Genomic DNA, 144179 nt, shown 5'->3' on the forward strand with positions numbered 1-144179 from the left:
GAGGAGCAGGAATCAGACTGGTCTCCTAGAATCCCTCAGAGCAATCACCAGCAAGGCAGGAGGGCGTCGGCTGCCTTATATCCAGTCAGCAATTCCAGTCACCCAGTCATCATCATCCTGCTCAGGTGCTTGGTAATCAGCCTCACTACCTTCCTTCACCAGAAGAGGGAGTTCATCAGACCTCAATGGTGAAGGGGAAAATGAACTCACAACAGCCAGCCCTTTCTCCAGACCGGAACCCCATTGAAAACCTCTGAAATGTAATCAAAAGGATGATGGATAGTCACAAACCATCAACAAAGAAAAACTGCTTAAATGTTTGTACCAGAAGCAGTGTGAAAGACTGGAGGAAAGCATGCCAAGATGCTTGAAAGCTGTGATTAAAAATCATGGTTATTCCACAATATATTGATTTCAGAACTCTTCCTGAGTTAAAACATTAGTATTGTTGTTTCTAAATGATTATGAACTTGTTTTCTTTACATTATTTGAGGTCTGAAAGCACTGTTTTTTTATTTTGAACATTTCTTCTTTTCAGAAAAAAAAACAAAATTTATTGCTTGGAAATTCAGAGACATGTTGTCAGAAGTTTGTAGACTAAAAGAATAATTTACATTTTACTCAAAAAATATATCTATAAAGAAAAAAATCAGACAAACTGAACATTTGAAAGTGGTCTCTTAATTTTTGCCAGAGCTGTTTAACAAAATATTGAGATGAACTTTTGTTAATGACCAAATACTTATTTTCCACCATAATTTGAAAAATAATTCTTGCCAAATCAGACAAGGTGATTTTCTGGATTTGTTTTCTCATTGTGACTCTTATAGTTGTGGTCTACCTATGATGTCCATTACAGGCCTCTCTCATCTTTTTAAGTGGGAGAACTTGCACAATTGGTGGCTGACTAAATACTTTTTTCCCCACTGTATGTGTAAACTGATAAGTGGTGGTAACCAAAAGCCTGATCAATAACACAAGTCTGTTTAATAACATGTTAGGCATTTTATGCTTTCTACAAATAAAGTTAGGACAATAATTATCACTTTTAGGGATAGATGCCTTCAATGCCAACATTTATGCACATGCGTTATATAAGGAAGAAGCAATGCTTTTGAACTAGTGAGGGTCCAAAAATTATCCCTTTTTGGGGATAGCAACAGGTTAAGTGTTTCCAAACTGAAGAGGCAGTGGCATGTATTCTTTTATCTGTCAAAGTATTTGCATCCTTTTTTGTGAAGTTGCAACAGGTTTGGTGTTTTTTCATGAAGTGAATAAGCAATGGGGTAGCACCAAAGCAGACGGTATTGTGAATGACGAAGCAATGAGAAGCACCAGTCCACGGCCCAGACAGCATGTAGTTCATTTTAGTTGACCCATGGTAATTTTAAAAAAAAAAGCATCTGCATTTACTTACTATTAGCAATAAGGTTCACAAAAATCAGTGAAAGGAAACTTACATTTTGGAGCATGAAAGAAAAAGATGAAGAAGTCATGGCTTATTTCAGCCGGGACAACGAACGTGAATATTTTTTGGCAGCAATAACATTTTTGCTGTAAAAATTTTAAAATGACTTTCCCACTGCATAAAGACAGTATGACCTATGCAGGAGCAATGTCTTTCGTCAAGAGATGGGCACATTTATTCAAGTTAAATGAATTTGACAAAAATTTGACAAATTTGACAAAAATCTGCATTCTGAAGAATGCACATTTTTGTCATTCACTCCAAGTGCATTGAACGGAATGGTGGCCAGCTGCATCCGGCATCTTGCAGAATTATAAAGGGCTGACTAAAGGTTAAAAATATATATGCAGGGTGGGCCATTTATATGGATACACCTGGTTGGGCCATTTATATGGATACACCTGGGTGGACCGACTTCAAAATGGCCACCATGGTCACCACCCATCTTGAAAAGTTTTCCCCCTCCCATATACTAATGTGCCACAGACAGGAAGTTGATATCACCAACCATTCCCATTTTATTTAGGTGTATCCATATAAATGGCCCACCCAAGTCTAACCTTATAAGTGGCCCACCCTGTATATACACTCACCTCACTGCTCACCTTTCTGGCTGCCTCTGCCGCTACCTGCCCGCTGTCTGGTCCTCCGAGTTTCAGCCTTGTTGCATCTCCAGCCTCGAGTTCTTTAATATTTTACACTTATTATACTCTGAGGTCTGGGTATATCTCAGAGTATAAAAGGGGACATTAAAGTTGTGGAGAATAACTTCTCTATAAATCAAATTTCCCAGTAAAATTTGTGCGAACGTGCAAATTGAAATTTTGCTTCTTCTGCTCATCTCTACTTTTAACATATTATCCAAAAGTTTATCTTTTCTGGGATGACCAAAGCGAAAATGGCTTTTAATCAAACTGGTCAAAAATTATCCATTTTTATTTTATTAGTAACAGGTTTGCTGTTCAACTCCTATCTGACATGTGAAATAAAAGTACTTCCTACGTCAGGTCTGAGTGTACAGAGCAGGCTCAGTAGCTGAGCCCACATCATACAAGGAAGATGCCGGCTTTCTCATATAGCCGACATCTTCCTGTAACAGCAGCGGCAATCATGGGGAACTGATAGGTTATTATGACCGAAGGTCACCGTCACTGCCATTTTGGTCTTTCTGTAAAGAACACCAGGCTGATTGTCATAGGGGAGCTGCGATTTTGCAATATATTTCAATACAATGGTATTAAAGTACAAAATACAAGCGATCAAACCATCGCATCAAGTCCTCCATAGTGGACAAAAAAAAATTGAAGGAAAAAAAAAATTGTAAATGAACATATGTGGAATTGCTCCATCTGTAAAAGTCTGATCAAAGCAGAAAATTTATTAAACGTTAGTAAAGAAAAAAACATTGAAATGCCAGAATTGCAGTTTTTTATTCACCACAACTACACAAAAAATGCAATAAGGAGCTCCCATATGTCGCAACAACCCCAAAATGTTATCATTAAAAACATCTGGTCACCCTGCAAAAAGCAAGCTGTGAAGACACAGCATTGTATCTTAAGTAACCAGGAGACTATTTTTAACAAACCGAGAAGAATAGACTGTTATCTGTATGTTGATGTGTGATGGTCAAGAAAACAGACTTTTGTTTGTGCAAGCTTGTAATATTGACTTGTAAGCTGATATTTGATATAACATAGTGTGCTCGTAGTCTTGATGACTAGTGAATTTTACTGATATGCTAATTATGCATCTTATAAGCCAGATAGTTTGTTGACTTTGAAAACAGAGGTGGAAAAACTATGCAAATAGATTAAATAATCAAGTAAAGATATTTGATCTCATCTCCATTCTTACCCTTTATATAAATACTGAATGAATGACACTTGTTAAGTATAAAAATAGGTTACATGCCTCTGTAGGCAGAGACAGAAAGCAACAGCCAGAGATTCTGCCAAGACATCAAAACATCCAGGGGACCCTACAGGACTCCTATCAATACATCATGGCTCCATCACGAGGGACACAGATTTTTCATTCTACAGGAAACAGCCAAGGGGACCTTGGCCCCAGTTGGAAGAATACAAAAATGCTTCATTTACCATTGCTGAACCACGGATATGTTTGAAGAAAGCCAGGATTGGGATTTGTCTGTTGGCTGGCTCCATGGAGATGATCGGAGAAGCCAGGTTGTGACCATCCGATCAACTTTCCTTATACCTTAATGGACTGTCATCTTCCCACGCTTGTCACATGCCACAGCATGCCACAGGTGGGGTAGTTGACCCTGGGAGCTCTGAAGTGACAGCTGTTATTATCCCGGCGAGTCAGCAGAAGGGTGAGACTCTGTAATGTGCACCATCTGGGGTATTTTGCTAGGACTGTTCTATATGCTATCTGCCTGTTTTATGGTTCAATAAAGAATTGCCACACTGTTTTACCCTCACCCTGTGTTGTCTGAGTAGCGATATATTCACGTTAAACGGCATTTGGCAGGATGATCCCTGGTCCATTCGGTTCCGGCTAGCGGACCAGGGCACCTACAGACCCCCCATGTCTCTACACAAGCCCTTACAGAACTCCATCAATACAATAAATGAAAACATGGAAAATGGCAACCAAAAATGAAATCTTTATTTTTAAAGATTGCCATTTTTTTTCCCACATATAAATTAAAAAAAAAAATCTTTAAAAGTTTGGTATCATCATAACTGTTCTGACCTGAAGTATCACGTTTCCGGGTCAATTCTACAATACAATAAACTCTATAAAAAGAATACCAAAAAAAAAAAAAATGGCGAAATTGCTTTTGTTTCGCAATTTCACCACACTTTGAATCTTTTCTTTCATTTTCCAATATACCTAATGGGAAGCAGAATGTGGTGATATAAAAATACAGCTAGTCCTGGAAAACACAAGCACTCATACAACTGTGTCTAGGAAAATTTTTAAAAAAAAAGTTATGGCTCTTAGGAAAAATATTGAGGGAAAAAAAAGAAGAGCAAAAATAAAAAAAATGCCCAGTTCAACAGAGGGTAAGGAGTCCCGAAGAAATTTTTGGAGGTAGTTTCAGTTTTCTTATATTTAACTTGTGAAGGGAAGAGTTCCCAGCAGCACAATATAAATATACTGTAGGAGAGATGGATGTGTTATTTCTCTTCTGCACACTGCATAGTGTCATACGATTCTCTTAGATGAGTAGATCTAGGGAAACATAACGGCTCAGTGGTTAGTGCTACGCAGTGCTGGGGTCCTGGGCTCAAATCTCACCAAAGAAAACATCTGAAAGGAGAATGTTCTGTCTGGGTTTCCTGTGGATTCTTTGGTTTCCTCCCACAAGGCACAAACTTACTGATATAATTACTTTGCAAAAGCATTTCTTTGTGCACATTTACTGGCACATCTTCTTTAGGGTACCGTTACACTTAGTGATGCACCAACGATCCCGACAACGATATGGATCGCTGGTGCATCGCTAAGTGGTCGCTAGTGAGCTGCCACACAGGCAGATCTCACCAGCGACATAGCAGAGGTCGGGGTCGCTACTTACCTATCAGACGCGGCGATCCTGACGTCCTCCCGCCCGCGTCCATGCGTCACTCGTCGGCGCCACAGGAAGCCCAGCAGGAAGCTGACAACGAGAAACGGCCCAGGACGTTCTCGCGCGATCAGCGATGAGCAGCGGGGGAGGTAAGTATCAGACATAGCGATATCGTTAGCAATATCGCTGCTATGTCACAAAATCGTTGACTTTACAGCGATATTGCTAGCAATGTCGCTATGTGTAACGGGGGCTTTAGTTTCTAGTTTGGCAACCATTTTTAGAGCATTTTCTAATTTTCTTACATTGTTATTTCAATTCATGCCATTCATTTCTTCCAACAACATTTATAACTGCTTCTTAAGACGACTGTTCCCATCTGTCCAAGCATGGACCGCTAAATCATAAACTAGCCACAGTGCTCCTGACCTGAGCATATTTCTATGAGGCTGTCACGCTCTGGTCAGCAGTCAGTCCATGCTTTTGTAGTCCATGCTTGGACCGATTGGCATGGATGTCTGAATGAGCCTTTACCCTTTTGAATTATCTATGCTCCGTGACGTTTCCAGTTAAAGTCTGAGACAGTCTGCAAGTTCCAGCATCACTATTGCTGTGGTTATCTCCTTTCAGGAAATCTTATTCCCGAAGGTACAGATTATTATAAAAGAAAAACTCACTCATCCGCCATCGACAGATTTAGCACTGAATCGCTGCGATTCCTCCCAAAGTCCAATATTAGCTGCAGCACTGATGACAATGTGGTAGCCAATCGGTGAGCTCAGTGGTTCTGAAGGGGGATTCCGGTAAGCTCACTGATTGGCTACTCACTGTCAACTTGTCATCAGTGCACACAGCCAATATTAGTCACTGAGAGAAGCACCACAGCCAGCGCTGGACCTGGGGATGGTGAGTAATGGGTGTTTTTTATAACAAGCTACAACAGAGGGCAAAGAGTTTTTCAAAGGAGGCAATCCCATTATCCAAGGATTAGTGTAATCCTTGTGTAGCAATTCACTCAGGAATAATAGGTAAAAAAGATAAAAGACTGCAAATGACCCTTTCGGTTCCTGTACAGACTAGTGAGCCCGACCCTGCAGTCCCTAGTGGTTCCTGAGAGAGCACAGCTATCCCTAACCACAGATTAGAATATGGCAACTTGGACCTAAACTGCCTAAAAGGCCGTCAAGTTGCTTCACATTCCTCCTAAAGAACCAGAGGGCAGATCAGAGTGTGAATTACCTACAAAAGGAAATATGTGCTGTAAATAACAGATTCTAAAGTGAGTAGTAAAACCACAAAATACCAAATAAAGTATCAAATAAGTACTATAAGATAATATGCCACCTACTTCCTAGGAAACAACAGGAGATAGATGCAACGTAAGTTGCAAAAACAGCAAAGAGAAAACCTTTAGCTGTAATTTTCCTTGCTGGCTTTAACAACAGCAGAATGTCTGAACATCCATATGAAAACTAGGACCAGGGAGGGAGGTTAAAATAGAAGCACCCACAGTGTGATAGGACAGGCTGGATAGCAAATGGAAAAAACCTGCTATGTGAAAATATTGGGCCAAAGGTAATCAGCATCCAGACAAAAACAGAATCTGCTGTGACTGAGTCGACAGAGATGCTGATAGAAGTGCACGGGACTGAGGGATTGATTCCCGAGGTACGATAATTGTAATGCTGTAGTCTAACTTTACACAGCAGATCTTTGGATTAGTCCCTGGGAATAACCCCAAGCCCACCATAAAGTCAGTACATGCAATGCTGATTCCATTATAATAAGGAAAAAATTATACATTTCAATCAACTAAAGTCCAAATGAGAAAAACATCCTCAAATTCCAAATTAGAGTAAGCAAAATGAGACTCAAAAACAGAGTGCAGCCTGGAGATCTTTAATTTTTAGAAAGATCATGTTTACCAATGAGCTGATTTGGAAATAGTAATGGCCGAAATGTCCCTTCAGGCTTTTACAGGAAACGCTTTCGCAAAGATTACAAAAGTCAGTATAAAGTAGTATGGAGAAATATGAGGCTTACTGAAGGATTGTGTAAAGGGAGCAAAGATGGAGACACTGACACAGTCATGTAAAGATAATAGAGATGAGGGAATCATTTTGCAGGATCATAGTCCTGTGGTCATGTCTACATCCGTAGCTGCCATAGGAGAGCCCTACAAATCAACTCCTACTTGCTGGTTTACACAGGCATCATTTATGGTTAGCAGATCTAGTACTACATCATTACAAAATTATTACATTATGTTGGGTCTGCAAATAAGAATAAGAGCCAGGGAGTCTGACTGGTAGGACGTGGTTGCAGAGATCACATGCAGCAGCCATAAACTACTGATGTAACCACTGAACCAAAGTCTTTAAACTGATTGACTCATCTCTAAAATATATTGATGACAGATCTTCAAGCAAGGCGCATCGTAATACCCAACTACAGTAGCGTAGCTATCATGGTGGGAGCAGAGGGGGGTGGTTTTCCCTGGTTTTCCCCTGCACAACACATGGCTCCCTTTTCCTTGTAGTCAGATATATTCACGTCTCTCAGATGTGAATACATTTGAACACTTCTGCAGCACCGAGACTGGGATAGAGGACCGCTCATAATATCCATGCCCCGACATGTAGTGATGAGGTCAACACACTGCTGACCTCATCACTCTACTACTGTGATCGCTGTGTCACAGAGGCAGCAATGCCGCGTCGGGGAAGCGAGTTCACATTATCGAGCAGTGGTGAAAATTGTGAGATGGAGCAGCATTTTGTTGGGTGGACCATATGGAGAATTGGGGGACAGTATGGAGAGGAGGGAGCATGGGGACAGTATGGAGGAGATGGGTTACCATATGGAGAAGGAGACAGAACAGAAAGGTGGGAGCATGAGGAACCATGTGGAGAAGTGGGGGCACAGTATGGAGATGAGGGAGCATGGGGACAATATGGAGGAGTGGGGTTACCATATGAAGAAGTGAGGGCACAGTATGGAGAAATGGCGGACAATATGGAGAGGAGGGAGCATGGTGGACTATATGGAGAAGTGGGAAAACAGGACGGAGATTTGGTAGCATGTGGGGACCATATGGAGAAGTGGGAATGAGGGGGGATTTAATGGAGAAGTGGGGACTCTGTATGGAGAAGTGGGAGTGTGGGGGGACAATATGGAGAAGTGGGAGAACAGGATGGAGATTTGGGAATGTGGGGGGACGCTATGTAGAAATGGCAGTGTGTGGGGGACTGTATGGAGAAATGGGAGCGTGGGGGACCATATAGAGAATTTAAGTGTGTGTGGACAGTATGGAGAAATGTGAGAGTGAGAGGATCATGTGTAGAAATGGGAGCATGGGAGGACCATATGGAGAAGTGGGTGTACAATATGAAGTGGGGGGACATTATGGAGAGGTGGGAAAATAGGGGACTATATGGAAAAGTGGGAAAATAGGATGGAGAATTTTGAGTCTGTGGGGACAAAATGAAGAAGTGGGAGTGTGGGGAGATTATATGCTAAAGTGGATGATTCATGTACTGACAGTGGATATGCTAATGGACTCATGTAATGACTGTGGCTCTGATTGTGTACAAATGTAGAGGTCAATAACTAGACAGTTGTCATCACCCGGCAGAGGCAGTCACCTTTCTGCCACTGTCACCCTACTGGGGTTGTCACCCTGCTGAGGCTGTCGCCATGCTGAGTCCACCACTTGCTACCACAATGACATTGCTGCCACCTTCACCCCGTTGCTGAAGTGGGAAAGGTACACACATTATAGAGCCGAATGTTATAGAGTGCTGCATTCATGTACTGATGGTGATTCTGGTGAAGTATTGAAGCACTGATGGGTGTTCTGGCGCTCCTTTCATGCACTGATGATGGTTCTTTTGCAGTATTCATGTACTGACAAGTGGTTCTCGTGCTGCATTCATGTACTGATGGTGGCTCTCATGCTGCATTCATGTACTTGAAAGCAGGTTGTACGATGCAGTGACAGACAGAAGGGTTAATAAACAAAGTGACAGCAGTTCTTTTGCACACTTATCGTGTCAGGAGTTCCTCAAACTGCAGGTACTACTAGGGGGTTGGTATAGCCAACAATGGCTGGTGCAGTGTTTGCCAAGGAGATTCTGTCGGTAACGGCGGTTCGTCTTCTGGCGGCAGTGGTTGGTCTCTGGCACCTTCCGCTGAGCCACTAGCCATTAGCATATGCGGTCGGAGCAAACAAGGCCACAGCACTATCAGGGTCCACCATGGATGGGCAGGTATATACTGGTAAGGTGGGCCGCAAACGTCTGTCCAGTACCCGGTACTCTCTATGCGGCACATGTGCTGTACTCACAGTCATGAAGCGCACGGCACCTTGCTCTCTGCCAATTACCAGGCACACTGCACTTCTATCTCTTTAATCCCCGATGGCGACGGTGGGAGTACACGGACGCAGGTTGGCGCAGTCCTGGTGCTCAAGGGACGGAGCACTTCTCTCTCTTTGCTGCGCGCTGCCTGTTCCCGCCAAGACTGACTGCTTCCGCGCTAGCTGTGGCTGTTGCTGCTTAGCCACATCCCCTGTTTCCAAGTGCAAATGTTTGTCTGGTCTCTTACTCTTTCCCCCGGACAACAGAGGAGACAGTCCTGACAGTTCCTGACCCGGCACAGGACAGGTACCCACGGCCCGGTTCTCATCCTTACATACAGACCGTGGTTCTCTTGCTACATTCATGTACTGACAGTGGTTCGAGTGCTACATGCATGTACTGATGATGGTTCTGGTGCTGCAATAATGTGCTGACGGTGGTTTTGATCTTATACATGCAGCAATCCATAACTTGTTTCATGACTGGTAAAACTTAAAAATACTTAAAATTTTGAGATTTTTTTATATAAAGAGTTTATGCTTCAAAAACTCGTTTAGAGCTAGTTTGTGTTCACTATTTTTTTTTAGAAAAAACTCAGCTCTCCAAATCCTCAAATGTTTAACAGTTAGTTCTGGTTATGTATTAATGTACTGATGGTGGTTCTGGTGATGTATTCATGTAAGTAACCCTTTATATTTTCTTGCCTCCCTTGGGATAGATTCAGTATTGAAATATGTCCATTGAACCAAAAAATGTTAAGTACCCCTGAGTTAAGCTGTGCAGGTCTGAAGAACGTAGGTCGATTTAAGCTTGCAGTCTAGAGAACTGATGTACTGGCTGAGGCGCCGCCACACACACAGAATGCCAGAGTGCTGGTAGCTTGACGTCATTGCACCATGTCAGTTTTATGACAGTATGTTTAGTCTGTCATGTGGACTTGTCAGTATCCTGGATTAGGTGAGCATTTGTTGTTTTCATTTTAATTAAAATTTGTGGTGTGTCCGAGGGGGCATACAGTGTGAGGGTTACTATGGGGGGCCCTTAAACAGTGTGGACGGGGCCCTCACAATTTGCAGGGACTACTATAGGGACCACTATATTGCTTTGAGGCCAATACAGGGACCATTCTATAGTTTGGGCGCTGATGTGGTGGGCAATTATATCATTTGAGGGCTAATGTGGCGTTCGTTATACAATTTGGGTGCTACTGTGGGGGTTATTATACTGTTTTGGGGAGCAGTGGGGACATCACATAATGTCGAAGGTAGATGTAGGGGTACCATACTGTGTATAGAGCAAATTTGGTCTCACCATACTTTGTTTAGGGAGGTTGTGTGAGTACCATAATATGTATAGGAAAGCTGTAGGGATATTATATTGTGTAAAGGGGAGCTATGGACCATCATCTATATATATAAAAATGAATGTATGTGTGTATATGTGCGTATCGGCCACACCCACTCCACATAGCCCCACCCAATCACTAAGTATCTTTCATTTCACCAGAGCTGTTTAATAGATGAATGCTGTTTCACCAGAGCTGTTTAAAAGAAGCTGAGCTGTGATTGGTTGCTATGAGGAACAGCTTTCCTTGTAACCAATCACTAAGCATCTTTCATTTCACTAGAGCTGTTTAAAAAAAGCTGAGCTGTGATTGGTTGCTATAAGCAACAGTTTTCCCACTTCACAACACCTCAGCAGACACTGAACAGGTGGGAGAAATCTAGCATCCCAGGGAAAATAAGCTCCCAGCCATTGTCTCCCCCCCCAGAAAGGAACAGAGAGCACATGACAGAAATGAATCACCCCCTCCCGTGTCTATATACCATCACACATCCTCCATCCCATAGTCCCATAGGCACATCTTCCCTCTTAAAGGGATCGCTGGTATGGAAGTTAGGGCAAATCCCTCAGCGCTCTGATTCTGACCCCAGACTTCTATTAAAGGGATCATTGGTATGGAAGTTAGGACCATTCAACTCAGTGCTCTGGTTCTCACCCAGCTGACGGGATGATGTCTGATATTAGTGGGAGTAGTCCGGTGGCTCTGGCTGACGGGATAATGTGGAATATTAGTGGTAATAGTTCGGTAGCAATGGCTGCCGGGATGATGTGGGATATTAGGGGTAGTAGTCCGGTGACTCTGGCTGACGGGATGATGTGGGATATTAGGGGTAGTAGTCCGGTGACTCTGGCTGACGGGATGATGTGGGATATTAGGGGTAGTAGTCCGGTGACTCTGGCTGACGGGATGATGTGGGATATTAGAGGTAGTAGTCCGGTGGCTCTGGCTGACGGGATAATGTGGAATATTAGTGGTAATAGTTCGGTAGCAATGGCTGACGGGATGATGTGGGATATTAGGGGTAGTAGTCCGGTGACTCTGGCTGACGGGATGATGTGGGATATTAGGGGTAGTAGTCCGGTGACTCTGGCTGACGGGATGATGTGGGATATTAGAGGTAGTAGTCCGGTGGCTCTGGCTGACGGGATAATGTGGAATATTAGTGGTAATAGTTCGGTAGCAATGGCTGACGGGATGATGTGGGATATTAGGGGTAGTAGTCCGGTGACTCTGGCTGACGGGATGATGTGGGATATTAGGGGTAGTAGTCCGGTGACTCTGGCTGACGGGATGATGTGGGATATTAGAGGTAGTAGTCCGGTGGCTCTGGCTGACGGGATAATGTGGAATATTAGTGGTAATAGTTCGGTAGCAATGGCTGACGGGATGATGTGGGATATTAGGGGTAGTAGTCCGGTGGCTCTGGCTGACGGGATGATGTGGGATATTAGGGGTAGTAGTCCGGTGGCTCTGGCTGACGGGATGATGTGGGATATTAGGGGTGGTAGTCCGGTGACTCTGGCTGACGGGATGATGTGGGATATTAGAGGTAGTAGTCCGGTGGCTCTGGCTGATGGGATGATGTGGGATATTAGGGGTAGTAGTCCGGTGACTCTGGCTGATGGGATGATGTGGGATATTAGGGGTAGTAGTCCTGTGGCTCTGGCTGATGGGATGATGTGGGATATTAGGGGTAGTAGTCCGGTGGCTCTGGCTGATGGGATGATGTGGGATATTAGGGGTAGTAGTCCGGTGGCTCTGGCTGATGGGATGATGTGGGATATTAGGAGTAGTAGTCCGGTGGCTTTGACGGGATGATGTGGGATATTAGGGGTAGTAGTCCGGTGGCTCTGGCTGATGGGATGATGTGGGATATTAGGGGTAGTAGTCCGGTGGCTCTGGCTGACGGGATGATGTGGGATATTAGGGGTAGTAGTCCGGTGGCTTTGATGGGATGATGTGGGATATTGGGGTAGATGTCTGGTGGCTCTGGCTGACAGGATGATGTGGCATATTAGGGGTAGTAGTCCGGTGGCTCTGGCTGACGGGATGATGTGGGATATTAGGGGTAGTAGTCCGGTGGCTCTGGCTGACGGGATGATGTGGGATATTAGGGGTAGTAGTCCGGTGGCTCTGGCTGACGGGATGATGTGGGATATTAGGGGTAGTAGTCCGGTGGCTCTGGCTGACGGGATGATGTGGGATATTAGGGGTAGTAGTCCGGTGGCTCTGGCTGACGGGATGATGTGGGATATTAGGGGTAGTAGTCCGGTGGCTCTGGCTGATGGGATGATGTGGGATATTAGGGGTAGTAGTCCAGTAGCTCTGGATGACGGGATGATGTGGGATATTACGGGTAGTAGTCCGGTGGCTCTGGCTGACGGGATGATGAGGGATATTATAGTGAATGTGGCTATGTGGAGTGAACGGGGCTATACACTCAGCTTTATACTGTATAGATATATATATATATATATATATATATATATTGTATGTATATAGATATAATCATTATAATTTGTTATAACTAACCGTAGTTATTTACTATGCCTGGGCAGCGCCAGGCTCTTCAGCTAGTACTATAAATAGGGAAGCTGTGGAGACATCATACTTTGTATAATGAAGCTGTGAGCCCACTATACTGTGTATAGGGGAGCAGTATGTTAAGGGACTCGGGTGACATTATTAAATGTTAAGTGGACACTTAAGAAGCATTCTTAGGGCTCTCAAAGCAAGGGGCAATATATGGGCACTGTTTTCTAGAGCATTTGCACGGTGCATTAATATTTTCTGACAGTTTTATCATATAGAGGGCACAAAGGATGCATTGTTATTATGTCAGGGGCACAGTGGTGGGCATTATTATGTGGGCCATGAAGAGGAGCACTGTTATTGCGCCAAGCAGCAGATGCAAATAGGGACACGGCGGCAGCTGCTCAGTATTTGGGTATCAGCAGAGTGAGGAGTTCGTGCAAGTTGGGGACAGATGGGGATGGGATACAGGAAAAGTGAGAAGTAAAATGTGTCTTTGCTATAACATCTACAGACAAGTCATGTCTGTCTGGGCCAGATGGAAAAGACGAGAAAAGTGAAAACTCCATAAAGGAGTTACCAGGATAGCAGGTATGATTAATCTCTTACATCTTCAAGACTAATACTAGGAGGAAACCTACACATGGTGACCATATCACAAACTATAGCTACCATATGTGGAAACCAAAGCAAATTCCAAAGAAAGGAAAAGTGTAATAGGAAGCCATGTAGCCCTCCTTGTAAGATCATCTACCTTTTATTCCTACTGTATTTTCCTTCCATTATTTCTCTTGTGCCTAGTTATTCATTTTTCTAACGCTCCTTTTATTGGATATTTTGTTTTCTAGAACAAATATGTGAAAAACGAAATGGCCACTATTACAGCTCCCATGAAGGTTTTTACACAGCTTTTCCAAGATCTTATTTGGCATAGCTGCTGTTACATATGTGTTCCGGGCTTTGCTCCCCGTCTACAGTCCGCTGAACTGTGTTGTACTCCATGCCAGGCTTTTCAGCTAGCCCAGTGTTATTCCATCTAATAATCTACCTGGGCCTATATAAGGCCTACCAAGACACACAACTGGGCATAGACTTCTAACTGCTCCTGAGTCCTCTGTCCTTGGAGCTTTGAGGACCTCTGCTACCTGTTCTGGGTCTCCTATCCATGTGCAGTCTTCAGGACCTCTGCTACCTGTCTGAGGTATCCAGCAGCTCTGCTACCTGTTTCTTGCCTTCTGTCTGCCTGTGGTTTCTAGGACCTCTTTTACCTGTCTCTAGAATCTCTGTTACCTGTTCGCATCCTCTTGTCCGCCTACAATTTCCAGGACCTCTGATACCTTTGTGCAGTCTATAGGACCTCTGTAACCTGTTCCTGGTCACCTATGCAACTGAGGTCTCCAGGACCTCTTCCTTTTTCCTAGTCTCCTATCCACCTATGGTTTCTAGTACCTCTGCTACTTGTTTTCTGCGTGCCTCACTAGCCTTCTGTACTGACGCCTCTGGCCCGTGTCCCCACCCAGATGTTTGGCTTTGAGGATCCACCTCATCAGGAAAGCCTAACATCTGCCTAGTCACCCAGCAAAATAGAAGTGGGACCAACCAACTGCAGTTTTGAAATGACAGCCTTACTGTGTATGGTCACTCATCTTTCCCATAAATAGATAGGACTGACTTATGTATTAGTAGATGAAAAACTTGTAGGTTCTTTTAGAAACTATTGGGTCCTCTTTTCCACATAACAAACCAACCTTTGTACAAATGGATACTTGACATTTAGGACCCGCAGTACAGGTCTTCTCATAGGGCCCATCACTGTTCACTGTGAAGTTTCTCATTCTTTGTTTCGATTTCCCCAGGCTTGATGAAGTCTTGCAGATCATCCTGTGTGAAGGACACAACCTCTGTGTATTTTTCAGTATCTGCTGATTTTACTGGAAATTACAAAGTTTGCAAATCCCTCCAGCTCCTCCTTGTTACTGATTAGAGAGAGTGTTTGCTCTGTCCATACCAGAGATTATATAAAACTCCACCGGCCTGGAAAATCTGCATAGCATCCTGGATACACCATGGGGTGCAGACTTCTGTGTCTCACCCTCCTCGCCCTACTGGCCGGTTGCTTTGGACAACCGTAAGTAAGATGTATTGGCTAGCTGTTTTATGTTATACAGACTGAGGAGTCAGTAGATTGTAAGCTTTTTAGGCAAGGCCAGTGATGAACGGGCTCAATGCCAATTAACGATGGGATCTTTGCAGATTGAGGAAGCCAACAAAATCACCCAACAGTAAATAATCGTGTTCAGGGGGCATTGATTTGTAGCATTACATTGGAACTTTATGGCGATATTCTTTATGCGATTTACAACAGTATTATGGGGACATTTGATAATATTTCACTCTAATACAGTAGGGAGCCTGGACAATCAGAAAAAATAAGGCAATTTTTTTCTACTGTCGACTAAAAAAATTTGATGCCTCTGTGCTGGAGAAGCTTTCCAAAATTATTATGACTGTAATTATCATTGGATGCAGCAAATGTCTTCATATGAGACCTGAGGACTGGAGAGATAAATCACCTATAATTGTATTATTGTTTTACAATGGGTCCGGAAAAAACGTTGTCTGATTTTTTGATAAGGCATCGAGAAATAATAAAAAGTCAAGTTGGCAACCCTGATTAAGTGTCTGGTAATTAATAGTACTATGATGGTGACATGTAAGCTGAATTATTATTTCCAAATTTTTTTCAAAATTGTTATTTAAAAAAACATATGATAATTGTCATCTAAAGAAGGAAAGTATGGGAGGAGAATACTATTGGGTCTTCATGTTTAATCTGTATGTCAATATATCAAGTTTTAAATGGAGTCTCTAATCCAACACTTTTATTTCAGATTAATCCTGTAGCATTGTAAGGGATGAACCAATAATTGTCCTTTTAGTTTTCAAATCTGTTCCTCCATTGACAGCAAAAAATTATTACATTGAAATATGCAAATTAGAGTGCTCGATGCACCATAGGTGTGGCTAAACACCTGAATGCACCACACATTTTTATAGAAAGCTGCCTCCTCCTTCTATATCGATTGAAAGTGCTGGTTAGTCCAGAGCCAGCAATGTATGAAAATAAATCACTGTTTCTTTGTTGGCGAGAGCATACCCTCTCCTCTCTGCTGTCATCACTTGCCTCCTCTCTGCTGGTATTACCCATCGGAGAAGCAAGTATACACATCACTCTCTCCTCTCTGCTGATAGTAACCATCAGAGAAGCAAGTATACAAATCATTCTCTCCTCACTGCTGATATTACCCATCGGAGAATCAAGTATACACATCACTCTCTCCTCTCTGCTGATAGTAACCATCGGAGAAGCAAGTATACACATCACTCTCTCCTCACTGCTGATATTACCCATTGGAGAAGCAAGTATACACTTCACTCTCTCCTCTCTGCTGATAGTAACCATCGGAGAAGCAAGTATACACATCACTCTCTCCTCTCTGCTGATATTAACCATTGGAGAAGCAAGTATACAAATCACTCTCTCTTCTCTGCTGATATTACCCATTTGAGAAGCAAGTATACACATCACTCTCTCCTCACTGCTGAAATTACCCATCGGAGAATCAAGTATACACATCACTCTTTCCTCTTTGCTGATATTAACCATCGTAGAAGCAAGTATACACATCACTCTCTCCTCTCTGCTGATATTAATCATCGGAGAAGCAAGTATATACATCACTCTCTCCTCTTTGCTGATATTAACCATCGGAGAGCCAAGTATTCACATCACTCTCTCCTCCCTGCTGATATTAATCATCGGAGAACCAAGTATACACATCACTCTCTCTTCTCTGCTATTACCCATCGGAGAATCAAGTATACACATCACTCTCTTTTCTCTGCTGATATTACCCATCGTAGAAGCAAGTATACACATCATTCTCTCCTCTCTGCTGATATTACCCATCGGAGAAGCAAGTATACACATCGCTCTCTCCTCTCTGCTGATATTAACCATCGGAGAAGCAAGTATACACATTGCTCTCTCCTCTCTGCTGATATTAACGATCGGAGAAGCAAGTATATACGTCACTCTCTCCTCTTTGCTGATATTAACCATCAGAGAACCAAGTATACACATCACTCTCTCCTCTCTGCTGATATTAACCATCTGAGAATCAAGTATACACATCATTCTCTCTTCTCTGCTGATAATAACCATCGGAGAATCAAGTATACACATCACTCTCTCCTCTCTGCTGATATTACCCATCGGAGAAGCAAGTATACACATCACTCTCTCCTCTCTGCTGATATTAACCATTGGAGAAGCAAGTATACACATCACTCTCTTCTCTCTGCTGATATTACCCATCGGAGAATCAAGTATACACATCACTCTCTCCTCTCTGCTGATATTAACCATCGGAGAATCAAGTATACACATCATTCTCTCTTCTCTGATGATAATAACCATAGGAGAAGCAAGTATACACATCACTCTCTCCTCTCTGCTGATATTACCCATCGGAGAAGCAAGTATACACATCACTCTCTCCTCTCTGCTGATATTAACCATTGGAGAAGCAAGTATACACATCACTCTTTTCTCTCTGCTGATATTACCCATCGGAGAATCAAGTATACACATCACTCTCTTCTCTCTGCTGATATTACCCATCGGAGAATCAAGTATACACATCACTCTCTCCTCTCTGCTGATATTAACCATCGGAGAAGCAAGTATACACATCACTCGCTCCTCTCTGCTGACAATGCTGGCTACAGAGCTATATCTGAGGGATGTCAGCAGCGTGAGAAGTGCTTGCTCACTTCTATACTCTATGTCTATATAGTAAGTGATGTGAGCAGAAAGGATATAGCGACATTCAGTCCTGCAAAAGGTCAATGTACTCATGCAACAGGTTATCTTCAATCAACAAAACAGGAGGTGTCAGCATGCTAAATAAGCACAAAGGCTTTTAGCCATGTCAGAAGTGCACACAGCACTCTTGATCAAATATTGCAATACAGTTTTTTCAAGGGGGCAAGTAATGATTTTTATTGTTGCTCCATTCTTTACAAATAATTATGGGCTGCGTGGCTTTGAGATGGGAGCTCAAGTAGGATTCCACTCCACAGATATAATGAACAAAGAACTTGACGCTCCAATGTTGACGCAAGTGTTTTTGAAACGGTTTTTTCAGGGTGGCAATCAGTTGCATACACAAAATATGATGTTTCATCCATTTTCATCTTCATCGGAACAGATTGAAAGTGAGATAAAAGAATTAATTAGAAACTGTCACCAGTTCAATGATTGTTTTTGCTCTTGTTTTATTGTTGCTACTCCCCTGATTATTCTGTTTTCGCTTTTTTATTTAGTGCTCATTCTTATGGTATTTTAAAATGGGACATGGCTCACAAGTTTCTCAGGGGGGCATGTCTTCAGGGCATTCTATATTATTGTCCTTTGCAGCCTCTTGGTATACACCATAAAATTAGCAGTAAGTGAAAAGGCGTGTATGTCTGAAAGCATAAGGCAATTTTTTTAAAAAAATCAAAGACCGCAATAGCCAGGGGAGCAAGAAGAATAAAATAAGATCAAAAACTGATTATTTTTTACCTGGTCTTTTTTAAAGTCAATACAGCCTGTATCTGATTTATTGTACGGGTTGCTGGGGTCATTTTAATACTACACAACATTGCTGAATTGTATAGTGCGTTCTAGGCATACTTACTGTTCAGAATTTCAAGAGCAAAAAGATTTAGGAAAATGGTATATATAGTGAAGAGTCAAGAATCACTTTAAAAAAAAAATCAGCCATACAATATACAGGGACAATATACAATATACATGGACATGCAAAAGTTTGGGCACCCCTGGTCAAAATTACTGTTATTTTGAACAGTTAACCCACTCATGACCTTGGGATTTTCCATTATTGCTTTTCCATTTTTGCTCCCCTTCTTCCCAGAGCCATATCTTTTTTATTTTTCATTCAATATGGCAATGTGAAGGCTTGTTTTTTTTTTTTCTTGTGGGACGAGTTGTACTTTTGAAAAACACTACGGGTTTTACCATGTCGTGTACTGGGAAATGGGGGAAAAAAATCAAAGTGCGGTGAAATTGCAAAAAAAAGTGCAATTCCACAATAGTCTTTTGATTTTTTTTTTTTTGCTAAAACTGACCTGAAATTATGATTCTCCAGGCAATTATGGGTTTGCAGATACCAAACATGTACAAATTATTTTTTATTTAAAAGGTGTAAAAAAATTTCAAACTGTGTAAAAAGAAAAAGAAAAGAAAAATGGCGCCATTTTCAGTGACCCATAGCATCTCCATTTTTTAGAATATGGGGCTGGGTGAGGCTTCTTTCTTGTGTGCCAAGCAGACATTTTTATTGATTCCATTTTGGGGCAGATACGATGTTTTGATCTCCTGTTATCGCATTGTAATGTTATGTTGCCATGACCCAAAAAAACTAATTCTACGTTTGATTTTTTTCTTGTTACACCCTTTACCAATCGGATGAATTATAATTTTTTTCATAGATCGGGCGATTCTGAACACAGCAATAGAACATATGTGTTTTTTTGTAATTATTTTTGTTTTATTTTGATTGGGCCAAAAGGCGGGTGGTTTGAACTTTTATATTTTGATAATATTTTTCAAAACCTTTTGTCTTTACCTTTTACTGGCTTCAATAGTCTTCTTAGGAGACCTGAAGCTGCGATTAGGCAATCGTTTGTGGTATACATAGCAGTGTTTCAGCACAAATACTCATCTGCTATGAACTGTAAAAGGCCTAAAGTTAAAGACTCACTTCCTTTGTATTTTAGGTAAAATGTATATATTTTCATGGTTTACATTTTAAAAATTACAAAAAGGAAAATTGGCCACTGCAAAAGTTTGTGCACCCTGCATAGTTATCACTTAGTAGCACCCCCTTTTGAAAATATCACAGCTTGTAAACACTTTTTGTAGCCAGACAAGTCTTTCAATTCTTGTTTGAAGGATTTTCATCCATTCTTCCTTGGAAAACTTCCAGTTCTGTGAGATTCCTGGGTCGTCTTCCATCCTCTGCTATTTTGTGGTCTAGTCACAGATTTGCAATGATGTTCAGATCAGGGGACTGTGAGGGCCATTGTAAAACCTTCAGCTTGCGCCTTTTGAGGTCATCTACAGGTGGTGTTATGTTTGCATCAAGAATTTGTTGAAATTTCTTTGAATCCATTCTTCCCTCCACCCATGAAATGTTCCCTGGGCCATTGGCTGCAACACAATCCGAAAGTGTTATTGATCCACCCCCCATGCTGAATGGTTGGCGAGATGTTCTTTTCCTGAATTTCTATTCCCTCTTTTTTCCACACATATCTTTGATCATTGTGGTCAAAATGCATCAGGCTTGTTTAGATGTTCTTTTGCATACTTCTGATGCTGAATTTTATGGTGAGGATGCAGGAGAGGTTTTCATCTGTTGACTCTTCCATGAAGGTCATATTTATAAAGGTGTCTCTGAACAGTAGAACAATGTACCGCAACTCCATAATCTGTTAAATCTTTCTGAAGGTCTTCTGCAGTCTAGTGGGGGTTCTGATTTGCCTCTCTAGCAATACTACGAGCAGTTCTCACTGAAATTTTCCTTGGTCTTGCACAGCTCGTCTTCACTTCCTGTTAAGTGCCATTTTTTAATTACATATCGAACTGAGGAAAGGACAACTTGAAATCACTTTGCTATCTTCTTATAACCTTCTCCTGCTCTGTGAGCCTTCACCATTTTCATTTCCAGAGTGTTGGGCAGCAGCTTAGAAGATCCCATGGCTGCTGTTTCTTGGCACAAGGTTAAAGGAGGCTGGGTTTTTATAAAGCTAGGGAATTTGCATCACCTGGTCTTTCCTAACTATGATAGTGAAGAAGCCATAACCCTAACAGGCTAATTAAAGTCTGAAACTTTGATCAAAGCAACCTGAGCACACAAATCCCCAAGGATGCCCAAAGTTTTTCACTGTCCCATTTTCTTTTTTGAAATTTTTAATGTGAAAAAAAAACTATGTTTTTGACTAAAATACAAAGGAAATGTGTCATCTTTAACTTTAATCTTTTTAGAGATCATTTCATCTTCAACTTGCTTAACTGTTCACAGTAACATAAATATTAACTAGGGGTGCACAAACTTTTACATACCACTGTAGATCCGAGCTAGACCTACGATTGTTTCAACATGTCATTAAGTATTCGTGCCAATTTGATATAGAATAAGTTAAGGGGCACATGCTCTTTGCGTCTCCACCCCAATGGTGGAGACTGAGGTCATGGTGTCCATGGCGGTATTTATTAAGGCTATATCATATGTAATATATAGTTTGATTGAGTAGGAATTAAATGGCATTTTGATGTAGGAAATCTGTGGCAGCATTATGGCGGCACAGCATGGCACTACTATATGTTTTATCTATAGAGTGTTATTTCGGTTCTGTTCCTGCATGGTTATGCAATTCAGCATTGAATGCTTCAGTTTTTAGGCACTGTGTAGAATAGCAAATATGGACGTATTATGGCAGTGTCAGCCTCTATTTCCCTTCTTCCAAAGTAGGAAACAATAAAAAAATTAGCTCCCAAAAGTTCTATCTACTGTTTAATGTCTGTTCTGAACATTTTGACTGGTGATGTCTTTATTTTTGTACCTACGACAGATGCACTCTCATTACACCTAACGTGCTACGACTGGAAAGTGAAGAAATCATCGTCGTAGATGGACACAACAAAGCTTTCGAGGCTGAAGTTGAGATTCAAGATTTTCCTAAGAGAGTTTCAAGTTTAGCAAAGCAGAAAGTGTCTCTGAATAATGGCAACAAATTCCTGGGCACAGCTACAGTCAAGGTAAAATTATGGCATGAGACATCCGGTACTAATACAGTACTCGTATACATTTCATATTGATCCTTCATCAGGTTCTTTATAGAACTTTTGTTATTTTCTTCTTTCGTTTCTTGACAGATTCCATCTAAAGATGTAGCTAAAGACCCAAAAATTAAACAATATGTCTATGTGACTGTGAAGTCTCCGGTGTGCAATATGGAAAAAGTTGTTCTGCTCGGCTATCAGAGCGGATATATCGTCCTCCAAACTGATAAAACAATCTACACGCCCTCGTCTACAGGTAAAAACACTGGATTTTTTTAGATCATGGTAGTGCAGATACCATTCAGTTCTCGATACTGCTCACTGTAGATGAGGCAGTGTGTGTGATCGACGGGCTATTTGGCATATTTGGCAATGAAAAATTATTTTTTAAGTCTTGCAGGAAAGGGACATGGCTTATCTAAAAGGGGCTAAGCATTAATATGCAATAACATGTTCCAAGAAAATGTCAAAATTCTGGAGCATGACTAAATCTGGAAGAAGGAAATAGAGCGCACAATAGAGTGTTACTCTATGAAGGGAGATTAGGCGAGTGCTGGTTACACTCATCTGGTGGAGTTGTGACAGGCAAAACTACTAGGTAGGCATGAAGAAAAACAGCTTCTGCTGCTCCATGCAGGTGGATAAATCCTCCCGGAGATATTGGATCCATTTAGATGAACACGTAGGTAGTTTGTGCGTCTGGAGTAAATCAATTCTTCAGAAATGATGAGAATAAGATTCTTTTAATTCAAAATGCATTTCCTTGCTTTTTTTCACTCACTTGATAAAGACTATGTCTATGCCGAACAAACACCTCAAGAACACCATTCTCACTGTGAAACATGGTGGTGGCAGCATCATGCTGAGGCAATGTTTTTCGGCAGCAGGGACAGGGAAAATGGTATGAGTTGAGGGGAAGATAAATGGTGTGAAATACAGGGATATTCTTTAGCAAAACCTGTTTCAGTCTGTCAGTCATTTGAGACACCTTCCAACAAAACAATGACCCAAAGCATATATTGCTAAAGCAACACTTGAGTGGTTTAAGGGGAAACGATTAAATGTTTTGGGGTGACCTAGCCACAGGCCAGGCCTTAATCCAAGACTCTCACCTTAATCAAAGAAAATGAGAATCTTCAAGAATCTGTGATCAGACTTGAAGATTGCTGTTCACTAGAGGAAACCATCTAGCTTGAAGGAGCTGGAGCAGTTTTCGCTTGAGGAATAGACAAAAATCCCATTGGCAAAATGTGGAGAGTTCATAGCCTTATCCAAAGTGACTTGCAGTTGTTTAGGCCACAAAATGAGGCTCTACAAAGTACTGACTTTAGGGGGGTGAATAGTTATGCCACAACAGTTTTCAGTTATTTTGTTCTATTTGTTGTTTGCTTCACAATAAAAAGAAAATCAAATGTTCACAGTTGTAGCTATACTCTTTACATGAACTGATGCAAACCCACAAATAAAAAACAGTGACATTCCAGGTTGTGAGGTGCCAAGGGGGAATGAATACTTTCACAAGTCGCAGTAGGTGTTTTGCTAAAGGGATCTTACTCAGTTTGGTTGTCTAATGAGGTTGACACAGACAGTTAAGTTAAAAAAAACATTAAATAAATAAAAAAGTGACTCACATAACCATCCTTGATGCACCTTCATATCGCCTCCCTTGTTCCCTGCCGGTCTCTCCACTTTCTGACTATCCACAGCGGTGATGCATTGTGTACATTCACCGTCACTGCTAGAAAAAAACTCAATGCAGCCTCCTTTGCTCCATTTATCTTATTTTTTCTGTATTTATTCCACAGTTCTCTACCGCATATTCTCTATGAACTACAAGATGTCTCCTGTCAACAAGGCTGTGATCATTGAGTTTCTGGTAAGATCACTGTATCCTTTTCATATTTATGATCAAAAATAAATTCAAGAAACTAAAGTTCCCAAGCAGAAGCTAAATAACAATAATGTCACAAGACACTACTGTGCCACCAAAGCCGGAATTGGACAAAAAACATATTTTATGGAAATTAAATCCAACGGTAGAAGAACATCGCCTCGTGGTATTGTGATCTTGATTTGGGTAAAGCCACAAAAATAATGTGAGGACCTTGAATATATTTAAATAGAAAAATTAAAATACCATGCCATGACTACTCAAATAAAATAACCCTTTTGTGTGAGCTGAAAACCTACAATCGGAAGGAGACCAAAGCGCCATGCTGTATTATACTTACAAACTTACCGTAAATTAAGGACAAGTCAAGCATGGTGGAGGAAGGTGATCACGAGATACCCTTCAACATTGGAATGTACCCAGATCACTTCTGGTTCCACATTCTTAAAACATATCCACAAAACCCTTTGCGTATACCAAGTTACTTAGTCTGATCCCATAATGACAATACGATCATTTCTATTATTACGTAATTATAATCGTTTTCTATATGAGGCAAATTGTCCCAAATTATATTACTTTTACATCCATTACATTAACTGCTTCAATTTCTTGTTTTCTATATAGACGCCTGAAAATATAATTGTTAAGAGAGATACAGTCAAAACTGAAGGAGAATCTGGTATCATTTCCTTATCCCACAAACTACCAGAACTAGTGAGGTAAATATCACATTTCTTTCTCAGACTTGTAATTTTGAGATATTAGGGTTTGATATAGGAAAAGATTTTCACAACCTCATTTACTGTAGAAAAGAGAGGCCATGAACAAACGTGGTGGAACATTTGGAATCATATCCTGGCCAAGTCGAATACATACATGGAAATGTTAAATCCTTGTCTAATCTGTTAACTACACTATTTCTAATCAGTAGATATAAGCAGACCAATTTAATGTGAATTCAATTTGTGTTGAAGTGTTAAGAATTTGTTAAACCCAGTGAAGTCAAACAATTTGTGGTTTGTTTATAATAAATCATCCAAAAGGCCCATCGTCATTTTGCACATTGCAGAAGATTACATCACTTCACCTCGGGCTGACTTACAGATATTATGTAAATGTATAGTACAGCCAATTGATAGGACTAATATAGCCTGTATAAAAGCAGAATCAGGGAACGCAGCTGCCATTTTGGGGAGAATCTGGATAGTCATAGGACGTCACACTCAGCCATAGCCATAAAATACTGATCAAACTGTACAATTAGTGTGTGAGAGCACAGCAGTGGAGAAGTTTTGTGTGTAGTGTAAAGAAGCTGTAACGTGTCTCCACTATCTGTGGACGGGGAGTACTCACTTGGCTGGTCGTTGAGGAATACGCTGGAACACTCAGGGATAAAAAGTCCGTTCCCTTTATAAAGGCACAACATAAACCGAAGCTCAGGTACTTGGTGATATACAGCACCCCGTGCACCGTCCGGCAAACATTCGGCTCTACAGTACCCACGGTCCTCACTGAGCCCTGGAGTGCCTAATACAGATTAATGTCCATTAATTGTCCGTGATGACTGCACCAGTTCCCGAATACCTCTTAACCTCAGAGACATCCACTCCAGAGGAAGTTCACAGGCCTCCTCATCCTGGCTCACTCTAGCCAGCACTGCCACGCCTGCTCAAACACACAGGCTCCATCTTGTATGTGCAGACACATACCCTGGGGTGGGGTATGTAGGTGACTGGACCCACCTAGCTCTCCAAGTCAACTGGAAGCCTTCCCAATGTATAGTAAACCCCAGTAGTAGATCTGATGAGCCAAAACAAGCCCAGGCTTCCATCACAGAGCCACCCACCTCTGTGATACATACATCCCATTAATCACATGGCCAGTCGCCATACCACAAAAGGAAAAGAGAAACGGCAATTGGAGGCTTTAGAGTAGATTTCTATTGACAGTGAATCAAATTTCCTGGCAAAAATAATTACAGTTGGGGAATAATATTCGCTTATCTCTACTAATCAGATAGAACATTTCCCAGGAGCCATATGACACCACCCATTAGTGATTGACTGCCCCACATTTTTTCATGATATTTTATTGTTATTCTTCTTCTTGGGGTCATTTCCGTCTTTTTCTTGTTTGTACTTGCTCAGACACGCACAAACAGGTGTTTCAATTTTGTATCTTTTATCATTACGAATATAATAGTGTATTAATGGCACCAGGTAGTGTCCATAAAGATAGGTAATGTGGTATATCGGCTCACTCAGCTGCACTCGGAGGTAGACACGGGAACACTGCGGCTTGAAAGATGCACTTAGTTTATTTAGTACGGCATAAACCAAGGTTTAGCACAAAATAAACACGGCCCTCTGGGCAAAAACAGCAAAGTAAAACAAAAACAGTAGATCAAGGTACAGTCTTTCCTCCTCAGGATACAAACCACTGGAGAATCCTCTCTCCAGACACACAACACCCTCGCTTCCCTTGAAAGTCAGCTACTTAAACCCTAGACCATGTGACTCTTCCATCATGTGACTGATCATATGACATCACACAGGTCCTGTCAGGCTTTGTAGGTGGAGATAAGGTGGACAATCTCCCACCTGCTCTATGAATGTCCACATAAAACCAGCCCATTTATGCAACTTTTAATTTAAGCCTCACAACACTTTAGTGTGCTTGAGGAAAGTACTCTGGCTTTATATCACTGATGCCATTAGCCTTAGTGACACACATCTTCCCTCCAGTACTTTATTAGTGACTTTGTCACAGAACCTACAGTGTTTATAAAGAATGGCATACAATGTAATACATATAATGCTAATATAAAACAAAATTATAAATGAAAGTGCCAGGCAGTACTCGAATAATAATATAATGCCATATTGATCTACTCCTCCAGTGTGGGTGTATGGACCATATCAGCAAAATTTGAAGATTCTCCACTGCAAAATTATACCACAAACTTTGAGGTGAAAGAATATGGTAAGAGAATATTGTTTAAAGACATAAGTGTAATAGCAGTTTATAGTGCATCCATCAGGTATTACCATCAATGTCTAATTTTCTTCCTTATAGTCCTACCAACATTTGAGATTTTGCTGATTCCGGAGCAGAAATACTTTTATGTCGATGATCCTGAATTCATAGTGGACATTACAGCAAAGTAAGTTCAATACGGATGAAACATGTGAGTGTTTGAAAAATGACACACAGATCTAAAAAGACAACATGCAACTTCTTGTTGGAAAAAGGAAATATATAAATAATTCTAATTTAAAACAATAAAACAATTCCTAAAAAAAAAAAAATATCTAAGAGAAAAAGTTGGCCAAATCAGGAATCGTGAAATGTCTATCTGGCATTTGTTTGGCAAAAAAAAAGAAAAAAATTGGATGTTTGGTTCTGGACAGAGATAAGCAGCTGCTAGAGTCTGGCAGAGTTTTACTACCCGCTCCTCATGTCTGTTGAGTGATGAGGAGGAGTTCAGCCATAAACCTTTGTAGGTGCAGTAGATGAATCCACTCTGTAATCCATGCACCCTTGGTGCAACCCTCTGTAAGATTGTGACAGTACAGAATAATTTAGGAACCAAGCCAACAGACGTCCACCTTTAGGTTACTTTATTGATACGCAAAGAATTTACATGCAACGTTTCGGCTATGCAGGGACTTTATCAAGCCATAAAACTCATACTTCTTATGGCTTGATAAGGCCCTGCATGGCCAAACCGTCGCATATGAATTCTTTATGTACCTATCAAGTAACCTAAAGGAGGACATTTGGTGCCTTGATTCCTTGATTTTTCTATAACCATTATATGAGTGTTCAGCCTTATCCCATGCTCAATCTTTCGCAGCGCACTCCACTGTTTCTTGGCTTCCTGTTGCCATGGGACGGCTTGTTCCTGTTGACTTACAGTTCATGCTAGCAGCACGGTTGCACCGCTGACCCAAGCTATGTGCTGCAAGCAGAGGCAGCTTTGCTTCTCTAGCATCAGAGGAGTGTAGGGGCACTGAAGCTGCCCAGAACCATCTTCATTGGTGGTGGCTAGAGATGAACATATCGATTCACGAAGGATTGACCGTGAGCAGAATTTCCTGAAAGTCATGGTTCCATGAGAATTTGAACACTTTGAGATTCAAGTAATGAGGATCACAAAAAAAAAACATGCCCAGCACCATTTCCCACACTGCTAAACAGGACTAATGACATTTTCTGTTGCCACATGGTCCTTTTCATAATGCCCTGAAGCTATGGCATCACATGGTCAACCCCAGTTTATCGAGCAGATTATCATATCTTGTACAGTGGTGGCCAGTGCCTGGGTTATCTGAGTGCAACAGTTTCTGGTGGATTACATTGCTCTCTCTCTGTGTGATTGGCTGCAGTGGTCAGATGACTAGAACAGCTCGTCATCAGTCACTCCCATGGAGCCAGTGCTGGATCCAGGAGGGTTATAGGTGATGAGAATTCCTCTGCTTCTTATCCTCAATATACCTATACCTGATAGCAGAACATTTTTCAACACTGGACAATTATTTTAAGTGTCACCTATCTCTAGATTATTAAAGTTTGTATCTCAGTAAGAAAACAGTGACTTTATGACACTTTTAAGCTGTTAAAATGTAGTTGGGGTATACAATTCAAGGTTCTTGAAAGCCAACATTCTAGATAGTCCAATCTAAAGAATCTTCTTTCAGCCTATCCATTGATATATTAGTGATGAAGCAAGGCAAAGGGTCCTTCAATGATTTTAATTTGGGAAATCCCAAAAATTGGACTTTTATACATCAGATCCTTCATTAACACCAAGCATGAGCTGGAGAGGTGCCTGATGCCTGTTCATTTCCATAATATAGTGAGAATCTTCATCTTAGCCAAATATGACCGTAAATGGTGGAGTTGTAGCTGCAAAGTCATCTTATGTCTGTGGCCGGCCTAATTACGGTGTTTATGAGTACAAGTGCTTCTGATATCTGCATATCTTCACCATCTCACAACTCCATGGGTTATGATATCGGTCATCTTTGTTTTGCTCTTTAACACCAGGTTCCTCTATGGGAAGTCTGTAGAAGGTACCGCTTTTGTAATATTTGGGGTCAAGAAAGAAGATGTAAGGACCAGTCTACCCAATACTCTGAGACGGATTCACGTAAGGAAAAATATTTCTAAATCTAAACAAGATCGTATTTCCTTCTTTTTTTATATTAGAAGGAATTTGGGAAGTTTTTGCTTCGAAAATATTTTAAGATTCTTGCAGGAAATTTCTTGATCTTTTTAAAACCATTTGTTATTAATCTTCATTTTCGATGACCTTTATTGATCCGTTAGATTGAAGATGGTGCAGGGACTGCTACCCTGAAAAGAGAAGATCTTGTGAAGAGCTTTGTCAACGCTGATGATATGTTGCAATATACCTTATACATGTCGGTTACTCTTATCACTGATTCTGGTGAGTGTGTGGAGGGGGAACATTAAAATACCAAAGTTCTGAACTTAGATATCAGAGTTACTTATGTACATATTTGTACAGACATATCTTTTTGTCTGTTTTTAGGCCACTTGTATCTAAAACTCTATCAGACTAAGCATTTTGGTCATTTACCAGCGTTGCTTCGGCAGAGCATTTTCTGATCGAAAAGAAAAACATTTTTTTTCATACCTGAGTTTAAAAAAAAAATCTTATTTATTTAACATTCTTTAAAAAGTTATTTTGTTGCAGACAATGAAAATTTAGAAAAAATTGAAAAAAGGACAATTCTGCTCATCACTTATGTGTTAGGCTAGTTTTACACTAGTGTTTATTCCACGCAGCGCACGGTGCTGCTAAGCCCCGCCCCCTGCCAGCTCCCTGCCGATCTTTAGCATAGGGTGCGCAGATCGTGCGCTGGCCGTGCGCTAGTAGGATTTTGGCATGCGCTGCGCATTTTTGAAGGTGCGCCGAAATGCAACATGCTGCGTTCAGCGCACACGGGTGCACCTTCAAAAGTGCGCAGCGCACGCCAAATTCCTACTAGTGCACGGCCAGCGCACGATCTGCGCACCCTATGCTAAAGATAGGGTGCGCAGATCGCAAGCGTCCATGTGCGATAGTAGGCTACGATGACTGGATGGGGCGGGCAGGGAGCCGACAGGGGGCGGGGCTTAGCAGCGCCGTGCGCTGCATGGAATAAATGCTAGTGTGAAACTAGCCTTAGCGATAAGTATCCCAGGAGACTTCAAGGGTAGACAATCTGTGGTCTGTTTGTGGTACACGGAGAATGACCTGCCCTTTAGGTCAAATGGATCTCAATGGTCCAAAAAGGGATGTTCTCCAGCCCCAAAGGAAAGCCTTTAAAGGTAATCTGTCAGCAGGTTTTTGCTAAATCATCTGAGAACAGCCTCATGCAAGCAAAGAGAAGCTGAATCCGACAATGTATCCCTTAGTTTACTGAGTATAGTGGTTCTGACACAATCGGAGTTTTTACATTTAGCAATGCAGCAGAGCTGAGGAAGCAAACTCCACCCAGTCTAGGCTCTGTATAGACAGTGTCCATAGACAGTGAGGATTCTATCACAGGAGGGGCATGTCAGACTAGCTTGCTGTGTCACAGCAATAATAAGCTCCTGGTGCTATAAAAATCACTGTAAGCAAACCAAACCTCGGAGCTTGATAAGAGAGGCATTGCTAAAATCTGTGTTTTAACCCCTACAAAATGCTGTCTTCACATTACATAGCATAAGCCTACCGACAGATTGCCATTAATCATATAGAATAAAAGAATAGGAAGAATGTGCACACATAAAAAAACAATGGTTTTGCGCTTCCGGTTAGAGCTATGATTAAGGGTTTTTCTGTCCAAAACTCGGAAGCATTATGGATTTGTTTAATAGGGGCACAGTTTGCCAATTTTTTTTATCTTATGCGAGTAAAGGCTAAGTTTTAACTATTTTTTGTTGGTGCTGGAGAACATCCCGATTTGGCCCATTGATAATTTCAGCCTATAAAGTGTAGTCGCAATAATTTATGTATTTAATGAGTAATTAGAGTCTTGTCCACTACTTTAAAATGCTTTATGAATAGACCCCGGGTGGGAAAAGAAATAAAAAAGAAAAAACACTTTCTCATCTACTTGTCATGTGCCACTTCTCTGTGCGGCGGCTAGCAACTCCCTTCAGGATTTTGGATTCCTCTTCTGGCAGGAATAGTCACATGATTGCTGTAGCCAACCAGAGACCACTGATTGATTCCATCCTTAACATTCTGTCTGAGCAGAAAAAAAAATGATTCCTCCTGCCCAAAAGAAGGATGTCTGTAGCAGGGCAATGAAGTGGCATCTGTCAGGGAACTGAGTATAGTTTATTTTTTTATTTTTGCACCACCCTGGGTGTATTAATAAAGTGCTTAAAAGTAGTGGAAAACCCCTTTAACCAAATTCAAGAAAAGTTAGTGATGGAGATGTTTTCTAATAGGTCAATTGGTTTCCTATAAAAGTGACCCAGAATGAGGTTATTATAAATAGTGACTGATTCGATATTTTATGCAGATAATTGACAGGTTAGACTTTTTAGGACATTACAAATTACATCTAATAGTCATTTAAAAAGTAACCATTGTTTTAATTTTTATTTTGTAAATCAATATTATACATGAAAATAAGCAACTTTCTAATTTATCTTATTAGAGAAATCCTCCTGGACCAATCATTCATTCTCAAAATTCTCAAATCACCGGTGAAATCTGTATTCAGTGAAGACAGATTGTTACATTACTGGGATAGAAGACGGTTACGACTGATGAGATTCTATGAAGACGAAGAAAGGTGGAGGAGGAAGACAGAGCTCATTCCTCCTCCCCCGCTCTCCATAGAATCTCATCAGTATCCACTGTCATCTTCTATCTTTTTACTGCTGTGAGGTAGCGCTGTCATTCAAGTAGGGGATACTCGCTCAGCAGCCACAAAATCAGATCTGGCACAGGTTTTCCATAAACTCATAACAGTCCATGCGGTTTATTCAGCAGCATAAACCCTTAGAAGCAACATAAAGTTCATATAACAGCATAGCGTCCATGACAGAGTTCAGCTCTGTAATCCCTGTGGTCACACAGGTTAAGCATACACAGGCTTTCTAGCCTCAGTTATCTCACCCACGTCAGGGTCACTCATGATTCCTTTAGCATACTGCAGACATCCATTCCCTCCAGGGAACTATCAGGCACATGCAGCCATTCAGCACAGCGTTCACTTCACATGCTGTTAGCCAGGAAGCCCCATCTCAGCGGGACCTTCCACACTGGACCAACCAGGTCCCTGCATTCACCACCTGTGACCTACCCCGGCCATCATATATGGTCCGGAGCCACGCCCACCGGGTCACATGACTATGTCCTCATCACAGGTCCTTGACCCACTCACAGTCTTTTACTATAGTGTACTAAACACACCCCCTGGGTGGGTTTGTAGGTAACTAGGACCACCCGTCTCCCTAGTTACCTGGAGACTTCTCCCTAACACATTGAAACAAAACCTCAGCAATATCACTGCTGATCATTACACACATCAGTCTCCATCTCAAGGCCACCCACCTTGAGATACATAATGGTCATTCATGACTCTGCCATTCATTCTCTCTCCTCGGACATCCACACAGCGCCCCCTAGCAGACACAGTGGTCACTACACCACACTGCGAATATCAATAGTCGCAGATTTTACCTGTAAATTGAGAATGAATGACCAGTCATGCCTGAGAAAGAAGCCATTTTCTCAGATAAGATATATTACCACATTTCTTATCATCACTGTGCTATTGATTTATGAAATAAAAATTAAAACGATGGTTACTCGTTAACAGAGTTGAGCGAATATGTTCGGATTTAGTCGCCGAATCTGAATTTGTGCCATATCGGTACCCTATTCATGCCGAATTTATGTTTGACAATCGAATCTGAACATATTCGGTTATTTTCACTTCCATTGACTCCAACGACATTCGGCTTTGTTCAGTGAATTATTCGCTCCCGATCATAACCGGAACCGAATTTTGAAAAATTCGCTCAACTCTACTCTTTAAGTGTTTGATTTTCATCCCTAATCGTAGCCCTGCATTCACCTTCTGAACGCCAATCTTTCTTTTAGGCAGTGAAATTGTGGAGAGTGAACTGGAAGACATTCATATTGTGAAATCACCATTTAAAATACTATTTACCAAAACCGCCAAATATTTCAAGCCTGGAATGCCCTTCGACTTTATGGTATGTAACCCTTGTTGATCTACATTTACGTAAGTAAGTCCATAATTCAGACGTGTGTGTGATGATACCATAATACATTTCTCATTACCATCTTGGACATTAATGGCACAAACTCAAGGATATGGAAGAGATGTGAGTCCCTACTCTAGAATCGGCAGCTCAAGAACAAAGCCTCGTAAAATTTCTAAGAAGAAGAGGACTTTAATCTACAGGTCTCTGGAATTCACAGGCTGTTGGACCAATGCTATAAATCATATTTATAAATGAGTTGCACAGTTTTGAGACCGTATATACGCATTATTAAAGAATGTATACAGATGAAATCAGACTTTTGTATAGAATAGATATTTTTAACCAGGTAATAAAGCTGGATCACAAGTACATTTCTATTCCGTGAATTATTTCAGAGTGGTTGTTACTTCTCCTCGAGAAGACTATGGTTCCTCAGGTGGTTCTAAGCAGGTCACTTTGAAGGTCTATTTTTTTTTTTACATTCTCATGTGCCCTCAATTTTAATAAGGACCTAAGGAGCAAATTCCATGGCTTTTACTCTATAAATATTTCTCATACATATCTTTTTTTTCCCCCAAGGTGTTTGTGACAAACCCTGATGGTTCTCCAGCAATTCGCGTCCCAGTCGTGACTGAACCAACAAAAGTGGAGGGAATTACAGGACCGGAAGGAACGGCCAAGCTGACATTGAACACGGCCTCAAGTATAAGTTCACTTAAAATTACTGTGAGTATCAGCAAATTATTGTGTTAAGTGATAAAAAGAGAGAAATGAGCTGAAGATGACTCAACACTGATGCAGTTGATTGACAGGTCTATCTCCATACACTTAGATGACAGAGATACCTGTCTATCTCTTGCAGTGACACTGGGAGAAGCCGCCAGAGATGGAGCATTAAAGTTTATTTTCTCTGAAACGCCTAATTGTTTCTGAGAAAAATATGACTGGCTGCGATTGTGCGGCCAGACTCGGAGTTCTGGTGCTGTTGGTTGGGGCAGCATGAATCCATGACAGGTTCCCTATATACAAGCATGAAAAAAGAGACAACTTTCCTATCTATTTTTTTTATGTTGCTCATAGAGACAGGGAATGATCAATGGTTGAGACTAATATAGAAAAAATAATGACGATTGAATATTGTAAACTGATTCTCTGAAAGAATAATATACAATAAAAAAATTAAGTCTAAAATGTCCTTGTCTCTGAATTTTGCTAACCTGGCTTTAAGGATAATTTCCACCTTGTATGTTATTAGATGACATTTTACAAAATTATTCTTAGTTTCTGCGACCCAACTGTTTAGTGCCTTAGGGTGCTTTCTCACTGTGCTCAGCCACGCATTCCTTGGCCCAAATCGGGGTTTGCGTCTGCACCCCCCTCAAAACGGGATTTGGGCAAATGGGACAACGGGGCCATAGGCTTGGGTGGTGCCAGCAGAGCAAACATGCGCCCTGTCGTGCATCATTTTTGGGAGTGTATGCCTACTGGAGGCGGACACGTAGACTTAGACTGCATCTGGGTGTCCACCCCCAGTAGGCATACATGCCCGATAATGATGTAAAGCAGAGCGCACATTCACATTATAGTCTATGGCTTCGGGGGCGTATGCATTCGAATCCTATTTTTCGTTTCGTTCAGACACAAGCCCTGACGGGGCCACTGAGTGGGTGCCTGAACGCAATGTGAAAACAACCTTTGTCCTAGGTCTATAGTCGTGATGGTGCAAAATATGGCATCCGGTGATCAGTGGAAATAGGCAGTAATAAAAGTATCTTTAGATTTTGACCAGAAGGAATATTAGTTTTTTTTCCCTGTATTCTTTCAATCTTTACTGATTACAGGTGAAAACAGCAAGTCCTCAGCTCCCTGCGGCCCGGCAAGCCACAGAATCAATGACAGCCACTGCTTATCAGTCCAGTGGAAATTACTTGCACATTGGTATCACCTCGGCAGAAGTCAAGCCTGGAGATAATCTTGCTGTAAACTTCAATATTCGCAATAACAATGCAGCCTTACAGAACCAGATCCAGCACTTCACCTACCTGGTAAACAGCTTCCATATAATCCACAACTCAATATTGTCACTTACAGGGTGAACTTCACGGATTATCTAGGGGCTACCATCTTTAAGGCTTCAGTCACACGTCTGTTTTCCACAGACATGTCCTACATATGGTAATCACGGATACAGCTTGTGCCCATTAAAATCTGTGTCCATTTTCAATCATGGCTCCAAATTGCCCAAACAAGTCTATGAGTCCGTGAAGATCATGTCTGCTGTCCATATAATTTACAATACAATGGGTAGAAGAAGATTTTCAATATTTTCCTTCTATGTGAAAATCACTGAAGAAACAACCGTTAAAAACGGATGAAAAACACTGATGACACTCGGAGTAATTTTTTGCAAAAGTGAAAAGTCACTGACGTCTGTATAAGGCTTTACAGAGGTTAAAAAATGTTTTATTTATGTAAAAATTTAGGGATGTTCCCATCTCCAAGATTTTATCCCAATAGGTAGTATGTATAATAATAATATTAGCAAATATCTCCAATTAGAAATGGAGGATAGTTCTTTTGATTAGCTATGTCGCTTACCTCATGTGCAGGGCATTGCAGTAGCTTAGGTATCCATGGTTACGAGCACTAACAGCTAACTAACTGTCACTATGTGAGCGTTCATAACCACAGATTCTTAAGGGTAAGTGACATAACGAATCAGAAGAACTATACTACATTTCTAACTAGAGGTATTTCCTTATATTATTGTTAGACCTCCTACATATAGGGATAGAAGTTGGTGATGGGAATACTCCTTTAAGGTTATTGTACCTTAAAGTAATTAAATAAAGCATTAAAAGTACAAAACAAGTGCAAAAAAATGTGGCTAAATTAGTAGACAGGTAGAATGTGAGAAAGAACCCTGCCTTGAGGGTTTACAACCTCCAGGGAAGGGGAAGAGTAAGGTTACAAGCTGCTGATATATCAATGTAGAGGCAGCAGGGTTTTTTAATGTTGAAGACTTTCCCGAGATTGTTTTTTACTTTGAATAATGGTAAAAGATTTTAAAGGTGGGAGAGAGTCTCACTAACTGAGGTAGCAAGTTCCGGAGCACGGGGAAAGCACGGGAGAAATCAAGATGATAGTTGTGTGGGGAGCGGAAAAGAGAAGAGCAAACAAGGAGGTTTTGTTAGAACTGGAGTTGATATGTGAGGAGCTGGCTGGCAGAAGATTAGGTCTCAGATCTACAGAGGAGACAAGTTATGGACGACATGATTAGTATTTTGAGCAGAATTCTACGTACACTCGGAAGCCATTGAAGGGATTACAAAAGAAGAGAGGCATAAAAATAAAGAGCAGAAAGTGTATAAATCGGGCAGCAGAACCCTTTCGTAGGAGCGCAAGGGTTTTGGCCGAGAGCTCATATAGAAGGACGTTATAGTAGTCTAGATGTAAGTTGATGAAGGCATACGTATTTTGAAGGACAAAGTGAAATCAAAGGTTGCACCAATATATAAGGCTTGAGAGACTACGAAAAGTGTGGCGCCATTACTAGAAGTAGGCGGATATGATTGAGCGGAATTAAATTTTACTTCACTATCACAAAACTAGAGTTGCCACCTCTTTGCTGAGCCATTAGCACCATCAAAGGGTTTAAAAATAAAATAATACTTATATTCACCTAACCACTAATTGATCCAGCCCACATGTTCCTCACCGTCACCCACCTGACTTCATTATATCTTTTTATCGTTGCTGCTCACGCTGGATCACCAGGCCTCTTCACAATAGGCTAGGACTTGTGGCTCTGAAGAGACCAGGGATGATTCTGTGCAATAGTGTGTAAGGTTTTGGTTCACATCATGACATCATAACCTTATATGCACCTGAGCAGAACTCAAGGATTCGGCGTCGATAAGAAATCAAGACAAAAATCGGATGGTGACTGTGACTTTATTATGTTATGTTTAGTATGCTCTGGGATCTAGAGAGAATAACTTCTCTGCAAATTCAAATTCCATAGAAAATTAAAGCAAACATGAAAATTAGAATTTTGCCAGATCCGATCATTTTATGAGGCATAAATGGAAAAGAGTATTGGTCTCAGGAAAGAGCCTTGAGGGACACCAAAAGAACGGGACATATTAGAAGTGAGGTAGGTGAGGTGTGAGAAAATCAAAAGAGGGTTAAGTTTATCATCGAAAGGTATAAAGTAGTTTATATGAGGATGGAGTGGTCAACTTTTCAGAAAGCAGAGGACAGTTCTACTATGGCTACATGGCTACCAGCACTAAAGTGTAAGATGTTTTGTGTAATCAGATGGATCCAAGTTTTGGTTATATCTTTTGTTTTTGTGCTTTTTAGGTCATGAACAAGGGCAGGATACTTAAAGTGGACAAGCAACCTCGGTTGCAGGGTCAGACCTTGGTTACCATGTCTCTCCCCATCACAGAAGAATTTATTCCATCCTTCCGCCTAGTTGCATATTACATTGTTGGAACAGAGATTGTCTCAGATTCCATCTGGGTGGACGTAACAGACTCATGCATGGGAACGGTGAGCATCATACCTAAAATATAAAGGTTGTTGACTTTCTGCGTGATTTTATAAGCTTCAGCTATTAAGAAGTAAAGAGAGACAAGAGGTATGAGATAGTTGAAGAGGCTTGTTGATTTTCAAACTGGTCACAGAATTTTGCTATAGAGAAAATGTTTACTGATATACCCATGTTATACTGTGAAACAGCTGTTGGTGACCGGCAATGCGGAACGAGACAACAAAGTGCAAAACCCTGGTTCTTCTATGAAATTGAAACTGCAAGCAGATCACAAGGCCTATGTGGGACTGGTGGCCGTAGACAAAGGTGTCTTTGTGCTGAATAAAAAATATAAGAACTCCCAAAAAAAGGTGAGGTGCCTAGGTAAATTGCAAATTATAGTTATAGAAAATTGAGCAAGTGATGCGTTATTAAGGTTAAACATTATCCATGTCCGCCTTATCTGTCTAGGTGTGGGACTCAGTGGAGAAATCAGACATTGGCTGCACACCTGGGAGTGGTGCCAATAGTATGGGGGTGTTTTATGATTCTGGATTGGCCCTGCAATCAAGTTTCCAGAAAACAACCCAACAGAGATCAGGTATAAAAAGAAATGTTTTATAAGAGGAGTCCTCAAGGAGTTAGTATGAAATCAAAATGAGAGTAGAGTACAGGCGTGAGATTGAAAATATCCAGAAGATGAGAGTATGAAGCGGAAATTAGTAGGGTACGGCGTAGGTCGTGATGATAAAGGGTAAAAATTTCATTAGAAAAGGCAAGGTGGGAGATGCTTTGAATATGATGTTAGGGATATGGAAAGGTAAAAGGCAATGGGGATATCTTGGAGGAAAAAATATTAAGATGAAATTTTAGGAGAGGCATATGGGGAACTTCCAATGAAAAATGGTTAATCCTTAGTGGTAGTCTTTCACTTCCAAAGATCAAATTGAACTATTTAGATCTTCATATAAAGGACTCTGCCCCTATAAAAGTCATAATGGTACTGTAGAACTTACTAATTTAGTTTTCTATAAATACAGTTTTCTTACACCACTTGCACCAGTGACCCATTTACGTCACATCTGCTCCAGTCCCTTTCCCCTGCTGTCACCACTCACCTAACTAAAATATTTAACCTCTCTCTCTCTTCTGGTATCTTTCCCTCCTCATTTAAGCATGCCATCACACATCCACTACATAAAAAACCATCCCTCGACCAAAACTGTGCCGTTAACTATAGACCTGTCTCTAATCTTCCCTTCATCTCTAAACTCCCGGAACGCCTGGTCCACTCCCGTCTGATCCGCTATCTCTCTGATAACTCTCTTCTCGACCCTCTCCAATCCGGTTTCTGCTCTCTACGCTCTACTGAAACTGCCCTCACTAAAGTTTCTAATGATCTACTAACAGTTAAATCTAACGGTCACTACTCCATGCTAATTCTCTTGGATCTCTCTGCAGCATTCGACACAGTGGATCATCAGCTCCTCCTCACTATGCTCCGCTCCATCGGCATCAAGGACACTATTCTCTCCTGGTTTTCCTCCTATCTCTCTGACCGCTCCTTTACTGTATCTTTTGCCGGTTCCTCCTCCTCTCACCTTCTCCTTACTGTTGGGGTTTCTCAAGGATCGGTTCTAGGCTCCCTCCTCTTCTCCTTGTACACTGCCCCTATTGGTAAAACAATCAGTATATTTGGTTTCCAGTACCATCTCTATGCTGATGACACCCAATTATACGCTTCTTCTCCTGACATCATGCCAGCCTTTCTAGAAAACACCGGCGATTGTCTAAACACTGTGTCCAACATCATGTCCTCGCTATATCTGAAACTGAACCTGTCAAAGACTGAACTCCTTGTGTTTCCTCCCTCTACTGATGTACCTATACCCGACACTGCCATTTCCGTGTGTGGTTCCACTATTACTCCCCAGCAACATGCCCGCTGTCTTGGGGTCATACTTGACTCCGAGCTTTCATTCACCCCCCACATCCAATCACTGGCTCGCTCTTGTTTTCTGCATCTCAAAAACATTTCTAGAATTCGACCTTTTCTTACCTTAGACTCTGCAAAAACTCTTACTGTTTCTCTTATTCATTCTCGTCTGAACTATTGTAACTCTCTTTCCCCCTCCAATCTGTCTTGAATGCTGCAGCCAGGATCATATTTCTCGCCAATCATTACACCGATGCTTCTACCTTGTGCCAGTCCTTACACTGGCTACCCATCCACTCCAGAATCCAGTACAAACTTATTGCCCTCACCCACAAAGCTCTCCATTGCTCAGCACCACCCTACATCTCCTCCCTTGTTTCAGTATACCACCCTGCCCATGCCCTCCATTCTGCTGATGACCTGAGGTTAGCATCCTCGATAATCAGAACCTCCCACTCCCGTCTCCAAGACTATACACGTGCTGCACCAATTCTTTGGAATGCACTTCCCAGGTCAATACAAGTAGTCCCCAATCCCTACAATTTTAAGCGTGCCCTGAAAACGCATTTATTCAGACTGGCCTATCGCCTCAACACATTAACCTAACTATCCCTGTGTGGCACAGTCAAAAGTTTTACCATAACCAGGTTCCCCGTATCATGTTCCCACATGCTTTATGCATCTATTAGCCCTTTGTGTCCGTACTGTTACACACTTAACATTATGGCTGGTCCATACAATCAGGGCAACTGTTACCACCCACCTTTCGTGTCTCCCTTTTTCCCTCATAGACTGTAAGCTTGCGAGCAGGGCCCTCATTCCTCTTGGTATTTGTTATGATCTATGTGATTATTGTTATGCTGTAATGTCTATTGTCTGTACAAGTGCCCTCTGAAATGTAAAGTGCTGCGGAATATGTCGGCGCTATAGAAATAAAATTTATTATTATTTTTATTATTATTACATATGTAAATGAGGGGCCTTCAGTGAACAGTTGGTGTGGACAAAGGCTCTGTGGACTGTTACACCCCTTCAATCCATGGACACACTGTGTGTCAGTGTACGCAGGAGCATTATCATCCCTCTCCTGTGTGTTCCGGCCGCTCACTGGAGATAAGATCGCGAATCAGTAGGTGACTAATGCTGACAGAAAGGGAGATGAGAACGTGAACATATTGATATTGTGTGAGTTCTCATCTCCTGTCAGCACCGGTTGCCTACTGCGTTGTTATCTTGTCTACAGCGAGCAACTGACACATACAGGAGAGGGATGATAAGGCTCCTGCACACACTGACAATGTATAAGCACTGCCCCAGAAGTGACAATGTGTGCAAGTCTGGAGATATAAAATGGGCAGCACCCCAAAGTAAACACTTTGAATTGTCATAAATAGTGATGGGCCAACCCCTGGAAGTTCGGGTCTGGCGGGTTCGGCCGAACAGTTAAAAAAAGGTTCAGTTCAGGTGCCAGAACAGTAACCGAATCTGAACCCTGACTCTATTTAGATGAAAGGGGGGCCTGAACGTCCGTTGTTTGCCATGCTGTTATCTGCATGACAACGCAGCAAACACTGCCTCTGATCGGCGGTAAGATTATTACAGATGACAGCATGAACCAGCACCTGTGACCGGAGGTAAAATGTTCACCTCCGGTCACAGAGGCGTCGGCTGATGAGAGAGTGCTACTCCCATCAGCATATGCCTGCTACAGATAATAACAGCAAGAGCAGGAGGCAACTGATGGGAGTATTCCTCAGTCAAAGTCTGCGCTGAAATAAATAAATTGAAAAAAAAATGACATAGGGTCTTACTATCTTTGATAGCCAGCATGGCAAAACTGAATCCTGTGGGCTACAACCCACAGCTGTCAGCATTATCATGTCTCGTTATCAAGAAGAGAGGGTCCCCACACCTTTTGTTAAATTATTTAAATAAATAATTTTAAAAAATGACATGGGGTACCCCCTCTTTTTGACAACCAGCCAAGCTAAAGCAGACAGCTGGGGGCTGGTATTCTCAGACTGGCACGGGGCCATGGATATTGCCCCCCATCCTAAAAATAGCAGCCCGCAGCTGCCTTAGAAAAGACACATCTGTTAGATGCCTCTCCATTACTAACTTCATAGTCATGCTGTCATTAAAAACACCCAGAATAAAGTCCTTTATTTGAAGTAAAAACACCATTTTACAAATTTAAAAATAACAAATACAGTTATACTCACCTTGCACCCATTCTGTTAAAGCCCTGGTCTCCTGCAAAAAAACAGAAAATTATAAACAAAAAAAATACTCACCTTATGCCCATTCCATCGAAGCTCTAGTCTCCTGTAAAACAAAACAAAACAAAAATAAAAAAAACTATATCCATCACCTGTCCTACATACTGTCCAACACCGTAATCAATGTCTACAATAATTGGTTTTCAACCTGGACGGTGCCAAGGTGCGAACGTGCAGGCTAAAAACCATGAGAGAATGAGCTGCTGCAAGCTCAGCATCAGTAACTAGTGGTGAAGTCACTGAGTTACTGCCGGTCACTGAGACTACATTTCCAGCTCACTTTAGTGTGAGCTAGACCGATGAACTGTGGTGACCTCAGTGAGATGACTGCTAGCACCATGGGCACCATGGAAAAAAGTCTCATGGCGCAGTGCTGAGCTCAGTGAGTTCATTGCAGTTCACCATGAAAAATTTCAGTTCACTGTGAGTAGTATTCACATGAACCAATGCCTCTTTGACCAAAAGTAAACTTTTTACCACCGGTCACAGTTGCTGGCGCTCTGACTGACGGTGAATATCTTATCGCCGATCAGAGCCGCTGGTGTTTCTCTGCATGACAGTGTGGGAAACACCGAATGTTCGAGGTCCTGAACTCAAACAGCAACACTGACTTACTAAAGAAGCCTGTGTTCAGGAACAGTTGGTCAGACCCTGAACTTTACTGTTCAGATTCACCCATCACATAAAGGAAGGGAGAAGAATGGTAGCTGAGGGGAGCAGAATGGTGCACTGAGCCTTTATTCACACCAAGAACTGAAGCTTAGTCATTAAAAAAAATCAGTAAAAACTACAATACCAATATAATCTTTACAGGGGCTACGTCTCCTATATGAATGTCTACATATATCCATTTGACTTTTCGTTGTGACAGACTCCTTTTAAAATGTCAGTACAAAGAGGTTGAGGGCATTTGAGAAGTTATTATGGTGTGAAATGATCATAAGAATATGAAGATGAGGGGTCTAGAGATGCAGAGGTCTGACAGGTGAGAATTTGATTTGGCTAAAAAAGAATATGGAAGAATCATTGATATATGAAGAGATAATGAGTAAAGGATGAAAAAGCATTTAAAGAGAGGTAATAAGTGATGGATGAAGAAGGAGCCCTGCTAATAAATCTTTCTAGATGCATTAGAAATCGTAATTTTCAGGTATTTTAGAATTTTATATCAAAGCTGATTACTAATTTCTGCATTAAAAATGCATTTGTTGTCCATAATACATAATCATTTTTTTAACTTTTACAGAACTACAATGTGAAGTTCATGCGGCTCGAAGACGCCGTTCCACGGCACAACTGGTTGAACTAAAGACTACATACTGTAAGATGACGGTTATCGGGCAATGATTATGTGATGTGGTTAGAAAATTGTTTTTCTTCCTGTAAAATTTCAGACTTTGCTTGAGCAAATTCTCTGATTTACTTAAATAAAGTTGCTTAGGCCAAGACATGTACCAAGGTGTCTCTTCTGGGTACAGCGTACCACAGATGAGGAAAAATGGCCTAAAACTCATACTTCATGTTTGTCGTAGATGAACTATTTCTGCTTTATTTTCTTTTTCAGTTTTTTTTTTACTTATTATAGGTAGTGTTGAGCATTCCGATACTGCAAATATCGGGTATCGGCCGATATTCGCGGTATCGGAATTCCGATACTGAGTTCCGATACTTTTTGCATATCGAATACCGGAATCGGAAGTTCCCATAATGTTATGAGCCAGTTTGATTTGATTCAGCCAATGAGGAATCCTAAGAAGTGTGGGCACATCCTGTTAGGCATGTAGGCATGTTAACTAATGGCATGGCTGTGATTGGCTGCGAGCCGACCACCCAGCTGCTCCTCCCCCAGACACACGCTGAACAGTGATCTATGGAAAGTGAAACTAGTGAGGGAGGAGGAAACGACCAGTTCTCATTTCAATGCCAGAACACACTCCCCTGGACATTTATCTTAGAAGCAAGAGATGATATCTTGGAAACCGTGCAGACTAGCCACAGAAGGTAAATTACTTATTGTCAGCATTCTGCAGCCTAGATATGCACTGAGATTATGTGAAAAGCCCGAACAACCTGTTCTGTTATGTATTTCTGCCAAGTTGGATCGCCCGCCAGGGCTGGTGGGGTTCTCGGTACCGGGCCCGTTGGTTTCAATGGGAGATGTCACGGTAGCTGTGACCCGGTCCATGGCCCTGGGCGTCCATTGTAAAAGGGAAATGTTGAACGTGTGGATGATGATTAAAGTTTGAGTGAATGATTCGTGACGCCACCTGTGGTGTTCAGCAATGAAGATGTTAAGCCGACGCTGCAGACAGATCCTCTGGGACAGATGGTGTGGTGCAGCTTTGATGTTGTGGCCCTCCACAGGTAGGGCTGTAGTCCCAGGGCAGTGAGACGGAGAGGTAGTGAAGAGATGTAGATGGTGCAGTGCCAGGCACAGAGATGTAGCAATGCTGAGTGTGTTGGCGCAGGAATAACTGGAGGACACCAGGGCATGTAGTTCCAAAGCTTTAGTCACAGTCTGTTGTGCATACAGGTGCCCGCATCCGTGCCGTGTCCTCCGGGTCAGGGGCTCAGTCAACCTCCAAGCTAGATGAAGCACTCCGTTCCAACACTCCGCCAACATGTGCCTTTTCTGAACATCTCCCTCTATTGCTACACAACCCCTTTAACATAGTCAATATCTTTGTAACTCCGAACGTCTTAAAAAAAAATAATTCCTGCTATTCCATTCGATTGGGCTAAACCTCTATGCCTTTAATGTCTCCTCCACCTCCCCCAATACATTCTACATTATTCTTAGTTGTTTTCCTTCATGTAGAATTAACCTACAAGGAAAGAAAGGGATTATTTTAATTCCGATATTTCTGTCCCATTGACTTGCATTGGTTTCCGGTATCGGAATCGGCGATATCCGATATTTTTTGGGTATCGGTCCGATCCGATATTTCCGAATATCGGAAGGTATCGCTCAACACTAATTATAGGTATTCATTAATTTTTTCAAGTAAAATGTAGTTAAAAAAGACAAGTAGTTCAAGGCATAAACTTATGTGAGTTCACACTACCATTAACAATAGTAGTAAAAAGCTAAAATTTAAAAAATGTGCCTTAAATAGACCTTAGTTGGCAGGTTGCTCCATCTCTGTCATTATAAAATGAATCATCTACTCAAATTTGTGAATGTGGCTTTAATTTTTGGTGTGGATATCAATATAAATATATTTTTCAGCCTCCAAGTACAAGGAATCAGCAAGGAAGTGCTGCACTGATGGCATGCAGGAAAGTCCAATGGGTCACAACTGCGAAAGACGAGCATCAAACATCTTGGAAGGCAAAGAATGTGTGGATGCTTTCATTGACTGCTGCACATACATCGAAAAGAAGAGAGAGGAGGAGAGGGCTGCAAAAGATGGGGATAATATGGGCAGAAGTAAGTGATATATGAAAAATTCACAGTACACAGTAGAATGTAGTCTTTTAATAAAGCTATATGCTCTATAAGGGTATGTTCACAAGTAGCAGAAATTTCTGCAGCTGTCCCATTGTTCTGATTAACTGATTATGACAAAATGGTCCTCTAAGTGAGTCTATTAAAATGGCCCTCAAAGCTATAACAATGAGTTATTAGTGATGATTGAATGTAAATTCTGTCCGAAGTCTTCAAAAAGTTGTTTTCTCCAGAACACAGATTTTTTTTGTAATTTGCTCCCTGTAAGGTCAGCACAACGGTGGCCAGCTGCAGCTGCCATTTTGCTGAATGGTAGAGCACCGCCAAAATGTAAAAAAAATAATAAATCTCACCTCACCGGTTACCTGTCTTACCTCCACCGCAGCCTACAGTGTGGTTCTCCATGCTTCTTCTTTTCGCCTGTTCTTTGATTTGCTTCACTCTATGCTGGAACGTTCGACCCCCAACGCAGCCTTTGACATCACTCTTTGGCTTGTCATCCATCGAGGTGTTGACTAGGCTTCGGCAACTCATATCACAGTGACTTCACGGCATAGGTTGCGATGGCACATTCTTTAAAGGGGTTGTCCTGCGTCACTCATTTCCGTATGGGAAGGTGAGCATCACCCATAACACTGAATCAGCAGATACCTGCCAAGATTTGTCCCCTATTTGCAGGTGTCTTGAACATGTTCTATCCTAATGAATAGGACAGGTGCATCATACCTGCCAATCATGGACTCACTCTGGCAGGTATCTGCCAACGCGGCATCACAGGCGCTCCTCGCCATCAAACATGGAAGTAAGTGAGAGAAATCTTTCAATTAAAATATGGAACTAATGTTAACTGGGGATAACTCCTTCAAAATGTAGTTATTAATGTTTAAATCCGATTGGCCACTTTTTCTTACTTTTAACAAATGTGTTGGGGAATGTATTTTTTTGGCACTTGGTGAAATTTTAGCATTACAGGTTCAGCGCTGCCTGCTTGTTAATGCAATCTTACTCATAGACTCAGATCATAGTTCCCCTGTTTTCAAAATGGCAGCTGATGGAGGATCATATGACCAGACCTGTCGATCAGCTTCTTCCAATTGAACAAGACTTCACATGGGCCACTTTTCATACATTCATAGAATCATAGAATGTTAGAGTTGGAAGGGACCTTCAGGGTCATGACGTCCAAAACGCCGCTCAATAGATGACTCACTAAGCAATATCAGACATTTGTCTGTTCAGCCTCGATTTGAAGACTTCCATTGAAGGAGACCTAACCACCTCTTGTGGCAGCCTGATCCACTCATTGATCACCATCACTGTCAAAAAGTTTTTCTAATATCTAATTTGTATCTTCTCCCTTTTAGTTTCATTCCATGTGCAAATGAGAATAAGGATGATCCCTCTACACTGTGACAGCCCTTCAGATATTTTAGACAGCTATTAAGTCTCCTCTTAGCCTTACTCTTTGCAAACAAACATTCTCAGATCTTTCAACCGTTCCTCGTAGGACATACTTTGCAGTCCGCGCACCATCCTGGTAGCGCTTCTCTGAACTTGCTCCTGTTTTTCGATGTCTTTTTTAAAATGTGGTGAGCAGAACTGGAAACAGTATTCCAGATGTGGGCTAACCAAGGAAGCGTAGAGGAGGAAAATTACTTCACGTGATGTAGACTCTATACTTCTCTTACAATATCCCAGAACTATTTGGCTTTTTTGCTGCTGCATCACACTGTTGACTTGTGTAAAGTCTGATCTATTACTATGCCAAAGTCTACTTCACACGTGCTGTTGCTTAGTTCTATTCATCATGTTCTGTAGATGTAAGTTCAATTTTTCTTTACCAATTGTAGAATCTTGCATTTCACCCTGTTAACTACCATTATATTAGTTGCTGCCCATTGTTCAGGCTTATATAGATGCTTCTGAATCTGTTCTGTCTTCCCTAGTGTTAGATATTCTTCCTAGCTTTGCATCGTGCGCAAATTTGATTAGTTTACCTTCAGTTCCCTTATCTAAATCATTTATAAAAAAGTTGAACAACACTGGAGCCAGGGCAGAGCATTGTGGTACCCCGACTTGAAACACTCTTCCAGTTGTATGTGCAACCACTCTTTGAGTACGATCACTGAACCAGTTATGAACCTAACCATAGCCTTGTCAATCCCATTCTTGGTAATTTTTCAATAAGGAGAGTATTAGATATTTTATCAAATGCTTTGCTGAAGTTGAGATTTACTATATCTACAGCATTTCCCTTTTCCACCCAGTCAGTGATTCCATCATAGAAGGAAATTAGATTAGTCTGGCATAACTTGTTTGCTACAAACCCATGCTGGCTCTGGTTCATTACTGTATTCTAAGCCAAGTACTTGCATACATGCTGTTTAATAATTTGTTCAAAGATCTTTCCTGGCATAGAAGTAAGGCTCACTGGCTTGTAATTTCCTGGCTACATGGTCTTTCCTTTTTTGAAGATAGGGACAACATTTGTCCTTCTCCAATATTTTGGAACTTCTATTCTTCAAGATTTTGCAAAGAATCTGGCTAGTGGATCAGCAATTTCCCCTGCTAACTCTTTGACTTTTCTCTTGCTTTTGATATACGCCCAAAATCCCTGTTATTGCTTTTTTAATTGGAGGAGGTTGATGGACAGGTCTGAACTTTGATATCTACATGAAATAGTACTTAAAATGTCATATAAGCGTGATGTGTTTTATTTTCCAGGTGATGAAAATGATGAATATCTCCCAGATGCCGATATTGTTTCCAGAACCGAGTTTCCAGAGACATGGTTCTGGAAGATAGAGCTGATGACAGAAAGACCTGATAATAATGGGTAATTCTTCTGTAAATTCCTGTATAGGTTGGTGTTGTGAACTCATTTTCTGGTTTACCTCTGGCTTCTGGTGAGGGTGGTGGAGCTGGCTGTGTTGACAGAGAAGTCGTGAGTTCTCCATCCGGGCTCCCTCTAGTGGTGACAGTAGGTAATGAAGCTGATCTAAATGGCAGAGACCTGCCACCTGAGGAGGAGGACTGTGAGTGGACATCAGGAGTCTCTGACTGGATTTAAGACAGCCGACTCCCTAATTTTGTGCTGGTGATTTTTTCCTGCCCTGAGGTCCTGGTTTCCAGTTCTGTTCCTGCCTTCTCAAGCTAAGTGTGCTCTGCTATTTTTTCACATGAGATTTGGTCTGGTTTACTCAGTTTTTGTGGTCAGCCAGCCCCTACTGGGGCTGTGCTGAGTTTCCATTCTTATGTCTCTGTTTATGCCAGTTTGCTTTTTGTCTCTGATCAGATTGGTCTCTTTTTGCTCTGTCTTCAGAATATACCAGAGTGCTGATATAGGGAATTGAAGTCTAGCGACTTCAGGGTTTTTGTTATCAGAAAGTGCTGGGACATTTTTGGCAGGGTTTTGTGTGTGATTGCAGTCAGCATCTTTCCTTTCCTGTCCTTTCTAGTTAGTGTGGGCCCCATCATTTGCTCAGCCTATTTTTCTATCTGTTTGTGTTTTCATCTTGTCTCACCGACAATACATGTTTGGGGGCTGTCTATTGCTTTGGGGTCTGCTCTGGGGCAGTTTAGATTTCCCCTTTTCTTGCTTTAGGCTTATATAGTTCTCCGGCTGTGACGAGGCATCTAGGATCATCGTAGGTACGCTCCATGGCTACAGCTAGTTGTGTGGATAGGATCAGGGGTCTGCAATCCGTTTAGTTACCAACCTCTCTGGTTTTCTGTGGCTTAGCTTGTTCTTGTTTTTCCTCCTCGGTGACTCATTCATAACAGGTTGGTGTCACTTACAGGCATAGATGATGAGAATAATTGGAACTGTGTTCCTCTCTCGATGGGCTATGTAGCCCGCTAAATGGGCTCTCTCTATGGTACATAGGCCCTTAGAAGAAGACATTTTCTTCTATAGCTAGATACAGAGACCATCACTTCTTTGCTCCCTACAACCATTCTGCTATACTCTTGATGAGTTTTTTGATGCATCCAATAATCCTCCTTGATTTCTGTTTTCGGGGATTCATTTTTACAAACGGGTATACATGAGAACCACCAACTGGCCCTTATCTTGCTAGTAGATGTTATAAATAAAGGTAAAGGTAGAATTCAAAGAGAATTTGTCAGCAGGATTTTACACCCCAAACTATTTATAAGCACATGTAGCTCTTTCATAGACATGTCCTATAATACTTTCACAAGGTCAGGCCGTTCCTCCGTTACTGAGAAATCAGTGTTTGAATGTTTATGCAAATTAGGCTGAAAGACTATTTGTAGATTTAAAGCCTTTGCCACTCTAGCTCTATGCCCCGCCTAGCTCTGCCTCCTCCTGCTTCACTGACAGCTCCATTGTTAGAAGTCACACAGCATAGAGATTGTCAATCAAGCTCTATTCCTCGGTGCTGGGCAGGAATAGAGCTGGAGTGACAAAGGCTTCAGATCACAAATGAGGAAAGGTTGCAGGATTTGGGATTGTTTAGTTTGCAAAAGAGAAGACTGAGAGGAGACTTAATAGCTGTCTACAAATATCTCAAGGGCTGTCACATTGTAGAAGGATCATCTTTATTCTCATTTGCACAAGGAAAGACTAGAAGCAATGGGATGAAACTGAATGGGAGGAGACACAGATTAGATATTAGAAAAAACTTTTTGACAGTTAGAGTGATCAATGAGTGGAACAAGCTGCCACGAGAAGTGGTGAGTTCTCCTTCAATGGAAGTCTTCAAACAGAGGCTGGACAGACATCTGACTGGAATGATTTAGCGAATCCTGCTTTGAGCAGGGGGTTGGACCAGATGGCCCAGGAGGTCCCTTCCAACTCTACGATTCTATGATTCTATGATTCTATGATTCAAATAGATCTACAGCCTTATTTCCATATCAATTCAAACTCTGAGTTCTCAACAATGGAGGAGCAGACTGACATTGTAAAGACGTTGTTGGACTTGGCTTTGAAAGAGCTACATGCACATATAAATAGTTTTGGGGGATGGCGGGTCAAATCCTGTTGACAGATTCCTTTTAACTTTTAAGAACATTAGGACAAAAACTGGTCATTTGATATTTCTTTACCACTGATTTTTTTTTTTCATTTCTGTAGAATTTCGACCAAGGTGCTTAACATTTTTTTGAAAGATTCGATCACTACTTGGGAGGTCCTGGCTGTGAGTCTCTCTCAAAATAAAGGTGCGAACCATAATAACCATTCTGTATCTTCTGGGAAGATAGTCAGGACTTTGTTGTATATGTTATGGTGTGTCAGTGTGTCATGGCCATGTGATAGCACAAAATGACAGTATACCGTATGACAGTATTTATATAACTGAATGATTGAGTGATATTTTGAGATGGTAAAGCTAAATATATATTTATGCAAATTATTATATCAGGCAGTGATCACAAAGATATATTTAGCTGGGAAAAATTACTCCCAATTCTACCCGATTTAAAATGTCTCATGCTCATAATATTGGATAATCAAATACATGAGAAAGTGATGGCCTATAGTGATCATCACATATTGTGTCAAGAAATGGATAACCCTAAATTTAATCAATTTAATCTTAAGGTCACAAAATATCTAACAAACACAAAAGGATATCGTACATTTTGGGCTGTAAAATAACTCATGTAATATTCCACATATACACTTACTAATCTGGCAAAGATGGAAGCTAAATCGTTATAAATACAGTAACAAAATAATATCACCGCAATCTTACTGAAAATACCACCATCCTAGAGCTAGGACATCACTATGTGAGTCCTGGACATCCCGTTTATTGCTGATGATCAACGCAAAGAATAAAGAGTACCTAAGATTAATATTAAGTTTAGACTACAGTATATGTTCAGGTATCACCATGTTTTCTGCCTTTCAGGTATCTGTATAGCCAAGCCTTATGAAATCCAGGTAATAAAGGACTTCTTTATTGACCTGAAGCTCCCATACTCGGTGGTGAGAAATGAGCAGGTGGAAATTCGAGCCATACTCTACAACTATGGCCAGGAAAAGATCAAGGTAAGAAATGACTTCTCCGGGTCCCATGTCTAGACCCGCAACTCCTAACTTTTACTAGCCAGTATTACTTATCACATTAAAATCAAGAAAATTCCACTTCCTTTTAACTTGTGATAATAGTGATTTCCGAAATTTGAATTTGATCTTTCATTCAAATTTGGCCGGGAAATTCTATTCACATTACATTTATGATATGCAAATCCAAAGTGCTATATTATGTTTTGGGGTCTTTCCAAATCCTAGAACATAATGAACATAGGGTAAAATAAAAAAAAACCTCACTTCTTTACTCACCTGTCATTCCGGGTCAGCTCTTTTCTCCGGCCTCTTCTTTCTTTCTCATAAAACCTGACACCCACTTCCTTCATCTTAACCTTGGGGCTTCAGGAACGTAGTAGGCCTTTAAAGTCATGATGAGGCAATTTCAAAACATTTGTCACACAAGGCACTAACTAGGCCTTGGACAATGCACATCATGACATCATATTTTTTTTTCTACACTTTGCCAGCCCCTTACAATTTAGCAGCCATTTTGCTGGATTCAGACAAAACAAATCACAAAAAAACTGATTCAGTAGAATCTAAATTGTTTGTAATATTTGAGGCAAATTTAAAAATTCAAGGCAAATTAAATTTGCCTCAAATTGATTCCCTCATGTCTACTTCTAATATGTAATACCTTTTCTCTAGATTAAGTATAGTATGGTAACACTGATGACTTGATGCAGATCCATTGTTCTGTATGTTCCTAGTATTCCGCACACAGTTTATGCTATTACAAAACTTCCATAGACACAATTTTTGCATTCCCGTATTCTTTTTCAGATTGTCTTAACTTTTCACGTCTTCATCTTAGGTGCGAGTGGATCTAACCCACAATCCAGAGTTTTGCAGTCTTTCTACGGCCAAAGCAAAATTCCGTCAGACTGTAGAAATTAGATCACAGTCTTCTGTAGCCGTTTCTTTCATTATTGTCCCCTTAAGCTTGGGTTCTCACGACGTAGAGGTGAAGGCTGCAGTGTTTGGGCAGTTTGTCTCAGATGGTATCAAAAAGAAGCTGAAAGTTGTGGTAAGTTAGCATGAAGATGGTGAATGCACACTACATAAAACATGAGATACATGTATTGTTAAATTTATCCACTAATTATAATCCAAGCAAAATTAATCTATTTTGAGGGGTGGGTGGTTATGCATCACAATGAAATCTATCCTAAAAACATATAAAGGTTTTGCTAAAAAAAAATCGTTATCATCACCTCCATTCCAAATTATGTTAAATCAAAGTGATTTTAGATTCGTAACTAGAATGATGCAGAAAAGAGCGGGAATGTAGCCCAATGTACCACCAAAAAGGAAATAGGCTTAAAAACTAGCTGTCATTATAGTAAAATTTTTATATATGCTGCTCATCGTGGGGGTCTGGAGCCTAAGACCCTCACCAGAGCTGTCTGCGGGTTCAATAGTAAGGACATGGGTCATATACAACCCTGTAAGATTGAATTTAGGGATCTGTAGACTTACTATTGAGTCTGCGTACAGTTAATGCAGGAGATGTAGGCTTCAGATCGGTGGGGGTCTCAGAACCAAGACCCCCACTGATCAGCAACACTTTGTATAATATAATAGTTACACCATGTATAGTTTAGTTCAAGAGGTAAGTACAAAAAATGTTAGATTCTCAATAAGCTTGGCTTCAGATAGAACAAAATATGATGTTAGACAGAGTTGACGGACAATCACCATTCTACTGTAGTTGTGTGAAATAGATGTCACAAGAAATAAAATATTATTGGGTGTCAACTCCAAAGAGATGGTGCTGAAAGCCAAATCAGTGGATAGTTTGTCCAAACTCTATAAAAAGAAAAGTGGAAAACACCAAGGACTAAACTCTGAGGAGCCAAGTGGTCAGAGACATATAAAGAAGCCAAGAAGCAGTATTGTCCTTGTGGACAATCGAGTGGATGAATCCTACTAGTAGATCAGTGTAGTTAGTCATTTAAGATATTTTTATATCTCATTATATTACTCATCCATTAGGGAACAATTTATATATAAATGTATACTGTCTTTCAGCCAGAAGGTGTTCGTTTGACAAAGAATATAAAACAAGTGACGCTGGAACCGCAAACGAAAGGAATAGGTAAATCCAATGTTCCCAGTTAGATATGATCGAGGAGGCAAAGGGAGTAGAATATTACATGACTGATTAGACTCAGATTACACATTAGGTTTATTTCGTGTCTCTTACCATGAAGAATCAAAGGTCACCACCAGAGCTATGATCATAATACGGTAGAATATTACTGATAAAAACCATTTGCGAAGTCGCTTCATTTTCATATTGTAGATCTATCTGAAGAATGTCAATTGGCTGCTAGAAGGTGCATCTAATTTAGCTTTAGGAGAGGTAAAAATCTTAAGAGAAGGAGTATATTGTTCTTAGTATTTAGTTGTCTGATGATGGACTTTTCAAGCTGGTGTTGAGTAAGACCCAAGTCATAGAATCCTAGAATGTTAGAGTTGGAAGGAACCTCCAGGGTCATCGTGTCTAACCCCCTGCTCAATGTAGGAGTCACTAAATCATCTCAGACAGATGTCTGTAAAGTCAACTTTTATTCTTTTATATCTTAAAAGCTACCAATAATAGGAACATTCCTTAAGTCATTAAATTACCCCAGCAATGTTTTTAGAACATGAAATATATGATTTTTTTTACTAACCATGTACACACTACTAGTCTTAGTCTGATCTGTGTTCCTTTAATAGATGGTGTTCAGGAAGAACTTGTGTCTGCATTAGACGATGTTAACATTGTACCAAGGACAGATGTTGACACAATTGTGATCATACAAGGTGAGAACATTTGCATTTGATTTACCTTTATGTCTTCTCCCTCCTTGATCATGCTATTCCTCCCATGTGCCCTGCTATAATATATGTAAGCCACAATGGTCTGTGGAACCCTATCAGATAATAGCATTGGATGGGACTCACTTGTCTCCTACAATGCCCCCACAACAGAGAAGGTTTGGTCAAGCACACACTAAAACATGCACTTATCCGATGGCCACTTATCCACTTCTTTGTTGAAGACCATGAGAAAACAGCCTAGTGGCCAAACATCAAGAATGACCAGCTTCTAACCAACACAAACCATTATTTTAAAATTCCATCAACCTCTACTCTGAAGTTTTCTATTACTTTGTGATCTATCTTTTGTCTATAGCCAAGTCTAGTAAAATATCTTCTAGCCTCCACTTTAAACCTGTTCATTAAACTGAAAACTAGACGACCTTGGAGTTGACTTTCTAGCCTTTTATATTCTCATAGTTACATTGGTGGAAAAAAAGACAGGTCCATGAAGTTCAACCTTTTTCAATTTTAGAAAATAGCTTGCTAAACCTGCACCAGTAAAAGCCAAAAATGGAGATAAAGATACAATAATCTTTACATCAGTGAATGCAGTTGAGCAGTGAAAAGAAGACAAGTCCCATGATACACTGTCTTCAAATATGTGGTGGTTAATTCTATATATTTTTTCTTTTTCCAGAAGAACATTACGCCTTACCTTTAACAAGAGTGAGAATTTTTAGGCTAGAATTTTCTTACTATGTCATGTCTAATTTTTCTTTTTCTCACATTAATTCAGGAAACTCAATCGCTCAAATAGTGGAGGATGCCATTGATGGCTCTAATCTCAACTCTTTGATTGTTGTTCCACGTGGTTGTGGAGAACAAAACATGATCTCTATGACTCCCAGTGTCATCGCAACCATTTACCTTGATGCCACCAACCAATGGGAGAGAATTGGTGTGAACCGTAGAAATGAAGCCATCAAGAACATCAGGCAGGGTAAGTAATGGAAAAAGTTAAGAAAAAAAATAAGGAAGAACTAGTTTAATAAATATTAAATATTGACCATGTTTTATTCTAATTTTTTTGTACTAAAATTCTTCTTCATGATGCCATATTAAAAGTCTTACACGCAAGAGTGGAAATCCAAATTGTAAATGTTTTTGTCTAGTTATTACCGAATTCAAAAATGAATATTCCATGTTTCTCTTGAAAATAAAATGAACAATGTAAAAAAATATATATATATTTCACTAAATTCCGAAGTTAGTGAGATGCAAGAAAATTTATCCACATACTAAACAATTCAATCTTCGCTTTTGTGTTTTGCCTAGAATTTTTTTTTTACTTTTGGTATTTTGAACTTAGATTTGTTATTCAAGGTTTGATACAGGAAAGATGTATATCTTTGTACCGTGTTAGCCAGTGGATAGAAAAATATTCAGGATTGAGAGTCCTCAGTAGTTGATACCTTTTAATGGCTAACTGAAAAGATGGTAACACATTGCAAGCTTTCGAGACTCAAGAGATGAGCCTGCATTATTCCCAGCAGATGATGACCACAATATTTAGCTATTATTTACCTCTCACAGCAGTGAGTGGAGCCAGGCTATTGACCTGTTAAATGCCATTGTCAATCTCTGGCAGTTGCATTTAAACCACAAGACCTATGGCTCCCCCCTAACCCTCATGACACAAATATAAGGTGCCATTGATTCCTATGGGAGCTGAACACCACCATGCCTGTGACCTGTGGCTAGGTCTTGATATGAGATAGTGATTTTTATAAATGGTCAAACGATCACATTTGCATCCGTAAAAGTGTGATCTATCAAAATCTAAAGTTACTTAAACTGATTGGAAAAATAAAGTAAAAGTAAAAAAAAAAATTCAGAAGACAAAATGATGTTTTTTGGTCATTGCATCTCTACAAAAGTAATGCACAACAAAATGATCAAAAAGTTGTATATATGTCAAAGTAGTCAATTAAAAATATTGTCAATCTCACTGGAACAGTCCCGACACCGGAGGCGAGTATAAGTGTTATTATTTTACAAGTTGGAAAACATAGTGGTTGAGAAGAAGTTGTCCGAGTAGTGGACAAACCGTTTAATAGATTTGTGGCCTATGGTAATATATTGGTATTTAAAAGCTGAAATATCTACTATTTATGCTTCAGGATATTTTTGATTCTTATCTTATCTTTCTTTTTAGGTTATGTACAGCAACTTGTCTACCGTAAAGCAGACGGTTCCTATGCAGCTTTCGTAAATAGGCCAGCCAGCACATGGTGAGGACCATCTGTACTGATGTGGGATATTTACAGATCTTCAGAACCATAGACCAGAAAATATTATTTTATTTAGCCATTTTAATTTCCAAAAGCTAATACTACATGAAGACATCTCAGTTCATAACCGGACAAAAAAAAAACGTCAACTCATTATACTATATAATACTATGCAAAAGTTTTAGGCAAGTGTGAAAAATGCTGCAAGTAATAAGGCGTTAAAAATTAAAAGTGTTAATAGTTTATTTTTGATCAATTAATAAAATGCAAAGTGAATGAACAAAAGAGAAGTCTTAATCAATATTTGGTGACGGAAGTTTTCCTACAAATTAGCATCAATTCTTCTAGGTAGGTAAGAGTCAGACAGCCATATAACTCGGACGAGGATCGCATCACAATGCTCGGACTGGCCATCAGCTTTCCCTAACTGAGCGTGACAGCATGTATTTCTACGCAACCTTCAAGCTCTGGTCAAGAGAGCCGACTGCCAGTCCGAAAGTTGTGATGCAATCCTCATATAAGTTATACGGCCGTCTGACTGATCCCAGACACTTAAACACAGTTTAGGAAGAAAGTTCCAAACATCTTGAAGAACTAACCACAGATCTTCTGTGGATGTCGGCTTGCACAAACCATTCTGCTACTTCATATAATCCCATGACATGATGATGTTGAAACCAGGGCTCTATAGAGGCCATACCACCACTTGCCTTGCGATATGCCTTCCAGAATAACTTCAAGAGAACACAACACTTAAAAGCTGAGCTTTATTCCTAAGCATAAAAAATCATGATGAAGACTCGAAATGAGAAAATTGATTTGATGCAAATGGAACAAGTGTCACATTTTTATTAATTGAAAATAATTTAAAAAAATGCCATTCACTTTGGGTGAATGGCTTACAATAACCACTGCCATTTTAAACATTCAGCCACAGTAGGATCACATGACCATAAGTAGGTTCACCCATAATGCCTTGCAGTTAACATGTCACATGATATAGCACAGCCAAACAGGAGATATTGTTAAAGCCTGTATAAAAGCAGAAGCAGGAAATGCAGCAGCAACTTTCTGGTGAACCTGGATAATGAGAAGACGTCACTGTTCAATTAGGCTTAGGATGATATATTTTGCACTGTAAATATTTCCCTATTCGGATAATATCTTTTCTTTACGACCAGGCTAACTGCTTACGTAGTCAAAGTTTTTGCAATGGCTCAACCACTGGTGGATATTGAAAGTAACGTTTTGTGTGGAGCAGTCAAATGGTTGGTACTTGATAAACAGAAACCCGATGGAATGTTCAAAGAAGATGCCCCAGTTATTCATCAGGAGATGGTGGTAAGTATCGGCAGAGGACTTCCTTCACATTAGCTTGGTAGGTTTTAGTGATCTTTAAAGTGTGGCGTTACACTTACAATTTTTTTAATTATTTTTTTCCAGGGAGATATCAAAGGGACATCAGAAGATGTTTCTCTTACTGCCTTTGTCCTTATTGCTTTGTTGGAAAGTGAGAAGACTTGTACTCCACATGTCAACGTGAGTTTCCAATGTGCATCAACCTTTAATGGAACCACAAATGGCCACAGTCACGGAAAATTTGTCTTCAATTATTTATTATAGAGCCTGAAGAGCAGTATTGAAAAAGCCACCAGCTTCCTGCTGGGTCAGTTACCAGGTCTGAAAAAACCATACACCGTCGCCATTACTTCATATGCTCTTGCTATGGCCAAGGCAATAGACCAACCAGAGAAGCTGCTTTCTGCATCCACAGGTACTGAAACTCACCAAAAATGTTCTGTAGACAATACACAACCCTACTTTATTAATACAGTAAATCGATGTATAAAATGTGATTTTTTTTTAGGGATTTAAGATTAAATCAAAAACATTTTCAGCTAAAACTTATGGCACACGCCTTCACGGACAGTAATGAGGCTCCCTGTGTGTAAGGATACCCTAAAACGGGTCTGTAACTCAGCCGGATAAATGGGCTGCACATAAGAAAAATGTAAACCTGACGGGCCACATTCTTTGCAGGACAAGAGGACGTTTTCAGTTATACCATTCTTTTTCAATATAACTTTTTGATTAGTTTTTTGAATATTTTTTTAATGGCATTCATCATATGGGTTATGGTACAATTCTATAACTTGGGTCGATATTGATGCGGCAATAACAAACATACGGTACTTTTTTTTGTTTACTGTAGTTTGCACATAAAACAGCATTTTTAGTGGCAAAATATTTTTTATTATTTATTCATACTTTTTTTTATATATTTTTAGAATGGTACTTTTTTCCCTTTTTTTGTCCTTCAATTGACCTTGTACAGTAATATTGTCGTACAATGAGCCCAATCTTGTAATAAAGACCCTTTTATGGGCCTCATCTTGTGGCAGTGTCCCCCAATCTAGTCCCTATCTTGTAGCAATGTCCCCATCCTGGTACTCATATTGTAGTATTTTCGCCCCGTCCTGGTCTACATTTAGTAGCAATGTTCCCCATCCTAGTCCCCATCTTGTAATAATGTCTCCTATGCTGGTCCCTAATGTGCTGTTCCTGAACCTCATCTTGTAGCAATCTCCCAATTCCTGGTATCCATCTTGTAATAATATCCTTCATCCTTGTACTCATCTTGTAGTAATGTCCTCCATCCTGACCCCATCATGTAGTAATGTCCCCCATATTAGTCCCCATCTTTTAGTGATGTCCCCCATCCTGGTATCCATCTTGTACTAATATCCCTCATACTGGTCCTCATCTTGTAGTAATGTCTGCCATCCTGACCTCATCATGTGGTAATGTCCCTCATACTGGTTCCCATCTTTTAGTGTTGTCCCTCGTCCTGGTGACCATCTTGTAGTAATGTGCTTCATCCTTGTCCCCACCTTGTAGTACTGTCTCCCATCATGGTCCCCATCTTGTAATAATGTTTCTCGTCCTTGTCCACATCTTGTAGTAATGTTCCCATCCTTGTCCCAATCTTCTAGAAATGTCCACTATCCTGGTCCTCATCTTGTAGCAATGTCCCTCACCCTGGGTACCATCATGTAGTAATTTTCTTCAACCTGTTCCTCATCTTATACAGTTAGGTCCATATATATTTGGACAGAGACAACATTTTTCTAATTTTGGTTCTAGACATTACCACAATGAATTTTAAACAAAACAATTCAGATGCAGTTGAAGTTCAGACTTTCAGCTTTCAATTGAGGGTATCCACATTAACACTGGATGAAGGGTTTAGGAGTTTCAGCTCTTTAACATGTGCCACCCTGTTTTTAAAGGGACCAAAAGTAATTGGACAATTGACTCCAAGGCTATTTCATGGACAGGTGTGGGCAATCCCTTCGTTATGTCATTCTCAATTAAGCAGATAAAAGGCCTGGAGTTGATTTGAGGTGTGGTGCTTGCATTTGGAAGGTTTTGCTATGAAGGAAACATGCGGTCAAAGGAGCTCTCCATGCAGGTGAAACAAGCCATCCTTAAGCTGCAAAAACAGAAAAAAAACCATCCGAGAAATTGCTACAACATTAGGAGTGGCAAAATCTACAGTCTGGTACATCCTGAGAAAGAAAGAAAGCACTGGTGAACTCATCAATGCAAAAAGACCTGGGCGCCCACAGAAGACAACAGTGGTGGATGATCGCAGAATAATCTCAATAGTGAAGAGAAACCCCTTCACAACAGCCAACCAAGTGAAGAACACTCTCCAGGAGGTAGGCGTATCAATATCCAAATCTACCATAAAGAGAAGACTGCATGAAAGTAAATACAGAGGGTTCACTGCACGGTGCAAGCCACTCATAAGCATCAAGAATCAAAAGGCTAGACTGGACTTTGCTAAAAAACATCTAAAAAAGCCAGCACAGTTCTGGAAGAACATTCTTTGGACAGATGAAACCAAGATCAACCTCTACCAGAATGATGGAAAGAGAAAAGTATGGCAAAGGCGTGGTACAGCTAATGATCCAAAGCATACCACATCATCTGTAAAACATGGCGGAGGCAGTGAGATGGCTTGGGCATGCATGGCTGCCAGTGGCACTGGGTCACGAGTGTTTATTGATGATGTGACACAGGACAGAAGCAGCCGAATTAATTCTGAGGTATTCAGAGCCATACTGTGAGCTCAGACCCAGCCAAATGCAGCCAAACTGATTGGTCGTCGTTTCATACTACAGATGGACAATGACTCAAAGCATAAAGCCAAAGCAACCCAGGAGTTGATTAAAGCAAAGAAGTGGAATATTCTTGAATGGCCAAGATGGACGTTTTCAGTTATACCATTCTTTTTCAATATAACTTTTTGATTAGTTTTTTGAATATTTTTTTAATGGCATTCATCATATGGGTTATGGTACAATTCTATAACTTGGGTCGATATTGATGCGGCAATAACAAACATACGGTACTTTTTTTTGTTTACTGTAGTTTGCACATAAAACAGCATTTTTAGTGGCAAAATATTTTTTATTATTTATTCATACTTTTTTTTATATATTTTTAGAATGGTACTTTTTTCCCTTTTTTTGTCCTTCAATTGACCTTGTACAGTAATATTGTCGTACAATGAGCCCAATCTTGTAATAAAGACCCTTTTATGGGCCTCATCTTGTGGCAGTGTCCCCCAATCTAGTCCCTATCTTGTAGCAATGTCCCCATCCTGGTACTCATATTGTAGTATTTTCGCCCCGTCCTGGTCTACATTTAGTAGCAATGTTCCCCATCCTAGTCCCCATCTTGTAATAATGTCTCCTATGCTGGTCCCTAATGTGCTGTTCCTGAACCTCATCTTGTAGCAATCTCCCAATTCCTGGTATCCATCTTGTAATAATATCCTTCATCCTTGTACTCATCTTGTAGTAATGTCCTCCATCCTGACCCCATCATGTAGTAATGTCCCCCATATTAGTCCCCATCTTTTAGTGATGTCCCCCATCCTGGTATCCATCTTGTACTAATATCCCTCATACTGGTCCTCATCTTGTAGTAATGTCTGCCATCCTGACCTCATCATGTGGTAATGTCCCTCATACTGGTTCCCATCTTTTAGTGTTGTCCCTCGTCCTGGTGACCATCTTGTAGTAATGTGCTTCATCCTTGTCCCCACCTTGTAGTACTGTCTCCCATCATGGTCCCCATCTTGTAATAATGTTTCTCGTCCTTGTCCACATCTTGTAGTAATGTTCCCATCCTTGTCCCAATCTTCTAGAAATGTCCACTATCCTGGTCCTCATCTTGTAGCAATGTCCCTCACCCTGGGTACCATCATGTAGTAATTTTCTTCAACCTGTTCCTCATCTTATACAGTTAGGTCCATATATATTTGGACAGAGACAACATTTTTCTAATTTTGGTTCTAGACATTACCACAATGAATTTTAAACAAAACAATTCAGATGCAGTTGAAGTTCAGACTTTCAGCTTTCAATTGAGGGTATCCACATTAACACTGGATGAAGGGTTTAGGAGTTTCAGCTCTTTAACATGTGCCACCCTGTTTTTAAAGGGACCAAAAGTAATTGGACAATTGACTCCAAGGCTATTTCATGGACAGGTGTGGGCAATCCCTTCGTTATGTCATTCTCAATTAAGCAGATAAAAGGCCTGGAGTTGATTTGAGGTGTGGTGCTTGCATTTGGAAGGTTTTGCTATGAAGGAAACATGCGGTCAAAGGAGCTCTCCATGCAGGTGAAACAAGCCATCCTTAAGCTGCAAAAACAGAAAAAAACCCATCCGAGAAATTGCTACAACATTAGGAGTGGCAAAATCTACAGTCTGGTACATCCTGAGAAAGAAAGAAAGCACTGGTGAACTCATCAATGCAAAAAGACCTGGGCGCCCACAGAAGACAACAGTGGTGGATGATCGCAGAATAATCTCAATAGTGAAGAGAAACCCCTTCACAACAGCCAACCAAGTGAAGAACACTCTCCAGGAGGTAGGCGTATCAATATCCAAATCTACCATAAAGAGAAGACTGCATGAAAGTAAATACAGAGGGTTCACTGCACGGTGCGAGCCACTCATAAGCATCAAGAATCAAAAGGCTAGACTGGACTTTGCTAAAAAACATCTAAAAAAGCCAGCACAGTTCTGGAAGAACATTCTTTGGACAGATGAAACCAAGATCAACCTCTACCAGAATGATGGAAAGAGAAAAGTATGGCAAAGGCGTGGTACAGCTAATGATCCAAAGCATACCACATCATCTGTAAAACACGGCGGAGGCAGTGTGATGGCTTGGGCATGCATGGCTGCCAGTGGCACTGGGTCACGAGTGTTTATTGATGATGTGACACAGGACAGAAGCAGCCGAATTAATTCTGAGGTATTCAGAGCCATACTGTGAGCTCAGACCCAGCCAAATGCAGCCAAACTGATTGGTCGTCGTTTCATACTACAGATGGACAATGACTCAAAGCATAAAGCGAAAGCAACCCAGGAGTTGATTAAAGCAAAGAAGTGGAATATTCTTGAATGGCCAAGTCAGTCACCTGATCTCAACCCAATTGAGCATGCATTTCACTTGTTAAAGACTAAACTTCAGACAGAAAGGCCCACAAACAAACAGCAACTGAAAACCACCGCAGTGAAGGCCTGGCAGAGCATCAAAAAGGAGGAAACACAGCGTCTGATGATGTCCATGAGTTCAAGACTTCAGGCAGTCATTGCCAACAAAGGGTTTTCAACCAAGTACTAGAAATGAACATTTTATTTACAATTATTTAATCTGTCCAATTACTTTTGGTCCCTTTAAAAACAGGGTGGTACATGTTAAGGAGTTGAAACTCCTAAACCCTTCATCCAATGTTAATGTGGATACCCTCAAATGAAAGCTGAAGGTCTGAACTTCAACTGCATCTGAATTGTTTTGTTTAAAATTCATTGTGGTAATGTCCAGAACCAAAATTAGAAAAATGTTTTCTCTGTCCAAATATATATGGATCTAACTGTATTAATGTCCCCCATACTCCTTCCCATTTTGTCCCAGATGCTTGTATCCATCTTGTAATAATGTCCCAGATGCTGTTATCCATCTTGCTGCAATGTCCACCATCCTGGCTCCCATCCTATAATAATGTCTCCCATGATAAGCACACCGATGTCAGCTGCTGGCCTCTGTTTGGCTAGTGGCTAGTGTGGGTATTGCGGTGCAGAAAGCTGGTCTCTGTGACAAGATACCTTTTAATTGAATATGCTTTTGAGGACACACATTCAGTTGAAAACAAGCGCTGGCACTGGGGGCCCCCGTTTGTTGTAGGATGCTCCTCAAAGACCACTTCTTTGAGACTCTTTTGCTAAAGGATATGAACACCCTCAAAATTTTGCATCATTTTCCTTTGTGCTGCACTGTGTCTTGCTGGCTGCAGAATGAGGTATTTGAGGGCCTATCAGTGAGCTTGTTTTGATGAAGAGTTTGTAATGCTTCTATTAAGCCGGACAATCCGGACTGTTTATTGACAGAAGATGAGCTGCATGCAAGATAAAAGGAGGTAATTTACTGTCCTGTTTTTACACTACAGTAAACATTCTAATGAAGCAGAACAGTCGTTAATATGATCGTTCTGTGCGTTACGACGTTATGTTTTCAGCAGTACGTCTCTGGCTTACAAAGAGACAATGTCCAGTTGATAATGATGATTTTTAAGCTGTGTTAAAAATCATTGCTTCCAGCAAGCTGACATTTTATTTAAGCCCTTTCAGCCCATTTAGATGGACTGATAATAGGGAATAGTTCTTCCTATGAATATTCTTTATTAGCTTTAGTAAGTTATCGGGGAGAGAACAATCATTTTGCCTTTTTCTGAGCTCCTTTTAGTTGATTTTTGATGACATTAAAGAAAAGCTGAACACTGTAATCATAAATCGGTTGACAGGAACTCAGGAAAAGATTATTAAATTTTTAAGTTTTTCAAAGTGAATTTTTTGTGTTTTTGCAAGACAACATTCACTGGGAGGCAGGATCCCGTTTTATCACTATCGAGGCCACATCTTACGCTCTTCTGACTCTCTTGCGGTTGAAGGAATATGATCTAACTGGACGAATTGTGCGCTGGATAACCGAGCAAAGATATTACGGAGCAGTTTATGGATCTACTCAAGTAAGTCGTGTCAATAATTCAGGAAAAGGGTATTGTCCATTCTTTACTATTCAACCCACTCCCTTTCAATAATGGATTAATTTGGCCATGGCAGCCACTTTAATAAATGACATCAAACACACTTTAAAATACATAGACCTCGTAACCTCAAGGTGCCTCCCAAACTACCACATTGAACTGGACAATGGTTAACGGCGGTGATCTTCGAAGTCTACAAGTTTATATAGGTCCAGCAACTTTTTTTGCTACCTTCAGCTGATTAACTCCATCTCGAAGGCACCTGTTAGTGTGCATGTGTGTTCTTGCTTCACCAACTTCTGGCCAGCGAGACGCCAAGATCATGCTGTCCAGAACCTTTTTTTGTTCCCACAAACTTCCAATATCAATATATCTAAACTAACTCTGAGGACTCCTTTTTTTCCAAAAGCTGATATGAAACATGAAAATAAACCATCTGCTCCTATACTTCTCTGTTATGAATGAGTCACCGTAGGAGGCAAAAACAGAAATACTAGCTAAGTCCAGAAAACCAGAGAAGTTGGCAGCTATCGGATTACAGACCCCTGAACCTATCAGCAACAACTAGCAGTAGCCGTGGGGGGTTCCTACGATGCCCTAGACCCCTCGATCACAGCCGGAGAACTACATAGGCCTAAAGACAGAAAGGGAAATCTAAACTGCCCCAGAGCAGACCCCAAAGCAATAGGTAGCCCCCAACATATAATGACAGTGAAGCAAGATAAAAAAACACTCACACAGATAGAAAGATAGGCTGAGCAAAAGATGGGGCCCAAGCTAACTACATAGGACAGGATAGAAAAGCTGCTGTCTGTAATCCGCCAAAACCCTATCAAAACAAGAGCCAACAGCTGATAGGGAAAAAAGCCCTGAAGACGCTAGGCTTCAAAAAGACTATATCAGCACTCAGGTATCTTCTGAAGACAGAGCAAAAAGGAATTCAGCACACCCCAGCAGGGAATGGCAGAAATCCAGAAAAACAAGGAAAAACAAAACCAAAACACAAATGCAAAAGGCAGAGCAGAAAACTTAGCTTTTGAGGAGCAGGAATCAGACTGGTCTCCTAGAATCCCTCAGAGAGATCAACAGCAAGGCAGAAGGGCATCGACTGCCTTATATCCAGTCAGCCATTCCCGTCACCCAGTCATCATCATCCTGCCCAGATGCTTGGTAATCAGCCTCACTACCTTCCTTCACCAGAAGAGGGAGTTCATCAGACCTCAATGGTGAAGGGGAAAATGAACTCACAACACTTCTCCATTCTGATATGTCACAAACCACTAAACTGCCCCTCAGCCTTGTCAAGCCCCACCTTAATATCTGCTGTCACTTCCAAATGTGCTCTGATCCACCAAGCTTGAGCCCATCCAATTTTTCCCCTCCAAACCCAGTCATGTAGGCTTTGCCTTTAGTCCGTCCTCTTTTTTCTTCATGTTCTTTGCTCATCATTCATGATATTTATTGTTTCCTGTTGCTTTTGTGTTCTGTAGGCCACCATCGTGATGTTCCAAGCTTTGGCGCAATATCAGATAGACATCCCAGCTCTAAGCGAGTTAGACCTTGATGTATCCATCAATCTCCCAGGACGTTCTACTCCATTGAATTATCGCATCAACATGGACAATGCTATGCTTTCACGTTCTTCTGAGGTGAGCCCTGTGGTGTTCACGATGTTCAGGATACTCCACCTGTATGAATGGAAAGAAAGCTGTCGGCTGACTTTGAAAATACAATGGTGAGGTAAAATAAAAGTGAAAGAGTTGTTGTGGATAAAGATGGTTTCTATATCAAAATGTTCTGAAAGGGAATACATAGACTTTGGTGTTCAGTGTTACTCTGTTGACCTGAGGTCATAATATTATCTTGATCCCTCTAGATCCAATGCCCTTTCATTTTAAGAACATGGCTTCCTGTCGTGACTTAAGGTGTCCATCTGTGGACAGGGGGTTTAGCCAAATTTATCCCAATATTGCCTAAATTAGGAAATGTACATTTTTTTCTATCTAGTTGCTCTAGTTGGCTTGGTGTACTCTGAAAGACTGAGAACTGTGTGTCAGGGACATTGAGGCTGATTCATCAAGACTGGCATAGTGGACAACAGTCTTGATGGAGTAGAAGAGGCACGTAATTAATTAAGAGGCAGAAATTCTACTCCAGTCAGTGATTGTAGTAGCATTTCTGGCATAAAAAAAGTGTAACTTCTCATGAATAAGATGTGTGGGTGCCTCATCCCACCCTGGCTCCTGCCTCATTTTGACCATTTCGGCAGAGCTGATCAAAGTGGCGAGAAAACGCCAAAAGTCACAGATTAATTTTGCAACTCGGCAACATGTAAAAGCTTTGATGAATCAGCTCCTATGTGTCTTGGAGATCTAGTGTAGTTGACTTTTCCCCACCAGATCCCTTTGAAATGTCACTTCTTCTAACAGCCATCTGAAGATGGGCAGGATAGTGACCTGTCTTGGATTGGTCAATCGAGACACACAGGCCCTCAATTCATCAATGCTATTTCTCCAATTTTCAGAAGTAATTTTCTCCTCTTTAGTGTCCTTAGTATCTTCGCCTTATTATCAATATGTTTGTACTTTTTAAGTCGTCCCTTTTTTAAGTATATTTTTTAATTTTCTTCAGTGACTTTCCTTATCCTGATGTTTTACACAGATTCATGAAATATGACCTTTCAGCAAAAGTGGCAATTTTTTTTGGCACATCTCATTCCAGTGCCTGCCTGGAGTAAGATTTCTAGAGGAGTTTTCAATTTGGCGACTTTTATTAAAGGATAGAGAAGTTTTGTTGCTAAAAGGCCATACAAAAAACTGGTTAAATACGAAAAGAGTGCATTTTTAATTTTGCCCAAAATTCATAAACCCTGTGCGCCAATTGGAAGAATATGGTGCAAAAAATATCAACGAATATCTCAAAATATGTCAAATAAAAGGGATTAATTGCAAATTATAAACTTCAAGAAATTACTACTAAGAATATTTTTTTTCTGTGCAGAATAAAATAAATGTAATTATGAAACTCCATTTTTACAGACCAAACTGAATAAAGATTTTGTTGTGAAGGCCAAGGGCAAAGGACAAGGTACACTGACGGTAAGTCCATATGTGCAGCCAGCGAACATAATTACAAACCCTAAGGGGTCTGTTTACATAGACGTACCGGTGGCACAATACATCCGCCGAACAGTAAACGTATACCAAGTGGCGATCGTTTGAAATGAAACAATTCGCTATGGGCGACTTATAGCAGATTACTCAATGTGCGTTGACTGCCTTGGTACGGAGTGGACTTTTAATGAGAGATAAATGCCAAAGTCTCTCGTTTTCGTAATTGTTCCCATATAAAAAGGTGTGTCAGTCCCTGTAGACACTCTCCTCAACCTTCTGAATTGCTTTTGGTCTTATCCATAGAACAAAGAGGAGGCTTGATCCTCGACTTCTCCGTGGTCGTCAGCTGTCGTCTTCGCTTCTGTACATGCACAGTGCGCCTCTGAAGCTGGGAAGCATACACCTGGCTTCAGAAGGGAAATGACAGCTAGGAAAGGAAGTTTCGCGCTTGAGTAAGATCTGTGCAGGGGTGGCGATGACCTGGGCTCCTGCAAATCATGTCGTTAGACCCACAGGGGCGTGAGAACTTGCCGAGTGGGAAGAATAGAGGAAACAAATGCCCACGACTAGTCAAAAGGTTGATTTGCATATTAAAAATGGACTATAAAAAGACCTATTTTATATACCTGCTTATGTGTCATTCAAGATAAGCAGCTTGTTAGACAGGGTATTTATAAAGGAAAATGTAAATATTGGAGGGTTGGATGACATGGGAACCTGTCAGATTCCCTTTAACCCAGCAGAGGTGTCAAAAAGCCTCCTCTGAGGCAAGTGTGGGACTTTAAAGGGAACTTGTCATGTTAAAAGACACTATTAACCTGCAGATTTGGGGTTAATCTGCAGGTTAATAGCGTTCTAAAGTCGTGCGGCAGACGGTTTTTTTGGCCATAAAAAACGTGTGGGATAAAATGTGGCAAAAACAAAAGGCTATAAATAATCCCTTAAAGAGAACCTGTCAGCAGCATTCTACTAAGTAAAGTACAAGTAGGTCCATATTGTCGCTTTCATACTGATTAAAATGATACTTCAGGTGAAGGAATCCATTTTGTAGATTTTCTTTAATCTTTGCATGAAGTTTTCTTGTGGTCATATCTTCCTGCTTCGAGGCAGACCTGTGGGTGGACCTGTGGGCGGATTATGGGTGAACCTGTGGTTGGGCCTGTGGACTGGCCTGTATGGTAGGGTCATCAGCTTTGTTCTGTCCCTCCATTGTATCTGGATTCATTTTCTTGTAATTTATTTAAAATGTTGCGTTGGTGCACTCTGAGCAGCAGGCGGCGCTTGGCGGAATTGAGTTCTATAAAGTCTTCAGAAAAATGCTGGCTGCGCATGTGTGGATTGCTCAGTGCCACTGACACCATTTTTCTGAAGGCCACCATTAGATCATTCTGCGCAAGCGCTGCCCACTGCTGAGACTAGTGGTGGGCTTCAGTAAATTGAAGGTACTGAGAAATCTACACATGCACAGCCACCGGTGCCATTTTCCAGCCAAGAGCTCAATCTGCACGAGCACCTCCTGTGACTAGGACTAATGGTAGGTTTCTGTAAAAAAGGCACCCATGGCATTCAGCAAGCTACACATGTTCAGCCACCAAAACCATTCTCCTGAAGACTTCAAAGGGCTCAATCTGGTCAAGTGTGCAAAATGTAAAATAAATTAGAAGAAAATACACCCACACACTGTTGAGGGGACGGAACAAAGCTGAAAACTCCACCCATCATCCTGCCCACACGCTCGCCCCGATGCACGAAGATATGAACACAAGCAACTTCAAACAATGATTAAAGAAAATGTACAAAGCGGATTCCTTCACCTGAGGCATCATTTTAATCAGTATGACAGTGCCAATATGGACCTGCCTGTACTTTACTTAGCAAAATGCTGCTGACAAGTTCTCTTTAAGGTGTCAGAGTCATTGCAGTGCACAGTCAGATGGTAACTGGGCTACAAAGAAGAGGTCTGGTGGAAATGGTTGTGTCAAATTAAATTATGGCCTTTCGCAATATTTAAAAAATATCCCCAATATCTGAGAAGAAACTGAGTGAATGTAGATGACTCCATACCACAATTCAAAATATATAATTTGGAGACCTAAGTTACACACCGAGAAGCAAATCAATTAAGTACATAAAGAACGTGCATGATACAAAAAACTGGTCTCAACACTTGGTTAGGTGGCTCAGATCTAAGCTCCCTTACTCCCCATACCCAATGGCTGTGGCGTGGTTAATTTGATTTGTTGACTTTCTAGGTGATGTCGGTTTACCACGCTCTCGTGACAGAGAAAGAAAAGGAGTGCAAAAACTTTGACCTTACTGTTACAGTAAAGGAAATACCGAATGGTAAGTAATTCAAACATACAATAAGTGCTTCCTGCACCTAAACTGCGAGCCTAAGTCTTGACCTTAGAGGATGAGCATTGGGTTTGTTTTTATTTTATTTTTTTCTTGTTAGAGTCTGAATTTGCCTGAATATGTTGAGCCCTTGGCCTCTGTCGGATTAGGACAGCAGTGCTATGAAGGATATGTGTTGGGGGTAGGATGGGTTGTAATATAGGGAACAGTGTTGAATATGAATAATGCATTATTTTTACATTTTTATTTAGACAATAGGGACGAAGAAAATTCTTTGACAAAAGTATCCATCGAGATGTGTGCAAGGTAAGCAAATATTTCCTGCAATAAAATTTAATTCTCACAAGTCATAATCTGAATCGCAGAAACTTCTAAGCTGGAGTGAGGGTCACGCTTACACTCCTTATAGAAGTTGTGCGGTGAGAAAAAAAGAGTGCTCAGACTCCCCATTCCAGTGATTGTAGGCCCCTAGAGGTCAAAAATGTATTACCTCAGATTTGTATATGTTATAAATGTCCATTGGAGGAAGAAAATTTTAAAGAATATTCCCAGGCTACCTCTTATTAAACCTCATTTGCATCAGTTGCATCAGCAAAAAAAATCCATTGTAGACCGAAACCTTTTCGTTAGGAATTCATAATACCTATTGTCTATAATCACATGCGTCGGTTCGATTATAAACCCCGCTCTAAAGTCACATGAGATATCTACAAGTCATCTAGATGTCGCAGTCACCTGATACCAATCTGATGTTGTAATTTTTCTTTTAGACATCTTAAAGACAATGATGCTACCATGTCTATCTTGGATGTTTCCATGATGACTGGATTCGCTCCTGATGTTGAAAGTCTTAATAAAGTGAGATTATTTTAGATGAAATATTTCTAAATATCTATAAAGTGCCTTTATGAATTAAATTCATTATTATTATTTTTATGCACAGTTGGTGAAGGGAGTGGACAAATATATCTCCAAGTTTGAAATTAACAAGGAATCAACTGATAAAGGAACACTCATCATCTACCTGGACAAGGTATGAAGGGTTGAAGTCCTACCACTACTCTCAGGTTTAAGGTTACCTTATACATAAGTATGTGAAGTTTCATTTAGATGGGCATATTTCTGCCGATATCTAAGGCGGCCAGGGTGGTAGTGGTGGCAACGGGCTGTAGTGTTCCCACACCCTGGGGCCTTACATATGAAACATAATGTCCCTTCTGTTGTATATGTAATGTGCGCAGCAGAACACTCACATAAATCACCATAGTCCCCTCTGCTTCGGTCATTCCAGCTTCAGCTACATGTGTCTCACAAACAACTCCAGAGACAGCGTCCATTCCCAAAAGGTTAACTTTACATATCAGCAGGGTTTTCAATACAGAGGTGGCATAGTGCATATAGAATGACATTTCTTGGGCTTTCCTTTCTTCCTCGCAATCCCTGCTCTTCCTGGACAATACCTATCCCTTTACAGCAATCACTGCTCTTCCTTAACAATCCCTCTCCCATCGTAGCAATCACTGCTTGCCATGGACAATCCCTGTCCTGTCCATGCCTTTAAGTCCACCAGCTTCCTACCATTACCTTGTCTGGCTTCAAAATGAAAAGGTGCCAGGTTCGCCATCTCGGCTTCACCTGCCCCGGTTATAGACCCCAGATCCACTTCAGGTTGGTTACTATTCAAGCTGGTGACCTCCTGCAAGCCACTCAGCCTGGGGCCCCTTCTTGCCGAAGCAACCTTATCCCCACGTCTGTCAGACTGTCCCTGTTCACTGCTGCAGCTCAACTAACTTTAACCAGGAACTCCCAGCCCTAAACCCTATTGCTCTGCACTACACTACTCTGTAAACTCCTCCCAACTGGAAAACCCCTATGCTAACTAAACCTAGGCTAATACTTTTATTACCTATCTCTAGTTTTCCCTCTCTATTCTAATCCCACTATTGTCCTATACTACCTTCTATTCTGTCCCTAATTCTGTAAATACAGTAACACATACAGTACATTCACATTGCAGTACATAAACACATTAATACTTATAAACGCTCTGGGACCGCATACATAAAATGTAAACAATGTCCAAAGAAAGGGAAGCATATGAAGGCCTCTGTCACATCCTTACACGTAAACATGCACTGATTAACTAGATTGGCGCTCATGTAGAGGAATGTTCACACAAGCCAATGCAAGCTGTATAAGGCCAAGACTGTCATTCTGTGCCCATACAGCATGCATGCAGTCAATGGTCATTTTCATGTGGGCGTAAATAGTCCAATAAGCCAATGGTCAAGAGATTTTCTTGTTCAGCAGCTGATCAATGACTTGTTTCTACAACCCGATAATCGGGAATCCAAATTCTTATCTGACCACTTAAAGAGATCTTGGAAATAGACATCAGATATTTTTACACAGTCTTCAAAATATAGATGAAATTCTCAATACTTGAGTAGAAGTTTAGTGATGGGACCATGTATTGGGGATGATTACTTCACCATGAGATGTTATTAGGTGGATGATCTTCACAATTGAGAAAATTCACCTACCATTGCAAAATCACAAATGTAAAACACTTGAAAACACTCAAAGGTTCAGGTGCTTGTACAATACAAAAGAATATTGACATTCGGGGTCAGACTAGTTCGCCAAAGGACTAACAACTATCATGAATGAGAAGCATTAAACAATAATGGCCCCAAAGGTAGAGCAGAAGACAATCTGAAGCCGCATTTAGTGCCAGTCACCTGGAGCTAGGGTTCTATTCCTTATGGGTCTTCAAATTTTGAAAGTGGGCCAGTATTTCAACACACCTTCCATTATTATTGTACATGGTCAGAATTGTCTGTGGACAGTTTTACGTTTCATGCAGAATATACTTTCTAGATCTTCTGGAGACAATGAGATATTAAAACTACTTGTTCAAGTCAGTGATGATCCTATAAAATATTTTGCATGTCGTATTCATCAGGAAAAAGAACTCGATGTCAGTTGATTTTCAATCGTTGCTCAATGATCTACTGACTTTTCGTCTCTCATTTTGGACAGATTTCACATAAACGAGAAGAATGCATCAAGTTCACTGCCAAACAGATCTTTAAAGTTGGCCTCATTCAACCGGCATCTGTCACTGTCTATGACTATTACACCCCTGGTAGGTGACGAAGAAGACTTTGATCTAATAAAAACAATATCCCTATTTACGTAGTTACAATCCATAGGACACATTACAGAGAAAATAATATTCAACAATTTATACGAGGATCGAGAGTCCCGCTCGTAAGAGCTTACGATCTGTGACAAAATGGGAATTACAAAAAAGACATAAAAAGTGGCCTATACAGTGTCCAAGTCTGTACAGACCCCAGAGCATAATACACAGGGTGCTAAACAAGAAAATTACTGCTCACATTTGGGCTTACCTGTCTGGCTACTTTTGGAGCCCCTTTTCTGGCCCTTGGCTATGTTCAGCCTCTTTGCTTCAGCACAACATTCTCTTTGGGTATTTTCACGCTTTGCCAAGGATTCTGGTGCTGAGCGGGTCTCCGACATCATAGCTCACATTGTCAGAAGCTTACTCGGCCACAAAAACCCCAGAGCAGAGTGAAGATGCCCAAAGAGGACAGAAAAGAGACCGGATAGAACTGGACAGGCAGGAAAATGGCTAATTGAGTATAATTATTTCACCCCCTTGCCTGGTCCTCAGGAAAATGGCTGCCAACGTCGAAATGACTTGCTACTCTAATATGAGGTGTTACGAGGTGCATGGAGTGTGTGTGGGAAGCTGTTGAAAGAAGAGACCTGGTTTTAAAGAGAAACTGACAGCCGGTTTTTGATAAGTAATATGATAGCACTATGATGAAAGGAAAGACAGCCTGATTCCAGGGATGTGTCACTTACTAGGCAATGTTTTGAGGCTTCGTTATAATCAGCGTTTTATTAGCAGGAGATTATCATGAGAGGACTAGGTGTCTCATGCTTCCTAGACCAACCAGTCCTCCAGCACTGATTAGCATTAGCTTTCTATAAATATACAATAAGTGGTGTGGGTGGGGTTATACACAGCTCAGCATTCTGAGCTCTGCTAGACTTGCAGCAGGTCACAATTCAATGCGCACGTGCACAATATGTACGCAATCTGCGATCTTCACAGCAAAGAATGTGTACAGCAAGTCGAGGAAGGGTGGAGTGACGGAACAGAGGCAATGCCCATCGGACCAGACCAAACAGATTAACATACAACACGGGACAAATAAAAAAAGGTTTTTATGGGTGATACATGGGGAGTCAGGGGATATCAGAAGTAGTTGTGGAATGCATAGCTGACACTCAATTAAATTATATTTTTATCTAGTAGGGCAAAAATATGGTGACAGGTTCCGTTTAACAGTAAGGATCTCCTCGCAGAGAGGTAACAGCCAAAAAGGAAATGCAACAATTATACGTTATAACTAGTGGTTAAGTAGAAAGTCTCTTGTTAACAGTTTCACTTATTGTGGCTTCACAGCTCGTCACTTGTTGGAGGTCCCGAGGGTAGAGAAACGCCGGTGGCGGTCAACGTGGCATCTTCTGGCATTCCCGCCCTATACATGATCCTATTTCCAGTTTTGCCCGCTAAGCCCCTAGTCCATATAACTGCAGGGCAAAAGGATAAAGCTCTCCGCAAAGTTCAATTGGGCACGTGTCAAATACAATGGGCAATACAAATACTGTTTTTGGCCGGTCGTGTTCTGCCATTGGCACCTGGCAGTACCCACTAGCCAGATCCAGGGTGGAAAAATACTTTGCCCGTCCCAGGGCAGAGAGGGATTTCTCAATTCGGGACAACGGATAAGAGTCTCGCACTGTGCAAGCGTTCAGCTGTCTATAATCGACACAGAACCGCAGAGTCCCATCCTTTTTCCAAACCAGCACAATGGGGGCCGTCCACGGACTCTGACTCTCCCGTATCAATCCACTTTGCAGCATGTGAGCCAGCATTTTCTTCACCTCTTTGTACATCTGGGGAGCTATTTGACGGTCTCTCTCTGGGACTGGTGCGGCATTCCCAGTAGGAATTTCATGAGTGGTGGTCTGAGTGCAACAAAGTCATCTTCAAGGCGGGTAGAGACCTCCTGATAGCGCTCCAGTAGCTCCTCTAATTGCTGGACTTGTTGAGGTGATAGTCCCTTCAGTTCTGCCCACATCCACTCTAAAATTCTACGACCCTCTCTTTTTCTACCAGACGAAGACTCCGGTGTGGCTGTAAATGCTAGAGTCCAGGGATCCCCTTGCACAACATACATAGTAACATAGTAACATAGTAATTAAGGTTGAAGGGAGACTTTAAGTCCATCTAGTTCAACCCATATCCTATCCTAACTTGCCCTAACATGTTGATCCAGAGGAAGGCAAAAAAACCCCATGTGGCAACAGTAAGCTTCACATTGGGGAAAAAAATTCCTTCCCGACTCCACATACGGCAATCAGACTAGCTCCCTGGATCAACGCAATATTAAGGAGACTAGTGTATATACCCTGTAATATTATACTTTTCAAGAAAGGCATCCAGTCCCTTCTTAAATTTTAGTAGTGAATCACTCATTACAACATCACATGGCAGAGAGTTCCATAGACTCACTGATCTTACAGTAAAGAATCCGCGTCTGTGAGTATGCTTAAACCTTCTTTCCTCCAGACGTAGAGGATGCCCCCTTGTCCCCGTCACAGGTCTAAGAGTAAAAAGATCATTAGAAAGGTCTTTGTATTGTCCCCACATATATTTATACATTGTAATAAGATCACCCCTAAGCCTTCGATTCTCCAAACTAAATAACCCCAAGTGTAATAACCTGTCTTGGTATTGCAGACTCCCTAGTTCCCTAATAACCTTGGTCGCTCTTCTCTGCACCCGCTCCAGTTCAGCTATGTCTTTCTTATACACCGGAGACCAGAACTGTACACAGTATTCTAAGTGTGGTCGCACTAGTGACTTATATAGAGGTAAAATTATGTTCTCCTCATGAGCATCTATGCCTCTTTTAATGCATCCCATTATTTTATTTGCCTTTGCAGCAGCTGCTTGACTCTGGCCACTAAATGTGAGTGTGTCGTCCACCCATACACCCAGGTCTTTTTCAGTGACTGTTTTGCCCAGTGTTTTACAATTAAGCACATAATTATACAACTTGTTCGTTCTACCCAAGTGTATGACCTTACATTTATCCCCATTAAAGCTCATTTGCCATTTATCAGCCCAAGCTTCTAGTTTACATAAATCCTCCTGTAATATAAAATTGTCCTCCTCTGTATTAATTACCCTGCAGAGTTTAGTGTCATCTGCAAATATTGAAATTCTACTCTCTATGCCCCCTACAAGGTCATTAATAAATATGTTAAAAAGAAGCGGGCCCAAAACTGACCCCTTTGGTACCCCACTGCTAACCGTGACCCAGTCCGAGTGTGCTCCATTAATAACCACCCTTTGTTTCCTATCCCTGAGCCAGCTCTTAACCCACCTACACATATTTTCCCCTATCCCCATTGTTCTCATTTTATGTATCAACCTTTTGTGTGGCACCGTATCAAAAGCTTTTGAAAAGTCCATGTACACCACGTCCACTGCATTCCCTTGGTCCAGTCCGGAACTTACCTCTTCATAAAAGCTTATCAGATTAGTCTGACAGGAACGGTCTCTTGTAAACCCATGTTGATATTGGGTCATAAGGTTATTCTTCTCCAGATACTCCAGTATAGTATCTCTTAGAAAACCCTCCAGGATTTTACCCACAGTTGAGGTTAAACTTACAGGCCTATAATTTCCAAGTTCAGTTTTTGTCCCCTTTTTGAATATTGGCACCACATTTGCTATACGCCAGTCCTGTGGCACAGACCCTGTTATTATGGAATCTTTAAAGATTAAAAATAGTGGTCTATCAATGACTGTGCTTAATTCCTGCAGTACTCGGGGGTGTATCCCATCCGGGCCCGGGGATTTGTCAATTTTAGTGATTTGTAGACGCCGCCGTACTTCCTGCTGGGTTAAGCAGGTGACATTTAATGGAGAATTTTATCCCTGATCATGTTATCCATCATGGGATTTTCTTGTGTAAATACTGTTGAAAAAAAGTCATTTAGCATATTGGCTTTTTCCTCATCCTCATCCACCATTTCACCCAGACTATTTTTAAGGGGACCAACACTATCATTTTTTAGCTTCTTACTATTTATGTAGTTAAAGAATATTTTGGGATTATTTTTACTTTCTCTGGCAATGAGTCTCTCTGTCTCAATCTTTGCTGTCTTGATTTGCTTTTTACAGAATTTATTTAATCTTCTGTATTTATTTAATGCCTCATCACTACCTACTTGCTATAATTCTCTAAATGCTTTATTTTTATCTCTTATTGCGCCCCTTACAGCTGTATTTAGCCATAGTGGTTTCCTCCTATTTCTCGCATGTTTATTCCCATACGGTATATATTGTGCACAGATCCTATTCAGGACGCTAATAAACATCTCCCATTTTCTTTGTGTATTTTTATGTCTCAGGATATCGTCCCAGTTAATTGCACCAAGATCATCTCTCATCCGTTGGAAATTTGCTTTCCTGAAGTTTAGTGTCCTTGTAACCCCTCTACTACACATCTTATTAAAGGATACATGAAAACTTATTAATTTGTGATCACTATTACCCAAGTGACCCCCAACCCTTACATTTGATATGCGGTCTGGCCTGTTGGATAATATTAGGTCTAGCAGTGCCCCCCCTCTTGTTGGGTCCTGAACCAGTTGTGAAAGGTAATTGTCTCTCATAGTAGTCAAAAACCTATTACCTTTGCTGGAACTGCAGGTTTCGGTTCCCCAATGTATTTCAGGGTAGTTGAAGTCCCCCATAATAATGACTTCTCCTTGAGTCGCTGCTTCATCTATTTGCTTTATGAGGATATTCTCTGTAGCTTCCATTATTTTTGGAGATTTATAACAAACCCCTATCAGTAATTTATTATTTTTCCCCCCTCCCCTTATCTCTACCCACAGGGACTCTACATTTTCATTAGATTCATATATATTATCACGAAGGATGGGTTTTAAGGATGATTTTACATATAAACATACGCCTCCCCCTCGCTTATTTGTACGGTCATTTCTGAACAGACTATAGCCCTGTAAATTATCCCCCGGTCATGGCTCTCATCCAGCCATGTCTCAGATATCCCCACCATGTCATAATTATGTTCCAACAACATTAACTCCAATTCCTCCATTTTGTTGGCGAGACTTCTGGCATTAGTATACATGCACTTTATGTATCTCTCTGTACCTCTATTCTTTCTTAAATTATTAACTGTTCTAACCCCACCCCCCATGCCACCCCCACCCCCAATGTCATTATTTGTGCCCAGGTCTCTATCTGCACTGTCTTCCCCTCCTATAAAAGGAATACCCTCCCCCCCGTCCCTAGTTTAAACACTCCTCCAACCTTCTAGCCATTTTCTCCCCCAGCACAGCTGCACCCTCCCCATTGAGGTGCAGCCCGTCCCTAGCGTAGAACCTGTAGCCAACTGAGAAGTCGGCCCAGTTCTGCAGGAACCCAAATCCCTCCTTCCTACACCAATTCCTGAGCCACTTATTAACCTCCCTAATCTCCCGTTGCCTCTCTGGCGTGGCACGTGGTACAGGAAGTATTTCCGAAAATACCACCTTGGAGGTCCTTGCTTTAAGCTTACAGCCTAATTCCCTGAAATCATCTTTAAGGACCTTCCACCTACCTCTAACTTTGTCATTTGTGCCAATGTGCACCATGACCGCTGGATCCTCACCAGCCCCTCCCAGTAATCTGTCAACCCGATCAGCGATGTGTCGGACTCGAGCGCCAGGTAGGCAGCACACCGTTCGACGATCCCTGTCTTTGTGACAGATTGCCCTATCTGTTCCCCTAATAATTGAGTCTCCCACTACCAGAACCTGTCTGGCCTGCCCTGCTCTCCTATTTCCCCCTTACTGGAGCAGACACTCCTCCGGCTTTCAGAGGACATGCCTTGCTGCAGTAGTGCTACTCCTGCACTAACACTCCCCTCATCTGCCAACTTTGCAAACTTATTGGGGTGTGCCAGATCAGGACTAGCCTCCCTGGTGCTCTTCCCTCTACCCCGCCTTCTAACTGTCACCCAGCTAGCTGCTTCACTGTCCTGCAGCTCCAACCTAGCATCCCCCCCTCATCTATCCCATTGAGCGTCTGCTCAGTGAGCAGAAGACTCCTTTCCATATTGTCTATGGATCTCAGTGTTGCCAGCTGCACATTTAGATCCAGTATCTGGGCTTCCAAATGCACAACGTGCTCACATCTCGCACAGCAGTATGCACCCTCGACCGGCTGGTCAAGGACTGCATACATGCGGCAAGACGTGCACTGGATTGCATTGGCAATAGTGGAGCACATCCTAATGGGGATTGCACCAGACAATAAGATAAGCAAAAATAAATAAAAAAAAAAAAAGTATTACTATAACAGCAATTCAGTAAGACCTCCCTTGGAAACTCTCTGAATCTAAAGTCACTGAATTTCAAGGTTCGCACTTACACTCAGGTCACACTCAGCTCGTTCACACTCGCTCAGGAAGAAGATTTAAAAGAGTTTTTTTTTTTGTTTTTTTTTTCCCCTTTTACCAGTACACCACCTTGCTGCTCAATGCACTTCCAACGGCCAGTTGAACTACTTCGGGTGGCATTAACTTCTCCGGCATGCCCAGGATTTAGGCCACTTCGCTCTTAGGTAGAAGGGTGAGACTTTCGGTCCCCAAATTGACACACTGCACTGCAACATTGCCGTCTCGAACTGTGGCTAGGGTCTGAGCGATGAGCAATACAAGGGGTATTTGATCCACTGCCGTTGGCTCGATTTGCACTTCCGCCCCTTCCAGAGGAGTACATGCTCACATTGGCAATGTGAACACTGTCTGGCTAGGCGGTAAGGTAATTTTTGCAGCCGCCAGTACCATCACTTTCCCAAAGACTTTTCCTTCTCCTGACGTTTCCTGGGCTTGAGCTGCTTGAATTAGCTTCTGGAACATCTTCCGTTGAGGGGCTTGTATTCTCCATTGGTTTAAGAAAGGTTCCTGAGGCTCACTAATTAAAATTTGTCCCATTTGCTTCAGCATATTCATTCCCAGAGTCATTACGGGTCCACGACCGGCATCTCCTATCACCAACACGACCCCCTTACGGCCTTCATCCTTCCCACATACTTTAATCTCCATCCAGACCGCTCCTGCAACTGGAATGGACAACTGGTTGGTCGCTGTTAATCTTATTACGGGTCCCCACTCTGGCCATAAGACCTCTGGAAAGTGTCGACTGAAGTAGACTTCCGGCAGAGTAGCCACTTGTGACCCGGTGTTGATCAGACAGTGAACAGCCCACCCATTCACCTCTGCCCAGACTGTAGGGCTCACAGAAGCTATATTTTCAGGACTTCCTTCCTCCTTCTTCTGCCTCTCCAGCTCCAGGCTGCATCCCCTAGTCCACTAGTTTAACGGCTGCCTTGGTGGGAGCCGTCTCTGACTCACACAGCCTCAAACATAATGTCCTGTCTTCCCACAATTGAAACATATCAGTCCTTCTTCGGCATTAAGGGTTCTCACTCCCTGATGGGGCCCAGTAGTAAGCCGAGATCCAGTATCACTTCCGTCTTTGATTGAGGGGACTTCTCTCTGTGGCTCTTAAGTCAGAACAGGGTCTCTCCTGAGACTGGACCATTCTTTCCGCATCTCTTGTATCTCTTTCTGGATCTCTTGAGCCCACTCCGGCTCCGCTGCAGGCAGGGTAGGTACTCCATTGCTACGGACCATCCCTACTAGGGCCACCAACCCCTGCTCCTGCTCTCTTACGCAAGCTTCCGTTCCACCTCTAAGAAGGTCATACGTGGGCTATCACGCAAGTGTTCTCGCAATGCCTGTTTCAGCGGAGCATCCCTAAGACCCAACATAAACTGATCCCTCAAAATTCTGTCAGGAGGCCCCACTCCCATAGTTTCCACATGTTCCCTTTTGGTAATGTGCACATGCACCTCTTGCAACGCATTGATATATTGCATAACTGTCTCTTCCTCTCACTGAATGCGACCAAATAAATGCATTCGCAACTCTCCAACTCTCTCCCGGTGCATCTCCTCCAAAACCTGCATTACCTTGTCCAACGTATCCCGCTCGTGTGGAGTGCGGAACATCAAGCCTCACAGTCCAGTGCCATTAACACTATCTCCGCCTGTAACGCAGGAGTCATGGAGTGCATTTGCAGCATGCTCTTAACCCGTTCAGTCCAATCCCACAGCATCATGTTATCTCCCGTGAACTTCGGGAGGTTACTTAGCATTGCCCCTAACGGTAAACTGGACCTGGGGGTACCCATAGCGGACTGGTCTGCAGCATCTGTGTCCGCAGACTGCATCCTGCCAACTACACCAAATGTAATAACCAGGTACTTACTGGGATGCAGTAACACAAATGCTGCAGAACAGAGTTTAACTCTATTAAATCTCCTAACAGTAAGGATCTCCTCGCAGGGATATAACAAGAAAAAAGGAAATGCAGCAGTTAAACGTTATAACGAGTGGTTAAGTAGACAGTCTTTTAACAGTTTCACTTATCATGGCTTCACAACTCGTCACTTGCTGGAGGTCCAGAGGGTAATGGAACACTGGTGACGGTCGACGTGGTGTCTTCAGGCGTTCCCGCCCTATACACGATCCTACTTCTGGCAGCAGCGGGAGGTCTCTGGTTTTGCCCACTGAGCCCCTAGTGCATATAACTGTGGAGCAAAAGGATAAAGCTCTCCACAAAGTTCAACTCGGCACGCGTCTCTCTGAGCAGCCGCCGTCACCTAAATAGCTGCTCTGCATGGCTCCGCTCAGCGTGCGCTCCTCTGTGTGTCAGCCGACACCCGGACGTCTGCGCTGCACTGCTCTATGTGGCGCTCGTTACCTTGCATGCCTGCCGATATCAGTAAGTCCCTCACGCAGCCGCTCCGTCTCTGCACGCTGTATAAGGCTGGTTTCACACTTGCGTTTTTTTGCGCTTTTTTTTGCGCAAAAAAAGCATGTGTTTTTTTTTCCTATTCTTTACATGGCTGCGCATTACATGTATTTGTACGCGTTTGTATGCGCATGCGTTTTTTTGTAGTGTGCGCTCGGGCGCACAAAATGCATCCTGTTGTATTTTTTGTGCGTCCGACTTATCCCAAAAAAGTGCATGCGCGCGCAATGTGTTTTTTTTTCACCTAACCACCCATTATAGTCTATGGGTGCGCTGACGTGCGCATGGTAATGTGACGGTGACGTGCGCATGGTGACGTGCGCAAAAAAAGCATGCGTTTTTTTTTAAAAACGCGCGCAAAGACGCAAAAAACGCACAAAAGCGCATGATGCGTTTTTATGTGCGTTTGCACTGCGCACGGTGTGCAGCGCAAAAAAACGCAAGTGTGAAAGTAGCCTTAGCCTGTATAAGCTTCAGCCATGCATGTTTGAATCTACAATGTTTCGGTGAAAATCATGGTTTAAAATGACCAAGCCACATTGAAGACAAGTCTAAAAGACGAATCCGTAGCAGCTTCTCTCCGCGAGCTCCCTTGAGTGACTAATCACTCTCTATGTACATTCATAAAGAGAGTCAGTCATCATCAGCAGATGGTGAGAAGCCACAGGGGACCGGCCTTTTCGACTAGTATTCACCAGCTGGTTTTTAAAGTATGTTTTCCTATCAAATATATAGATGACTGAAAACATACAGCCGGTGTATGATACAGGTTGCCTGTGGTTAAAGCAGCATGTGTCCATTGTCAGGTTCCCTTTAAAACTTTAGACATTGTTAATTAACCTAAGTGTTTTGGGTAGTGCATACCGGAAAGCTGGTGCAGCACAAGAAAAGTCTTGTAGATTGAAATAGAAGATTTAGGACTATGAAGAATGTTGGATTTAGATCTTTAGCAGAATAAAGAGCACAGTTAAGAAGGTAGACAGAGATAACGGTGGAGACGTAAGGTGGGGCAGAACTGCTTAGAGCTTTGTTGTTGAGAGTGATATGTCTCAAGTGTATTCTGTAGCGGATGGGCAGCTATGTTAGAAAAAGCACAAGAGGAGGCATCAGTGTAGCGTCTTAACAGAGATCTGACTCAGATTGGAGAGGAGAGAGTATACAAAGGGGAAGACTGATTAGACGTACCTTACAACAATCAGGATGAGAATGAATCCGATCAATGAGTTTTTGTTGTTATGGTAAGAGAAGGGCAGTTTCTTGTATTGTTTTTAAGGTGCAATGGACAAGAGCATGCGAGAGATTGGGTATATGGAGAGAAGGAAAGATTGCAATCAAGTACTGTACAAGAACAAAACAGACGGAGGGCTGCTCTGGAGTTAATGCAGTGCCACAAACTGAGAAATATTAGGAAGTTCAGGTCACTTACTGTATAAAAAGAGACATAAGAAGCTCAATTTCAGAAAAGAAAATTTCACTGCCAGCTAAAGAAAGAACATGAGGTTGAAGAAGGCAAACAGACAATTGCTGATATGTGAGTGTTATATATGTATATTAATTCATATTTTACTTTTCTCACCTTTGTAGAAAATCGCTGCACTAAATTTTACCATGTGGATAAGAACAGCAAGTTATTGGGCAAGATCTGTCAAAATGATGTGTGTCGGTGTGCGGAGGGTAAGTTCCCAAACAGCTAATGTACAAAATAAGCTACAACAGAAGCAAAGGTTTAAGAAACTAAAATTCTACTTACCATAAGTGAGGTATATTCACATCATCACATTGGATGGACATTGCCTGTGAATTTTCGCAGGGCAAATGGGAAGAACCGGACAAAGAGCCAGAATTGGCACATCTAATAGATGCGCCCTTTCTAGGTCGGCTGTGGACTGTTAGTTTTAGGCTGGGGGGGGGGCTATATCCATGGCCCCTTACCAGCCTGAGAATACCAGCCCCCAGCTGTCTGTTTTAGCTTGGCTGGTTGTCAAAAATTGGGGAACCCCACATTTTTTTATTTATTTAAATAATTATAATAAACACATGGGGACTCCTCTATTCTTGATAACGAGCCATGCTAAAGCTGACAGCTGAGAGTTGCAGCCCGCAGCTGTGAATTTTTCAAGGCTGGTTATCAAAAATACAGGGGAACTCACGAGGGTTTTTAAATTTGTTTATTTATAGCTTAGGCATCAGCTGATGAATACTCCCATCAGCTGCCATCTGCTCTTGCTGTTGTCAGCGTCAGCAGGCATAGGCTGGTGGGAGTAGTACTCCTATCAGATGACGCTTCTGTGACTGGAGGTAAACTTTTTAAACTTGTCATTTAACAGTGTGAGAGCCACAGCGCTTTGACCGGTGGTAATAATCTTACCACCGATCAGACCAAAAGATGTTTCTCGCGCTATCATGCAGATGACAGTGCAAGAAACACCCGGTGTTCAGGGTGGCGATCCTGAACAGTAACACGGACTTCCTGCAGAAATACGTGTTTGGGGTCCGTGCTCGAATAGTAGGTGTTCGGTATGGACACCAAACTTTACTGTTTGGATTCACCCATCTCTAGTGTTAACTTCAAGCAATGACGACCTAATCACTAGGCTCACCATTGATCCAAAGAATAGCCATCATTCAGGAAAGGGGCAATATTTGTAGTCACTCTCTGTGGTCAATACTTAATCCCCTTGATAAACAAATTAAAGGAATTCTCCACAAAAACTTAGAACAACACAAAGTACTGAGATTATAGCAAAAATACTTGCACTGATTGATGAAAGGGATTCCGGAGCACAGGATGGGTGGGCTTTGAGGTAGACAAAAATCTAATTTTTGTTGTTTGACTTTGAAACATCATGAAATTATTATTTTTTTTATTGTATTTTGTCTTTTAGAGAATTGTTTCTTGAAGCAACAGCTGGAAGGGCAAATAGATGCTCAAGGACGATATGAGAGAGCATGTGCATCGGGAGTGGACTATGGTGAGGAGCACACACTTCTGAGTACACACATCAATGCAGTTCACCTTGGTTTCTCTGTTGGCCGTCACCCGTTGGCTACTTGTTGGAATAAATGCCAGACGCTCACTAATCCATCCATTATACCTTTTTTATGTTATTTCCTGCTATAGTTTACAAGACGCGCCTGGACGAAATACAAGAGAATGATAACTATGATAATTACGTGATGACGATAATCAGCGTCATTAAGGAAGGTAAATATTAAGCATTATTATTGTTCTTTTATTTCTTTACCTTTATTCTTTGGGTTAGACCGATTATGGCAACAATTCTACTTTTTTATATGAAAAATACTTTTTAACAAATATCTTTTTTTTTACTTTTTAATCTGACAAATAGAAATTTGTATTTTTCTGTTACTAGAGCTTCCAATTTTTTAGATGGAAAGAGTTGACACTTTACCATTTTCGAACATGACATTTTGGACACTTTTTCTGTGTTTTTTGGGAGGTGGAATGAATAAGATGCAGAAATTCTAGCACTGTTGTCTATTTTCTAACTCATTTTATAGTGATTTTTTTTTTTTGTGGGGAAAAAAACCCTGATAATTGTATTACCCAGTTCATTGTGTAGTACATGGGCCAACTGGGGGGGGGGGTGGTCCCTTTCGGCTGCGAGACAGACTGGAGACAGACACAGGAATCTGTTCAATAAGGTGCCAACTTTATTGGGTGTTCTCCTGACCTCCACGACATGCACGACAGCTTCTGCCCCTAGGCCCGTGTAGCCGTCACTTCCTGCTGTTACTATTGGCAAAGCTTCTCCGGGTTCCTTCACTGTGGCTGTCGTAAGGCCCATGGCCACAGCGCTTCCCTCTGGCTAAGTCTGTCTGCTGTACACTTACTCACTCTTTGGCTTAAAGCCGTCCGGTACCCAAACCTTCCGTTAGTCACTGCCGTCCTCTCCTGCGGCAGTCCTCTCAGGGCCACCCCCCTCTCCAAGTAACTGTCTCTGTTTCTCCTCTGTCCCTCCTGAGTTTCTCCTTTGTCCATCCTCTCCTGAGGTCTTCTCACGTCTCTCTTCCTCCTGGGTGTCTTCCCTACCCCTTGAACTCTCCTTCCTTATATCTCCTCCTTCTGGATATCCCCTTCCCAGTCCTGTAACTCCACCCACCATGACTATACAGTTTCTATAGCCTAAAGCCTGCTGTTGAGTCCTTTTCTCACTGCTCCCTGTCTCCATCTTGTGGTCAAAACCCGGTACTATGTCATCCTGTACTAATTTCCAGCTGTTAACCATACACATATAGTTATTAAGGTTGAAGGAAGACTTTAAGTCCATCTAGTTCAACCCATATCCTATCCTAACCTGCCCTAACATGTTGATCCAGAGGAAGGCAAAAAAAACCCATGTGGCAAACAGTAAGCTTCACATTGGGGAAAAAAATTCCTTCCTGACTCCACATACGGCAATCAGACTAGCTCCCTGGATCAAGGCAATATTAAGGAAACTAGTGTATATACCCTGTTACATTATACTTTTCAAGAAAGGCATCCAGTCCCTTCTTAAATTTTAGTAGGGAATCACTCATTACAACATCATATGGCAGAGTTCCATAGTCTCACTGCTCTTACAGTAAAGAATCTGTGAGTATGCTTAAACCTTCTTTCCTCCAGATGTAGAGGGTGCCCCCTTGTCCCCGTCACAGGTCTAAGAGTAAAAAGATCATTAGAAAGGTCTTTGTACTGTCCCCGCATATATTTATACATTGTAATAAGATCACCCCTAAGCCTTCGATTCTCCAAACTAAATAACCCCAAGTGTAATAACCTGTCTTGGTATTGCAGACACCCCAGTTCCCTAATAACCTTGGTCGCTCTTCTCTGCACCCGCTCCAGTTCAGCTATGTCTTTCTTATACACCGGAGACCAGAACTGTACACAGTATTCTAAGTGTGGTCGCACTAGTGACTTATATAGAGGTAAAATTATGTTCTCCTCATGAGCATCTATGCCTCTATTAATGCATCCCATTATTTTATTTGCCTTTGCAGCAGCTGCCTGACACTGGCCACTAAATGTGAGTTTGTCGTCCACCCATACACCCAGGTCTTTTTCAGTGACAGTTTTGCCCAGTGTTTTAAAATTAAGCACATAATTATACATCTTGTTCGTTCTACCCAAGTGCATGACCTTACATTTATCCCCATTAAAGCTCATTTGCCATTTATCAGCCCAAGCTTCTAGTTTAGATAAATCCTCCTGCAATACAAAATTGTCCTCTTCTGTATTGATTACCCTGCAGAGTTTAGTGTCATCTGCAAATATTGAAATTATACTCTCTATGCCCCCTGCAAGATCATTAATAAATGTTACAAAGAAGCGGGCCCAATACTGACCCCGGTGGTACCCCACTGCTAACCGTGACCTAGTCCCAGTGTGCTCCATTAGTAACCACCCTTTGTTTCCTATCCCTGAGCCAGCTCTTAACCCACTTACACATATTTTCCCCTATCCCCATTGTTCTCATTTTATGTATCAACATTTTGTGTGGCACCGTATCAAAAGCTTTTGAAAAATCCATGTACACCACGTCCACTGCATTCCCTTGGTCCAGTCCGGAACTTACCTCTTCATAAAAGTTTATCAGATTAGTCTGACAGGAACGGTCTCTTGTAAACCCATGTTGATATTGGGTCATGAGGTTATTCTTCTTCAGATACTCCAGTATAGTATCTCTTAGAAAACCCTCCAGGATTTTACATACAGTTGAGGTTAAACTTACTGGCCTATAATTTCCAAGTTCAGTTTTTGTCCCCTTTTTGAATATTGGCACCACATTTGCCATACGCCAGTCCTGTGGCACAAACCCTGTTATTATGGAATCTTTAAAGATTAAAAATAATAGTCTATCTATGACTGTGCTTAATTCCTGCAGTACTCGGGGGTGTATCTCATCCGGGCCCGGAGATTTGTCAATTTTAGTGATTTTTAGACGCCGCCGTACTTCCTGCTGGGTTAAGCAGGTGACATTTAATGGAGACTTTTTATCCCTGATCATGTTATCCATCATGGGATTTTCCTGTGTAAATACTGTTGAAAAAAAGTCATTTAACATTTTGGCTTTTTCCTCATCTCCATCCACCATTTCACCTAGTCTATTTTTAAGGGGACCAACACTATCATGTTTTAGCTTCTTAGTATTTATGTAGTTAAGGCATATTTTGGGTTTATTTTTACTTTCTCTGGCAATGAGTCTCTCTGTCTCAGTCTTTGCTGTCTTGATTTGCTTTTTACAGATTTTATTTAAATTTTCTGTATTTATTTAATGCCTCATCACTACCTACTTGCTTTAATTCTCTAAATGCTTTATTTTTATCTCTTATTGCACCCCTTACAGCTCTATTTAGCCATAGTGGTTTCCTCCTATTTCTAGCATGTTTATTCCCATACGGTATATATTGTGCACAGGTCCTATTCAGGATGGTAAAAAAGTCTCCCATTTTCTTTGTGTATTTTTATGTCTCAGGATATCGTCCCAGTTAATTGCACCAAGATCATCTCTCATCCGTTGGAAATTTGCCTTCCTGAAGTTTAGTGTCCTTGTAACCCCTCTACTACACATCTTATTAAAGGACACCTGATAACTTATTAATTTGTGATCCCTATTACCCAAGTGACCCTCAACCCTTACATTTGATATGCGGTCTGGCCTGTTGGTTAATATTAGGTCTAGCAGTGCCCCCCCTCTTGTTGGGTCCTGAACCAATTGTGAAAGGTAATTGTCTCTCATAGTTGTCAGAAACCCATTGCCTTTGCTGGAACTGCAGGTTTCGGTTCCCCAATGTATTTCAGGGTAGTTGAAGTCCCCCATAATAATGACTTCTCCTTGAGTCGCAGCTTCATCTATTTGCTTTATGAGGATATTCTCTGTTGCTTCCATTATTTTTGGAGACTTATAACAAACCCCTATTAGTGATTTATTATTTTTTCCCCCTCCCCTTATCTCCACCCACAGGGACTCTACATTTTCATTAGATTCATGATTTTACATATAAACACATGCCTCCCCCTCGCTTATTTGTACGGTCATTTCTGATCAGACTATAGCCCTGTAAATTAACCGCCCAGTCGTGGCTCTCGTCCAGCCATGTCTCAGATATCCCCACCATGTCATAATTATGTTCCAACAACATTAACTGCAATTCCTCCATTTTGTTGGCGAGGCTTCTGGCATTAGTATATGTGGCGCCCCTGAGGGTTCAGTCGCCACAGAGGTACTGCACCTCCTCCTGAGGTGTGGTATCCCACTATCCAGGTAAGGTGGAGTCACCTGACCACACTCCAGCACCTGCACCCCACACCACAAAGTAGTGTAGCAAAGCACCTTCATAGGCTCCCTGCTTGGAGTATAGCAAAGCACCCCTTGGTGGTTCCCTGCTTGGAACACGAAACGTGCTGGGAGGTGGGTGGAGTTTAGTTTACATAAAAGAGCGGGAAGAGTTGAGTGAGTCGTTCAGTCATTCATTCAGTCAGTGAGTGAGGATGTAGAAGGACAGAGTGTGAGACAGAGAAGATCCCCGGGAGAAGGATGGAAGAAGGAAGTGCTGCAGCAGGCCACAGTGATCTGGGTCTGCTGGCACAGGAAAGAGACAGAGAAAGGAAGCTTGATTCTCCATTGGGAAGAAGGATTAGCACGGAACGTAAGGAGAATAGAGGAACTAAGGAACAGGGTTGGAAGAGAGAACCCTTCCCAAGTTCACAGCGCAAGGCCGGGGTCCGGTCCCCAAGGTTATACGGATACTAATGGTCCTGCAGCAGACACCGGAGGAATAGAAGTAGTGACCACTTTATTCCCACCTAAGACTTGGGGGCACAACAGCAACATAATAGTGAGCCGGGACTTAGTAGCAAGGAGTCCCTGAAGCAGGCTACAGCTGTCTGCCTTACAAGTAGAGTTCATAGGAACATCTGACAGTAGGAACTCCAGTATAACTCAGTACTAGGAGTACTTCATTCAAAGGCGCAATAAGAAGGAGACGTTCAGAAAAGGCACATATGTTGGCGGAGTGTTGGAAAGGAGTACTTCATCTTGCCTGGAAGTTGGCTGAGCTCCTGACCCAGAGGACACGGCACTGATGCGGGCACCTGTACCTGCAACAGACTGTGAGTAAAGCTTTGGAACTACATGCCCTGGTGTCCTCCACTTATTCCTGCGCCAACCTGCCCAGCACTGCTACATCCCTTGCGCCTGACACTACACCATCTACCTGTCACTTCACCTACTCTGCTCTGGGAATACAGCCCTGCCTGTAGAGGGCTATATCATCATTGCTGCGCCACACCATCTGTCCCAGAGGATCTGTCTGCAGCGTCGGCTTACATCTCCATTGCCGAACACCACAGGTGGCGTCACGAATCACTTATAAACTTTCATCACCATACGCACACTGCAACAACTCCTTTTACAATGGGCACCCAGGGCCACAGGCCGGGTCCCAGCTGCCGTGACATCTCCCATTGAAGCTCATCGGGCCCGGTACTGAGTACCCCACAGCCCTGGGAGGGCGACCCATATGCATGTACTTTATGTATCTCTCTGTACCTCTATTCTTTCTTAAATTATTAACTGTTCTAACCCCACCCCCCATGCAACCCCCACCCCCAATTTCATTATTTGTGCCCAGGTCTCTATCTGCACTGTCTTCCCCTCTTATAAAAGGAACACCCTTCCCCCCAGTCCCTAGTTTAAACACTCCTACCGTCTAGCCATTTTCTCCCCCAGCACAGCTGCACCCTCCCCATTGAGGTGCAGCCCATCCCTAGCGTAGAACCTGTAGCCAACTGAGAAGTCGGCCCAGTTCTCCAGGAACCCAAACCCCTCCTTCCTACACCAATTCTTGAGCCACTTATTAATCTCCCTAATCTCCCATTGCCTCTCTGGCATGGCACGTGGTACAGGAAGTTTTTCCGAAAATACCACCTTGGAGGTCCTTGCTTTAAGCTTGCAGCCTAATTCCCTGAAATCATCTTTAAGGACCTTCCACCTACCTCTAACTTTGTGATTTGTGCCAATGTGCACCATGACCGCTGGATCCTCACCAGCCCCTCACAGTAATCTGTCAACCCGATCATCGATGTGTAGGACTCGAGCGCCAGGTAGGCAGCACACCATTCGACGATCCCTGTCTTTGTGACAGATTGCCCTATCTGTTCCCCTAATAATTGAGTCCCCCACTACCAGCACCTGTCTGGCCTGCCCTGCTCTCCTATTTCCCCCCTTAATGGAGCAGACACTCCTCCGGCTTTCAGAGGACATGCCTTGCTGCAGCAGTGCTACTCCTGCACTGACACTCCCCTCATCTGCCAACTTAGCAAACTTATTGGCGTGTGCCAGATCAGGACTAGCCTTCCTAATGCTCTTCCCTCTACCCCGCCTTCTAACTGTCACCCAGCTAGCTGCTTCACTGTCCTGCAGCTCCAACCTAGCATCCCCCCTCATCTATCCCATTGAGCGTCTGCTCAGTGAGCAGAAGACTCCTTTCCATATTGTCTATGGATCTCAGTTTTGCCAGCTGCACATTTAGATCCAGTATCTGGACTTCCAAATGCACAACGTGCTCATATCTCGCACAGCAGTATGCACCCTCGACCGGCTGGTCAAGGACTGCATACATGTGGCAAGACGTGCACTGGATGGCATTAACAATGGTGGAGCACATTCCTAATGGGGATTGCACAAAACAGAAAAGATAAGTAAAAATTAATAAAAAGTATTAATAAAATATAACAGCAATTCAGTAATACCTCCCTTGGAAACTCCCTGAATCCAAAGTCACTGAATCACAAGTCACACACTTACCACAGTTCGCATTTACACTCAGGTCACACTCGCTCAGGCAGGAGATTTAAAAGAGATTTTTTTTTCCCTTTACCAACAAACCACCCTGCTGCTCAGTGCACTTCCAAAAGGTTGCGTAGGCATTTTTCATTAGAAAAGTGTTTTCTTTCTTTCGTTTAACACCTTCACTCCTCAGAGATTTTCACTTTTTTTCCTTTCATTTTTTCATTTCCTGTTTTCAAGAGTCATAACATTTTTATCTTTCTGTCCTCATAGCCATATGAGGGTTTGTTTGTTGCAGGACAAGTTGTACTCTTGAATGACATCATTTGTAATGCACTGAAAAGCAAGAAAAAAAATCAAGTGTGTTCTAAATGTAAAAAAGTGCAATTAATTTATCATGTTCACTAAACAGTAAAACTGACCTGCCATTAAGATTCTCCAGGTCATTGCATTTATATAGATACCAAACATGTATAGCTTTTTTTTTTTATTAAAGTGGTGGAAAAAAAATTGGAAATTCATAAAAAAAATTTGCTTATGTCGCCATTTTCCAAGACTCGTAACGTTTTCAATTTTCAGGATCTGGGGCAATATAAAAGTTTATTTTTTGTGTATTGGATTAAATTATTTTATATTGTGATAGATCGGTCTATTACAAATGCAGCAATAACAATTATGTGAAGTTTTAATGTTTTTTTTAATTGTTTTGTTTTCAATGGGGCAAAAAGGGGATGATTTGAAGTTTTGCACAACATAAAGAAGGATTTTTCCAGCGTCTCCAGGAGATAAAATAATAATTGCTTTATTGAGAATATAAAATCTTCTTACCATCAGGTAAAAACGACATAAAGAGGCGTATGAAGGGGAGCAATCTCCTACGCGTTTCACCCTAAGAGGGCTTAATCATGGCCCTCTTAGGGTGAAACGCCTCTTTATGTCGTTTTTCACTTTTTACTGTATTTAATAGTCCCCTTAGGGGACTTGAAGCTGTAATTGTCTGATTGTTTGTACTATACATAGCAGTGCTACATAAGGAATAGATAGCAGACAGATTCTCTCCTTACTCTGCCATACACAGAATTGTTTGTTCTTGTTGGTTAATAAAGAGCCACTGACAGGTTTTTCTGTCGGCAGCTTATCTTAGCGAGAACATAAAAGGGTCGTCAGACTGAAATTGGACATGCTATATCCCTATCTGTCCTGATATCAATTCTTGAGGGATTATCGGGAAGCCCCCGTACACTTTAGACTATCAGCCAAGCCCACTGACGGCAGGTTCGGATGTCGTTGAGCTACTATATATGGGGGGGCTTTAGATGCCCCAATTATGAGTGTGTGATCAGCAGTTACCCAAATCTTTGGACCCCAACTAATTAGCAGAGCAAAGCGTCTATAGAAGTTGGGGGCCTTGCAGGGAATTTTGCTTTAGGGCCCACGGGCTCATCTCACCCATAAGGTAAATCTATGGCATTCGTCGTACATACACTTGCCTCCAATGTGTCAATGTTTTATTTTCCATGTTTCATCTCGTTAATAGGAACAGACGTAAATGTTCTGAACAAACAGAAGAATTTTGTTAGCCACGTAAAGTGCCGCAAGGCGTTAGATCTGAAAAAAGGGCGCGACTACCTGATATGGGGAGTGAGGACTGATCTTTGGGACCAACCTTCTGGGTGAGTGATATGAGCAATATATTCCCAATATGGTAGAATCACGGTTATTGGGGCTCATAAACATATGAGATAAGGGCAAGATATTCCCATTATTGTACATTGTACCATAGACAATAGACACAGAGACAATCTGCATTATACAGAACTCCTGATTCTATAGCCATTATACAGATGATAAAGCTTCACTGGACACCATATACTGTCTACGATCACCCCCAGGAGCTGACTGCAATACACCACACGCTGCTGTTCACTGTCCGCAAGGGAAAAGGGTTTTAGGTAGCGCTACTGCCTGAGTGGGCGACATACATACAGAGGGGTATTCAGTTACTTTACTGTTAAAATTTTAAATAAAATAAACAATAGCAAAAAAAAAACTACGTATATACATAATTTTTTTTTAATTTTTTTTTTTTTTAATTTTAAATAAGGTACCAACAAACTTATAGAAATATAAACAAGACTAAACTAACCACTACCCCACGCTCAAGCCCACCATTCCCAACCCCCACACTGACCTGAGAGCTGGTCCTGCGTCTCATGCCTCAGTCCATGTCCAATGTCCATAGGCAGAATCAGGCAGTGCCAGTGTTTTCCCAAACACCCCAGTGTCCCACAAGATAAACCCACCTCCCCCCTTTTCCCACCACCCGACCTAACATCTACACCCAAATCTATATCCCTATATACAATATATACAGAAACAAGCAATACCCACAAATCACAAAGCCCAAGTTCGGCGCCTGCAGCCCTACATCACTGTATACCGATCACAAAACAAAAATCTACAGTGTCAGCAGCAGCCCACCACCAGCAAAGGAGATAACCAGACTAGGGCACACTAAAAGAAAAGCCCATCCAGAGGAGAGCGGCCCTACGTGTGCCCAGTCTCTCATACTCCAGAGAGCGCACCTTCACCAGGTCACCGAGTATGATCCTAAACACATCGTCCACTGGGAGGATTTTCCGTTGAGTCGATACTAAGCACCATGCATTCCACATGTGATACCTAACCACTGCACTAACTAGAAATAAGGTGCAGTGGTCCCAGCCACCAAAGTCTCCGAATGCTCAATAGGCCCATTCCGCATAGGAGAGACCGGCCAGCCGAGACCAGATGGAGGCGTCCACCCTGTTGTACACCTCTGTGTTGAAGGAACAATGAAGCAGGAAATGGTCTATGCGTTCCAGCACGGTACCAAAATGCTCCCGAGGACAGACAGTTCCTGTCCGCAGAGCTCCTACACTTCAGATTGTCTCTCACACACAGTTTCCCATGGATGAAAAATCTCGCCACCCTTTTCTTGAACATCTCCCTCTACTCTGACATACTTCTACAAAGATCCAGTAAGGGTACCTGGCTCTGAAGAAAATCCTCAAAGGACTGTCTTATGTCTGCTTCTTCCAAGAGAGATGAATTGAACCTCCAAAAGCCTCTTCCCATCCGGAGGGTTACTGTAACATTCAGAGAAAACAAAATTAAACAGTTGTCAGAGAACTCCACCTCAACAACAGACACTGCTGAAGAGACAGCTTCCTCCTTTAAATAAAACCTATCTATTCTGGACCTACAGTTACCTCTATGATAGGTGAAGCCCTCGTGGTCTGGGGTGTGCCGAATGTGGACATTCACCAGGCGAGCCTCACTAGCTATACAATTAAGGGCGACGCTATCATAAGTCAGCTTGTCTCTGGAACCTCCACTATCTCGGGGTTTCTTGACAGTATTGAAGTCCCCTCCAAAGACAACCTGCCGACTTGTAAAAAGGTAGGGCTTGATCCTCTTAAAGAGACACTTCCGGTCCCATTTAGATTGGGGACCATAGATGTTAATAAGCCGGAGCTCTTGTCCCTTCATGACGACATCTAAGATCAGGCACCTCCCCATTTCTATCTCAATAACCCATCGGCATTCCACCGGTGCGGTAAAAAGGACCGCCACTCCACTATACGGCTCGGCTGCAAGAGACCAATAGGAGGGCCCGAGTCTCCACTAACTCTTGGCTTTAAACACGTCTGCCATATTTCGCAGTCTGGTCTCTTGCAAAAAGAAAATGTCAGCTTCAACATGACTGAGAAAATCAAAGGCCACAAATCTGGCTGTATTTGAATTTATGCTGGCGACATTAATGAAAGCCAGCATCAACGGACTGGGTACCACCATCATTGGTGATTGAGTTAGATGGCTTTTTTCTTCCCACTCCCCTTATCCTCCGCCTCAGAGGAGGAATCCTTCTCCCTCTTTAACGACACAGAGGTGTCCATTCCCACGTGTTTTTCTTTTTGTCGTCCTCGTCTCCGGACTCTGGGCCTGTCCCTCCCTCCAAGGACCTTACATTCCCAGAAGAAGGAGACTCGGCACCCCCTGTAAGCTCCGCCGAAGCCGGAACCTCACCCTTAGCTTGCTCCTCAGAGGAAGAGATGTTCTCAAGGGCTTGGAACTGGTAAGAAAGACAGAGGGGAGTCAGTTTTTCCTTCCTTAGGTACCTTGGTCAAAGCATGAGAAGATGTTTTATCTAACTTCTTTCTCTTCTTTTTGGTGCCGAGCTTACGCTTGTCCTCTAGCCACTGCCTATTATCCTCATCCATGCGTTCATAATGGGAGGATCCGGAGGCAGTGGCAGTTTCCTCCCTGTTGTCACAACCCATGTTTGGATCTGTGGCAGATCTGGGCTCACATATAACCTTTTTTTTCCTTCAAGCCTCTGGCTTAATGTTAGTTTTTGCCCCCGGTGGCCGCCGGTATTATTACAACCTTAGTGGCTGCTAATGGGTTTTGCCCCCGGTGGCCACTGGGGTTATTACAACCTTGGTTGCTGCTAATGGGTTGCCCCCGGTGGCCGCTGGGGTTACTACATGTGTAAATTAGCCAGCAGGTGTTAACCCTCCCCTCCTTCCTATAAAAGGGTGTCAGGTGTTCTGGATCACTGTTGGTGATACTGGTCATTTCCTAACCAACCTTGGAGGAGAGAGGAGCTATTGGAAGCAGTGCTTTGCAGCTCATCTAGAGCTTGGTGATTCAGCTGTGCAGTTGGAAGCTGTATCCTGGTGCCGTACATTGTTGCCTCAGGAGCATTGGCAACAGAGAAAGCTAATTTGTTTGTTTTCCCTGTCTGTTATTTTCCCTAATGTTATATTAGTACAGCGGTGGGACGGGTGTACGCACTAGCCAGTTCCCTAGCAATGGATAGGTGCAGGGCTAGTGAGGGACTAAGTATCCTGGTTGGCGACAGGTTGAAAGAACTTGTATAGGGAACGTGAGGAGTGTTCAGGGACACAGCCTCAGGGGAGTGCAGGAGGTGTCCACGTCCCCATTCCCTATTGTAGGGCCCACCGTTGTAACTGTGTCCCTGGTGTTCCCTTGTTTGTCTTGTCGTTTTAGTTACCGACCTGCTAGTCGCATCACACAGGGCAAGGCATTATGTGACACCTGTGGATCCTCCTGACCTCCTCATCCAACTCATCATCCCTCGGGGCATCAGCAGCAAGACTGGCATCCAGGACAGGGGTCACCTCAGTAGCCAGGGGCTCGCCCAGCTCCATCTCCTGTCTGCGCTTGTCTAGACGCCTCAGCTGGGCAGGCATCTTCTTATTGCTTTTCCTCCTTGGCCCCTGAGCTCCCTCACCCCTGCTAGTCCCTTCCCCAGCAGAATCAGCCTCACAGCTTTTTCCATTGGGGTCACGACTGCATTTGCGAAGGAGCGAGGACAACGGCTGAATGGGTGACCTAAGTCACCACACTGGTGGCTCTTAATCTACACACAAGATGCAGCAAGATGGCCGATATCCCCACACAATGCACATTTCTGCACAGTGCAGTTTGCACTGAAGTGTGTGGGGTCACCGCACTTGTGACAGAGCTTCGGTTGCCCCTGGTAGAAGACCTGGATACGATCCCTACCAAGGAAGGCAGATGATGGAATGTGGGCAACCGTACCACCTGAACGCTTAAGTTTTACCATAAACATCCAGGCGCCTGACCAGATACCATACTCATCATGGTTTTTCTTTGGCATCTCCACCACTTCTACATATCGGCCAAGCCACGTCATGATGTCATAACAAGAAAGCAACTCGTTACAAGTCATCACAGTCACGTTCTTGACTTGATTTTGGTGAGACACCGCCTGGATGGCGAAGTCTCACCAGCCGGGCTCATTTTTTGCCAACTCATAATTCGACCAGAAGAGATCAAGCCCCTCTGGCCGAACAAAGCTGACATCAAACTCAGGTGTGGAATAGGGAGGAGCGCCACAACCTTAGAGGACATGCATCACTGCCCCTCCACCGAAGACGGACTACATTCCTACGCACCCTACCTTGCCCGGCTGAAGGGAGGGACCACACTGTATTTCCTCCATTTTGCTCTCGGAAGGCCCCGTGGCCATGCCTCTCTATCCAGAAGGATAGATCAACCTGTCGACCCTCTACCATTAGTGATCTCTCCCCCTTCTTTAGAGCCTCCAGGAGACGCCGCTGCAACATGCCGTCCCCAGAGCCCGGAGACGAGGAGGATGCCCTATTTCCCCCGGAGGTGACAGTAGCATAACTCCTGATGGGTTCTGCCACCACCAGGGGGGCAACCGGACCAGTGACCACATCAACACCACTATTACCCACCTTCATAACCCCCTTTCCCTCCACCAAACCAGCAACCACACCACTAGACAAAGAAATTTCCTCATCCACACCTCCCACCACATTCACTCCTGTGGGACCAGTGACAACAGGGGGTGGCATTTTGACCTCCGCCTCATCAGGCACAAGGGGCTCAGTCTCGTCCACAGAACTGGAGGCGACCTCACCCCTGGACTTACGTGTGCCCACCACATCATCAGTTGCTAATTGTTGTTGCTTCACTGTTGATATCAGGTGCCACTGATCTTTTGCCGCTGTAAGGCACCGCTGATCCTTTATATCAGTATCTTGCTGACCAGCGGCACCAACACAGAATAGGACTTTGGGAGGACCGTAACTACCGGTAACCCCCTCATACTGCTGCCGCTTCTCAACTAAGTGATCAGTAGCAACAGTATTCAGGGGTGCCGAGGCTACAGGAGCTGCCCCAACACTGGACGGCTCCCACCTCCCACTGAAGAGCATACCACAGTATCGTGGCCTGACCATTCGCCCGCCGCCAATTCGCTCTCACTGTCCAGCCTCTCGACTGATGCACCTCCTGCTACATCCCTGCTACTACAAGCAGACACGGAGCTCTGTGCCTCACTACCATGCTCTGTACGCTCCCGGTGCCTTTGCACCGGATCCACAGCAGAACCCAGGCTGGGCTGGGCAATGGGGCTTATACAGCCAGCTGACCCTGCAACTCACTCAGGGGGTACCGGGAGGGGGGCATATACATAGCTTACAGCTTCGTGCAGCTTTGGCTTGGTCTTCTTTGCCTTTTTCTTCTGGCCCCCAGATGCCTCCTCTGGTAAATTGTAACCAAGATGGAAATTCTGAAGGCACACTGAGGACTCCGGGAGCTTGCTCTCCGCCATTAGTGCCTCTTCTTGGCTGCTGTTACCATGTCTTCCCCAGAGCCAGCAGAACTGCGCCCAGATGTTAATGTCGCCTGTCGTGCAGGAAACTCGTTGCACGTGGCCTGCGGGTGACTTTTCAGGCTGCCAGGTGGGGCTTTCTGCTGGTCTTCATCATCATCATCATCATCATCCACCTTGCTCTCAGACTGCAGCCCCATCTACCTTAGCTTTTTGTTGTCATCCATTTCTCTAACTCTGTCCTCAATCATTAGTTTTTCCTTGAATGGTCCACTTTTCTCTCTTAGAAAGGATTTTCTGACTTCCAGCTCTTAAGCTCATGTTTGAGCCTCCTTACCTCCGCCTGGAGTTGCGTCTTCCTCGGTTTGGAGGCACCTGCAGCTTTGGTACTTGTGTGGCGCAGCTCATCCTGGAACTTCCTGATGGTCTTACTCGCTTCTTCATACTCATGGAGGTGGCTCATGACCCGGGAGCCATAGGTGGACACAGACTCCTGGGGTCTCTGCAGCCCCCAACCTTCCTCAGTGAGGTCGGCCTCACCAACGTGAGCACTCAGCTTTCCTCCGGAAGGACCGCCATCTTGCACGCTACTAGCAGGCTTCTCCTCCATGTTAGAAGCCTTGCGGCTTCTCTGGGTCTCTGCAGACTTGGGGGAAGTAGGAGCCACATTGTTGCGACTCGTGGTGGAGCATTTCACCCCCGAGTCCTCTGATGTGCAGGCCGGTTGCTGATTTCTTCTGCCCAGCACCGGCCTGGTCCGGGAAACAGAAGCCTGGGGCTTGGCTCCTTCACTCATCCCAGGAAGCCCACTCCCTCCCTGGGCAAGAGAGAGAGCAGGTCCCTAGGTGGAGAGGTGATGGTTCTCAGGAGCTCAGGAGCACACAGCACGATCAGCAGCGAACACACCCTCAATTAGCACAGCGAGCAACAGCAGAACAGAGCTGCACTCAGTATTCTGCTGGTGTAGTCATTGTGTACATACATTACATTACTGATTCTGTATTGATCCTGAGTTACCTCCTGCATTATACTTCAGAGATGACCTCACTATTCTGCTGGTGGAGTCACTGTGTACATACATTACATTACTGATCCTGAGTTACATCGTGTATTACACTCCAGAGCTGTACTCACTGTTCTGCTGGTGCAGTCACTATGTTCTTCCTTCATGTGTTATGGCCTCCTATAATGGAGCAATAGTTATTTTTCCAGTCTCACATTAGTGTAATGTCTGATATAAAGGAATCATTTACCTCTATAAAAAAAATCACCTGCTCTGTACAGGATGTATATCTTTGTACCGTGTTAGCCAGTAGATAGAAAAATATTCAGAATTGAGAGTCCTCAGTGGTTGATACCTTTTAATGGCTAACTGAAAAGATGGTAACACATTGCAAGCTTTCGAGACTACTCGGGTCTCTTCATCAGGCATAGACTAATACAAAATCTGAAGAGTCACATATTTATGCACAATACAGCACAGAAAAAATGCAATAGATGAGACAAGTGACGTGAAGCAGAATCATGATTATGGGAGAGGGAGAAACATAAATATTGGACCAGTTCATAGATAAGGAGTCTGGATGTTTTATTGTCCTCTGATTGGGGTCTCCTAATGTGTTGTGATGCCCCCACAAGGTCTTAGGAGCAAATTCTTTAATTGATGTAAAAAGACATAAATCCATGCGGCACATTCATTTCAGCATTGAGAGTGTCAAAGGTCATCATAAATTTATACTCACAGACTCTTCTCTCTCTCTGAGATGTGAAGTTACCTTTCAATACCAGTAATTTCATATCCCTGGTGTTGTGGTCCAGCATACAAAAATGTTTTGCCACAGGTAGATCCATTCTTTTTTCTCTTATTGTGTGACGATGAGCATTCATCCTTGTTCTAAGCTTTTGCCCAGTCTCCCCCATATACAGACCCCCAGTTGGACATTTAGTACAAATAATTAAGTACACCACATTAGATGTAATGCAGCTGAAAGTACCTGGGATCTTGTAGTCCTGATGTGAGTTGGGGATCTTTATCTTGTCCATGGTCATTATAGATGGACATGTTTTACATTTTTTCTGGTTGCAAGGAAAGGTTCCTGCAGCTGTTGGAGAGGACAGGGAGCTTCTGACAATGATGCTTCTTAGATTTGGGGGCTGCCTAAAGCACAGTAGTGGGGGGTCTGGAAAAATGGATTTTAATCGGGCATCTTTTTGTAGTAAAGATTGTAGTTTCCACGCAGCTCCCCTTAGCACTTCCAGATTTGGGTTGTAGGTGACTACTAGAGGCACCCGGTTATTTTCTTCTTTAGCTTTGTAATGTAGCAGGTGATTCCAGTAGGTGAGTCTGTGAGTATAAATTTATGATGACCTTTGACACTCTCAATGCTGAAATGAATGTGTCACATGGATTTATGTCTTTTTACATCAATTAAGGAATTTGCTCCTAAGACCTTGTGGGGGCATCACAACACATTAGGAGACCCCAATCAGAGGACAATGAAACATCCGGACACCTTATCTATGAACTGGTCCAATATTTATGTTTCTCCCTCTCCCATAATCATGATTCTGCTTCACGTCACTTGTCTCATCTATTGCATTTTTTCTGTGCTGTATTGTGCATAAATATGTGACTCTTCAGATTTTGTATTAGTCTATGCCTGATGAAGAGACCTGAGTAGTCTCGAAAGCTTGCAATGTGTTACCATCTTTTCAGTTAGCTATTAAAAGGTATCAACTACTGAGGACTCTCAATTCTGAATATTTTTCTGCTCTGTACAAACACTCAACAAGCAGGAGATGTTGTGAGATTTCAGCTTTGATGTCTGCAGAATTATGAATGTAACTATAGACAAAATACAGGCCAGACGTCCTGTCAATAACACTTTGTGGTAGGAATGTAATATTCTTCCTTTCATGTGATATAGAAGGGTTAATGGTTTGCCTTTAATTGCATTTATTTGCCTTTTGCCTCTCATTGCTAGACTAGACGCAGCAGTCTGTCAGTCTCCTCTTCAAGGAGACTATACTTCTTATCATATATGTTCTCAGTAGTTAGCCACAACATGTTCTGGGTACATGGTAAATAAAGTATGACCCTGGGTAATGGTGCGGGCTACATGAGCTACATACACTTACATTTTGTTGTAAATGGTATAAAATATTGCCTTGTGTTTGAGTATACAGTGGGGCAAAAAAGTATTTAGTCAGTCAGCAATAGTGCAAGTTCCACCACTTAAAAAGATGAGAGGCATCTGTAATTTACATCATAGGTAGACCTCAACTATGGGAGACAAACTGAGAAAAAAAAATCCAGAAAATCACATTGTCTGTTTTTTTTTCATTTTATTTGCATATTATGGTGGAAAATAAGTATTTGGTCAGAAACAAAATTTCATCTCAATACTTTGTGATATATCCTTTGTTGGCAATGACAGAGGTCAAACATTTTCTGTAAGTCTTCACAAGGTTGCCACACACTGTTGTTGGTATGTTGGCCCATTCCTCCATGCAGATCTCCTCTAGAGCAGTGATGTTTTTGGCTTTTCACTTGGCAACACGGACTTTCAACTCCCTCCAAAGGTTTTCTATAGGGTTGAGATCTGGAGACTGGCTAGGCCACACCAGGACCTTGAAATGCTTCTTGCGAAGCCACTCCTTCATTGCCCTGGCGGTGTGCTTTGGATCATTGTCATGTTGAAAGACCCAGCCATGTTTCATCATCAATGCCCTTGCTGATGGAAGGAGGTTTGCACTCAAAATCTCACGATACATGGCCCCATTCATTCTTTAATGTACCCGGATCAGTCGTCCTGGCCCCTTTGCAGAGAAACAGCCCCAAAGCATGATGTTTCCACCACCATGCTTTACAGTAGGTATGGTGTTTGATGGATGCAACTCAGTATTCTTTTTCCTCCAAACACGACAAGTTGTGTTTCTACCAAACAGTTCCAGTTTGGTTTCATCAGACCATAGGACATTCTCCCAAAACTCCTCTGGATCATCCAAATGCTCTCTAGCAAACTTCAGACGGGCCCGGACATGTACAGGCTTAAGCAGTGGGACACGTCTGGCACTGCAGGATCTGAGTCCATGGTGGCGTAGTATGTTACTTATGGTAGGCCTTGTTACATTGGTCCCAGCTCTCTGCAGTTCATTCACTAGGTCCCACCGCGTGGTTCTGGGATTTTTGCTCACCGTTGTTGTGATCATTCTGACCCCACGGGGTGGGATTTTGCGTGGAGCACCAGATCGAGGGAGATTATCAGTGGTCTTGTATGTCTTCCATTTTCTAATTATTGCTCCCACAGTTGATTTCTTCACTCCAAGCTGGTTGGCTATTGCAGATTCAGTCTTCCCAGCCTGGTGCAGGGCTACAATTTTGTTTCTGGTGTCCTTTGACAGCTCTTTGGTCTTCACCATAGTGGAGTTTGGAGTCAGACTGTTTGAGGGTGTGCACAGGTGTCTTTTTATACTGATAACAAGTTTAAACAGGTGCCATTACTACAGGTAATGAGTGGAGGAAAGAGGAGACTCTTAAAGAAGAAGTTACAGGTCTGTGAGAGCCAGAAATCTTGATTGCTTGTTTCTGACCAAATACTTATTTTCCACCATAATATGCAAATAAAATGAAAAAAAAACAGACAATGTGATTTTCTGGATTTTTTTTTCTCAGTTTGTCTCCCATAGTTGAGGTCTACCTATGATGTAAATTACAGACGCCTCTCATCTTTTTAAGTGGTGGAACTTGCACTATTGCTGACTGACTAAATACTTTTTTGCCCCACTGTATCAGATAAAGTGATTTGCCCACGACCTGTGTGCAGTCTCCTTTGTCTCCAATCGCGCTTGTAAATTAAGGGTGTAAACTCCTAATTTAGCCTCACTGGTGATCTGGCATGCCTGACTTTGGGTCAGAACGCAAACAGCTACAACACATGTAATGTGCAGTTAATACTGTGCTATAGATATTCAGTGCATTTTGCATATTTTATATTTCCTCTTTTTAGTTTTTCCTACATTATTGGAAGAGACACATGGATCGAGTGGTGGCCCAATAACAGAGAGTGCCAAAATGCAGAAAACCGACAGGAGTGTGACGATTTCGAAGAACTTTCTGAAGCTCTGGAGCTTAATGGCTGTGCAACATAGGAACATCACAGCTCCTCACACTTGTGTCTCTTTTGCTCTAGTTCTCTTTTGATATTTTATCTGACAATAAAGCTTTTATTTGCTAATCATTAGATTAATTTTATTGAATAATATTAAGCATTTTCTACTTTCAGTTTTTACTCACGTTTGAAAATCACAGAACGAGACTAAATTCTATGTGACCCCACAAAAAATCAGCCCAGTAATGTCCCGAAAATGTAGATGATAGTTAAGCACTAAAATGCTCAGGTGCTCATTGCTCGCGTCAGTGAAATTGGAATACTAGGGTACTCAGACAGAACAACGAGCCCAATGTAAGTCTATGGGAGACCAGAGCATTTTTGCCGCGATCCCCCCGGGGGTCCTTTAAAGGTCTAAAACCGTCTGAAACACTGCTCAAATGACATGAGGACATAATGGGGATTGCCCCTGGAAGCATTCCTGACTACTAGTTCACAACTTAAAACAATGTTGTCAGAGTTTCATGCCATTTTTACCGGTGCACCAAAAAAACACACCATAACGAAACCAAAACGGATTTTGTTGGGAAATATGTAATGGTACATCCTTTCCAGGTTAATGACTTAAAGGGAATCTGTCACGCTTTTTTTGCCCTATTGGCTGCCAGCATAGACATTCTGTAATGCTGTAGATAAGCCTCCGATGTAACCTGAAAGAGAAGATAAACACGTTATATTATACTCACGGAGGTGGGCGGTCCGGTCCGATGGGTGTCGCCATCCCGTCTGGCGCCTCCCTTCTTCATGTGATGTCGTCCTCTTCTTCCGTCCTGTAATGGCTCCGGAGCACGCGCACTGCTCTGCCCTGTTGAGGGCAGAGCAGAATTCTGCAGTGTGCAGGCGCCAGACCTCTCCCGACACCTGCGCACTGCAGGACTCTGCTCTGCCCTCAATAGGGCAGAGCAGTGCGCTTGCGCTGGAGTCATTACAGGACAGGAGAAGAGGACGTCATCGCATGAAGAACGGAGACGCCGGACGGGACGGCGACACCCATCGGACCGGACCGCCCACCTCCATGAGTATAATATAACGTGTTTTTCTTCTCTTTCAGGTTACATCGGAGGCTTATCTACAGCATTACAGAATGCTGTAGATAAGCCCCCGATGTCTATGCTGGCAGCCAATAGGGCAAAAAAAGCATGACAGATTCCCTTTAAGGCAAAATAATTAACCCCAGACCAGAATGTTCCTCCCCCACTTGGGCCATGTTTAGACGCAGCATTTTTTAAGCGTTTTTCAACTTTAACATTGCTTTCAACCAATACAAATGCATTCACTGGGAAATGTAATTGTAACATTTAACAACCCTAGCTGGGCATGTGGTGTATGACACATAAGCAGACACATCTTGTTTCATTTATGAAGAAGGGACTCCTAAAGTCACAGAGCCTATTTTTACCGGGGCATCAGGTGGCATTAATCTTCTTAAAGGGCCATTATTAAACAGTGGGTCTCCTAAACTGTTATTGCCTATACAGTGAGAGGATGGGCTGCCAAGAATTACAACGCCCCACAATACCCCTTTCACGAGAGGTACATGAGGGCTTCCTGAAAAAATGTTGTATTGAATGCAAGGCCTGGCCTGCCTAAAAGTTACATGCACCCCAATAAGCTTTTTCAAGCCACGTACTGGATGACCACCGGAAAATCCACTTCACCTTATTCATTTTGTACTCCCATTCTGTTTTCTTATGCATTGACAGCAAGGCCTGCCCTGTTACCAAGTCATATGCACCCCAATAACACCAATCCCCCCTTGGAAGAAACATGTAAGAGGGCCTCGTAACAAAAAATGTTCCATTCAAAAGGAGCGGGTCTCCTAGACTTGTAATGGCCATACACTAAGTGTATGGGCTGTCAAACATTTTCCCCTGTGGAGTACATCTCAACCTTTTTGATAACAAGTATTTAACACCCAGCAAAAACCCCCACCGTTGTTAGGATTTCAACACTTGCTGTAGCAGCACGAAACATGCTAATGCTGGTGATCTAGTGGTGGCGGATGATGAGAAGTGGAGGAAAGCCTGATTAAAAACTGACCAATTTAAAGGGGCAGGTCTCCTAGACTTGGAATGCCCATACACAGTGGCGGATTATAATGAGGTCAATTTGGGCAGTTGCCCCGGGCCCAGTGGGGTTAAGGGGCCCACAGCCCAGGCCAGTAAATTGCCCCATTATAATCCGCCACCGCGCAGGGCGGGATTATAGGCAGGGCAGGCGGGGCTACAGCCCCGGGGCCCCCACAAGAGCTTCTAAGGGGGCCCCCACCACATTCCTGCTGGCTGCTGCAATGGCACTCCATCTTCTCCCCACCTAAAAGTGAGTGACCGTGGGGGCGGCATTATGTGCTCTGCTACCAGCAACATCTACAAGTAGCGTGAACGCTGATGCTGCTGGTAGCGTGCAAAGGCTTGTGATGAGATCACAGGAGGTAAGGTGTCAGGGCCCCGGTCATGTGACCCCTGTCTCCTCCCCTCCTGTGACCTCATCACAGGTCCTGTGCGCACAGCACAGACCACTGAGAGCAGCCATGTATGTGGAGTGTGGCTCTGCGGGTGGAGGTCGGTGCTGGAGGCTCCATTATTCTCTATGTGGAGTGTGGCTCTGCGGGTGGAGGTCGGTGCTGGAGACTCCATTATTCTCTAAGTGGAGTGCGGCTCTGCAGGTGGAGGTCGGTGCTGGAGGCCCCATTATTCTCTATGTGGAGTGCAGCTCTGCGGGTGGAGGTCGGTGCTGGAGGCTCCATTATTCTCTATGTGGAGTGCGGCTCTGCGGGTGGAGGTAGGTGCTGGAGGCTCCATTATTCTCTATGTGGAGTGCGGGTGGAGGTCGGTGCTGGAGGCTCCATTATTCTCTATGTGGAGTGCGGCTCTGCGGGTGGAGGTCGGTGCTGGAGGCTCCATTATTCTCTATGTGGAGTGTGGCTCTGCGGGTGGAGGTCGGTGCTGGAGGCTCCATTATTCTCTATGTGGAGTGCGGCTCTGCGGGTGGAGGTAGGTGCTGGAGGCTCCATTATTCTCTATGTGGAGTGCGGGTGGAGGTCGGTGCTGGAGGCCCCATTATTCTCTATGTGGAGTGTGGCTCTGCGGGTGGAGGTCGGTGCTGGAGGCTCCATTATTCTCTATGTGGAGTGCGGCTCTGCGGGTGGAGGTAGGTGCTGGAGGCTCCATTATTCTCTATGTGGAGTGCGGGTGGAGGTCGGTGCTGGAGGCCCCATTATTCTCTATGTAGAGTGTGGCTCTGCGGGTGGAGGTCGGTGCTGGAGGCCCCATTATTCTCTATGTAGAGTGTGGCTCTGCGGGTGGAGGTCGGTGCTGGAGGCCCCATTATTCTCTATGTAGAGTGTGGCTCTACGATTCGTGACCCCCGTCACGTGACGAGGGGGGCCCACAGAGTCTGAACTGCCCCGGGCCCTGGCTACCCTTAATCCACCCCTGCCCATACTCTTAGTGTATGAGCTGTCAAGCATTTTCCCCTGTGGGGTACACCTCAACCGTTTTCAGAGCAAGTATTTTATGCACAGCATATCCACCCTTGTTAATAATTCGACACTGGCTGTAGCTGCACGGAACACATAAACCCTTTTGATCTAGTGGCGGTGGATGATGAGACTTGGAGGAGGCACTGATTAAAAAATAGGCCTAATTTTTAGGAGCGGGTCTCATAGACTTGTAATGCCCATACACTAAGTGTGTTGGCTTTCAAACATTTGCCCCTGGGGGAAGACATCAACATAGCGTGGCCTTTTTTTTGGGGGGGCATCATAAACACCTTGCAAAACTGTTATGTGTTTTCATACACAGTTGCTGCTGGGAAGGTGCAGGTTTTTAGTAAAAATATGGCAGACGAATTGTTGGATGAATTGATCTGGAAAAGGGGCATGGTAATGACAAGAATGGGAAAGTACATGATTAATAACAGCAGTGGCTATGGGAGGTATAAGATCCAGGATACAGCCAACAATGATTGGTCGTTTAGCCACCATCAATTACCATCATCGGTTTCATGCCCGTCAGAAGATTGGTGTAACAGATACACGTGTGAGATTCACCCTATAGGCCTATATACCCCTATATACAGTATCAGCCATCACATAGCCCTCTATATACAGTATGAGCCCCCACATAGCCCCCTATATACAGTATGAGCACGCACATAGCCTCCTATATACAGTATGATCCTACATAGCCCCCTATATACAGTATGCGCCATCACATAGCCTCCTTTATACAGTATGAGCACGCACATAGCCTCCTATATACACTATGAGCAATCACATAGCCTCCTATATACAGTATGAGCACGCACATAGCCTCCTATATACAGTATGAGCACGCACATAGCCTCCTATATACAGTATGAGCAAGCACATAGCCTCCTATATACAGTATGAGCAAGCACATAGCCTCCTATATACAGTATGAGCACACACATAGCCTCCTATATACAGTATGAGCATGCACAGAGCCTCCAATATACAGTATGAGCATGCACGTAGCCTCCTATATACAGTATGAGCACGCACATAGCCTCCTATATACAGTATGAGCACGCACATAGCCTCCTATATACAGTATGAGCATGCACAGAGCCTCCAATATACAGTATGAGCACGCACATAGCCTCCTATATACAGTGAGCACGCACATAGCCTCCTATATACAGTATGAGCACGCACATAGCCTCCTATATACAGTGAGCACGCACATAGCCTCCTATATACAGTATGAGCACGCACATAGCCTCCTATGTACAGTATGAGCACGCACATAGCCTCCTATATACAGTATGAGCAAGCACATAGCCTCCTATATACAGTATGAGCAAGCACATAGCCTCCTATATACAGTATGAGCACACACATAGCCTCCTATATACAGTATGAGCATGCACAGAGCCTCCAATATACAGTATGAGCATGCACGTAGCCTCCTATATACAGTATGAGCACGCACATAGCCTCCTATATACAGTATGAGCATGCACATAGCCTCCTATATACAGTATGAGCATGCACAGAGCCTCCAATATACAGTATGAGCACGCACATAGCCTCCTATATACAGTGAGCACGCACATAGCCTCCTATATACAGTGTGAGCACGCACATAGCCTCCTATATACAGTGAGCACGCACATAGCCTCCTATATACAGTATGAGCATGCACATAGCCTCCTATATACAGTATGAGCATGCACATAGCCTCCTATATACAGTATGAGCACGCACATAGCTCCCTATATACAGTATGAGCACGCACATAGCCTCCTATATAGAGTATTAGCATGCACATAGCCTCCTATATACAGTATTAGCACGCACATAGCCTCCTATATACAGTATGAGCCATCACGTAGCCTCCTATATACAGTATGAGCCATCACATAGCCTCCTATATACAGTATGAGCACGCACATAGCCTCCTATATACAGTATGAGCACGCACATAGCCTCCTATATACAGTATGAGCCTCCACATAGCCTCCTATATACAGCATGAGCACGCACATAGCCTCCTATATACAGTATGAGCATGCACATAGCCTCCTATATACAGTATGAGCACGCACATAGCCTCCTATATACAGTATGAGCATGCATATAGCCTCCTATATACAGTATGAGCCCGCACATAGCCTCCTATATACAGTATGAGCATGCATATAGCCTCCTATATACAGTATGAACACGCACATAGCTCCTATATACAGTATGAGCATGCATATAGCCTCCTATATACAGTATGAGCACGCACATAGCCCCCTATATACAGTATGAGCATGCACATAGCCTCCTATATACAGTATAAGCAATCACACAGCCTCCTATATACAGTATGAGCACGCACATAGCCTCCTATATACAGTATGAGCACGCACATAGCCTCCTATATACAGTATGAGCACGCACATAGCCTCCTATATACAGTATGAGCCTCCACATATCCTCCTATATACAGTATGAGCACACACATAGCTCCCTATATACAGTATGAGCATGCACATAGCCTCCTATATACAGTATAAACACGCACATAGCCTCCTATATACAGTATGAGCCTCCACATATCCTCCTATATACAGTATGAGCACGCACATAGCTCCCTATATACAGTATGAGCATGCACATAGCCTCCTATATACAGTATGAGCATGCACATAGCCTCCTATATACAGTGTGAGCACGCACATAGCCTCCTATATACAGTGAGCACGCACATAGCCTCCTATATACAGTATGAGCACGCACATAGCCTCCTATATACAGTATGAGCATGCACATAGCCTCCTATATACAGTATGAGCATGCACATAGCCTCCTATATACAGTATGAGCACGCACATAGCCTCCTATATACAGTATGAGCCATCACGTAGCCACTTATATACAGTATGAGCACGCACATAGCCTCCTATATACAGTATGAGCACGCACATAGCCTCCTATATACAGTATGAGCCATCACATAGCCTCCTATATACAGTATGAGCACGCACATAGCCTCCTATATACAGTATGAGCCTCCACATAGCCTCCTATATACAGCATGAGCACGCACATAGCCTCCTATATACAGTATGAGCATGCACATAGCCTCCTATATACAGTATGAGCATGCACATAGCCTCCTATATACAGTATGAGCATGCATATAGCCTCCTATATACAGTATGAGCCTCCACATAGCCTCCTATATACAGCATGAGCACGCACATAGCCTCCTATATACAGTATGAGCATGCACATAGCCTCCTATATACAGTATGAGCATGCACATAGCCTCCTATATACAGTATGAGCATGCATATAGCCTCCTATATACAGTATGAGCACGCACATAGCCTCCTATATACAGTATGAGCATCACGTAGCCTCCTATATACAGTATGAGCATGCATATAGCCTCCTATATACAGTATGAGCACGCACATAGCTCCTATATACAGTATGAGCACGCACATAGCCCCCTATATACAGTATGAGCACGCACATAGCCTCCTATATACAGTATGAGCAATCACATAGCCTCCTATATACAGTATGAGCCATCACATAGCCTCCTATATACAGTGTGAGCACGCACATAGCCTCCTATATACAGTATGAGCATGCACATAGCCTCCTATATACAGTGTGAGCACGCACATAGCCTCCTATATACAGTGAGCACGCACATAGCCTCCTATATACAGTATGAGCACGCACATAGCCTCCTATATACAGTATGAGCATGCACATAGCCTCCTATATACAGTATGAGCACGCACATAGCTCCCTATATACATTATGAGCATGCACATAGCCTCCTATATACAGTGAGAGCACGCACATAGCCTCCTATATACAGTGAGCACGCACATAGCCTCCTATATACAGTATGAGCACGCACATAGCCTCCTATATACAGTATGAGCATGCACATAGCCTCCTATATACAGTATGAGCACGCACATAGCTCCCTATATACATTATGAGCATGCACATAGCCTCCTATATACAGTATGAGCACGCACATAGCCTCCTATATACAGTATGAGCCATCACGTAGCCACTTATATACAGTATGAGCACGCACATAGCCTCCTATATACAGTATGAGCACGCACATAGCCTCCTATATACAGTATGAGCCATCACGTAGCCTCCTATATACAGTATGAGCCATCACATAGCCTCCTATATACAGTATGAGAACGCACATAGCCTCCTATATACAGTATGAGCACGCACATAGCCTCCTATATACAGTATGAGCCTCCACATAGCCTCCTATATACAGCATGAGCACGCACATAGCCTCCTATATACAGTATGAGCATGCACATAGCCTCCTATATACAGTATGAGCATGCACATAGCCTCCTATATACAGTATGAGCATGCATATAGCCTCCTATATACAGTATGAGCCCACACATAGCCTCCTATATACAGTATGAGCATGCATATAGCCTCCTATATACAGTATGAGCACGCACATAGCTCCTATATACAGTATGAGCACGCACATAGCCCCCTATATACAGTATGAGCACGCACATAGCCTACTATATACAGTATGAGCAATCACATAGCCTCCTATATACAGTATGAGCCATCACATAGCCTCCTATATACAGTATGAGCATGCACATAGCCTCCTATATACAGTATGAGCACGCACATAGCCTCCTATATACAGTATGAGCCTCCACATATCCTCCTATATACAGTATGAGCACGCACATAGGCTCCTATATACAGTATGAGCACGCACATAGCCTCCTATATACAGTATGAGCCTCCACATATCCTCCTATATACAGTATGAGCCTCCACATAGCCTCCTATATACAGTATGAGCACGCACTTAGCTCCCTATATACAGTATGAGCATGCACATAGCCTTCTATATACAGTATAAACACGCACATAGCCTCCTATATACAGTATGAGCACGCACATAGCTCCCTATATACAGTATGAGCATGCACATAGCCTCCTATATACAGTATGAGCATGCACATAGCCTCCTATATACAGTATGAGCACGCACATAGCTCCTTATATACAGTATGAGCATGCATATAGCCTCCTATACAGTATGAGCACGCACATAGCCTCCTATATACAGTATGAGCATGCACATAGCCTCCTATATACAGTATGAGCACGCACATAGCCTCCTATATACAGTATGAGCGATCACATAGCCTCCTATATACAGTATGAGCACGCACATAGCCTCCTATATACAGTATGAGCATGCACATAGCCTCCTATATACAGTGTGAGCACGCACATAGCCTCCTATATACAGTATGAGCACGTACATAGCCTCCTATATACAGTATGAGCATGCATATAGCCTCCTATACAGTATGAGCACGCACATAGCCTCCTATATACAGTATGAGCATGCACATAGCCTCCTATATACAGTATGAGCACGCACATAGCCTCCTATATACAGTATGAGCATGCATATAGCCTCCTATACAGTATGAGCACGCACATAGCCTCCTATATACAGTATGAGCATGCACATAGCCTCCCATATACAGTATGAGCACGCACATAGCCTCCTATATACAGTATGAGCGATCACATAGCCTCCTATATACAGTATGAGCACGCACATAGCCTCCTATATACAGTATGAGCATGCACATAGCCTCCTATATACAGTGTGAGCACGCACATAGCCTCCTATATGCAGTATGAGCCTCCACATAGCCTCCTATATACAGTATGAGCATGCACATAGCCTCCTATATGCAGTATGAGCACGCACTTAGCTCCCTATATACAGTATGAGCATGCATATAGCATTCTATATACAGTATAAACACGCACATAGCTCCCTATATACAGTATGAGCATGCACATAGCCTCCTATATACAGTATGAGCATGCACATAGCCTCCTATATACAGTATGAGCACGCACATAGCTCCTTATATACAGTATGAGCATGCATATAGCCTCCTATACAGTATGAGCACGCACATAGCCTCCTATATACAGTATGAGCATGCACATAGCCTCCTATATACAGTATGAGCACGCACATAGCCTCCTATATACAGTATGAGCGATCACATAGCCTCCTATATACAGTATGAGCACGCACATAGCCTCCTATATACAGTATGAGCATGCACATAGCCTCCTATATACAGTGTGAGCACGCACATAGCCTCCTATATACAGTATGAGCACGTACATAGCCTTCTATATACAGTATGAGCATGCATATAGCCTCCTATACAGTATGAGCACGCACATAGCCTCCTATATACAGTATGAGCATGCACATAGCCTCCTATATACAGTATGAGCACGCACATAGCCTCCTATATACAGTATGAGCATGCATATAGCCTCCTATACAGTATGAGCACGCACATAGCCTCCTATATACAGTATGAGCATGCACATAGCCTCCCATATACAGTATGAGCACGCACATAGCCTCCTATATACAGTATGAGCGATCACATAGCCTCCTATATACAGTATGAGCATGCACATAGCCTCCTATATACAGTGTGAGCACGCACATAGCCTCCTATATGCAGTATGAGCCTCCACATAGCCTCCTATATACAGTATGAGCATGCACATAGCCTCCTATATGCAGTATGAGCCTCCACATAGCCTCCTATATACAGTATGAGCACGCACATAGCCTCCTATATACAGTATGAGCATGCACATAGCCTCCTATATACAGTGTGAGCACGCACATAGCCTCCTATATACAGTGTGAGCATGCACATAGCCTCCTATATACAGTATGAGCACGTACATAGCCTCCTATATACAGTATGAGCGATCACATAGCCTCCTATATACAGTATGAGCACGCACATAGCCTCCTATATACAGTATGAGCATGCACATAGCATCCTATATACAGTATGAGCATCACGTAGCCTCCAATATACAGTATGAGCATGCACATAGCCTCCTATATACAGTATGAGCACGCACATAGCATCCTATATACAGTATGAGCCCGCACATAGCCTCCTATATACAGTATGAGCATGCACATAGGCTCCTATATACACTATATACAGTGTGAGCACGCACATAGCCTCCTATATACAGTATGACCACACACATAGCCTCCTATATACAGTATGAGCATGCACATAGGCTCCTATATACAGTATGAGCACTCACATAGCATCCTATATACAGTATGAGCATCACGTAGCCTCCTATATACAGTATGAGCATGCACATAGCCTCCTATATACAGTATGAGCACGCACATAGCATCCTATATACAGTATGAGCCCGCACATAGCCTCCTATATACACTATATACAGTGTGAGCACGCACATAGCCTCCTATATACAGTATGACCACACACATAGCCTCCTATATGCAGTATGAGCACGCACATAGCCTCCTATATACAGTATGAGCAATCACATAGCCTCCTATATACAGTGTGAGCACACACATAGCCTCCTATATACAGTATGACCACACACATAGCCTTATATATACAGTATGAGCACGCACATAGGCTCCTATATACAGTATGAGCACGCACATAGCCTCCTATATACAGTTTGATCCCACATAGCCTCCTATATACAGTATGAGCGATCACATAGCCTCCTATGTACACAATGAGCACGCAAATAGCCTCCTATATACAGTATGAGCACGCACATAGCCTCCTATATACAGTATGAGCATGCACATAGCCTCCTATATACAGTATGAGCATGCACATAGCCTCCTATATACAGTATGAGCGATCACATAGCCTCCTATATACAGTATGAGCACGCACATAGCTCCTATATACAGTATGAGCCCCCACATAGCCTCCTATATACAGTATGAGCACGCACATAGCCTCCTATATACAGTATGAGTGATCACATAGCCTCCTATATACAGTATGAGCAAGAACATAGCCTCCTATATACAGTATGAGCACGCACATAGCCTCCTATATACAGTATGAGTGATCACATAGCCTCCTATATACAGTATGAGCACGCACATAGCCTCCTATATACAGTATGAGCATGCACATAGCCTCCTATATACAGTATGAGCAATCACATAGCCTCCTATATACAGTATGAGCCCGCACATAGCTCCTATATACAGTATGAGCCCCCACATAGCCTCCTATATACAGTATGAGCACGCACATAGCCTCCTATATACAGTATGAGTGATCATATAGCCTCCTATATACAGTATGAGCACGCACATAGCCTCCTATATACAGTATGAGCATGCACATAGCCTCCTATATACAGTATGAGCACGCACATAGCCTCCTATATACAGTATGAGCATGCACATAGCCTCCTATATACAGTATGAGCCATCACATAGCCTCCTATATACAGTGTGAGCATGCATATAGCCCCCTATACAGTGTGAGCACGCATATAGCCTCCTATATACAGTATGATCCCACATAGCCCCCTATATACAGTATGAGCCATCACATAGCCTCCTATATACAGTATGAGCCATCACATAGCCCCCTATATACAGTATGAGCCTCCACATAGCCTCCTATATACAGTATGAGCCTGCACATTGCTTCCTATATACAGTATGAGCACGCACATAGCCTCCTATATACAGTATGAGCCATCACACAGCCTCCTATATACAGTATGAGCACGCACATAAGGCTCCTATATACAGTATGAGCCATCACACAGCCTCCTATATACAGTATGAGCACGCACATAGCCTCCTATATACAGTATGAGCCATCACACAGCCTCCTATATACAGTATGAGCACGCACATAGCCTCCTATATACAGTATGAGCAATCACATAGCCTCCTATATACAGTATGAGCATGCACATAGCCTCCTATATACAGTATGAGCACGCACATAGCCTCCTATATACAGTATGAGCATGCACATAGCCTCCTATATACAGTATGAGCACGCACATAGCATCCTATATACAGTATGAGCAATCACATAGCCTCCTATATACAGTATGAGCATGCACATAGCCTCCTATATACAGTATGAGCACGCACATAGCCTCCTATATACAGTATGAGCGATCACATAGCCTCCTATATACAGTATGAGCGATCACATAGCCTCCTATATACAGTGTGAGCACGCACATAGCCTCCTATATACAGTGAGCACGCACATAGCCTCCTATATACAGTATGAGCACGCACATAGCCTCCTATATACAGTATGAGCATGCACATAGCCTCCTATATACAGTATGAGCACGCACATAGCCTCCTATATACAGTATGAGCGATCACATAGCCTCCTATATACAGTATGAGCACGCACATAGCCTCCTATATACAGTATGAGCATGCACATAGCCTCCTATATACAGTGTGAGCACGCACATAGCCTCCTATATACAGTGTGAGCATGCACATAGTCTCCTATATACAGTATGAGCACACACATAGCCTCCTATATACAGTATGAGCACGCACATAGCCTCCTATATACAGTATGAGCACGCACATAGCCTCCTATATACAGTATGAGCATCACGTAGCCTCCAATATACAGTATGAGCATGCACATAGCCTCCTATATACAGTATGAGCACGCACATAGCCTCCTATATACAGTATGAGCATGCACATAGCATCCTATATACAGTATGAGCATCACGTAGCCTCCTATATACAGTATGAGCACGCACATAGCCTCCTATATACAGTATGACCACACACATAGCCTCCTATATACAGTATGAGCACGCACATAAGGCTCCTATATACAGTATGACCACACACATAGCCTCCTATATACAGTATGAGCATGCACATAGCATCCTATATACAGTGTGAGCACGCACATAGCCTCCTATATACAGTATGAGCACGCACATAGGCTCCTATATACAGTATGAGCACGCACATAGCCTCCTATATACAGTATGAGCATGCACATAGCCTCCTATATACAGTATGAGCATGAACATAGCCTCCTATATACAGTATGAGCATGCACATAGCATCCTATATAAAGTATGAGCATCACGTAGCCTCCTATATACAGTATGAGCACGCACATAGCATCCTATATAAAGTATGAGCATCACGTAGCCTCCTATATACAGTATGAGCACGCACATAGCATCCTATATAAAGTATGAGCATCACGTAGCCTCCTATATACAGTATGAGCATGCACATAGCATCCTATATAAAGTATGAGCATCACGTAGCCTCCTATATACAGTATGAGCCCGCACATAGCCTCCTATATACACTATATACAGTGTGAGCACGCACATAGCCTCCTATAGACAGTATGAGCACGCACATAGCCTCCTTTAGACAGTATGAGCAATCACATAGCCTCCTATATACAGTGTGAGCACACACATAGCCTCCTATATACAGTATGACCACACACATAGCCTTATATATACAGTATGAGCACGCACATAGGCTCCTATATACAGTATGAGCCATCACGTAGCCTCCTATATACAGTATGAGCACGCACATAGCCTCCTATGTACACTATGAGCACGCACATAGCCTCCTATATTCAGTATGAGCACGCACATAGCCTCCTATATTCAGTATGAGCACGCACAAAGCCTCCTATATACAGTATGAGCACGCACATAGCCTCCTATGTACACTATGAGCACGCACATAGCCTCCTATATTCAGTATGAGCACGCACATAGCCTCCTATATTCAGTATGAGCACGCACATAGCCTCCTATATACAGTATGAGCATACACATAGTCTCCTATATACAGTATGAGCATGCACATAGCCTCCTATATACAGTATGAGCGATCACATAGCCTCCTATATACAGTATGAGCACGCACATAGCTCCTATATACAGTATGAGCCCCCACATAGCCTCCTATATACAGTATGAGCACGCACATAGCCTCCTATATACAGTATGAGTGATCACATAGCCTCCTATATACAGTATGAGTGATCACATAGCCTCCTATATACAGTATGAGCACGCACATAGCCTCCTATATACAGTATGAGCATGCACATAGCCTCCTATATACAGTATGAGCATGCACATAGCCTCCTATATACAGTATGAGCACGCACATAGCCTCCTATATACAGTATGAGCCCCCACATAGCCTCCTATATACAGTATGAGCACGCACATAGCCTCCTATATACAGTATGAGCATGCACATAGCCTCCTATATACAGTGTGAGCACGCACATAGCCTCCTATATACAGTGTGAGCACGCACATAGCCTCCTATATACAGTATAAACACGCACATAGCCTCCTATATACAGTATGAGCACACACACAGCCTCCTATATACAGTATGAGCACGCACATAGCCTCCTATATACAGTATGAGCATGCACATAGCATCCTATATACAGTATGAGCATGCACATAGCATCCTATATACAGTATGAGCATGCACATAGCATCCTATATACAGTATGAGCATCACGTAGCCTCCTATATACAGTGTGAGCACGCACATAGCCTCCTATATACAGTATAAACACGCACATAGCCTCCTATATACAGTATGAGCACGCACATAGCCTCCTATATACAGTATGAGCATGCACATAGCCTCCTATATACAGTATGAGCATGCACATAGCATCCTATATACAGTATGAGCATGCACATAGCATCCTATATACAGTATGAGCATGCACATAGCATCCTATATACAGTATGAGCATCACGTAGCCTCCTATATACAGTATGAGCACGCACATAGCCTCCTATATACAGTATGAGCACGCACATAGCCTCCTATATACAGTATGAGCATGCACATAGCATCCTATATACAGTATGAGCATCACGTAGCCTCCTATATACAGTATGAGCACGCACATAGCATCCTATATACAGTATGAGCCCGCACATAGCCTCCTATATACAGTATGACCACACACATAGCCTCCTATATACAGTATGAGCACGCACATAAGGCTCCTATATACAGTATGACCACACACATAGCCTCCTATATACAGTATGAGCATGCACATAGCATCCTATATACAGTGTGAGCATGCACATAGCCTCCTATATACAGTATGACCACACACATAGGCTCCTATATACAGTATGAGCACGCACATAGCCTCCTATATACAGTATGAGCATGCACATAGCCTCCTATATACAGTATGAGCATGCACATAGCCTCCTATATACAGTATGAGCATGCACATAGCATCCTATATACAGTATGAGCATCACGTAGCCTCCTATATACAGTATGAGCACGCACATAGCCTCCTATATACAGTATGAGCCTCCACATAGCCTCCTATATACAGCATGAGCACGCACATAGCCTCCTATATACAGTATGAGCATGCACATAGCCTCCTATATACAGTATGAGCATGCACATAGCCTCCTATATACAGTATGAGCATGCATATAGCCTCCTATATACAGTATGAGCCCACACATAGCCTCCTATATACAGTATGAGCATGCATATAGCCTCCTATATACAGTATGAACACACACATAGCTCCTATATACAGTATGAGCACGCACATAGCCCCCTATATACAGTATGAGCACGCACATAGCCTCCTATATACAGTATGAGCAATCACATAGCCTCCTATATACAGTATGAGCCATCACATAGCCTCCTATATACAGTATGAGCATGCACATAGCCTCCTATATACAGTATGAGCATGCACATAGCCTCCTATATACAGTATGAGCATGCACATAGCCTCCTATATACAGTATGAGCCCACACATAGCCTCCTATATACAGTATGAGCCTCCACATATCCTCCTATATACAGTATGAGCACACACATAGCTCCTATATACAGTATGAGCACGCACATAGCCTCCTATATACAGTGAGCACGCATATAGCCTCCTATATACAGTATGAACACACACATAGCTCCTATATACAGTATGAGCACGCACATAGCCCCCTATATACAGTATGAGCACGCACATAGCCTCCTATATACAGTATGAGCAATCACATAGCCTCCTATATACAGTATGAGCCTCCACATATCCTCCTATATACAGTATGAGCACACACATAGCTCCCTATATACAGTATGAGCACGCACTTAGCTCCCTATATACAGTATGAGCATGCACATAGCCTCCTATATACAGTATGAGCATGCACATAGCCTCCTATATACAGTATGAGCACGCACATAGCTCCTTATATACAGTATGAGCATGCATATAGCCTCCTATACAGTATGAGCACGCACATAGCCTCCTATATACAGTATGAGCATGCACATAGCCTCCTATATACAGTATGAGCACGCACATAGCCTCCTATATACAGTATGAGCGATCACATAGCCTCCTATATACAGTATGAGCATGCACACAGCCTCCTATATACAGTATGAGCATGCACATAGCCTCCTATATGCAGTATGAGCCTCCACATAGCCTCCTATATACAGTATGAGCATGCACATAGCCTCCTATATGCAGTATGAGCCTCCACATAGCCTCCTATATACAGTATGAGCACGCACATAGCCTCCTATATACAGTATGAGCATGCACATAGCCTCCTATATACAGTGTGAGCACGCACATAGCCTCCTATATACAGTGTGAGCATGCACATAGCCTCCTATATACAGTATGAGCACGCACATAGCCTCCTATATACAGTATGAGCGATCACATAGCCTCCTATATACAGTATGAGCACGCACATAGCCTCCTATATACAGTATGAGCATGCACATAGCATCCTATATACAGTATGAGCATCACGTAGCCTCCAATATACAGTATGAGCATGCACATAGCCTCCTATATACAGTATGAGCACGCACATAGCCTCCTATATACAGTATGAGCGATCACATAGCATCCTATATACAGTATGAGCATGCACATAGCCTCCTATATACAGTATGAGCACGCACATAGCATCCTATATACAGTATGAGCCAGCACATAGCCTCCTATATACACTATATACAGTGTGAGCACGCACATAGCCTCCTATATACAGTATGACCACACACATAGCCTCCTATATACAGTATGAGCACGCACATAGGCTCCTATATACAGTATGAGCACTCACATAGCCTCCTATATACAGTATGAGCATGCACATAGCATCCTATATACAGTATGAGCATCACGTAGCCTCCTATATACAGTATGAGCACGCACATAACCTCCTATACAGTATGAGCACGCACATAGCCTCCTATATACAGTATGAGCATGCACATAGCCTCCTATATACAGTATGAGCACGCACATAGCCTCCTATATACAGTATGAGCGATCACATAGCCTCCTATATACAGTATGAGCATGCACATAGCCTCCTATATACAGTATGAGCATGCACATAGCCTCCTATATGCAGTATGAGCCTCCACATAGCCTCCTATATACAGTATGAGCATGCACATAGCCTCCTATATGCAGTATGAGCCTCCACATAGCCTCCTATATACAGTATGAGCACGCACATAGCCTCCTATATACAGTATGAGCATGCACATAGCCTCCTATATACAGTGTGAGCACGCACATAGCCTCCTATATACAGTGTGAGCATGCACATAGCCTCCTATATACAGTATGAGCACGCACATAGCCTCCTATATACAGTATGAGCGATCACATAGCCTCCTATATACAGTATGAGCACGCACATAGCCTCCTATATACAGTATGAGCATGCACATAGCATCCTATATACAGTATGAGCATCACGTAGCCTCCAATATACAGTATGAGCATGCACATAGCCTCCTATATACAGTATGAGCACGCACATAGCATCCTATATACAGTATGAGCCCGCACATAGCCTCCTATATACACTATATACAGTGTGAGCACGCACATAGCCTCCTATATACAGTATGACCACACACATAGGCTCCTATATACAGTATGAGCACGCACATAGCCTCCTATATACAGTATGAGCAATCACATAGCCTCCTATATACAGTATGAGCCATCACATAGCCTCCTATATACAGTATGAGCATGCACATAGCCTCCTATATACAGTATGAGCATGCACATAGCCTCCTATATACAGTATGAGCATGCACATAGCCTCCTATATACAGTATGAGCCCACACATAGCCTCCTATATACAGTATGAGCCTCCACATATCCTCCTATATACAGTATGAGCACACACATAGCTCCTATATACAGTATGAGCACGCACATAGCCTCCTATATACAGTGAGCACGCATATAGCCTCCTATATACAGTATGAACACACACATAGCTCCTATATACAGTATGAGCACGCACATAGCCCCCTATATACAGTATGAGCACGCACATAGCCTCCTATATACAGTATGAGCAATCACATAGCCTCCTATATACAGTATGAGCCTCCACATATCCTCCTATATACAGTATGAGCACACACATAGCTCCCTATATACAGTATGAGCACGCACTTAGCTCCCTATATACAGTATGAGCATGCACATAGCCTCCTATATACAGTATGAGCATGCACATAGCCTCCTATATACAGTATGAGCACGCACATAGCTCCTTATATACAGTATGAGCATGCATATAGCCTCCTATACAGTATGAGCACGCACATAGCCTCCTATATACAGTATGAGCATGCACATAGCCTCCTATATACAGTATGAGCACGTACATAGCCTCCTATATACAGTATGAGCGATCACATAGCCTCCTATATACAGTATGAGCATGCACACAGCCTCCTATATACAGTATGAGCATGCACATAGCCTCCTATATGCAGTATGAGCCTCCACATAGCCTCCTATATACAGTATGAGCATGCACATAGCCTCCTATATACAGTGTGAGCACGCACATAGCCTCCTATATACAGTGTGAGCATGCACATAGCCTCCTATATACAGTATGAGCACGCACATAGCCTCCTATATACAGTATGAGCGATCACATAGCCTCCTATATACAGTATGAGCACGCACATAGCCTCCTATATACAGTATGAGCATGCACATAGCATCCTATATACAGTATGAGCATCACGTAGCCTCCAATATACAGTATGAGCATGCACATAGCCTCCTATATACAGTATGAGCACGCACATAGCATCCTATATACAGTATGAGCCAGCACATAGCCTCCTATATACACTATATACAGTGTGAGCACGCACATAGCCTCCTATATACAGTATGACCACACACATAGCCTCCTATATACAGTATGAGCACGCACATAGGCTCCTATATACAGTATGAGCACTCACATAGCCTCCTATATACAGTATGAGCATGCACATAGCATCCTATATACAGTATGAGCATCACGTAGCCTCCTATATACAGTATGAGCACGCACATAACCTCCTATACAGTATGAGCACGCACATAGCCTCCTATATACAGTATGAGCATGCACATAGCCTCCTATATACAGTATGAGCACGCACATAGCCTCCTATATACAGTATGAGCGATCACATAGCCTCCTATATACAGTATGAGCATGCACATAGCCTCCTATATACAGTATGAGCATGCACATAGCCTCCTATATGCAGTATGAGCCTCCACATAGCCTCCTATATACAGTATGAGCATGCACATAGCCTCCTATATGCAGTATGAGCCTCCACATAGCCTCCTATATACAGTATGAGCACGCACATAGCCTCCTATATACAGTATGAGCATGCACATAGCCTCCTATATACAGTGTGAGCACGCACATAGCCTCCTATATACAGTGTGAGCATGCACATAGCCTCCTATATACAGTATGAGCACGCACATAGCCTCCTATATACAGTATGAGCGATCACATAGCCTCCTATATACAGTATGAGCACGCACATAGCCTCCTATATACAGTATGAGCATGCACATAGCATCCTATATACAGTATGAGCATCACGTAGCCTCCAATATACAGTATGAGCATGCACATAGCCTCCTATATACAGTATGAGCACGCACATAGCATCCTATATACAGTATGAGCCCGCACATAGCCTCCTATATACACTATATACAGTGTGAGCACGCACATAGCCTCCTATATACAGTATGACCACACACATAGGCTCCTATATACAGTATGAGCACTCTCATAGCCTCCTATATACAGTATGAGCATGCACATAGCATCCTATATACAGTATGAGCATCACGTAGCCTCCTATATACAGTATGAGCACGCACATAGCATCCTATATACAGTATGAGCCCGCACATAGCCTCCTATATACACTATATACAGTGTGAGCACGCACATAGCCTCCTATATACAGTATGACCACACACATAGCCTCCTATATACAGTATGAGCACGCACATAGCCTCCTATATACAGTATGAGCACGCACATAGCCTCCTATATACAGTATGAGCAATCACATAGCCTCCTATATACAGTGTGAGCACACACATAGCCTCCTATATACAGTATGACCACACACATAGCCTCCTATATACAGTATGAGCGATCACATAGCCTCCTATATACAGTATGAGCACGCACATAGCTCCTATATACAGTATGAGCCCCCACATAGCCTCCTATATACAGTATGAGCACGCACATAGCCTCCTATATACAGTATGAGTGATCACATATCCTCCTATATACAGTATGAGCAAGCACATAGCCTCCTATATACAGTATGAGCACGCACATAGCCTCCTATATACAGTATGAGTGATCACATAGCCTCCTATATACAGTATGAGCACGCACATAGCCTCCTATATACAGTATGAGCATGCACATAGCCTCCTATATACAGTATGAGCAATCACATAGCCTCCTATATACAGTATGAGCACGCACATAGCTCCTATATACAGTATGAGCCCCCACATAGCCTCCTATATACAGTATGAGCACGCACATAGCCTCCTATATACAGTATGAGTGATCACATAGCCTCCTATATACATTATGAGCACGCACATAGCCTCCTATATACAGTATGAGCATGCACATAGCCTCCTATATACAGTATGAGCATGCACATAGCCTCCTATATACAGTATGAGCATGCACATAGCCTCCTATATACAGTATGAGCCATCACATAGCCTCCTGTATACAGTGTGAGCATGCATATAGCCCCCTATACAGTGTGAGCACGCACATAGCCTCCTATATACAGTATGATCCCACATAGCCCCCTATATACAATATGAGCCATCACATAGCCTCCTATATACAGTATGAGCCATCACATAGCCCCCTATATACAGTATGAGCCTCCACATAGCCTCCTATATACAGTATGAGCCTGCACATTGCTTCCTATATACAGTATGAGCACGCACATAGCATCCTATATACAGTATGAGCACGCACATAGCCTCCTATATACAGTATGAGCAATCACATAGCCTCCTATATACAGTGTGAGCACACACATAGCCTCCTATATACAGTATGACCACACACATAGCCTTATATATACAGTATGAGCACGCACATAGGCTCCTATATACAGTATGAGCACGCACATAGCCTCCTATATACAGTTTGATCCCACATAGCCTCCTATATACAGTATGAGCATGCACATAGCCTCCTATGTACACTATGAGCACGCACATAGCCTCCTATATTCAGTATGAGCACGCACATAGCCTCCTATATTCAGTATGAGCACGCACATAGCCTCCTATATACAGTATGAGCATACACATAGTCTCCTATATACAGTATGAGCATGCACATAGCCTCCTATATACAGTATGAGCGATCACATAGCCTCCTATATACAGTATGAGCACGCACATAGCTCCTATATACAGTATGAGCCCCCACATAGCCTCCTATATACAGTATGAGCACGCACATAGCCTCCTATATACAGTATGAGTGATCACATAGCCTCCTATATACAGTATGAGCACGCACATAGCCTCCTATATTAGTAGTATGCTCATGACAAATGTCATCCTAATGAAGGATTACATCAATTTCCAAAGATAATATAATATAAAGGGACATTCATGGACAAAATTAGACCTATCGCACTGATATGTAACACAGACCATGAGCAAAAAGCTCCAAAAAAACGCGATAAATAGGTCAACACATAATACGGTAGAAAAATATAAATTTATTAACAAAAGTATATTAAAACATCGAATACAGATCAATATAGGGGGATGTTAGGAAAATTAGTGTCAAATCCAAAAAGAATGGGTTAGACAGCAAAGGGAGACAGAACTGGACAGCAAACTGGTTTAACAAGGTTGATGTAAGAGGAGAGGAAAGGTAATGTAATTGATGGAATGGTAAACTCAAAATCATCATTATATCGAGTGTCCATATTTCCTCACATAGCATCAAGGCATCATATGTCCACAATGGGCGCAATATAAAAGTGTAAAGATCGTAAGAGGACACTCACCAGCGGCTACCAGTCTGTCCACCCACCCCGACGCGCGTTTCGGAGGGTCAGTCCTTCATCAGGGGGCATGACACATGAGTGAGACAAGGCCAAATAAATATCGGCGAAAACCGGAAGTGGCAGCGTCAGCTGACCGGAAGTGACGCATGCACAGTCTCAGCAGCCGCGGTCACGAGCGGCGTAGGCGTCATGCCACGAGGGCGCACCATGGCAACCACAGGGGCTGGAGACGCCGAGAGCCGCGCGGGAGCGGGGGAGCCAGACGCGCATGCGTCATGTCAGCGACGCAGTCACACGGGAATTAAATAACTGGTGATGAGCATACAACAGGGAATAAGCTCAGTAAATCAATGTAAATGGCGACAAAAAATACATGTATATGTATAGGGCAAGAGGGAAAGAACGGGAGGAAAGGAGAAAAGAAACCAGGAAGCAAGTGAAATACCGGTAGTATTGAGTCATTAGCTATACACCATCACATATGAAAATGCAAAATACAGGTTTAACAGGGGATACAGACAATCATATAGTACACAAATAATAAACATAGGATAATGTATCCCTGACAATACTTCATGTTGATATACAATAATCATATGCAAATATAATAGATGATACAAATAATAGGCTAGGATAATATATCCCTATAATACTTTATGTTGGTGTACAGTAATTATATGCACAAATGATGAATAAAACACAAATAGTAGACATAGGGTAATATATCCATGACAATACTTAGTGTTGGTATATAGTAAGCGTATACAAATATAATAGATGATACACAGGTGAAAAGCATAAAATAGTGTATCCCTAACAATACTTCATAATGGTATACAATAATCATATGCAAATGAAAAAAGGGGAGAAGGAAAGAAAGGGGAAATTGGGGTGGGAAGGAAAAAGGAGGAAGGGGAAGAAAAATTGAAGTTGTATGGTCAGCATCTTGTTAGACTCCACCAAGCCACTTGACATATATATTTGGCATCATCAGAAAAACGAAAACTAGAATAGAATAAAAATAAATCAGTTAAAAAGATAAAAAAACCACACCACTCGTCATGGAAGATGACACAGATGTGCAACAGAAGCGGTCACAGAAAGGGAGCAAAACTAAGGTTCTCATTAAGACCATTAGGGTGGACGGTATTGAGCCTCCAAATCCAATGTGCCTCCTTTTGGGCTAGGCGCCGAGAAATTCCACCTCCCCGAATACCTACCTCCAATACATCAATACCCCTGACCTTCAAGCCACTAGCATTACAATGATGATGTAATTTGAAGTGACGGGGTAAAGTTTTTAGAGTAGAGACATCTTCATGTTCCATAGCGGCTTGTATCCCCAGAACATGTTCCCTCACCCGGATTTTTAATTGTCTAGTGGTCAACCCTATATATATTAGAGAACACGGGCAGGTAGCAAAATAGTTCACATTCTTGGTGGTACATGTTATATATTTGCGTATTTTGTATTCACGTGATCCCGTGGAATCCCAAAAAACAGAACCACGTTCAATATTCACGCATGCCACACAATGGCCACAAGGGACACAACCACATCTGGTTTTAAGATGGCTAAAAAAGTTGGAAGGAGGGGTAGGAGCATAATGACTATGCACTAGTTGGTCACGGAGATTCCTGGCACGGCGATAAGTGATGAGTGGACGGTGAGGTAAAATCTTGGATAAAATAGGATCAGCCATCAAAATCGGCCACGATCGAGAGAGAACCCCACGTAGTCCTTCAGATTGACTATGGAAATTAGTTACAAATCTAATAGGTTGCACCGTAGTATCATGTTCAGAATGTCTGTATAAAAGTGAATTCCTAGGATTATATTTAGCCTTATGATCGGCTTTTTTAATAATCCGGTGACTATACCCCCGTTCGCCCAATCGCATTTTCAATTCGAGTGCCCGCTGTTCAAAATCATAATCCGTCGAACAAATACGTCTCAAACGGAGAAATTGCCCAGTTGCTACAGCTCGTATCATGTGGGCAGGGTGTGAAGAGGTAGCATGGAGTAACATGTTGGTTGAAGTGGGTTTTCGATAGATATCAGTTTGTATATATCCAGATGGATCACGGCTTAATTTCACGTCCAGAAATTCAATATTATCTGGATCAGATTTTACAGTAAGATGTATGTTACGGTCATTCTGATTAAGACACAAAATAAATTGATCAAGAGCCATAGATGTATCCTGCCAGATCAAAAGGATATCGTCAATGTAGCGCGTCCACAGCAGGACGCGCTCCATTGACGCATCCCGATCTGACAGGAAGAGGTCCCTTTCCCACAGCCCCAGGAACAGATTGGCATAGGCCGGCGCATAGGCCGCGCCCATCGCTGTCCCCTGGAGCTGTAGGAAAAAGGACCCCTTAAAAACGAAAAAATTGTGAGTCAAAGTAAATTCTAAAAGTTCAAGAATAAAGGCCCTCATATTACGGCTAAATTGGGACATTTCCAAAAAGTATCTTGTGGCATTCAATCCATCACTATGTCTGATGTTTGTATAAAGCGACTCAACGTCTGCAGTAACAAATAAGGTCCCTGGTTCTAGTGATAGGCCATCCATCCTCCGGAGTAACTGATTAGTATCCTTAAGGTATGATGGAAGGTCCTCGACCAAAGGCTGCAACGTTGAGTCGATCCATCGATTGACACATTCAAGATAATTACCCCCACCCGATACAATGGGGCGGCCGGGGGGATCATTGGTGTTCTTATGGATCTTGGGAAGTAAATAAAAAGTTGGTATAATGGGTTCAACTACAATGAGTGCTGATGCCAATTCCCTAGTGATGATATTATTATCTACAGCCCTATTAATAATCTCCCTGAGTAGTGTCTCATAGGCGGACAAGGGGTTGAAAGTAAGTTTTTTGTAGCAAATGGTGTTATTTAATTGCCTATAGGCCTCCTTTTCATACATTGTGGTAGGCCACATTACAATGTTTCCCCCCTTGTCCGCCGGTTTGATCACCACATCAGGGAGATGTTGAAGGAATTTAAGGCGTTGACGTTCATCACTAGTCAAATTGTCACGCACTATATGTTTTTTAAAACGTAATAACTCCTGAGAAGCCACTTTCACAAACAAATCAATGCTACTACACGATGTCAGTGGGGGGAACTTTCTAGACCGTGGCCGAATAGATGGGGGAATCTTACCTCCCTCCACCATGTTGTGTTCACTGGATAAATCCTCCAAAATCCTTAAAGCTGCTTGCTCCTCATCTGTGGGAAAAATTTGGTTGGAGTTGTCATTATAGTAAAACCGTTTAAACAGTAGTGACCTTGCAAAAAGATGAAGGTCTTTTATTGCAGTGAAAATATCAATACCAGCAGCTGGAGAGAAAGAGAGACCTCGTGACAGTACAGACATGTCAGTAGCAGATAAATCATGCTTACTTAAATTAATCACCTTATGGTCATTATTCATATCCTCGAAGGAACTTTTATTGTGACGTTTATACGGATGATATCCATAATTCCTCTTTTTCTTATTTCCTGCCCTGGTGTTCATAGATGACGTTGAGGCCTCAGATTGTGCACTCAAAGAGGAAACTGAAGTCACTGATATGGCACGATGTAACGAATGGATACCAGCTCCTGATTTCTTCCGCCATTGGTATACATTTTTGAGATAGAAATCTCTATTATCCCTATTTATCTTGGAGGATTGTGATTCCTGTATCTTTTTAACAGTCTCATCAAGTATTTTCTCAAGATTTTGTTCAAATTTACGCAATAAATCAGAGGGACAGCCAGCTTTAAGCTCAGCCTGTGCCGTATCAATAGTCTTATCTAAATCCCCTATCGACTTAGAATTCATGTCAATTAGTAGTTGCATAAAAGTCATTGAGCAGTTATTGCAAGCTTCCTCCCAATTTGATCTGAAATCTTCATCATCTATCGGAAAGGCAGGAATAACGCGAATCCTAAGCCCTCTAGGTATAATTTTACGGGCCACATACTTTTCCAAGAAGGCCCGATTCCACCAAATTTTAGTACGTTTAATCAATAAAGACTGGATCGTGTCACATAGAGCATCCCATCTATGACCAGCTGTCTGCTGCACATCAATCCCATCACCCCCAAATACCAGATCAACCTGTCCAAGCCAGGATTGATCCCTGGCTCTAAAATCCATGATGCCAAGAGCGGAACCTGTGCATAACACAGAAAAGACACAAATTAGTAGTATGCTCGTGACAAATGTCATCCTAATGAAGGATTACATCAATTTCCAAAGATAATATAATATAAAGGGACACTCATGGACAAAATTAGACCTATCGCACTGATATGTAACACAGACCATGAGCAAAAAGCTCCAAAAAAACGCGATAAATAGGTCAACACATAATACGGTAGAAAAATATAAATTTATTAACAAAAGTATATTAAAACATCGAATACAGATCAATATAGGGGGATGTTAGGAAAATTAGTGTCAAATCCAAAAAGAATGGGCTAGACAGCAAAGGGAGACAGAACTGGACAGCAAACTGGTTTAACAAGGTTGATGTAAGAGGAGAGGAAAGGTAATGTAATTGATGGAATGGTAAGCCTCCTATATACAGTATGAGCATGCACATAGCCTCCTATATACAGTATGAGCATGCACATAGCCTCCTATATGCAGTATGAGCCTCCACATAGCCTCCTATATACAGTATGAGCATGCACATAGCCTCCTATATACAGTATGAGCATGCACATAGCCTCCTATATACAGTATGAGCATGCACATAGCCTCCTATATACAGTATGAGCATGCACATAGCCTCCTATATGCAGTATGAGCCTCCACATAGCCTCCTATATACAGTATGAGCATGCACATAGCCTCCTATATGCAGTATGAGCCTCCACATAGCCTCCTATATACAGTATGAGCACGCACATAGCCTCCTATATACAGTATGAGCATGCACATAGCCTCCTATATACAGTGTGAGCACGCACATAGCCTCCTATATACAGTGTGAGCATGCACATAGCCTCCTATATACAGTATGAGCACACACATAGCCTCCTATATACAGTATGAGCACGCACATAGCCTCCTATATACAGTATGAGCATGCACATAGCATCCTATATACAGTATGAGCATCACGTAGCCTCCAATATACAGTATGAGCATGCACATAGCCTCCTATATACAGTATGAGCACGCACATAGCCTCCTATATACAGTATGAGCACGCACATAGCCTCCTATATACAGTATGAGCACGCACATAGCCTCCTATATACAGTATGAGCATGCACATAGCATCCTATATACAGTATGAGCATCACGTAGCCTCCTATATACAGTATGAGCACGCACATAGCATCCTATATACAGTATGAGCCCGCACATAGCCTCCTATATACAGTATGACCACACACATAGCCTCCTATATACAGTATGAGCACGCACATAAGGCTCCTATATACAGTATGACCACACACATAGCCTCCTATATACAGTATGAGCATGCACATAGCATCCTATATACAGTATGAGCACGCACATAGCCTCCTATATACAGTATGAGCATGCACATAGCCTCCTATATACAGTGTGAGCACGCACATAGCCTCCTATATACAGTATGACCACACACATAGCCTCCTATATACAGTATGAGCACGCACATAGGCTCCTATATACAGTATGAGCATGCACATAGCCTCCTATATACAGTATGAGCCCGCACATAGCCTCCTATATACACTATATACAGTGTGAGCACGCACATAGCCTCCTATATACAGTATGAGCACGCACATAGCCTCCTATATACAGTATGAGCAATCACATAGCCTCCTATATACAGTGTGAGCACACACATAGCCTCCTATATACAGTATGACCACACACATAGCCTTATATATACAGTATGAGCATGCACATAGCCTCCTATATACAGTATGACCACACACATAGCCTTATATATACAGTATGAGCACGCACATATGCTCCTATATACAGTATGAGCACGCACATAGCCTCCTATATACAGTTTGATCCCACATAGCCTCCTATATACAGTATGAGTACGCACATAGCCTCCTATGTACACTATGAGCACGCACATAGCCTCCTATATACAGTATGAGCACGCACATAGCCTCCTATATACAGTATGAGCATACACATAGTCTCCTATATACAGTATGAGCATGCACATAGCCTCCTATATACAGTATGAGCGATCACATAGCCTCCTATATACAGTATGAGCACGCACATAGCTCCTATATACAGTATGAGCCCCCACATAGCCTCCTATATACAGTATGAGCACGCACATAGCCTCCTATATACAGTATGAGTGATCACATAGCCTCCTATATACAGTATGAGCACGCACATAGCCTCATATATACAGTATGAGCACGCACATAGCCTCCTATATACAGTATGAGTGATCACATAGCCTCCTATATACAGTATGAGCACGCACATAGCCTCCTATATACAGTATGATCATGCACATAGCCTCCTATATACAGTATGAGCAATCACATAGCCTCCTATATACAGTATGAGCACGCACATAGCCTCCTATATACAGTATGACCACACACATAGCCTTATATATACAGTATGAGCATGCACATAGCCTCCTATATACAGTATGACCACACACATAGCCTTATATATACAGTATGAGCACGCACATAGGCTCCTATATACAGTATGAGCACGCACATAGCCTCCTATATACAGTTTGATCCCACATAGCCTCCTATATACAGTATGAGCACCCACATAGCCTCCTATATACAGTATGACCACACACATAGCCTTATATATACAGTATGAGCACGCACATATGCTCCTATATACAGTATGAGCACGCACATAGCCTCCTATATACAGTTTGATCCCACATAGCCTCCTATATACAGTATGAGCACGCACATAGCCTCCTATGTACACTATGAGCACGCACATAGCCTCCTATATACAGTATGAGCACGCACATAGCCTCCTATATACAGTATGAGCATACACATAGTCTCCTATATACAGTATGAGCATGCACATAGCCTCCTATATACAGTATGAGCGATCACATAGCCTCCTATATACAGTATGAGCACGCACATAGCTCCTATATACAGTATGAGCCCCCACATAGCCTCCTATATACAGTATGAGCACGCACATAGCCTCCTATATACAGTATGAGTGATCACATAGCCTCCTATATACAGTATGAGCACGCACATAGCCTCATATATACAGTATGAGCACGCACATAGCCTCCTATATACAGTATGAGTGATCACATAGCCTCCTATATACAGTATGAGCACGCACATAGCCTCCTATATACAGTATGATCATGCACATAGCCTCCTATATACAGTATGAGCAATCACACAGCCTCCTATATACAGTATGAGCACGCACATAGCCTCCTATATACAGTATGAGCACGCACATAGGCTCCTATATACAGTATGAGCACGCACATAGGCTCCTATATACAGTATGAGCACGCACATAGGCTCCTATATACAGTATGAGCACGCACATAGCCTCCTATATACAGTATGAGCACGCACATAGGCTCCTATATACAGTATGAGCACGCACATAGCCTCCTATATACAGTATGAGCACGCACATAGCCTCCTATATACAGTATGAGCGATCACATAGCCTCCTATATACAGTATGAGCCCCCACATAGCCTCCTATATACAGTATGAGCACGCACATAGCCTCCTATATACAGTATGAGTGATCACATAGCCTCCTATATACAGTATGAGCACGCACATAGCCTCCTATATACAGTATGAGCACGCACATAGCCTCCTATATACAGTATGAGTGATCACATAGCCTCCTATATACAGTATGAGCACGCACATAGCCTCCTATATACAGTATGAGCACGCACATAGCCTCATATATACAGTATGAGCAATCACATAGCCTCCTATATACAGTATGAGCACGCACATAGCCTCCTATATACAGTATGAGCCATCACACAGCCTCCTATATACAGTATGAGCACGCACATAGCCTCCTATATACAGTATGAGCATGCACATAGCCTCCTATATACAGTATGAGCAATCACATAGCCTCCTATATACAGTATGAGCACGCACATAGCCTCCTATATACAGTATGAGCACGCACACAGCCTCCTATATACAGTATGAGCACACACATAGCTCCTATATACAGTATGAGCCCCCACATAGCCTCCTATATACAGTATGAGCACACACATAGCCTCCTATATACAGTATGAGCACGCACATTGCTTCCTATATACAGTATGAGCATGCACATAGCCTCCTATATACAGTATGAGCCATCACATAGCCTCCTATATACAGTATGAGCATGCACATAGCCTCCTATATACAGAATATCCTGAAGATGCAGATAGCGATGAAATCTGGATGCAGGTTGGGTGTATGGTGTGGCCTGTGGACCAATGTTCTTGGGCCTTTTTCTACCTTGATCCGATTGCTGTAATTTGCCCTGGTCTGTAATATTCGATTCATATACTAATCTCTGTCCTGGGTGTTATATAATTTAAAATGTGCGCATATTGTATATATAGTGTTATATGCTCTGACTGAGCACTCCTGGACCAGGCTGCAGGACCTTCCACATTATAATGTACATCTGATATATAATGGGTCCTGGAGCCGAGCTCGGGGTCACACACTTTTGGTGTTTGCAGTCTCTATCTGAGGATCACTGACTTATCGCTGCAGCTTCAGCTTCCATACAGATCGGGAGATTCTGGAGCCGATGCCTCCACTGACAGAGCCACCTGATCTGTATGTAAGTTTATGATGGTGCAATAAATCTCACAGTGCCTCAGATAGACTCTCCACATAAACAAGAAGGAATTAGATCAAGCCATGTCACAAACCTCTTGCCCCGGCCCCTAGACCTCTGCTAACCTCATTTCTACTCTCCGGCAGATGGAAACAGTGTGCACAGGGCCAGGGATTAAATTCAGGTAGTAGTCTCATATGGTATATATTATATTTTGGGTATGTGTCCACGGTCCGGATATGCAGCGCTTTGGACGCAGCGGAAACCCGGCTCCACCCAAAGTGCTGCCCCCTGTTGTACGTGCAGTGATACTGCATGTGCTCATTGAACACATCCGGCATCACCGCATCCAATCCATAGACGGAGCGTCTCCGCAAGATAAATAGACATGCTGCGGTCTCTAAAGACGCGCCGCATGTCTGGTCTTGCAGGTCCGTCACCTGCATGTGTGCACGAATAGTGGAGATGGGATTTCATAAAATCCCCTCCAGTATGTTGTAATATCTTGACGCTGCGGATTGGACGCTGTGGCTGTATGCAACGTCCAATCCGTAGCAAATCCTAAAGGAATGCGCCCCGTGGAAACATACCCTTATAGTTCAGAACATCAGATATTCTACCAGCCACTTTTCCTGTATATACCACCTGATCTCTGTGCAGACAGTATAGCACATCCAGTATACAGGACAATATGTGACTGGTATATGATGTACAGTGGCTGCAGTCATCAGATGGTAAGTACTGTATAATAGGTGACTACAGACATCAGATATTACATCAGCCGCATATTATTCTGTGTATAACATTGCATGTCAGTGCACATCCAGTATATAGAATAATATGTGACTGGTATATGACAGACTGTGATACAGACTTCTGATGCTATACAGTATATATTTATTGTCATATATATGTATATACATACAACATTGTACATACTGTATAACATCTGATGTTTGTGCACAATATATCATATTCCAGCACTGTGCTATACTGCACCCACTGACATTATTGAGTATATGCAGAGGACTGATTGTGCTCCTGGCTACAGTACATCACATATTATAACTAGATGTGTATTTCCTGAAGGAAGTACAGATAGTGGTTTGAAATGGTGCCCGGTCTGCCCCTTTAAGAGAGACTTGCCTGCTGCCCCTGCAAGACTTTCAACTCAGGATCCGTTTTAAATGTGGGTGCCTCTCAGGGGCCACTTTGGCCTCAGGGTCTGATTTGGTGGGTGGGGCCCCTCAGGATCCGATTCGGTGGCCTGGGCTCCTCAGGATTTGAATTAGTTGCCGGGATTCCTCAGGGTCCAATTTTGTGGGTGTGGCCCCTCAGGGTCGGATTTTGTGGGTGTTTGCCCCTCAGGGTCCGATTTTGTGGGTGGGTCCCCTCAGGGTCCGATTTTATGGGTGGGGACCCTCAGGGTCCGATTTTGTGGGTGGGGCCCCTCATGGTCTGATTTTGTGGGTGGGGCCCCTCAGGGTATGATTTTGTGTCTGGGGCCCCTCAGGGTCCGATTTTATGGCCGGGGCCCCTCAGGGTCTGATTTTATGGCCGGGGCCCCTCAGGGTCTGATTTTGCGGGTGGGGCCTCTCAGGGTCCGATTTTGTGGGTGGGGCCCCTCAGGGTCCGATTTTGTGGCTGGGGCCCCTCAGGGTCCGATTTTGTTGATTGGGCCCCTCAGGGTCCGATTTTGAGGGTGGGGCCCCTCAGGGCTTGAATTGTTGGCCGGGATCTCTCAGGCTCATATTTTGTGGGTGTGGCCTCTCTGGGTCTGATTTGGTGGGTGGGGCCACTCTGGGTAAGATTTGGAAGCTGGGGTCGCTCAGCCTCCAATTTGGAGGCCGGGGTCGTTGAGCTTCCGATTTGGAGGCCGAGGTCAAAGAGCCTCCGATTTGGAGGCCGGGGTCGATGAGCTTCCGATTTGGAGGCCGGGGTCGATGAGCCTCCGATTTGGAGGCCGGGGTGGCTCAGCCTCCGATTTGGAGGCCGGGGTGGCTCAGCCTCCGATTTGGAGGCCGGGGTGGCTCAGCCTCCGATTTGGAGGCCGGGGTGGCTCAGCCTCCGATTTGGAGGCCGGGGTGGCTCAGCCTCCGATTTGGAGGCCTGGGTCGATCAGCCTCCGATTTGGAGGGCGGGGTGGATCAGCCTCTGATTTGGAGGGCGGGGTGGATCAGCCTCCGATTTGGCTCAGCCTCCGATTTGGAGGCCGGGGTGGCTCAGCCTCCGATTTGGAGGCCGGGGTGGCTCAGCCTCCGACTTGGAGGCCGGGGTGGCTCAGTCTCCGATTTGGTGTGTCGGCCCTTTAAGACTCATTTGAGTGTGCTGGCCCTTTAACAATCACTTTGGCGCGTTGGCCCTTTAAGAGCCAGGGTGGCTCACTGGGCTTCTTTTAAATCCACTTTGGCGCACACATTCTCTCTCAGGGGCATGTGTCATGTGATGAAGCTAGATTTGCATTTGTGCTGTGGGTTTCGCTTTAAGAGCTGATATTATGTGGCAGAGGCTCTGTGCTGGGGTTCAGGTGAAGTTCGTAGGCGTTGGCATAGTAACTGGGTCTGCCTGCGCATATCAATGAGCTCAACTGACATTTCAATCGCCTCAGGGCACGTTTTGCCATTTCCTATTGAAAAGCATTGGAGACAGTGCATTCCAATGACGGGAAAAAAAATTTTCAAACGCAAATTGCGCCAAAACAACAAATCCGATCGACACGAAAAATACTTAGCACACCTCTCATGGGCGCTGGCTTCGAAACGACACCTCAACGGAGTCTGTGCGTGTAGCGGTTCGGGCCGCATTAATTGCGGAAATCAACTGAATAATAATAAGAAGAAGAAGTTAGCAGCGTTCGGATTACAATATAGTGGTTTTTTCAAACCACTATAATGACTGACTGTGTACATGCAATCTGTGATATCCTGTGGCCCATGCAGGATCAGTCCTGTGCAGGGGTCTGTATGGTCAGGTCTGCAGTGGCTCTATCTGGGGCACAGTGTGACTTAAGCCCCCGTTACACACTGCGATATCGCTGCATGTGATACTTACCTCCGACCGGCTCCCTCGCTGGTTATCACTGATCGTGCGAGAAGCTCCTGGATCATTCCTCGTCGGTCACTTCCTGCGGCGCTTCCTGCTGTGACGACGAGCGACGCGTGGAGCCGGGCGGGAGGACGCAGGATCGCCTAGAGTGACAGGTAAGTAACGATCCCCGTCCCCAGCGATGTCGCTGGTGAGATCTGCCTGTTTGGCAGCTCACTAGCGACCACCTAGCGATGCACCAGCGATCCTGACCGCGTCATATCGCTAGTCGGGATCGCTGGTGCATCGCTAGGTGTAACGGTACCCTTATGGCGGCAGTGTGACGCTTAATACAGATCGGGAGCCGATGACCCGCACTGCTCACTGAGAGTCCCTCCCGCTCCCTCTCCTCACTCCTCTCTTCCTGTTCCTGCGTCTGAAGCCCATCACCGCAGCGCACTAGTGACAGCCGGCCCAACAGCAGCATAATGTATGCTATCAGGTGAGGAAGGGGGCCCATCTGACCATCACATCACATGCGTGCAGCAAAGCGGGCCCCTCTGCTTCTCCTGTTAGCAGTAATACTGCCGCCGGCTGTCATTCACCTCATTGCTTTATGGCCGTCGGGGGCCCCCTTCCGCCCTGGGCCCCGGGGCAGTTGCACCGGTTGAACCGGCGGTATGTCCGCTCACGACGGACTGTCTTTATATATTTATATACAATATGCAATTCAACAACTGAGTGCTATTTTTTTGTTATTCTTGAACCATTATAAATTAAATTTTAAGGCTATTTTTTAATATTGTATACAGTACTTTAAAGTTGAGTTGTATTGGTCTTTATAGAATGTTATTACTGTTCCCTAATGGGACTTATGCTCTTTTAGGGATTAACAATATAATTAACAGACATATTATCATACATAAAGGTGTAACATTTCTTAGAATGACAAAGATATCACAAAACATAAAAAATATCTTAACTTAGAAAAGTGCAACCTGATATCTAACAATTACATTTCACTGCTTTTCATGTGTTAACTGTTAAGAGTTAAATTTCTGCCTTTTGATATTATTTTGTGTGTTGGTTCATGATGGCTGCATCTTTAGATCAGCTTATATTACATGGCAATTTCTCAGGGAAAGGTTGACCTAGGAACGTGCAGATTATATTTGAAATATTTGACTTGTTAGACGAATATTAGCAGAATACTGTCTTAGTTCTGGATAAACAGATTGGACATAAAATATATTTTTATTGTAATGTCATGCTATGTGGTAATATCAAGTTTCTTGTTCCCAAACAAAAAAACATAATCATAGATGGCTGTCACTTGTCACACAGATGATATATTTTCTTTATGGTGATCTAGGAGTTGCTGTCAGTACACTCATTTGATCAAGTAGTCGGGCGTTTGTAACACACAATTCTGTTCCTACCAGGGGTTGAGCATTACAGAGATGGCGGGAATGAAGAAAACCCTGATCCGGGTACGTAATCCCTTTAGTGCTTAGATTTTCATTGATTACTGATCTGTACATAGGAGGAAGCACCCTTATAATAGTAAATGTCAGTTCCAACTGCATAAAACAATGGACTTGTAACACTATAGAAAATGTGGCTTCCAGTAGTATAACTGCTTATTATTACTTACTATTCAGAAGGCTCTAGATAAGCTTGAACACTGGGTAGCAACTAATAGAATGGTATATAACAGGGGAGAAATGCAAGATTCTACATTTAGGGGAGAAAAATGAAAATTACATATATGGAATGGGAGGAATAGAACTAAGCAACAGCACGTGTGAAAAAAAGACTTTGGTATAACAATAGATCACAGATTACACATGAGTCAACAGTGTGATGCAGCAGCAAAAAGCAAAAACAGCAGCATAGAGTATAAATCATGTGAAATATTTACCCCCCTCTACTCCTCCTTGGTCAGACCTCATCTGGAATATTGTGTCTAATTCTGAGCACCATATTTTAAAAAAGACATTGAAAAACTGGAGTAAGCTCAGAGAAGAGCGACCAGAATGGTGAATGGTTTGCAAAGTAGGTCCAAGGAGGAACGTATTTTTTTTTTTTAAAGCAAAGTTTGGAATTTTTTTGCACCACTTGGAAAAAAAGGGAACCTAGACATGTTTGGTGTCTATGAATTCGTAATGACCTGGAGAATCGTAATGGCGGGTCATTTTTAGCATTTAGTGAACCTAGCAAAAAAGCCAAGCAAAAAACAAGTGTGGGATTGCACTTTTTTGCAATTTCATCACACTTGGAATTTTTTTCCCGTTTTCGAGTACAACTTGTCCAGCAAAAAATAAGTCCTCACATGACCATATTGACGGAAAAATTATGGCTCTGGAAAGAAAGGGAGCGAAAAATGAAAACGAAAAAAAAATTGAAAAAAGCTACGGTCATGAAGTGGTTAAAGGATCTTGGAACCTTTAGGGTATGTGCACACGCTGCGGATTTGGCTGCGGATTTTTCCGCGCGGATTTGGCTGAATCTGCAGGTAAAATGACCTGTGTTTTACCTGCAGATTTACTGCAGATTTTCTGCAGATTTTGTGCAGATTCACCTGCATTTTTACACCTGCGGATTCCTATAATGGAAGGTGTTAGGCTATGTGCACGCGTTTTTAGCCGCTGCGGATCTGCAGCAGTTCTGCAGACAGTGTACAGTAGCATGTAAGTCTATGTGATTTACAATCTGCTGTGCACATGCTGCGGATTTTTAGCTGCGGAAAAGCTGCGGTTTTGAATCCGCAGAAAGAAATGACATGTCAATTCTTTCTGCGGATTCCGCTGCGGTTTGCCACCTATTCCAATGTCCAGGTGTCAAACTGCAGGGGAAAACCACTGGCCAATCCGCAGGTAAAACCGCCGGTCATTTTACCTGCGGTTTAACTTGTGGATCCGCAGATACAAATCCGCGGGTGAATCCGCAGCGTGAGCACATAGCCTAAAAACGCTGTGGATTCCGCACAAAGAATTGACATGCTCCGGAAAATAAACCACAGCAAATCTGCATGGAATTTTCCGCAGCATGTGCACAGCGGATTTGGTTTTCCATAGGTTTACATGGTACAGTACACAGCAGGGAAACCTGCTGCGGATCCGTAGGGCCAAATCCGCAACGTGTGCACATACCCTCAGCTTGCAAAAAAGAAGGCTAAGAAGAGACTTAGCAGCTGTCTACAAATATCTGAAAGGGTGTCACAGTGTAGAGGGATCATCATTATTCTCATTTGCACATGGAAACATGAGAAGCAATGGAATGAAACTGATATTGGAAAAAACGCTTTTTGACAGTGAGGGTGATCAATCAGTGGAACAGGCTGCCATGAGAGTTGGTGAGTTCTCCTGAAATGGAAGTCTTCAAACAGAGGCTGGAAATAGATGGTTTAGTGACTCCTGCATTGAGCAGGAGATTGGACACAATGACCCTGGAGGTCACTTCCAACTCTAACATTCTATGCTATGATATCTTGATGTATGTAACAATCTATAGCTTCAATAAATACCATTCACTTATGTAGATACACACCAAAAAAGGGTTGTCAGTAAATATACAACAACCTCCTGAGGAAGTCATTACGAAACGTGCGTTGAGGTGCCAGGGATAGAATCACTCTCCATTATCTTCCATTTATGTAAGTATTTTATTACTAACATGGCGGTTCACAGTAATATTTCTTAGCGGACTTATAGTACACATGTGAGGCAAAGAAACAGTGATATTTATTGCACTGATGCACTTTGAAAAATAATTGTTTTTACTTGTTTCTATTGCCACCTGCTAATGGTTTGATAATTTGATTGCCAATGTTCTGTGAGCCCACATTTCAATATTTTTTTGCTGTTTTATATTTAACATTTTGCAGCGATGTCTAGTTGGGCAGTTATTATAATGGTTATGTTATGGAGATGAACTCTCCCTGTGAAAGTGGCACTTTGTAGTTCTGATAAAGGATTTTATTGGTATTTTATATAAATAAAATATTATTCTGTGATCTACACTCACTGGCCACTTTATTAGGTACACCTGTCCAACTGTGTGTTAAGACTTAATTTCTAATCAGCCAATCACATGGCGGCAACTCAGTGCATTTAGGCATGTAGACATGGTCAAGACAATCTCCTGCAGTTCAAACCGAGCATCAGTATGGGGAAGAAAGGTGATTTGAGTGCCTTTGAACGTGGCATGATTGTTGGTGCCAGAAGGGCTGGTCTGAGAATTTCAGAAACTGCTGATCTACTGGGATTTTCACGCACAACCATCTCTAGGGTTTACAGAGAATGGTCCGAAAAAGAAAAAAAATCCAGTGAGCGGCAGTTCTGTGGCCGGAAATGCCATGTTGATGCCAGAGGTCAGAGGAGAATGGGCAGACTGGTTCGAGCTGATAGAAAGGCAACAGTGACTCAAATTGCCACCCGTTACAACCAAGGTAGGCAGAAGAGCATCTCTGAACGCACAGTGCGTCGAACTTTGAGGCAGATGGGCTACAGCAGCAGAAGACCACACTGGGTACCACTCCTCTCAGCTAAGAACAGGAAACTGAGGCTACAATTTGCACAAGCTCATCGAAATTGGACAGTAGAAGATTGGAAAAACGTTGCCTGGTCTGATGAGTCTCGATTTCTGCTGCGACATTCGGATGGTAGGGTCAGAATTTGGCGTAAACAACATGAAAGCATGGATCCATCCTGCCTTGTATCAACGGTTCAGGCTGGTGGTGGTGGTGTCATGGTGTGGGGAATTTTTTCTGTGCACTCTTTGGGCCCCTTGGTACCAATTGAGCATCGTTGCAACGCCACAGCCTACCTGAGTATTGTTGCTGACCATGTCCATCCCTTTATGACCACAATGTACCCAACATCTGATGGCTACTTTCAGCAGGATAATGCGCCATGTCATAAAGCTCGAATCATCTCAGATTGGTTTCTTGAACATGACAATGAGTTTACTGTACTCAAATGGCCTCCTCAGTCACCAGATCTCAATCCAATAGAGCATCTTTGGGAT

At 42.6% G+C, this 144179-nt stretch overlaps 1 protein-coding gene across 1 annotated transcript; it reads left to right on the top strand.

The window, feature by feature from the left end:
• The first annotated feature begins 15215 nt into the window (after nt 1-15215).
• Nucleotides 15216-104468, top strand: C3 (complement C3). The gene is made up of 41 exons (XM_073562453.1): nt 15216-15372; nt 21945-22131; nt 22249-22411; nt 23961-24031; nt 24674-24768; nt 26949-27031; nt 27125-27212; nt 29099-29201; nt 29381-29501; nt 33168-33283; nt 33875-34021; nt 35137-35340; nt 37661-37852; nt 38042-38203; nt 38304-38433; nt 43294-43368; nt 45277-45477; nt 48220-48331; nt 50597-50682; nt 51378-51517; nt 52374-52586; nt 53591-53657; nt 54284-54370; nt 55167-55370; nt 56586-56661; nt 57843-58002; nt 58105-58200; nt 58285-58435; nt 64612-64772; nt 66281-66439; nt 67829-67888; nt 70156-70246; nt 70510-70564; nt 71029-71116; nt 71202-71291; nt 73301-73406; nt 83848-83937; nt 85149-85235; nt 85385-85468; nt 93595-93730; nt 104241-104468. The coding sequence occupies exons 1-41, from the start codon at nt 15311-15313 to the stop codon at nt 104380-104382; spliced, it is 4941 nt and encodes a 1646-aa protein (XP_073418554.1). The 5' UTR covers nt 15216-15310; the 3' UTR covers nt 104383-104468.
• The last annotated feature ends 39711 nt before the right edge of the window (nt 104469-144179 follow it).

This window comes from Dendrobates tinctorius, unplaced genomic scaffold, assembly GCF_039654945.1.
Source record: "Dendrobates tinctorius isolate UK_male_01 unplaced genomic scaffold, ASM3965494v1 ptg000351l, whole genome shotgun sequence".
Lineage (NCBI taxonomy): Eukaryota > Metazoa > Chordata > Amphibia > Anura > Dendrobatidae > Dendrobates > Dendrobates tinctorius.

What these genes read in the sequence shown, in the direction of transcription:
- C3 (XM_073562453.1), top strand. Translation starts at nt 15,311, where the DNA reads ATGGGGTGCAGACTTCTGTGTCTCACCCTCCTCGCCCTACTGGCCGGT. An exon ending in TGTGTGTCGGTGTGCGGAGG is followed by an intron (nt 83,938 to 85,148) that starts GTAAGTTCCCAA and finishes TTTGTCTTTTAG; the next exon opens with AGAATTGTTTCTTGAAGCAA. An exon ending in AATCAGCGTCATTAAGGAAG is followed by an intron (nt 85,469 to 93,594) that starts GTAAATATTAAG and finishes TCTCGTTAATAG; the next exon opens with GAACAGACGTAAATGTTCTG.